At 42.4% G+C, this 144,179-nt stretch overlaps 2 protein-coding genes across 9 annotated transcripts; both read left to right on the top strand.

The window, feature by feature from the left end:
• Positions 1-40,332: 40,332 nt before the first annotated feature.
• Positions 40,333-87,689, top strand: EPCIP (exosomal polycystin 1 interacting protein). Of its 8 annotated transcripts, none has more exons than XM_075910915.2 (4): positions 51,475-51,619; positions 55,013-55,172; positions 64,280-64,474; positions 86,538-87,689. In XM_075910915.2, the coding sequence occupies exon 4, from the start codon at positions 86,592-86,594 to the stop codon at positions 87,267-87,269; it is 678 nt and encodes a 225-aa protein (XP_075767030.1). In that variant the 5' UTR covers positions 51,475-51,619; positions 55,013-55,172; positions 64,280-64,474; positions 86,538-86,591; the 3' UTR covers positions 87,270-87,689. The 8 variants fall into 8 exon arrangements, with proteins under 8 accessions (XP_075767063.1, XP_075767050.1, XP_075767030.1 ...); XM_014575032.4 differs by having other exon boundaries at positions 64,280-64,478; XM_075910930.2 differs by lacking the exon at positions 64,280-64,474.
• A 12,585-nt stretch (positions 87,690-100,274) lies between these two features.
• PAXBP1 (PAX3 and PAX7 binding protein 1) lies at positions 100,275-143,913 on the top strand. The gene is made up of 18 exons (XM_075910888.2): positions 100,275-100,719; positions 102,201-102,329; positions 105,983-106,159; positions 110,084-110,305; positions 110,935-111,038; positions 113,586-113,806; positions 114,721-114,910; positions 126,615-126,738; positions 130,270-130,369; positions 130,881-130,996; positions 132,061-132,260; positions 134,847-134,991; positions 135,143-135,264; positions 136,063-136,139; positions 136,430-136,496; positions 139,904-140,050; positions 140,468-140,622; positions 142,443-143,913. Exons 1-18 carry the CDS (start codon positions 100,332-100,334, stop codon positions 142,558-142,560), a joined length of 2,802 nt encoding a protein of 933 aa, XP_075767003.2. The 5' UTR covers positions 100,275-100,331; the 3' UTR covers positions 142,561-143,913.
• Positions 143,914-144,179: the final 266 nt, after the last annotated feature.

Below are 144,179 nucleotides of genomic sequence, written 5' to 3'. Positions count from 1 at the left end.
TTCCCCATCACCACCGAGTCCTGTGCTTTGGATGATTTTGTTGCTTAAAAAAAGCCTCATCCACTTCTTCCTGAATAGGTGGTATGTAATAAGATCCCTAGCATGACAACATGGTTTTTATCCCTTTTAACCTTACCCAGAGACTCTCAAGAAGTCTGTCTTTTATGCCCATCTCAACCTCAGTCCAAGTATATACATTTTTAATATATAAGGCAACACCTCCTACCATTTTTGCTTGGCTTTCATTCTGGGACAATATTCCAATCATGTGTATTATCCCACCATGTCTCTGATTTTGAAGACTGGTCCAGCTCTTTGACCTCAAACCCCTTTATGACCCCCACATGCTTTCTAGCTGTCAAAACAGGGCTTCAAGCTTTCCAGAATCTGATTCAATGGGCCCAGATCCATCTTCAGTCTTCAACTTCACAGCACCCCATTCCCTGACCTCAGCAAAGGGAGTTTAATGAGAGAGGATGCAGGAGGATGGAGCCAGACCATACCATCCTATGGCAAGCCTGGGCTGATCAAGTAGGTTTGTGGAACAGGGTGAATATTCCCCATCCTACCAGGTGTTCTTTTCTTCCTTTTTTAATTGCAAAGGTAAAGGGAAATTTCACAAATGCTAATCATTGCAACCCCTAATTAATATTTCCCTTTAACACAGCTATAGTATAGGCAGGTACTGTGATGGATCAGATGATCATGCTGTTACCGTTGGGTGCACAAATAGGCTGCTGAGCTTGGAGAGGAGCACAGAAGAATAGATGTGCTTCTGAACACTCACAAAGACTTGCAGGTAGCCTTGTTTTACAGCACTTGCAACACTAATCCTATTTTCACAAGTATAATACAGGATGAAATTCTCCTCTGGCATACTCTGTTGATGTCTGTGGCACTACCCTGATTGAGACTAGTGTGAATCAAGAATTGGGTCTTGCAGGCCCACAATTAGTAGCTGACTCTGATGATTTCCCAAAAGCTTGCAATGGTGAAACATGTTTTTTTTTTTTAAAGAAGTAACAAAATATCATGCACATGCACAAAGCTCTTATTAAACTACATGGGAATTAAGATTAAACCATAAAGGAATTGTAACAGCTGGGAAAATCACAGCAATGAATATCATTACATGCATCTGGTTTGCAAGAAAATTAAGATAAGGCCATAAGCCCTTAAGAAGGCTAGAAATGATAAACATAGAGTGAGGCGATTAAGAGAACAAATTCTACACAAAGATCGGTGAAGTGACACTCTGATTTATTGTGGGTATGGTATGTAGTGCTGCTGAGTCCATGTTTAGCAGGAGATAGCTTAGTGGTCTAAATGCTGAGATGAGAATGCCTGAACACAGAGGTTAAATATGGCAGGGCTTACCAAGCCTTTGCTTCTCACAAGGTAGACTGGATGAGCACCCTGCAGTTTACTGTTATTGTTCTTGTAAATTGTCGTGAGTTTTAAGAACAATAACCATAAATGAGCCAGCCAGCCAAGTGATAATAGTTCTGCATTCTGAACAGTGCTAGCCTTTAGGTTCTGTCCTAAGAAAAGTATGTATGTAAATGCAGATAACTCTGAAACTCTCAAGCTGCTGGACACAAGAACTTCCGTACTGATGTACCTTTACACTGATGGATCAAGGTTCGTTGCAATGGCATTTCTTTCCAATGTATCAATCAGGGCTGCTGCGACAATCCATTTAGTTCTTATACCATCAATTTTTTTAAACAAACTCTAACAGATTTTTTAAAAATAAACATCTGATTGTAGACTTTGCTGTGTCCAGATTTTAAGCCTCAGATGTTTCAAAATGTCCTAATTTAGAAATCCGTGATCTTGCTAAAGCATTCTGTATAGGACATTGTTTTATTCTCTTCCAGTAGATCTCCTAATATGATTGTTCCTAATAAAAGCCACCTATTCCAGTAACCCAGCTGGTTAATAATGTTAATCATAGGGTTATGCTACAAGGAGTCCTTGATAGAAAAAAAAAAGAAACTTCCAATATGTTCAGCAATTTTATCCCTTGCTGAGAAGGCCTGGCAAGTGGCTCTTATGATAGCATGCCGAGCTACAACAGAGCATAAAACCATCAAAGGCAAGGAAGCCAAGGGGAGTGCAGACACAATCAACTCTTCAATTTCCAGCCGACCAAGCTTCTAAGTTAAGGAAGCCGATTGCCTCCAACATATCCTTTACAAAGCTGCCAAGTTATTAGGGGGTTCTCAAGGGAAATGGAGCGCAGAAGGCAGTCCCAAAAGCTTAAAACTACTGCATTTCCTTGAATTTGCAGTCATGCTCAACTTATTTTACCCTGATGATTTATGTGTGAGAACAGATTCTTTGTTTAAATTAATTGAATTTCTTTGTGATTTTACCTTTTCCCCAACATGTGATTTGCAAAAGTGTGCTAGCCTTTTGCACCAGCCTTCTATTAGTGTACACGTGAGAGGGTTTCTTGCCCATATGATCTTCAGCTTTCTTTCATGCTTATCTATTTCACCCTTCTGTGTATATAAGAGCCCAAGATGTGATGTGTTTACTCTTGGGCTGTGTCTAGACTGGCAAGTTTTTCTGCAAAATCATCTGCTTTTGCAGAAAAACTTGCCAGCTGTCTACACTGGCTGCTTGAATTTCCGGAAAAGCACTGACGATCTCATGTAAGATCATCAGTGCTTTTCCGGAAAAACTATGCTGCTCCCATTCGGGCAAAAGTCTTTTTCTGAAAGACTTTTGCGCAAAAGGGCCAGTGTAGACAGCACAGTACTGTTTTCCGCAAAAAAGCCCCAATCGCGAAAATGGTGATTGGGGCTTTTTTGCAGAAAAGCGCATCTAGATTGGCCACGGACGCTTTTCCGCAAAAAGTGCTTTTGCGGAAAAGCATCCTGCCAATCTAGACGTGCTTTTCCGAAAATGCTTTTAACGGAAAAGTTTTACATTAAAAGCATTTTCGGAAAATCATGCCAGTGTAGACGTAGCCTTGATGTCAAATCTTTGTGGTACTGTATGTGCACTGTGAAAGATGGTCTTTGAAAATAAGTGTCACTGAATGTTACCTTATGAGGCAGAAATACACTGAAAGCCAAGACCAGAGCAATGAGATCAGTATAAAGGCAATATGTGAGGTGGTAAAGTAATCAGGTAGTGCTGCCTAATCAGCAATGATCAGGGCTCTCCATTTATTATTAACTATTAATATTTTATTACTTGTCTGCAGTATGGTAGCACATAGACATCCCAATCACGATGGGGGCCTCATTGCACTTGATGCTGTATAAATACAGAGTAGAAGACAGTCCCTGCCCAAAGAGTTTACTGTCAAAATAGGCAAGAGAGGCAACGGAAGAGAGGGGAAACAGGTGGAGTGACTTGCTCAGGCTCACCCAGCAGGTCAGTAGGAGAGCTGAGATCAGAGCAGAGAGATGACCATGCACATGAGCCACACAGCAGCGCTCATGTCAAGGCAGGCTTGAATCCAGATTTGTAGAGAATGGCAATGTGAGACAGAAAGTAAAGGTTGGGCTAGAAAAGCTCCAAGATCAATGACCTGAGGTAATGCGAAAGAGGCCACAAGTGGGGATCTGGCTGAACTAAATAAGGGACGAAGAGCATTTCTCTTCCTATGTTGGGGGATGGCTGCATTATTCCTATTTGTGTTCTAGTAATGCCTAGATGTCCCCATTGTACCAGGCACTATACAATAATAGAGACCGTCTCTGCCAGTGTTCCCTTTCAGCTGTGTGGCAGCACAGTTCCACAGGTGATTAATTAGCCCCGCCTAGTCAGACAGCTCCTTGCTTGGAGCCCTGAGCCCCTGACTGGGCGTGGCTGATTAATCACCTGTGAAGCTCTGCCCCAAAAGCTCACACTCTCAATAGACAAGACAAAGATTTCCCTTTTAGAACTGGGAAACTGAGGCGCAGAGACTTGCCCTGCCTAGATCAAAAAGGAAATAGAAAGAACCAGGACAAATTAGTTCTGGTATTCTGAGTCCTAGGCCCTCACCACAATGACAGGACATTCCTCCCTCTCTATCTTGGGGTGAGTCTAGACTACAGGGTTTTGTCGACAAAAATGGACTTTTGTCGACAAAACTATACCTGCGTCCACACTACCGCTGAGTTCTGTCGACATAATGTCGACAGAACTCAGCAGTTTTGTCGACGCTGGTAAACCTCATTTTACGAGGCATAACGCCTTCTGTCTACAGAGTTCTGTCGACAGAAGGTGTTATTGCATGTAAACTGTCCTTTGTGTCTACATTACCATGTAGACAAAGCAGCCTGCTTTGTCGACAGAACTGAATGTAGTGTAGATGCTCTTTGTCGACAGAAGTTTTGTCGACAGTATCATTGGCCAAAATTTTGTCGACAAAAGCCTGTAGTCTAGACGTACCCTTGGTGAGGCTCAGTTGTACAAAGATAAGAAATGTGTGTGCTCCAGGGGATGGGAAGGGATCCAAAAGAATGAGGCACTGACTGATTTAGAGGAGGGACCCACATAGGTAGCAGCTGGAGTTCAGTTGTGACAAATGCCCAATGGGTTGTCGATGAAGACGAAGTAAGTACTGACACTTGGGGGCTAATGGATTCAGTGCAACATTACTTTCCACATCCACTTACAAACCAAAGTCTGGTCTCTGTCAGGTACCCTTACAGAATCAGGACTTAACCACTCTGGGCAGGAAATTTAGTTATAGCAAAATCTCCTCACAGAAAGCAGAAGCAGGTTTCCCGCTCCAGCACAAATGCATATTATAAGCATGTGCTCACAACACACACACTAGGTGTGGGTTTGGGACATGACAGAGGACTGAAATCTATGACCTCTATTAATAACTTATGTATTTTAACTCCAGTGGGCAAGATTCTCAGCTGGTGTCACTCAGCATAGCTCTGACACCAGGTGAAGACCTAGTTGGACCAACATATTAGTCTTTTGACCAGGTTTCATGAAGCATTTTCACCTGGGTAACTCCCTCAGCAATATGTCACACTACCTAGTTCCAGTGATTACTTCTGAGTGCCTGCTTTGACAGGATGATTGCTTTTGAATTGGCTTGCCTCTAGGTTCACTATAGCTGAAAATACGTCTACAGATTTGTCAGCACATGAGCTTGCGGAAGAGCTACTGACATATTTAATCTTAAATGAAGGGCTTACAACAGTTTGTCACGTGGGCTGGTGCCCAGGGGCAAGAAAAATGCAAGGGGTAGGGCATTCAGCCTGCAAAATAGTAACTCATGCTAATATATGGTTAAACACACTGACTTCAGATAACAAAATCCAACCTGCCTCTATTTATAGGCTAATGACTGCTGAACTGCTCCCCTCCCCCCTTAGGAAAATTAGGGGGGTTGTTTTTGTGTTTTGCTTTCAGCGGCCTTGCACATATTGGCCCTAGTCTTCATCCCTTTTTGTGCATGTCTATCAGGTCTAAATGTTATTAGGCTAGGACAAAAACCTCAGGTAGCCTCTCCCTCTTCTACAATGGCAGCAGTTAGAAAAGCTAAACTCCTGCTGGGCATAACAAGGCACCCTGTGAAGGGAAATAACCAAGGTCAATGGTGAGGATACAGGCATCTGCAGACAAGCACTTGCCCCCATTCTACACTCATGGTCATTGTTGCTTTCCACTGACCAGCTGCCTGCGATCCCTGGACCAAAAACAAAATGGGTAACACAGCCCCCATTCAACCAAGATTAAATGCCTGAAATGAGCCACACCTCTGAACAATTGCTTCCTATAAGAGGAACAGCATTCAATAGCCATGGAGCCCCATTGATCAGGGTTATGAAAGAGGTGAAGTCCTGCATGAAAAAGGTTTCACACCGCCCCTTAAACTAGCTCTGATTCTTCTGAGTCTCTCTTCTTTCACATTCTGACTGTCCATTTTGCCCACGTTGTAGTCAGTATGTATTACAGCCCAAGATTCAGGCAGAGAACTTAAAAATTCATACATACTCACTGTAAGGCATCTTTTTCCTCACTGATCGCATTAGGATCATTATCGTTGCAACTTTACTACTTTAACAATTAGTTACTATTATTCATACTGTGCAATCAGCTGTTAAATCCTCATTTATGTTAATTTGAATGCAAATGCCCTGTTTAGGAAAATGTTAGATTGCCATGTTTACAAATATACTATAGGTATTTAGAAATTTAGAAGATACAAAACATACTGTTTAAGCTACTTGTGATGCCAGTTTAAATAACTTAACCCTATTTATCAAGTTACTTAGCAATTCTTTTCACATATTGCTTCTTTTCTATGCACAACCTTTGTCACCCATGGTAAAAATGTGATACATTTTAAAAATAATTTAATAATTGTAAATTAATTATATACAAGTAGTATAATTTAACAGGAACACATTTTTCTAATCCATGGAGACAGCTTTTAAGGCTGGTGAATTTACAAATAAGGGGGAAACAATCTATCTAGTCTGATAGTCGTAGTCAGCTTTGGAGACTTGTAAGTATGTCAGCATTAAAACAATTGTTCTAAAATGGGCCACGCCATTTAAATCTAATTAGTCCAAGAATTAGTTTCAAGTTAAAGTTTGCCTTCATACATAAGCTGCCCTTTCTATATCTCCATCTTGTGACAAAGACTGCATCTTATTTTTTCTACTTACTTTTTTCTAATTTATTTTCAACAGAATTAGGTCGCTTTGATGCATGAAGTCTATCATCAATCTATGTATTACAGAAACTATTCCCTATGTACAAACCAAGGATATGTACAAAACAAATTGCATCTTCAGATGCAATTCCAAGTGGGAAGGTATTGCATTACTTTCCAATAAATTATTGCTTTTTCATCTGTAGCCCTGAGGCCAAGGTCACCCTGGGGTCCTAAGTCAAATGAGTTTCGTAGTTCTAACTCTTCTAGTAAATAGTTGCCCATGTCACAGGCAAAAAAGTAACATGCTTGCAGTGCTATAGTTGTGGAAATAAATAGTGTGAAATTGACAAGGAGACTGACTTGCATCACACCCTAGAAATGGTTGTCTCTCTAAGTAAAAGTGGAGGTCACTTAAAAGTTCATATGCAAATATTTGAGTTCAGGCTGCCTAAACTTTGCTTCGTCTCTTGATAAATGGAGAACATCAAGCTCCAGTCTTTTATTAATGTTGCTCACAAGGCTATCATGTCTAAGAAGCAAAGAATCATCATGTGTTGATTTGTCACAAGGAACAAACTCATATTATCATCACGTGAATCCACGGATTTCTATTCTCCACAGCTACAGTCACTTTAGTGTCAAAGGGACCCCAGAGACTGTGTGTCTGGGAATCTGGTAACAGACACAATTATATTTCCAACACGTTTTATATACAGCACTGGGAAGCTTTTTATTGAAGATAATATCAGAAAGTCCAGTTGAAAAGAAGAGCTGGCAGTGTCTGGTCAGATGTATCAGAAATCCATTTACTACGGGAGGGGGCAACGAGGTAGTAGGTCATCAACCCATGCCAGCTCCAGCTCCACCAGGGCCACCTGCTACCTGCATCTCACAGGCAGGCAGTCAGCAGGCTTTGCATCAGCCTGCAGATCCCATCCCAGCTTCAGAGTAAAGGGAGCCCAGCTGGGGAGTGAGAGAAGAGAAGATTGAACAAAAAGGAAAGGGGACAGGGGAGAGGAGTGAGCAATGGGGTGGGGACAAGGAAAGAAGAGTGAGTAAGGGCAAGGCCTTGACAAAAGAGATAGAGCAGACGTGGGGACTTGACAGAAGAGGAGGAGCAGGGTGGGGCCTTGATGGAAGAGGTAGAGCAGGTTGGGGCTTCAGTGGGGAGAGGTGAGACAGTGAGGCCAGTTTTCAGAAACTAGAAAGTTGGCAACCTATTTGCAGTAGAATCCATATTAGGGATGCAGAATACTGTAAATAGCATGGGAAGTTTACCGCAGATGGTTGTAAATGTCCAGTTTTTAAAGGTACACACTGTTTAAGACAGTGCTCTTGATCTTACTACTATTACATAAGAGACTGTAATATCAGCTCAGAGAATAGGGAAAGGGCTCCAATGTGAACATGCATGGTGCAAGTAAATAAAATGCACTGAACTAGTTTACAGTATGTTGAATAGGACGAGATGTTATATTTAGAGCCAACAATTTCAAGGGAACTTGTGTCAGTACTGAGGGTAGCAATTTCTTTAGTGGTTTTAGGAAAGCCAGGTCAGAATACAGTCATTCTGCATTCTTTGGGGTCCTTATTGCTAGAAAAGTTCTGAGCTGATTTATTGGCATGGGAAAAAAATCTTGTAACAGAGAAGCTGAAGTAACTGAAATGTGGTGGTTTAAAAGCTTTTCTCTTCAGTCCCCAAGGACTTTAGGAAGCCTAATACATGTGTTACATTTATAGTGGTGCTAAGTTTGCAGCGTATTTGTCATCTTTTTGCGGGGCAGATGACCATTTCGCGGGGCCCCCCTTTGCCACAGTGCATGCGCGGGGCTTCTTGAAGCACAGGGCCCGGGGCGGCCGCCCCGCTCGCCCTGCCCTATATCCGCCCCTGTCTTTTTGTCTACTCAGTTCTATAGTGTAATATTTTCAAATGTAAATGGAGAAAATGGTTGTAGATAAAGTTCTGTCTTGCTCTCTCAGGCTATGTCTACACTCCAGGCTTCTTGCACAAGAAGCTTTTTTCAGAAGAGATCTTCCGCAAAATCTTCTTGCACAAGAGAGCATCCACACTGCAAAAGCGCATTGAAAAAGCGATGTGCTTTTGCGCAAGAGAACCTCCAGACTCCATGGTCGTTCTCTCAAAAGGAAACTCTGATTGCTATTTACAGAATAGCCACCAAGCCATCTAGGCTTTTTTCGACTGCCTCTTTTTGTGCAAAAAAGCCCCCGTTCCCCGTCCACACACACCTTTTTGTGCAAGAGCTCTTGCACAAAAAGGAGTTATTCCTCGTAGAAAGAGGGATACTTACATTGGAAAAATCCCTCTGTACTTTCATTTTACTTGCACAAAAACGCGCTTGAGGTGTGGAAGCTCCACGAGTTTTTGCGCAAAAACTCTGTAGTGTAGACCTAGCCTCAGTCTAAAAAGAGTTATCTATAAAGCATATAGAGAGCTTTTAAGAGACAAAGTGGAAAATTGTGACCTCTGGTAGTATTAGTAGTGTGGCAGCATCAAGACCTATGTCCTAGATCGTTCAATGGGAACGATCATACACAAGCAAACCAAATGCTTAGGCTTCAGTAGGACTTTGCATGCATGTAACAATCCATCAAAGGATCCCATTTCAGGATCAGGCCCAACAAAGGAGAGAAACCTAATAAGGTGCCATTAGTAGAATTAATGAGACTAACCTGAACCATAGAAAACATAAGATGGATCTCACAGGACGATCCCTGACTGCACAATAGTTTCCCTGGAGAAGTAATGAAAGCCATATTAACTAAATAATTTAAAATTAGACTAAAAAAATACACAAGAATATATGTGAGGAAACAGCTTTGCATTCACGGTAAAACGGTCATAACATACAATAAGTTTATCATCTCCAATTTATATTATTCCCTTTTGTTAGACTGACTCAGCATCAAGCTTCAAGGTATATATAATTGGTGATGGTATTTCTCAAACAATTAGGCTATAGTTATTGATATATACTATAGCTATTATTCATAGACTGATATATCAATAAAATGGTACCAAATCTTTGCAAATTCCAATTCAGTATGAAACATATACACTGCCTAAATCTAGAAGGTTACTTGTTATCTTAATTCAAGTGCTCAGGGAGATGACCATTTTTGTATTGTGAGAACTTTTTGTATACATTTTACATTTGGAATAAACCTTGTACAGTACTTTTATCAGACCCCCCTCCTATTTTTTTCATAAGGGAACAGATGACTGCCAGACAAATGTGACTCTGATAAGTAGAATAGTTGTAAAGCTAGTGGGCTCAAATCTGTACAGAAAAGCTCAACAGAGCTGTTCCATACTAAATTACTAAAGACCCTCCATGGGTTTCCTACCAACAATGGCTCAGACCTTCAGCTGAGCATATTTGTACTTTCATACTTGTGGGTGCAGCTGAGTCTTGCTATCAGACTACCAAACATGTTTATTACATTAACTTAAAGGAACAGCACATTTTAAAATAAATTTTTGTATGACAAAAAATTAGTCATCTGGACAATCTTCAAAGCACTCAATTTGTATAAAATCTTAATCCGCAGGAACTCGATTTTAGCTACTCTCAATGTGGAGGGTTTTTTTTTCTCAGTTCACACACCTTGAGACAAAGGCTATAGTTAAGATGAGGAGCGGGGGAGGGAATAGTTTTTTGTGTAGGATGCATAACAAATTTATTCCAGAGACAGCCTGAAATAGGCTTCAGAAAATGGATGGAGTGTCGTCTTGAAGAAAAGGCCTCTAAGTAAACTCTATTGCCATTCAGAAGATTTGCTCTGACACTTAACAAGTGGTGCAGGAAGAAAGAAAAATCTGTTGTCAGGTTTGGGGTGTTTATCAGCTACCCTCTAGACACTTGACCTGATGCTGTGGACCCCCTAATCCGCTGATCTGCATGCTGCAAGTCTTGCAAGATTCAGGCCCACAACTGCTGATGAAATTGACTGGAACACTTGTACTAATACACTGATCCCTCAGTACATTGTGTGCCACTCACCTACTCCCGCCTCTTCCCCCCTCCCACCATACAACTCCCCCTAAATTTAATTCTACTCACAAATTGTGAAATAAGTTGTTTGGGCTGGATTTGTAGAGTGAATTGTCCTTCTAATGAAACAGTCTGTTCATTATACAGTTGTAGAAGGAAGATTTAGCGCTCCCATACCCCAGGTCCCATGCAGGTTAACGTTTTTAGACTGACAATTGACAAAAGAATGAATAGCCCAACGCTGTCAAATCAGGCTTACAAACAGCTTGGCATACAAACAGTTACTGCTTGTGTGCATGTGGATTTAGGGTCCCCAGTCTTTTAATGGCACAGATTTGTAAGTACAAATTGGTCAGCCTTCAAACTGTTTGCAAAAGGAATAAAATGACCAAAAATTAGTTTGTTTTGGGCTTGTTCCTTCCTCTCTGCAGCAAATAATACCATTAAATGGGAGGAAATGTTGTGTTAGGGTAGCATCTACTTTAACATTTTCTTGAGAGGAATATAAGACAACTAACCTGCCTCAGTCATTCATAAACTATTATGACCCCAATATTAATTCCAAAATCTGAATATCTGAGGCATACATTTAAATTATTTTAATACCTTCTGGTTAAAACCGTTTGCAATTTTTCCCCATTTTAATTGTATTAATCATTAACTATTATTATTTAGATTTCTGAACTCTTCTGTTAAGTAATTATGTATGAATTATATAAAAACAGTTTGATTTTCATAATCTGGGTTGATTTATTTTGACAAATCAATTAAACTAAGCAGAAATCATACAGTGAGAGTACATGATGGGAAATTTTTACCAGATGTATCACCCAAGGGGCACTTTAAAACCGCATGAATATTATTAAATTGTCCATGTATTTATTAATGCTGGAGCAGATAGAATAGCAATACGTAATATCACACAAAAACTATCATTCTAAAAAAAAGGCAAAATAGGAAGCCATTTTTTTTTAAAAAAAGGATAAACTCTAAACCTGTTTGAAATAACTTGAAAGCAGAATTCTTCTGTCCAATGCACACTTCAAAGTGAATATGTATTTTTTAGAAACCTTCCTATATACAATTTTCATGAGGAAAAACTGTTTCTTTTTGTTATTTTAGAGAGTGCATTGTGTCCGAATGTTCATTATGGGAGAGTTGGTAATAACCCCCGTATTAAAATTTCCTAACACTTCCCTTTATCCTATAGGGACATACTAGTGAAAAACTAACAAAATGCTTATGAAGGAAAGGAGATCTGCAGAGTAGATTGTTTTAAGTCAATACAGTTATTTGATCAGTCTGCTTTATATTAAATATCCAAGGGCAATTTACAAGCAAAGACTGCAGGAGGTTGATTATCTGGAGCAGTGCTCCCCAACACGGCGCCCGCTGGGGCATTTATGTGCTCTCACCTAGTCAGGGTCATGATGTGGGATGGCTAGGGGAGGATGGGCCGCACGTGCTGCGGGGCTAAACTCGCGCCGTGACAGGGCGTGGGGAAGCGCCGGCGGCAGGAGAACCTGCTGGGGAGCGCAGTGGGGAAGCCGTGGGAGTAGGTCGGTTGGTCCGGAGTGGCGAAATGGCTGCGGTGGTGGGGGCCTGGTGCCAGTGCAGGCGCACTTAGCACAGGGCTGGCCGGCCGGCCGGCCGGCCGGGCAACACAGCGGGATGATGTCACCCACCGATGCGGCGCCAGCTACACAAAAAGGTTGGGGACCACTGATCTGGAGTATCAGCATAAATTGGCAGTAGTTTGGCCATATACAAAATAGCCACACAGATTAAATGTGTTTCCTATTCTGACCTGATAATATTTCAAATATACTGGTCAGTGTAAAATTTATTTAAACAGCCATGTGAACTTGCTATGAAATGTTACCACAAAGGGACAAAAGGACAAAATCTAAGGTCTTATCTTGTCTTTGATCTCCTTCAGTTCAATTTAGCAGGGCTAGTAAGGAGCTGATAAATCAACTACTGATGGTTCCCCCATTGACTACCCACCGTGGGGACACCACAGATATTTTACTTAAGGTACATCAACTCCAGCTACACTATTCTTGTAGCTGGAGTTGCGTATCTTAGGTCAACTTTCTCTGGTAGTGTAGAGCTAGCCTAAATGTCCACCCTTCACCACTATTCCTGTTGGTAATGTAGGCTGGGAATTCTAAAGGGACCTACTGAGACACCTAACTCCCTAAAGCCCTTTTGACAATTCTTCCCCAAAACCTAATGATTGCTTAAAATCATCCATAGAAAAATAAAGTGGTTTGAGAGGTCCTGAGAGGGTGGATAAATACAATTTTGGAGAGCTACGCTTGAAGTACTTATGGAATGACCAATTTTACTGATGTTTAAAATATATTGAGTGAAAGTTTCAATTTGGATATATATGAGTAATTACCATTGGCTTTAATGGGAGCCACACATGTACATAGGCAAAATTTACCCAATGGTGATGCAATGGCCCTGATGTTGCACCAGTTGTAACTCAATGTTATGCCACTGATTTGCATGAGGGCTCAATGCTAGAGTATACTCATATAGCTCCTCCCATCTCAGAGAATCCCAGAACACTTTCGTAACTGTACCTGAATGTGTTTGCAGCATTGTGTGTTCAGTGCACTATGTCAGGTGTACCTCTTAATAGTTTTTAGAGTGATGACCAAATTCTGCTCTATCTTACATGAAGAGCTTATGGAAGAAGCAGATGACCTACTGTGAGGAGGAGAGGGAAAAATGCTAATGGGTTTGCATGTGGGAGAATGGCATTTTTATGGGGTAAGTTTGTGAAATTCATGTATTTGTGGTAGACTGGGGTGTAGATGGATTTGAGGTGAAGACACGTCTTTTACGACGACAGTGTCACACGTATTTTTGACTGCGACAAAAATCCCTAACTGTCATGCCATTAGGGCCTGTGTGAACTCTGCATGGTTCAGCATGAAAATCAGACTGCTGGTGACTAAAACAGGCCACCCAAAAACTGAGGCACTCAAAATTAATGGACACATCTGAAAACATAGGCCGGCATGACTTGCCCTCAGAAAACCTGTGGTTTTCCACATCCAGTCTTTTGCTTTAACCACAAGATCATCTTTAAATATATCATACATGGCATGAGATGACAACTTCAGCTGATATAAAAGTGCTATTAGGCACTTTTACTGTATTTCAGATTAGGTTGAGGTAGTGTAGTGTGTAGATTTTGTCTAGTATCATGTTAATTAGCAAATATGCTGTTTGTTTTTTATATTTGAGAGAATAGTGCACCAAAGTAGCACAATAGCACTGACTCATTAAAATGCTTTGGAATTGTTTCCCACATCGATGTCGTTGGGCTTTTCATCATTACATTCCAAACATTCAAATCCTCTTGATGTATATCACCTTCCTATTCAGAAACTTCATGAGATCAGTACTAAGAGCTATATGTACTATTTATATACTACACTACTAAAACAGTAGTAAAATAGATTTCTTTTTGAAATGGAAAGACAATATAGTCCAATGTGACTACTTTATGGTTATTAGTGTGAGGGAGAATGGAAATTGCGAACTTTTATTCAGCCTCAGTTAAAGGTCCATGAACAGAAGTTCAATAGTAAGATTTAAAATTCAAAACATAAGAATAAGCAGCACTTCATTGCAGAGTTGAAAGATAATTGCACAATTAACTGCCTGGGGTCAATAATGCCAAAGCTGGATGCTTCTGACAGATCGAGATAATCAATGCAGCCTCTATATAAAAGATGTGAAAGTAGCAATGGAAAATAACATAGCAAGAATGTTTCAGTGTTATAATGAACACGAGCCAAATCATTATTGATGTTTTACTTATTTTAAGTGTTCCTGTGCAAGTATCTACTTTGATTAAATGTAACTTTAGAATATTGTTGTAAGTTCAGTATTTATCCTGATCTGAGCAAAGATATTAATTTGGAAACTAAGCAATGTATTCCCATTTCAATTTCAGCATTTACATGTGTAACAGCCATGAAAGCTAACAGGACTTCAGGTCTTGGTTTTTAGAGATGCTGAGAACCCAAGTGCCCACTGACTTTAGTGGTGATGCAAGTTTGAAAATATCTGTCTAAGTGCATAAATTCCATGGCATCAAATTGAGAGTATACTCCAAGAAGTTACTTGATTACTCCAGCTTGGGGGTTGGAAGGAAGGGAATTCCATCACACATGGTCTCCTGCATAATCAAGCAAAACTTCAAGAGATACAGAGATATAAACTGCGTATTAAGCCTTAAAGCTTTCCATGCAAAAGATAAAAAATTTAATCAATGTTTCAGAAGATATTTATTCCTCCATATTATTGTTTGCTTTTTCACCCCTCACTATTCGCATTGTATCAGTCATCCGTACAATGAATGGATTCTTCCAGAGCCAATATAATCAATACCCAAAGACACCTAAAAAGAGGTACTGAGTGACATAAGGAGGAATTTCAGTAAGGCATTTGATATCATTCCACATGAGAAAATGTTCGTTAGCTTCCTGTCTTCTCTAATTCATCTTAGTTAACATTTTCATTAATGTCCTTGGCACAAAAAGTGGGAGTGGTCTAATAAAATTTGTAGATGTCACAAACTTGGGAGATATTGCCACTATGGAGAAGACGAGTAGAACTCAAGGAACTTAATGGCCTGGGACTCAGGACAATGATCTGTGAACAGTGTTATTTTTCCTGTAAGGTTGGACTATGGTTGGTCCTGCCAAGACATGTGACCAGGTCACCTGAGGCTGAAACCCATCTTGAACATTGTAGTTTTCCATTGAAGGTGAGAAAAATCTGAACTGTGAACACAAAGGATTCCTGCCTTGGGCAAAATCTATATATAGGCAGGATACAGTATTCATTGTAAGCTGTGTACTTGGCTGGAGATGGGAAGGGAACTGAATTACTAGAAAAAAATTTCCCAGGTGTCTAACTAATTGCCATATTTGGGGCCAGAAAGGCACTATCCCCTAGGACAGATCGGCAGAGATGCTGAGGGGTTTCATCTTCCTCTGTAATATGGGGAATGGGCCACTTTGAGGTTTGGTAGATTGTAACTGGTGGATTCTCTGTAACTTGGTCTTTGACTCAAGATTTGAGAACTTAAGTAACTCAGAGACCATAGGCCTATTACAAGGAATGGATGGATGAGGTTCTGTGGCCTGCAGTGTGCAGGGGGGTCCAACTGGATGATCAGGATGGTCCCTTCAGACCTTTTTTTCACCAAAGAAACAGCTTAATATCCTGGTCATGATCATTCTTTAGTCATTTATACCAGAAAAAAATGGGTGCAAAATAGTATTATCCTGAACTGGCAGCATTATTCACTTTCACCATTGCATAGCTGTAAGTGACTACCAAGGACAAGCCAGGAGAGAATCAAATTCCTCTCTCTTCGCAGTGCTGCTGGCTCAGCAATATAAAAAAGACCAACTCTGAGCCTACAGTTTGGATGTCTCACACAGATTCAAACTAAGCGATCACGCAGTGGAAGACCAGACCTAGGTGGCTCAGCTGCCATTTCAAATACAAAGTGCCACAGGTATATAGCATGCCATTCAAACACTTCAGTGATAGCATGGCCCCTAGCTGCAGAGAGTTTTGTGTCTAAGTCCTTACTCAAGATCTTACTACATGATTTTTACGAGAGTTTTGCTTGGACAAGCCATGTTGGGTCTAATGTTCCATGCTGACAGAATGTGACATGAATGCAGAACATTTTGTAATGCATCCCATCCACAAGACGGTGCCACAATTGGGCCATTAAAATAAACCTGGGAGAACATTCTGTGAAACAATTCAACTTCAAGTGATTAAAAGGATTAATTTGGTGATGTTAAAATCAGAGTTAGAGCACGTGATTCATTATTCATCAATTACGGGTCTAATCCACACAGCTGATTAGGGCACATCATTTCCTCAAATTAAACACCAAAGGGACATTTTAAAGCGACCATATGGTTCTACTTCAAAAGTAGTTAGCTTAGAAATTGAGTGCATTGACTAGTCATGACTGTTGATGAAATGTGAATGAATACCTCACATATATTTGGGCAGTTGGGGTTTTTTGTTTTTTGGTTTCAGTTTTTGGTTTTGGATTTTTGTTTGCTTGTTTTTTGTGAACAAAGTCAATAGAGCCACTTTTACTTGCTGGCTTGCTGTCAGAAAGAAAAGAAAGCTTCAGATAGTCTGTGTTTCTCCCCCCTGAAATCATGCTGGTGGTAGCTCTTGCTGGAGAAAATGCTAGAATGGATGGTTCCTCCAGTTGGATTGGCTGTGATACACTTGGAATTCTTTGCTCTTCACTCAGCAGAGCAAGACGGGAATTAATGATATCACTGCAGTTAAATGGAGCTAGAACTTAGTAAACATTTGGTAAATCCCTGCTGAATATCTCTGGGAGTGGCTTGGGGGAGATATTGCACAGTTTACAGTAGAACATGAAGGGACACTATTCCATCTGAAGCCCCATTAGGTGTAGCCAGGAATATAATGCAAAATGGATACCCTATTGCAATGTAGCTGACAGAACAGGGCTTGAGGGACAGGAACTGTGAATGTTGAAAGAAGAGCCTGAAATCATTCACTTTATAAAAGCACAGGCCTTTGAGCACGTCTTTGGTGGAGGAATTTTGCTGATGTTACTACGCTGGCTAGAGTGCTAGATGAATTTAATACTAATTTAGAGATAGGGGATTGGCTCTGGAAAGTCTATAGCCTACCCAAGGCCAGAGTAGTAACATCAGCAAAATTCCTCCAACAGCAGCAGCCTCTGTCTGTGGGGAGCTCGGAACCTACGTGAACAGGGGCTGCTACTGCGAAGCAGCCTCTGTCTGTGGCAAGCCTGGGCAGAGGCAGCAAGGGGGGGGGGAGGGAATGCAAGTAGATGGCCTCTAGGCAATTCCTCAGTATAAATGTTAAATAATAATTATTAATTTGTGAGAGAATGGAAGTCAGATCACTTCTCGTGTGTTTGATGAAAATGGCACTGTCACATAAAAAGTCATATGTGGGACCTGCAGCTCAGCAGGCCTGGGATGGAAGTTTCCATCCCTTTGAGCTCATAGCCTGGGACTCTGCAAGTGCAAACAGCAGCTGGACTTTATCAGGTTTAACTCTTGCCTTGAGTTGGGAAACTACTAAGCGGTAAACAAGTTTGATCTCGGTTCCCAGCCCTGTGGGAACGTTGAGAGTGGCGTTGGGCCAGCTCATGAACACTCGGTAAACAACTGTAGTATAACTAGTGTAGGGAATCCCATGCCCGGTGAGTCTCACCAGGGACCTAGACCTCGGAGGGTGCCCAGGATTACCCCAGCTGGAGCCACATCCACTGCAGCCTGGTGCGAGGTGACAGGAACGGGATTCCTTGCAGACTGAAGGGGCGTAAACATTTCTAAGTGCCTGTTGCTCTCTTATGCATAGCTCTGCCTATGCTTATTGAAGTGTCACTTTGCAGTAGCTGTGTTACCATCTGGCAGTATTAAGCCTGTAATAGTAGTGACATAGTGAGATTAATAAAAGCAACTATCCCTAATCGACTCTGTCTTAAAGCGAATCCATAATCCTGTTTGACCATGCCCCTGTGAGTCGATAGGCTCAAATTCAGACCTGGTGTAAATGTGTGAAGTTCCAGTGCAGTAGAGCTGGTTGGCAATTTTTTGTCGCAATATTTTTCATTAGAAAATGCCAATTTGTTGAAATGGACACTCTTTGATTTTGACACATTTCTCCATTTCAAAAATTTTGCAACAACAAGTTTTGAAATTGTCGAAATGCTCCATTTCAACATTTTCTACATGAAAATGTTCTGGTTTTCAATCCAAAATTACTTTAAGTCAATTTATGTTAAAAGTATGTTAACCCCCCTCTCCAAAAGTTTCTTCAAAACAGAAACAACAAATGTGGAACCACTTGCTTTGATTTTTTTAAAAAGATGTTTGTTTTGCAAACATTTTCTCTATTTCAACTTTTTATCCCAATTCATGATGGGATTTTTTTAAAAAATCTTGACAATTATTGTGGCATAGTAGTTTCTGTACAGCCATCATAATTACAAAAAAAAATCAGTGGAGGTCCTCTTGTTATAAAAACAGGAAGGGGAAACTAAATATCAAGACACATAAGACAGCTGAGAATTTATCTATATGAAACTACTTAACAGGGACTCAGACAGTAAAAGTGTGACTCAGAAAGCTAAAAGTTGAGGGGAAAAGTTCCTCTTATAAAAGTAAAATGCTCATCATTTTCAGGAATCTGGAAATACCATATTTTCCTGTGTGACTTTTATTTCCATTAGAAGCCATAGCATGTACTACAATTAACTCTTTACTCCTGAACTTTAAAATAAAAAAATGTTTCAAATCCAGAATGGCAGCCACTAAATTTAATTCATTTCCCACGTATCTTGCATGGTAAAGGGGTAGCTGCTAGTTGTTAGCTACTTCTAAAATGTAGATTAGTGAATCTACTATGGTCAACACAGAGAAGAACATTACAAATTTCTTTCTATTTCTCAGCACTATGCAAATTGCCATCTGTAGAATTTTGTTAATATTTTATTTTTATGTGAATTTAGTGTCTGGGAAAGGTGTTTGATTGATAGATCTAGAGACTGAAGTGTTCTATTTACTAGACACCAGATACAGCACAGGTATCAGTCCCCTCTAATGTTTGTTCTTCTCTCATTTTTAGGGTGAACATACAATGTAGAAATAAAAATACATGGGATGTGATTAGTATATTTAATGAAAATACTGTGCTGTAACTCCATGTTTTATAGCTGAGAAGGCTGAGCATACTAAATCACAAAATTAAAAATTAAGTTTATGACATCAATGCTACATTGTATATAAAATATATACCATGTAATAGCCAATAACAATAATCCATTAAATCAAATATTTAACAAAAAAAATGGAAAACTATTACAGGAACTGATTGCCATTAAAAAATTCAAAATTAATTAATAGTGATGGGTCTATGATATCTGAAATATTTCAGTTATATCACATTCTAGATGTATGGAAAATGGGGATATCAGTACCCACTGTGTGGTAACTTAGAAAATGCTGACTGTTTGGTAGCAACCATGTGTCACAGTGAGTACCGAATGCAATATGACTGATCCACCATTGCTGTGGAAACCTTATGTATTTTAATTTCCTGATCTTTGTGTGCTTGATTTCTCAACGTTAGCCTTGTACCAATGTTAGCATTTGCATTTGCATTACCTTTTCTTATATTATTGTGAAAGAAAACGTGAGAGATTATGTTAAATTGCGTTAGTAGCTCACCCTTAATTGAGGTATCTTTAAGGCAGTGGTGGGCTTTTCTATGGCACTCATCACAATTGTATGAGTTCTTAACAAATGTTACTGAATTTATTTGAGAGAGTGGAATTTCTCCCTCCCTCCACTCCTCATTTTTCAGGTGTGGAACTAAGAGATTCAGAGATTAAGTTCAATATTATTCACTAATGTTGGGTTCCCAACTTGAGATGCCTAGGACATTATTTTGCAGAATCCTTAACATTAGACAGCATTTTACATGTTCAAAGCAGAACTCCCACCAACTTCAGTTGAAGCTGTGAGTGCCAAGCACTTCTGCAAATCAAACCCCAAGCTTTCAAATTAGGCACCCAGAAAATGAGGGATAATTAGGACTCGTCTACACAGCAGGGTTAAACTCAAAATAAGCTACGCAACTTGAGCAACACTAATTTCGCAGCATAAGTTGAAATAGCTTATTTTGACTTTTGGCACTGTCTTCAGAGCAGTACATTTGAAATAGAGCACTCTTCCCCCAACTTCCTTTAGTCCTCATACAATGAGGGTTACAGGAAATGGAGTAAGAAGCCTGTTATTTCAAATTTATTTCAAAATAATGGGCTTGTTGTGTGGACGCGCACTATGTTATTTCGGAATAACTGATATTATTCCGAAATAACACTGCTGTGTAGACGTAGCCTTAATCACTACCTGTGAAATGTTTGGCTTAAATGTCTTGGCTAGCATCACACAAACTCTGAGATAGAGACAGGGATAGAATCCAATTCTTCAGGGCAGCATTTTATCTGTCTTGATCATGAGATGCTTTCTGCTCCTGGAGTCCCCTGCCTTATTCATTACACTCCTTCACTCCATAACAAATGAAGGAGGGTCCTATAAACAAAAGCCTCATGCAGAACACAACTCTAATTAATCCCCAAAGCATGTAACATCCTGTGCACTGAAGGAAGCAGAGTCCTATGGAAGAAACAGCACGTAACCATTTAGATAAAGACTGTATCCTAAAGCATATGCTCCAGGGAGATGAATTAAGGTTGTAGAGACAACCTGAAGTCAGCCATTTCATAATCATTAAGTGCGTGACTTTGCAGCTCTAATGTTCTTTCAGCATAGTTTTTGTGTGTGTAGGTTCTTAGATTTCATTTTTAAAAAGTAAACTGACAAAAAATAGAAACCTCCATCATGTTGATGCCAACATAAGTCATCAGCTGGGTTGGACCCTTCAGATGCACCACACGCTCCCTCCCACCTGTGCTAATGAAATAACTGATAGCAGCAGTAGACTGTCATCCTCCCTGTGACCTAGCCTCGTGGTGGGGGAGAGACATAAATTTTGCCAGTAGGTTTCATAGACATTTGTTGACAGTATGGAAATGGTGAGACTCAGGAATCCTGGCTTCTGTCCCAGGCTCTGGCAGGGAGTGTGCGTTAGTGAGTACACAGTTTTCTGCCCAGTACCCCAAACCATGACCCCTTCAGCCCCATTTCTTCCTGCCTATCCTTGTCCCATCCCCATTCTCCTCACTTAGCCTGGCTCAGTCTGCACTTTTCAGACTTCTCATCCCAGTTCCAGTCTCCAGCCGGTCCTAGTCTCCCCTCTTCCAGCTGCTCATCCAATTTTTCAGCCAACCTGGCCCCCATTTCCCTCATCCCTACACATACATTGCCCATCTATCTCAGCTCCCAGGCCCAATCGCCAATGTTTCCAGTCTGTCCCAGTATCTTTGCCCAGCCAGTCCCGGTTCCTCCCACCCTGCCTCTGCATGCTAAGTCCTTATCAGATATGTTTTCCTGTTCCACCTCACAGGCTCTGTCCCTATCATCTTGCTCATCCAGTCCTGGTCTCCTCCCAGAGTTCCTCAACTGATCTGAATAGAATAATATAATCATAGAATACTAGGACTGGAAGGGACCTCGAGAGGTCATCGAGTCCAGTCCCCTGCCCTCATGGCAGGATCAAGTACTAACTAGACCATCCCTGATAGACATTTATCTAACCTACTCTTAAATATCTCCACAGATAGAGATTCCACAACCTCCCTGGGAAATTTATTTGAGTGTTTGACCACCCTGACAGGACTTTTTCCTAATGTCCAACCTAACCCTCCCTTGCTGCAGTTTAAACCCATTGCTGCTTGTTCTATCCTCAGAGGCCAAGATGAACAAGTTTTCTCCCTCCTCCTCCTGACACCCTTTTAGATATCTGAAAACAGCTATCATGTCCCCCCTCAATCTTCTCTTTTCTAAACTAAACAAACCCAATTCTTTCAGTCTTCCTTCATAGGTCATGTTCTCTAGACCTTTAATCATTCTTGTTGCTCTTCTCTGGACCCACTCCAATTTCTCTGCATCTTTCTTGAAATGAGGTGCCCAGAACTGGACATAATACTCCAACTGAGACCTAACCAGCTCAGAGTAGAGCGGAAGAATGACTTTTCGTGTCTTGCTCACAACACACCTGTTAATGCATCCCAGAATCATGTTCGCTTTCTTTGCAACAGCATCGCACTCTTGACTCCTATTTAGCTTGAGGTCCACTATAACCCCTAGATCCCTTTCTGCCATACTCCTTCCTAGACAATCGCTTTCCATTCTGTATGTGTGAAACTGATTGTGGAGCACTTTGCATTTGTCTTTATTAAACTTCATCCTGTTTACCTCAGACCATTTCTCCAATTTGTCCAGATCATTTTGAATTATGGCCCTATCCTCCAGAGCAGTTGCAACCCCTCCCAGCTTGGTATCATCTGCAAACTTAATAAGCATACTTTCTATGCCACTATCTAAATAGTTGATGAAGTTATTGAACAGAGCCGGTCCCAAAACTGACCCCTGCGGAACCCCACTTGTTATACCTTTCCAACAGGATTGTGAACCATTAATAACTACTCTCTGAGTATGGTTATCCAGCCAGTTATGCACCCATCTTATAGTAGCCCCATCTAAGTTGTATTTGCCTAGTTTATTGATAAGAATATCATGCGAGACCGTATCAAACGCCTTACTAAAGTCTAGGTATACACACATCCACTGCTTCTCCCTTATCCACAAGACTCATTATCCTGTCAAAGAAAGCTATCAGATTGGTTTGACATGATTTGTTCTTTACAAATCCATGCTTGCTGTTCCTTATCACTTTACTACCTTCCAAGTGTTTACAGATGATTTCCTTAATTACTTGCTCCATTATCTTCCCTGGCACAGAAGTTAAACTAACTGGTCTATAGTTTCCTGGGTTGTTCTTGTTTCCCTTTTAATAGATGGGCACTATATTTGCCCTTTTCCAGTCTTCTGGAATCTCTCCTGTCTCCCAAGATTTTCCAAAGATGCTAGCTAGAGGCTCAGATCCCTCCTCTATCAGCTCCTTAAGTATTCTAGGATGCATTTCATCAGGCCCTGGAGACTTGCAGGCATCTAACTTTTCTAGCTGATTTTTAACTTGTTCTTTTTTTATTTTAACTTCTAAACCTACCCCCTTCCCACTAGAATTCACTATGTTAGGCATTCCTTCAGACTTCTCGGTGAAGACCGAAACAAAGAAGTCATTAAACATCTTTGCCATTTCCAAGTTTCCTGTTACTGTTTCACTCTCCTCACTGAGCAGTGGGCCTACCCTGTCCTTGGTCTTCCTCTTGTTTCTAATGTATTTATAAAAAGTCTTCTTGTTTCTCTTTATTCCTGTAGCTAGTTTGAGCTCATTTTGTACCTTTGCCTTTCTAATCTTGCCCCTGCATTCCTGTGTTGTTTGCCTATATTTATCCGTTGTAATTGTCCCAGTTTCCATTTTTTAAATTATTCCTTTTTTACTTTTAGATCATGCAAGATCTCGTGGTTAAGCCAAGGTGGTCTTTTGCCATATTTTCTATCTTTCCTACGCAGCAGAATAACTTGCTTTTGGGCCCTTAATAATGTCAAACCCACCTCAGTTGAAATCATTGCGGCTCTTTAAAAAACAACATAATGATGTGAGAAATAAACTTTTGCTTATTGGATTATAATGCTCTCTATAACAGATGACCTACCAAGATAATCATGAAACATCTTTCTTTATAAATAAAGGCCCAAGGGACCAAAAAAGACTGATGAAAGCAGTTGTTATTTAGTGGAAAATAATGCATGAAATGCCCATTTTCAACAAGGAAATGTTTTTAACCACTGACAGTTAACAGATGCATGGAACAATATGAGCCCTGTTTCATTTAGTTAGGCTTCATCACATCTCCCAGGAACCGCAACTAATCCTCTTAACTGAACAACTTCAAAGTCTTTGATTTGACACACATTGCAGGCATATAACAGATACCTCTTTGCTTCTAATTACCTGCTGGCAAAAGCTACAGAAAAAGGTGTTTCTGAAAGAAATGGCCCACTGCCTGAGTTAGTGCTTCAGCTGAACCAATCAAAGGCAGGCAACAGCTCAGTTTGAAGCACTTGAATAGTTACTTAATCTTCTCATCTCCATTTAGCTACAAGTAACATTAGGGCTAAAAGCCCAATCCTGCAACTACATAGCCACAATAATGGACATCTCCTTATTCACCTATCTATAACGTCTACGCATGATCATGGAGGATTTCAACTGGAGTAACACATATATACTGGAGGTTTCGTATTGCAAATATTAAAACATCCTTTGGATTTCTAAACATTGTAGATGATAGTTTCCTAGCTCCAAAAGTGTTGTAGTCAGCACAGGGAAATTCTGTATTAGACCTCATCTTGGATTCTAGACATATAAAGAGGAATTGATCACAGAACTAAAAAATCAAGGGTAACTTAGATACAAATGATGACTGATTAGTCCTGTAGCACCTTAGAGACTAACAAATATATATAGAATCATGAGCTTTCATGGGAAAAATCCACTTCCTCTAAGGTGCCACAGGACTATTTGTTTTTAAAGTTACAGATTAACACAGCTACCCCTCTAAAACTTTTAAACAAGTGATCATGACATCATCAGATTTATAGTGTTCAAACAAAATAAAGTTTAGACCAGTGATACCTATATACACACACACAATGCCTTAAAAGGATCAGTTAAGACTCAACTCAGCTGTGAGGAAAAATTAATCAGAAAAATGTGAATGATAATTCAGAATTATTTTAAATCACTTTACTGGATAACCAAAAAGCCACAATTGAAGAAGAAGATCCATGCTGATTAAAAAACCAATTTGGTTTACAGGGGTAATGAAGACAGTTATAACAAGTAAAATAAATAATATAAAACACATGAAAGAGATTAAATTGATAATAAATAAAACTAGAAATTGTAAAAAATGGGTCAGGGAAGTGAAGATACACAAGGAGATATCAGAGGTTTTTTTAAAGTATATTAAGAACAAAAAAAAATCCTTACAACAATATTGCTCCATTACTAGAAGGCTATGGTAGAATCATCAATAGTAATGCAGACAAAACAGAAGTGTTCAATAATTTTATTCTGTATTTAGGGAGAAAACAGTTGATGTAGACATATAACTGTTCCATTCCACTAGTATCTCTGTGGAAGATGTTAAACAGCTGTTATTAAAGTTAGATATTTTAAATCAGCAGATTTAATTTGTAGCCAATAGTTTTAAAAGAACTAGCTGAGAAGCTTCCTGGATGAGTAATTGATCAATAAAGAATTAAAGGAAGGGAATATAGTTAATACCAGTCAATATGAGCTTATGGAACATATTCAGTGCTATTTAATATTTTTAATGATGGCCTGCAAGGAAACATAGAATCACCACTGGTAAAATATGTAGATGGCACAAAAATTGGGATAGTGGTAAATAATAAAAAAGTCATGTCACTGACACAGAACACTCTGAATCACTTGGTAAACTGATCACAGGCAAACAATATGTGTTTTAATATGGCTAAATTCACCCAAGAAGCAATGACTTTGAAAAGATTTGGGGGTTGCAGTGGTTAATTAAGTGAACATGAGCTCCCAATGTGACAGGGTACGTCTAGATTACATGGCTCTGTCGACGGAGCCATCTAGATTTGTTGTTTTGGCAAAGGCAAATGAAGCCGCGATTTAAATGATCGCAGCTTCATTTACATTTACATGGCTGCCGCGCTGAGCCGACAAACAGCTGATCAGCTGTTTGTCGGCTCAGCGCACTAGTCTGAACGCTCCCCTGTCGACATCAAAGCCCTTTGTCGGCAGCCCCGGTAAACCTCATTCCACGAGGAATAATGGGGCTGCCGACAAAGGGCTTTGATGTCGGCAGGGGAGCGTCCAGACTAGCGCGCGAGCCGACAAACAGCTGATCATCTGTTTGTCGGCTCGGCGCGGCAGCCATGTAAATGTAAATGAAGCCGCGATTATTTAAATCGCGGCTTCATTTGCCTTTGCCTATGTGTCTAATCTACATGCCTCTGCCGACAGAGACATGTAGTCTAGACACAGCTACACTGAGTATGTCTACAATTAGACACAGTTCACTCATCAGTGGCCTGGGAGAACAGGTGTATATTGTGGCCTCTGAACCAGCAAGGTCTGCTACACAGTATTGATGGGTTACGTCTAGACTGGCCCCTTCTCCGGAATAGTCATGCAAAGCAGGTAAGTCAGAATAGGGAAATCCGCGGGGGATTTAAATATCCCCCGCTGATTTAAATAAATATGTCCGCCGCTTTTTTTCCGGCTTGGGGAAAAGCCAGAAAAAAGCGTCTAGACTGGCGCGATCCTCCGGAATAAAGCCCTTTTCCGGAGGATCTCTTATTCCTACTTTGAAGTAGGAGGATCGTGCCAGTCTAGACGCTTTTTTCTGGCTTTTCCCCAAGCCGGAAAAAAAGCGGCGGACATGTTTATTTAAATCCGCGGGGGATATTTAAATCCCCCGCGGATTTCCCTATTCTGACTTACCTGCTTTGCATGACTATTCCAGAGAAGGGGCCAGTCTAGACGTAGCCACGGTGTTTGCAGACTCTCCTCCCTGACAGGGCTAGGGTCCACTGAACTAAAATAGTTTTAATCTCTAGTCAGTCTCCAAGATTGCCAAGAGAATGTGCTGAATTGGGGCTTGTCTACACGGAAATTATATTGGTCTAATTATATGGGTATAGTTAAAACAAGTTAGTTAAACAACTATAACTCCCTCTGTGGATATTCTTATTTGGGAACAAAAGTGACTTTTCCTGGTTTATCTTAAACAGCTTCCAAAGTGAAATAAGCTAAACATGACAAAGGCCTCTTTTACCAGAATAAGGTTTGGGCTATACAGTACTACCAAATTATGTCAGTATAATAACTATGTCATCCAGGGGTGTGGAAAATCCACATGCCCGAACCACGCAGTTATACAACTGTAGTACCAGAGGTTCTTGGGGGCTCTGCTGAGAGGGTCAAATCAGGATGAACTGTTTAGAGACAGGGCTACTTACAGTCTAACACTGAGAGTCCTCTACTATAAGGCACACCAAATCAGTCACAAACAGCACAGTCTGTTCACGACACTGGCTAGCAAGAATCATACAAGCAATCCCCTTGGACACTCCAGTTTTCCTATGCCACTACCAGTACTACTCTTTATACAGATAAGAGATTATGAAAACCAATCTCACCAATTCAGAACAGGTTCTTCAGATCCCAAAGGACCAGCTATATTTCCAAGTCAATATATACCTCACTCAAAAAGCACACTCTTGCCAGTTCTTGGGGCATTTTGGTAGGGGCATTGCAAGGTTTTTGGGGCATTTTTGTAGCAAAGATGGAATAATTCGCTGTCTTAAATCAAGTCTATAGTGTACATTCTGTTAGGATGGGTCATCAGTCCTTTCAGGCTTCAATTCATAGCAGAGATCCTTCATAGGTGATTAGCCAGATTGAAAACAAAATAGAGGAATCCCCATGGTCCTCTTTATACCTTTGCCCACTTGGAGGGAATCTTATTGTTCTCCCTGTGTGAAAGTATGATGGAGTTTGTCACATGAGCAAGTTTTAGGCAGCAGCCATTACTTACATGACGATCTAAATGTTCCCAGCAAAGCTCATCAGATGTGGATTGGCACCTATTAAGACCCATTGTCAGTAAGTACTTCGATTTACTTGACTAGCAACCTTTTCACAATAGGTTGGCCAAGCCTGTTGATATCTCCCAAAAGCAAACATTTGAAATACAGTTTCATAGCCAATACTCATAACTTCCAATACAAAAATGATATACTCATCAGCTTTTCATAGACATTTTACTTGGCCCAATTTTGTACAAGATGTGGTGCAAACGTATAAGAGTGGTTGCAACAATGACTTGCATGTTCATTTCACAATTCAATAATGTCACACCAACCTAGCCTCTGGAGTAGATGGCATTATGTCAATGGGAGCACTTCTCCCATTGACATAGCTACTGCCTCTCGGGGAGGTGGAGTACTTAAGCTGATGGGAAAAGCTCTCCCATAAGTAGCATTTTAACAAAGCACTTCAGCAGTGCAGCTGCACCACTGTGGTGTGGACAAGCTAAGAGTGTCTACATGGGGAGTTACTGTAGCTGTGGTTCAAATCTGCACCCTACCTTATACCAGTATAACTTCCCATATAGGTAAGCCCTTAGCCTGGGCTACACCCTCTCTCCAGTGATTTGGGGTTGAGGCTAGCTAGCTGCTTGGCTCCTTGCTATCGTCCAGTTTTCTAGGTGGAACTGCTACCACTGGGTGCATTCTGCCCTTGATTACATCAACAGACACTGAAGGCTCGGTTCACTCTGAAATATGCTCAAGTGTTTTCTGGATATGTTTCCAATAAGAGGTGTAGTGCAGAGAGAGTTGCTACATTACTGTGCCAAGAGGGCATTGCATGCTGAAAGCTTATGGACCAGTAAGAGATTTTTTTTGATCACCACATTTTATAAATTAAAAGGACCTAGTAAGTGACACACCAACATCCAACTATGCGACAAACATCTACAAAATGATGCAAATGGAAAACCTGCAATTCTATTTTGCTTATATGGACTGGAGATCTTGGAGATACTGTTTTCTAACTGATCTTGCTCATGTTTCAGAGCAGAAGAATGGGAAGCTACAGCGTCCACAGAAAAATAATCAACTGTCAGTCACTGACTGAATATAAGAGAGTGGGTGGCAGCAAGGAGATTGCTCTTCCTACCATATGTCTTTTCTCCACAGTGGCATTTGTGAAGTGTCAGTACTTGATTCCTTCCATTACCTGGCTTTAATTAACCCCCTAAAGTCCCTTTGTGTGGCTGGTGATGTCAGCTGTGTCTCTGAATAGAAACCATCCCATCAATATTTTTCGGAACAAGCTCCTCCTGAATGGGCCCAATGAGCCAGCGGTCTGTTTCCTCTTTAATCCCACATTTAATAGCACGAGTTGGAGACAATAGACAGCTCCTCCAGCCTCTTTAAGCTTGATTCCATTTGACATATCCAACCCTCTTTTGTCAGCCTCACAAGGACATTCCACCTCAATGTACTCCACACAAGATTCACTTCACAAGTGTCATTGAGATGAAACAGTCAGAGTACTGGGACCTGCAACTCTAGGCCTCAGCCTCCATGCCCAGCAATGACACTTCTCTCACATGCCTTTGTGCCTATATACCTTCAGTGAATAAACCCATTTTATTTGCTAGAGCACTTGTACAGCTATAGTCATCAAAGCCACACTACTGAATGCTGCTGTCTACATTTTCTTTTCCCTCCCCTTATATTCCTATAAGGACATGTTTTCATCAAAGAAGTAAAGGATTATAGATTTTGCCATGGCAACATGCTATTATGAATTCAAATGTACTGCTGGAAAGGAGGGAGGAAAGGCATTCATTTCTCATAATTAAAATTAGAAAAGGGTATAGTATTGCAATTTGAGATATATATTTTAAAAACTACAAACAGTGCTCATTGCAATGTCTCACTCTTCATTTTCTCCAGAGAGCCTTATTTACTTCAACAAGAGATTTTTCAGGGTGGAAGAAGAAAGGATTTTATTTACTTTTTCTAGCCATGAGGTTGCCATTTCACATGCAAGGTGTTCGGATCTGACAGTCGTTTGCTGCCTTGTGGAGGATTTTGCTATCCAAAAGGAGGAGGATAGGTCAATGAGGTCATTAATGCCAAGGATCCGTGTCTTAAATAAGGGAGACTTCACAAGCAAAAGCTGTGCTGGCTATTTCCTTTCATTTGTATTTGTGGAGCCAATCACACATTCATTAAATATTCCTTCAAATGTTCACTGCACATGGAATAAATGAACTAATTAGGTTAGTTTTAAAAAGTCCTAGAATGTATACAATTGGCTAACACTGAGCTGAACAAAGAACACGTTTTAATATCTTTATTTATATGTCCCTATATATCTATCCAATTTGCATATGCAAAAAGGGGAAAAAAGATTAACTAAAAAGTACAGACCACACAAAGTATCTCAAAGTCATCAGGTTACTGATACTCCAAGAAGAGGAGAAAGAAAACCAATTTGAACTTAAATATGGTTTAAATCTCATTTGCTATTTGCAAACAAAAAACCTACCAACCAACTAAATAAAAAGTCACTAAAAATAGCAAGTTACAGTTATGTGGATCTGGCTACATTTTAAAAAGTGACTGGTAATTTGGGAAGCCTCCATTTCTAAGTGTTCAGCTTGAAATAATTTTGAAAGGAGCCCAGTTTTCAGAGATCAAGTGCTCAGTACCTGCTGAAAATTAAGTCCCTATCAAGTGTCTCAAGTTCAACAGCCAAAAATGGAAGCACCCAAAATCACTTGTAATTATTGAAAATTTCACCAATATATTTATAAATATCCAAACAATCTTCTTTCATGGTCCTCTTTTAAAATACCATTCCTTAATGGTACCAACAAACCCAAGTACTTCCTTTCACGAAGTTTAAGCCAAATTGATGATGAGCAAACACCCTCTCTCTCTCTCTCTCTCAAAAATCAAGAAACTAAGAAGACAGATGATAAGCATTATTTCTCTCTGACTGGCTCCTTTATTACAGTCCTCCCTAAAACAATCATACACCTGGTCTGTGTATAGGACTGACAACTTCACAACTCTCCAAACTGATTTAAAAAGTGAAACTTTTAATATAATTACTAATAATATTTTTCTATGGACTCAGTCAAACACCTTTATGTTGTGTTAACTTAAAGAGTCAGTGATGCACAATATAAACCATGAATGAAATCCAGGTCCCGTGGAAACTAGTGGCAAAATTCCCTTTGATTGTAAATAAATTAAACATCTGCTATGAACCTCCATGCAAATTTCAGTACAGGGGAAACGAGATATTTTGGGAAGTCATATGAATAGGTAATCTATTGTTATTAAACTCTACTCAAGCACAGAACACAAGCCCATTGCTTTATGTTCTCTAGCCATACCAGTGTAGCTTGTGATTTCATCATTTCCCAGACTAAGCAGCATCTATTGTAATACAGGCAGTCCCCGACTTACGCGGATCCGACTTATGTCGGATCCGCAGTTACGAACGGGGCTCGCCCCGGAGGACACGGATTGCGGGACCTCGCGGTCCTGTCGCCCGTGTACTCCGGGGCTTTCTCCGCGTCTCCCTGGTCTGCAGACCAGGAAGACGCGGAGCAAAGCCGCGGAGGGGCTCGGGCAGCGGGGCAGCCCAGGCGCGCCTGGGCTGCCCCGCTGCCCGAGCCCCTCCGCGGCTTTGCAAAGCCTCGGGGAAGCCGGCAGCAGAGCAGCCCAGGCACGTCTGGGCTGCCTCGCTGCCCGAGCCCCTCCGCGGCTTTGCAAAGCCTCGGGGAAGCCGGCAGCAGAGCAGCCCAGGCACGTCTGGGCTGCCTCGCTGCCTGAGCCCCCCCGTGGCTTTGCAAAGCCTCGGGGAAGCTGGCAGCAGGACAGCCCAGACGCCCCGCGGCTGTCCCGCTGCTGGCGTCCTCAGAGGCTTTGCTCCCCATCTCCCTGGTCTGCTGCTCTCCAGCAGACCAGGGAGACTGGGAGCAAAGCTGCGGAGGACCCAGGCGGCGGGACCGCGGTGCGTCTCGGTCCGCTGCCCGCGTCTTCCTGGTTTGCTGGGGTGGGGGGGGGGGCGCAGCTAGTACGCCCCCCCCCCAGCAGACTAGGCTTTTCTTCAGACGCCTGGGGCAGAGCAGCTGGGGCGCGGCCGGTTGGTCCCGCAGCGCTACTCTGGACGCTACTGGACCAACCCAGCAGCACCCCAGCTGCTCTGCCCCAGGCGTCCTGATTCAGCTGCTGCTGGTCAGTTTCAGCAGTGGCTGAATCAGGAGCCTGGGGCAGAGCAGATGGGGTGCTGCTGGGTTGGTCCAGTAGCACCGAGGAGCGGCGCTACTGGAGCAACCCAGCAGCACCCCAGCTGCTCTGCCCGAGGCGTCCCCAAGTCAGCTGCTGCTGAAACTGATCAGCACTGACTACAGGAAGCCCGAGGCAGAGTTGCTCTGACCCGGGCTTCCTGGAATCAGCTGCTGATCAGTTTCAGCAGCAGCTGACTTGGGGATGTTTGGGGTTCTTAAGTTGATTCTGTATGTAAGTCGGAACTGGCGGTCAGTTTCAGCAGCGGCTGAATCTGGACGCCAGTTCCGACTTACATACAGATTCAACTTAAGAACAAACCTACAGTCCCTATCTTGTACGTAACCCGGGGACTGCCTGTACTTGGTTTTAATAAAGCTAAAGGCAAAGTTACATACGTAGGAGCAAGGGATACAGGCCATACCTATGGAACAGAATCCTACAAAGCAGGGACCCTGAAAAGTGTCATATAATATTGAAAAAGCAACTGAATGGGAGTTCCTAATGCAATGCTATAGCAAAGAACATTTAAGCAATCCTGGGATGTATAAACCATAGGAATAATGAGTAGCAATACAGAGATGATCCCTTCTCCCCAGCCCCATATGTTGACTCATTGACTTTATGGTCTGATGGGCCTATCATGATCACCTAGTCTGACCTCCTGTGGAATTCTGTAGAAGAATTCTTCCATTTGCTTAACTGTTGCCTCTCAGGCTGGTGGATTACCTATGCCAACGGGTAACCCCTCCCATTGGTGCAGGTAGTATATACACGGAAGCACTACAGAAGCATGGCTATGCTACGGTAGCATTTCAAATATAGACAAGCCTTCAGTTTTCGCTTCTACTTGCAGAGAAAAGCTTGAAGGCAGGAAGCCACTGTATCCTGAAAGTCTGATATCAGAAGTCATGTAAAAAGCACCCCAAATTTATTATTTTAAACTAGCAGATGTACCAAGCATTGCTCGGATCTTTAAAGTAATGGGGAGGGGGGGCTTGGAGAGGAGGGAGGGATTTGGAAAATAAATGAAAAATGTACATGCTGTATTTCAATGATTGTATTTTGTAAAAATGAAGGAAAATTAAGGCTGGAGTGAGGGTTTGGGGGTAAGGAGAGGCCTAAGGTAGAAGACTGGGAGGTGTGGGGGGCATTCAAGGCAGGAGGTGGTGGCCTCAGGGCAGGGGGAAGCAGATAGGGGTCATGCGGAAGGAGGTGGGGGAAGAGGGCTAGGCTTACTGGGGCCCCTGTGCTGGCGCTGCTCCAGTGGCATCTCCTCCCAGGGGTCGTGGCAGTGTTCCCTGGCCAGTGGCTCCTCCCGAGGGGCTGGGTCTGAGCTCCCCAGGGAAACTGTTTTGAGGACTATGATTTGCAAAGAAAAACTAACAGTAGCTTGTATTCATAGAGTCATAGAATTTTAGGGCTGGAAGAGACCTCAGGAGGTCATCAAGTCCAGATCCCTGCCCAAAGCAGGACCAATCCCAACTAAATCAACCCAGCCAGGGCTTTGTCAAGCCAGGACTTAAAAACTTCTAGGGATGGACATTCTACCACCTCCCTAGGTAACCCATTCCAGTGCTTCACCACCCTCCTAGGGAAATAGTCTTTCCTAATATCCAAGCTAGACCTCCCACACTGTAACTTGAGACCATTGCTCCTTGTTCTGCCATCTGTCACTACTGAGAACAGCTTCTCTCCATCGTCTTTGGAACCTCCCTTCAGGAAGTTAAAGGCTGCTATCAAATCCCTCCTCACTCTTCTCTTCTGCAGACTAAACAAGTCCATAGCCCTCAGCCTCTCCTTGTAGGTCTTGTGCTTCATTCCCCTAAACATTTTTGTTGCCCTCTGCTGGACCCTCTCCAATGCATCCAATGCATCCTTTCTGTAGTGGGGGACTCAGAACTGGACACAATACTCCAGAGGTGGCCTCATCAGTTCCAAGTAAAGGGGAATAATTGCTTCTCTAGATCTGCTGGAAATGCTCCACCTAATGTACCCTAATATGCCATTAGCCTTCTTGACTTCAAGGGCACACTGTTGACTCAAATCCAACTTCTCATCCACTGTAATCCCCAGGTCTTTGCTGCCAAACTGCTGTTTAACCAGTCGGTCCCCAGCCTTTAACAGAGCTAGGGATTATTCCGTACCAAGTGCAGGACTCTGACTTCCCCATATTCACAGAGCCAGTTATCTCATCATAGAAGGCAACAAGGTGGGTCAGGCATTACTTGCCCTTTGTGAATCCATATTAACTATTCCCGATCACTTTCCTCTCTTCCAGGTGCTTCAAAATGGAAGCATTTTAATGAGTTCTTCAGGCAAGTGAACATTCTAGAATAAGATTGGAGGAGCAGAATGACAAGCAAGATTTTTAATGGAAAAGAATATAGCAAAGCAATAAAGAGTTAAAGCAGGGATAATCTCAGTCATTCCTAGAGTTGGTCAGGAAACCAAAGTTTAGTTCTGAGAATATTTTCAAGTCTCTAGGAATAGTTTTCATTCTGAATCAGAACAAAAAGCCAACAACTTTAAAAAGGGTGTGTGTCTGTAGAACTGAAATTCTACAATAACCAAAACACTGAAATGTGTGATTTCAGAAACAAAATATACTCCCCAGGATTCTTGGCAGCTTATTTGTATTGGAAACTGTGTTGGAATGGTAGGTAGTCACTTTAATTTGCAAGAGGTTTTCAGGTCCTACATGCAGGCTAGGGGATTCTGTAGGAAAGCACACAAGTAGAGACAGTTTGCTAAGAGCTACCTACAACAAAGTGAGGTGAGTTGTGCCTTTTTGTCTTAGGGCTCGTCTAGGCTACACGAAAGATTCGAAAGAGGATATGCAAATTCCATGGGAATTTACATATCTTCTTCCAATCTCACTTTCAAAAGCAGAGCTTCTGAAAGTGAAAGTAGTTGGGATGTGGCTTTTTCGGCAAACTCGCCTCCCTTTTTCGAAAAGCTGCTCTTCCTCAAAAAATGACGTTTACACAGCTTTTTGAAAAAGGGGGGTGGTGTGGCCAAAAGAGCCACATCCCAACTAATTTCACTTTCGAAAGCTCTGCTTTCGAAAGTGAGATCGGAAGAAGATATGCAAATTCCCGTGGAATTTGCATATCCTCTTTCGAATCTTCCACGTAGCCTAGACATAGCCTTAGGGAGCATCCTGCTTTCTTTCTCTGTTGTTGTTAAATTCTTATGTGTTAAAGTTCCTAAGAACACAAGAATGGCCACATAGGATCAGACCACTGATCTATCTATCCCAGTATCCTGTCTTCTGATAGGGGCCAGGGCCAGTTCTGAATTTTAAGAAATTAAGAAAGTATTGCTTTTTGCAGTTTTTCCAGTAAGAATATTTTATGTTTTATTCTGACTTCTCTGTTTGTATGCCATGAACATAATACTGCTTAGTAGGCTGCAGAGGAGCCTGAAAGCCCAGGCAGCTGTTGATTGAGGCTGACCTGATTCTTGTTAATTTCTCGGCTTCCCTCTACTGACTAGCACAGTGGTGCTGACCAGTCTCAAGATGCTGTCAAGTTAATCTTATCGGGGCCCTTGAAATTGATCAAACTTGAACCGTTTCCACTAAATGTTTTGTTTTTGATGAATCAGCAAATTCTGATGAAAAAATGTTTCATTGGACTGTTTACAACCAGCTTTGCTTCATGACCTCCATACAGCACTACACAACAACACATGGACTTGTAGGCAAGTATAAATACATATATCAATAAAGAGATATAGGGACTCTTAGAAAACATTTAAAAGAATGAAGAAAATTGAGCACAATTCTATAAAAATCAGTCATATTTCCTTCCATCATGCAGGACAACTCCCGCATCTCTAAGGATGCTGTTTTTGAAGCATACACTGCAGACATGCTGGGACCATCTCCCCCTGAATATAGAGTCCAAAAATGGTTTTTGTCCAAAAAGAAAAATTTGGGTCTCTCCTGACAGAGATGATGCTTAACTGAATGTGTACTGATTTCAAAAATATTGACTCTCTTGCCATTGCCTGACTGCATTCTCATTAAGTCAATGGAAGTCTTTCTATTGATTTCAGTGGGAGTAGGACTGGACCTAAGTAAATGTTCTTGGGTTTTAAATAAAAATAAAACATGTCAGTTTCATAGATGTAACTCCTTCCTGCAAGATAATAAGGAGTTATGTTGACTATGCCAACATTGAATTCATAATTATGATCAGACTTGCCTCATCTTACATAGAGCCCACAGCAACTCTGAAATGAATTGTTCTATGAAGCTGAGGTTTTAAAGAATGTACTGTACTAGTAGTCTATATTAGGTTAGTGAGGACCTTTACGTTTTTCATTTGGTAGTGCCTTGTTTTGTGATGGCCAACTGGGAATAGAAAAGGAGAATTGATCTGATGAATTCCACATGAGTATAATTTAAATGGGAAAATATCTCCATTTTTCCTATGTACATTATGCATAGCCTGTTCAAATGCTCTTTTCTAGTGACTATAAAGAAATGAATGTGTAACCCAGAGGAAATGGAGCATTATAGAAATGATATTTGGCATAAGTGTACAGCATCAATATTTTCAAATGATTAAGGTCTGATTGCTAGTCAAGATATGATTGTTTTCAGCACTTCAGACACTGAGATCTACTTAAAGGAAATACAAACCACCAGTAATGAGATTTATTACTTTCCAAGTGAACTTTCAGCTCTTAAAAACACTGAGGAAAATTAAAATGAATAGAAATAATTTAAATGGAAAATATATTTAAAAATATTTTTAAGTGGAACATTTAAAGTTTTTTTTTAGACACAACTGAGATCAAAGTCTTTTATTGTGTGGGTAAAATATTTGCTATTACTTCATTGTTATCTCTGTCTCAAAATCTAACGTGTTATGAATTTTTCTATAAGTATATTACTTAGCTCGGTGTCATTTCAGCAAAGTACTCCTATGCCTATTCGAGACAGGACATTAAGCATGTTTTGAAACCCCATTGAACTGTATGGTTACGTCTAGACTACATCCCTTTTTCATAAAAGGGATGTAAATTAGACGTATCGCAATTGCTAATGAAGCGGGGATTTAAATCTCCCCTGCTTCATTAGCATAAAAATGGCTGCCGCTTTTTTTCCGCACGGAGCTTTGTCGGAAAAAGCGCCAGTCTAGACACTGATCTTGAGGAAAATAAAGCCTTTTCCAAAAGATCCCTTATCCCTTATTTCATAGAGGGATAAGGGATCTTTCGGAAAAGGCTTTATTTTCCGCAAGATCAGCATCTAGACTGGGGCTTTTTTCCAACAAAGCTCCGTGCGGAAAAAAAGTGGCAGCCATTTTTATGCTAATGAAGCGGGGGAGATTTAAATCCCCGCTTCATTAGCAATTGCGATACGTCTAATTTACATCCCTTTTACGAAAAAGGGATGTAGTCTAGACATAGCCTATGGGTTTTATGCATGTGTTTAACGTCTTTCCTAAATCAGGGCCATTGGGCTCTATTTTGTCTGATGCACAACCCTCAACTGTATTTTTATTTCTCTTTATTTCTCCTTATGTTACTAAATAAAGTACCCAACCCAGTCTCTGGGCTCCCTTGATAATCATTCAAAGTATTCAATTATACCGATGAGCACATTTTGTCAGCTCTTTAGACAATAGTACCTTGGCCACAGCCAAAAGGAACCAAAATCATAAGCCCTTGCTAGCCTCACAAATCTCTCCCCTCTCAAAAGCCAAAGAGAAAAGACAGAGCTTTGCAATGTGCCCTGAAGTTCAACAAACTAAGATGCTTTTGGACTCAGGGAAGAGGAGTGAATTCTCATGGAGAACAGCAAGAGGGCTCTACTTCTAGGCTCTTACCTGAACAATATAGTGTTGGGGGACTGACATGATGCACTGTCTCAGGAACACCAAGGCTGTGTCTAGACTGGCAAGTTTTTCCTCAAAATCATCTGCTTTTGCGGAAAAACTTGCCAGCTGTCTACACTGCTGTACCGCTTGAATTTCCGCAAAAGCACTGACGATCTTATGTAAGATTGTCAGTGCTTTTGCGGAAATACTATGGTGCTCCCGTTCAGGCAAAAGTCTTTTTCCGAAAAATTTTTGCGCAAAAGGGCCAGTATAGACAGCAGAGATTTGTTTTCCACAAAAAAGCCCCGATCGCGAAAATGGCGATCGGGGCTTTTTTGCGGAAAAGCGTCCTGCCAATCTAGACGCGCTTTTCCGAAAATGCTTTTAACGGAAAACTTTTCCGTTAAAAGCATTTCCGGAAAATCATGCTAGTGTAGACGTAGCCCAAGAGGCATTAGGCCTGAAGCAGTCACAATGCCTCCCAGAGAACCTATTCCTCCCAAGGGCTGTGAGAACCGCCCAGCCAGTATGATTTCATTACCCTTAGTCCCTTGCTGGGAAAAGCCTAAAGCTCTAGGAGGGAAAGCAGTGGCAATACTGCTGGTACTCCACCTTTGAAGAGGGTGCAATGTCCATACCCCTGTACACATGGCCAGCTCTCTTAGTGTAGGTCTGAGGCCATGGCCTGGCCCTGGCCCTGCCTTTCTACCCTGTCCACTTTGGTGCTGGCAGTGGCCCTAGACTCACATAGGCCCATACCCTGAGTGGTGGCCAGGGAGGCCACACTATATCTGAGACGACAAGGTTCAAAAGTAGCTTTAACCATCATGGTGCCCCCTAATCAGTAACAATGACCAACTAAGCATAAGACCTGTCCTCAAGAGTAAACTGGATCAATTTCAAGACTTTTTTGGCTAGCACCAGCTGCCAACAGTTCTAACATGGCAACCCAAGGGGCAGGGACACGTCACCCATTTTCCTTTCTTCCTGTCATGTGCCCACCTTTTTAGTGGGCAGGAGAGAAGACAACATAGGACCTGGCTCTGTGCTACTGAATGTCAGGAATCAAGGCCTGCAGCAGTGTCAATCTTCTGGCACTCTGAGAAGCACAGCTGGCCTGCAGTAGGCTGCACGACTGGCTACCATTTGGTTGGTGGGAAGCGACAGCAGACAGATCAGCTTGTGAGCCCAGCAGCAGCAGTTTAGTGGCTGCTCAAAGCATTTGCATATGACTGTAATAGCACCTGTCCCTGCTTATACCCAGCATTGCCTCACTTTAGGCAACCCAGCTCTGTCCCTTGGCTCTAGGGCGCCTACTCCTAGCTACAGAGTCCTTCTCTAACTATGAGGCATGACTCCTGATATATCTTCTAAGCAGTCTATCCCAGTCTTTTATACTGAAGGATCCCCCCCTATCAGAGGGAGATACTTCCATGGCTAGCTATGCTGGCTGTAGGGCTGCTTTGTGCCAGTGATATAGCACAAACCGACCAGAGTGCAGAAGCTGCCTTGTAGTCTCTATGCTCAGGAGTACAGAATTATCTGGTTGTGCTCTTCCCCTGCATGCATAGACAAGAAAGGGAGGTTCCCTGTGCCCTTTTTTCTTCTTTGTGAATGTGCACAGAGGTGGGTATTTTACAAAAATGGACCAACTTCTCAGCTGCTGTAGATCGGCCTGACTGCTCTGAAGTCAATAGAGCTATCTTGATTTCCACCTGCTGAGGATCTGACCCTGCATTTTACATGGAGTATATATCCTTTAAACTACTGTTTGACAACAAATCAACTGCTGAAGCTTCAATTATTTTTCTATGAGAATCGGGGGAACTAAAGCACATTTATAATGACAGATCACAGTTTTTCGCTGTAGAATTTAAGGAAATGGTACTGACAACTCCAGATCCTACTGATTAGTGCTAACTTTCAGAGAGAAAGCAAGGCAAAGAGCTCCCTCTATAGATATAACTGTGATCATTACATCTCTGACCCTCAGAAATTAACACTGCTGCTGCAACTCCATTGAGGGTGTGGCATGCTGAAATGATGATAATAATAAAAAGAGTGATGTTTTCAAAGAATTACCTTGCTTATTTATTCCCCTGTTTTACTATTATTCGGTGATATAAAGAAAAATTCATACTGTCATTTCTAGGCTTGTATTTTTAAAAGCTATAAATAACTGTCTATTCCTCTTTGCTTAGACTCAACTGGTCGTAATCAACAAGTTGATCCACTTATTATTGTTTCCATTAGCCTCCTCAATGCACTAGCCACACTAAGATTGTGAGCTTGTCAGAGCAGGGACTATCACTTTGAGTGTTTGTACAGGCCCCAGCACAATCAGCTCTTCAATCCATGACTGGATCCTCTAAGCAGATCCAACAATAAAGGTAGGCACAATCCCTGCTCTGAGGAGCTTACAATGACTTGTAAGAACAGGGCTTGATTCAAGAGGTAATAAGTATTTTTATGTTATCTGGCCTTTGTTCAATCATATATAAAAGCATATTTAACTAAGAACAGATCAAATCTACATGGGCTTCAGGGGTGTGTTTATTTTATGGGATTAACCTTTTGCACTTAAAGGTTCAACCAATACATGGGTTCAGGAGAAATATATTTTTAAATGTCAATGTTTTTTCATTATGTCTTTACCCGTTTTAAAACAAAAATGTAAGCTGCACATGCACTGACAAAAAAAAAGTCCTCAGAAAAAATAAAGTAGTGTAATGTAATAAAATAATAGCCAAGCAACAAACACATTGCAAAAACAAAATTCTTGATTGCTACTCCATTCTCTTTCAACACCCATCCCTAGAACTCTCACTCACATCTGTGTTTTGTTTACATAGAAGTAAATTCATCCCATGGTACAGGAAATCCCTAGATTGGCATTAATCCTGTAATTGAGTGCTCATATCATTTCAGTTTCTGGCATAGCAGTTTAGCAGACATTTCAGACTGGGACACCCTCTTCTGAGATTGACTCTTTACACAACCAAAGGCAACTGTGATCTGTTTATTAAAAGATTTAGCTATCCCATGCATAAATGAGATTTCACAAAGGGCTCAGTTCTACCTTACAGGAACTCCATAGCCACCCTGGCCAAGGGGGAGCAGACTGGCAGACAGAATGCCTCCTGGAGTTCTCTGGGCTGCTGGGAAAGCATGAACACTGCTACACCTCTTTATAAACTATGGCACACTTCTCCCTGTACACTGGAACTGTTTCTTAGCCCAGTGGAGTCTGTTTTTTCCTGGGAAAGTAGTCCCTGTGTTTCCCTTAGCCTAGAGACTGCAACCCTGCCTGGCCCTCTAGTGGGCCATGAATCTGTGTGAGGGGGAAGCCTGGGGCTTTTTCCTACAGACCTGTGCTTGCACTAACACAATTGTTGTGTGTGACTCCTGTGGGTTCTCACTGAGTATTTGTTACTTAGGCTATGTCTACACTGCACTATTATTTCAGAATAAGCTATTCCAGAAAAAATACTCTGAAATAGCTTACTTCGAAATAGCACTTCTACACTACAGGGAAGCCTGGAAATTAGTGAGTCAGGCTCCCCTAATGTAGATGTGCTACCTCAATTTAGAGCCCTGGGAAGTAATTACTTTGAATGGCCTGAGGGGGGAGCTATTTCAAAACAGCAGCAGTGGCACATCCATACTACTGCTATTCTGAAATATCTGTTTCAGAAGAGGCGTTATTCCTCATGGAATGAGGATTACAAACATCGAAATAAGCCGCCCATTATTTCAAAATAACAGGCTAGCTGTGTAGATGCTCGCATAGTTATTTTGGAATAACAGATGTTACTCTGAAATAACGCTGCTATGTAGACATACCCTTAAGAGTGATGCTTTATTCAAAACCTGGTGTCAAATATACACATACAGTGAGATTTCATAAAGCCGCTAAAGTTAATAAAAACTACCTATTACATGTAATCTCAGCACATCCATTCAATCTATGTAAGATGAATATTGGACCCATCACACACTTTAATGTAATTTAGCTCCACAACACCCCTCTGAGTCAGGACAGTGCTTGAATCCCCATTTTACAGATGGGGAACTGAGGCACAGAGTGACTAAAGGACTTGTTCAAGGAGACATAGGAAGTGCATGACAGAGAAAGGGTTTGCACATAGGTCTCATACATTTTAGGCTAGTGCCCTAGCCACTAGACAGCCCTCTCTCCTTAAATGAATCTAGACACCATGCAACTTAGTGATTTCAATACTCAGCAAACGTAAGCCAATTCCTTCGCATTTTTGCCCTGAGCCCTACCCTGACAAAGTCAAACAGTAAAACTGCATTGGCAAAGTTCAATTGCAAGCCAGACAACATCAACGGAGAATTATACAAGTTTCTGGCCAGATCCTGTAACCCTGATATCAGTCTCACTGATTTACTATTTGCATAAGTAAGGGTTTTCAGGATCAGATCCATGTGGTTCAACTCCTTAAAACAATATGAAAAGTATCCCTTTTCCTATCATATATGCAATATTTGCAGTATATAAAGAATATGTATTTCCTGTATATGTGTTTTGCAAAATTAAACTCCCCAAACCAGCAACTTCAGATCTGACCAAGAAAATAGCCCCGATAGACAAATATGTAGATAAATAATATTTTAACTTTGTGTGTTTCCACAGATTTGTGTTTTGTTGTTAATTTAGCTTGTTACCATTTTGCAAGTAGTGTTCAGAAGTTAATATAAGTAGGGAGAGTAGGGTTGGCCTTAGGGTTTTTAACAGGACATTATATTGTTCCATTTGGACTAAGCACATTAGCCTGGGCCTCCTTCTAAGAAGAAGTTCAAGTAAAGTTTCCTGACACAGCTTGGATTGTTGCAATGTAAGCACTTCTTCATACCATCAATATTCCTCAACCTTGACCTAGAGTGACCATCTTTAGGAGTGAGACAAACAGTATATCAAGCCTCCAAACTCATTCAGTCCTGTGCTTCTTTGCTGAAATTGTCCAGGGGTGCCAGCCCATCTTCCCTCTCATCTTCTCCATCCATGTGCAGAATACATTTTCATGTGCACCGAGGCATATGCAGATGTGCACCACCAGTACAAATAAAAAAAACCTAGCCATGGATTCTCTGCTCAATCAGCTGGGCTGCATTTGAGTCTTTCCTGAGCAGTTGTATAAGCACATAGCTTACAGGCATAGGCATGCACAGCACATTTCATTAGGGTGTGGACTCAAAGAAGTTTTTTTAAATGTACTCTTTGAGCCCCATTAGCCATGCCCCTGACCCCTGTTAACCACTCCCCTGACTCCCATTAGCCACACCTCTGGAGGTAACACTCTCGGGGCAAGATGGACACATGACCAGAAGTAAAAGGTGTCATCTGACACCCCCCCAAGGACTTTTCCCACCATCCTTCTACCAATAGGGATTAGTTTGGCCCTCACCAAACCTCCCTCATGCAACTATCCTGCAATTGCATTAACCCAATGTGTATGACAGTAACTCAGGGGGCAGAGAGGCTGGGGGAAGTGTCCCCTCTAAGAGTTTCCTCCCATGAGCAGAATAAACTTTGTGTTGTGCACCAGTACTGAGTTCGTGGCTTGTTTGGATGTGCCACTGTGGCACCCAAGTTATTAATAAATATCTTATAAACCTCTGCCTTTTCCCTCTGCTGCCCTGTCTCCTCCCCTTGCTTCATCAGCTCCCCCGGTGCCTGCTGCCCCCCCCACCTCCTCACCCACCTCTGCTGTCCTGACTCCTGCCCTTCTCACTGCCCTCAGCCTTCCTGAGACCTGCCCCCCTCCACCAGCCCTTCTCCCGCCCCCGCCTGTGCCCATTCCTCCAGGAACCCCACTCTGATCATGTGAGCTACCCCTCCTCATCCCCTCTTTTAACACCTCCCTCTACACACCTGCCCTGCCTCTCTCCTCTGGTGCTGGTCCCTCCCCTGCAGGTGTCTGCCCTTCTGCTTCATCTCCAGAATCCCCTGGCACTTGCACCTTCTCTTACTCCTGCATCCTCCTGGTGCCTCCCCCTTTCCTAACTGCCCCTGCCCCCTTTTTCCCTGATGCCCACCCCCTCACCACCCTCTGCCCCCATTCCCTTCATGCCCCTGTGCCCTCACACGTGCCTTGCTCCATCCCCCCATCCTCATGCCCACCCCTTCTTTCAAGCTTTCTCCCAGCACCTCTCCTTTTCCCCTCTAGCCTCCAAAGCCCTTCCCCTCTCCTCTCCCAGCATTATCCCCCACAGAGGAAGGAAGCCCCGTTGCGCACTCCCTCCTGCCGAGCAGGGAAGCCTGAGCATGCGGCCCCTCAGGGCCCGACCCCCTCCTCCCCAGGACAGCTGCGCTGCTCCCGCCCCGCCCCCCTCATCCTCCTGGCCAGCCGCACTGCTATCAACCCTCCCCGGGCCAGCCACGCTGCACCCGATCCTCTGCCTGGGGCACCCCCCACCTTTCCTACCCCCCTGCCCGGGGTTTGAACTCGCTGCGCTTGACGGGGCGGCAGGGTGATGTTGCTACGACCCTGCCGCCTCTTTCTTTGGGGTCCTAAGAGCCACCGGTTTTGATTGTGCAGTCGCGCATGCACGGCAAACCCAGAGGGGCACCCGTTCTCCAGAGCGCCGAACCGGGCAGCCCTTTGAAACAATAGGGTGTGCCTGTGCACACCCGGCACATCCCATGTGCACGCCTATGCTTACAGGGAATGCTGGTGCTAGTTGGTACCAACTGCGGTAGTGGCTTTTGTTCTGTGGACACTTCTCTGCTAAGAATTAGACTAAGATTGACCCTCTAGCTTCACAGCTGGTATGGCACAGCCACTATCTCCTAGCTTTGACCAGATTTTAGCTGAGAAGAGAACATCCATCACCACAGCTTTAGCTGTGTCCTAAAGCTGTTATATTTCATAAACCCTCCTTGTTTGCCTATGCACTTGTTGAAATGTTGATTATTGTCCTATGTTTGTAGTAAGCCCTGGGGCATCATACGGTGCGTCTACACTACATGGTTATTTCGAAGTAGCTTATTTCAAAATAGCACGTCTACAGTTCAGGGAAGCCTCTAAATTAGTCCAAGGCAGTCTTCCCTAATGTGGACATGCTATCTCGATTTAGAGCCACAGGAGGCACTGGGAAGGGATAACTTAGAATAGCCCTGGTGAGGGACTATTTCAAAATAGCAGCAATGGAGAGTCTACACATGCCTTATTTCACAAAAGCTATTTCGGAATAGGCGTTATTCCTCGTAGAATGAGGTTTACAGATTTCGGAATAAGCTGTCCATTATTTCAAAATAATGGAATGGCTGTGTAGACGCTTGCATTGTTATTTCAAAATAATGGTGCAGTGTAGACACACCCATAAGGTTTCCCTCCATTATGTACACAACAAATAAAGAGACAAGAAAAAGAATGTATGATATAAGGGCATGTCTACACTCAGGAGTTATTTCGAAATAACTCCCCTTATTTTGAAATAACAAGTGGAGCCTCCACACTACCATGTCTATTATTTCAAAATAAGGGGCTGGTTATTTCGAACTAACTCCTTTTTCTTTGGGGAACAAGATTATTTCAAAATAGTTATTTTGGGAGTTATTATTTTGAAATAACTTATTTTGAAATAGTCCTGTAGTAAAGACATAGCCTAAGAGACATGCTAGTTTAACTCCCCAGACATATGACTTACAAAGTCTCCCACAAGGAACTGTAAAACTTGAAATAATTTTCCGATTCACAGCCTAAATCAGGAAAATACTTAAGTATGTGCCTAATGCTAAACCTTTGACTAGTCATTCGATTCAATGAATACTTAATATTCTTAAAGTTAGAAATGTGCTTGAGCTTTACTTATTTACTTTGATTTAAAATATTCTGCCTCCTTCATATAATCAAACCTTCCAGAAGCAACCCTGCCCCCTTTCATAAGCAGAAGGGTGGGAAGACACTGCAGCTGTTGAGACCACAAGAATGTCAGCCTGTACACTGGAATTTCTGGTGTGGGGTTTTTTTTTTTTGTTTTCTTTTGTTTTTTGTAAATGTGGACTGCAAGGATGTGAATACACCCACCTCCCCATCGTCCCCCAAGTAAGTGGGGAAATCAGCCCCCGCCTTCCTCCGGCCAGCTAGTGCATGGGGGAGGGAGCTTGAGCAGTGCACCTCTCCTGTCTTCCCCGGCCAGCTGGACCATGCTTACTTGGGGGACCATAGGAGATGCTTTTGCACGCTTCACACTATGGAAAGATCAGATAGTAAATGGGGGTGAATTTGCTGTCCTCAGCCCAAAGAAAAATGTTCTTAATTTGTATAGAAAGAAATATATAGACATAAACAACAAGAAGTCCCGTGGCACCTTAAAGATTTATTTGGGCATAAGTTTTCATGGTTAAAAACCACTTTGCCAGATGCATTGGACTAGTCTGTCTCAGAGCTCCTCGTTGTTTATGTACAGACAGTCTAACACAGTTAACCCTCTGAGATTTCCATAGACATAGACACATCTAGTCTTTTCCCTGTAATCACATTAAAGACATGGGGTGAATCAAGGGACAAATTATATCAGTCATCTTAGACAAATGCTTCTCTAGCAGGCTGCTCAGCACGCAGGCAGGGAAGTGTTACCATTACCAATTCTGGAAGCATATAGGAATAATATCAGTCACTCACAGCTGGATAAAAGCCAAATTTTGGCTCATTCCTCAGTTAATAAAGCAGAGCTACATACTGACCAGGCTAATACCAGTCACTCAATCTGGCTTGCAATTCAAGGCATAGAGTCTGACCCTGGATGGTGCTGAGAGCACCTCTGAAGGCAGTGGGAGTGGCAAGCATGCAAGAAACTAACCTCAATAAAAGGAGGAAGAAATCTGTGTATGATGGATTATTGGAGTGGGTAATAATACTATTTGGTTTTGGAAGCACCGACACTGTGCTGCCAGCTGTCCATGCAGAAAGGAAAGCATGGTCTCTGCTCTAAGGATCTCACAATCTAGAGAGTGAGAGACAAACAGGCAGAAGGTTCAGGAGAAAGGGGTGCAACACCTAAGCAGAGTAATTAAGGACCTCAGCCAACATCTTGACAAAGATAGGCTATGTTCTTTTTTTTTATGTAGTCAGTATGAGTTGGCTGAATTCTCCGTAGGTAGCACAGCAGAAGTGGACGTCAGTGGATGGCCTTAGTAAAAGACTGCAGTATATAAGAAGTACAAATTCAGGGCTAGACAAATCTGCTGAAATCAAGGTTCATAAATCTCTTGAGTAATATTTTAGTCCTTCAACATTACCCCCTCCCCCTCCAATCCTGCCTTTGTTTTCTCCCTCACCTAGGGACATTCAATTTAAAAGAAGCTTAACACTAAAACGGAAAAGCGAATCAGGGATGACTGGCTGGTTAACATTATCCTAAGTGCTATTACTGGGGAGTGGACCAGTGACATGTCATTAGCATCAGCAGTTTAAAAGTCTAATTTTTAACTCAAAACAATACACTGCAACTCCCTGCCAAAATCAGTAAGTTCCACACTACAAACATATATGATGGGTCAAATGTGAAGATTTCTCTCTCTCTCTCTCTCTCTCTCTCTCTTTATCCCCCCCTTACACTTGGGGGTGAGTAATCTGTCACAATGAAGGCAAAGCCAAGGCCAGGGATGGGCAGCAATGCCACAAGGTACAAGAACACTCTCACAGTTGAGAGGCAGCATGGTCGAGTGGCACTGGCCTGTAAATGAGGGCACTGGGGTTCTACTTCTATCTTCCCCATACCTTTTGCACTCTATGCCTGTTTCCTTCCTGATATCTGCTTGGTCTGTTTGTGAGCTCTTTGAGATGCTTCGTTTGAGTTTGTGCAGTGTCTCTCTTTGTTGGGGCGCATTTGTTGGGACTATAATATACATAATTAAAATCATAAAATAATGGTAAAATAAATGTTTTCTGTAACCCCCTAATAGTCAACATTTCTCTATTTTAGGCATTCCCTAGTTCCAAAGCCAATTTTTCATTAATTGCTGTGTGTATATATAAAGCTCAGTTATAAACTGAAGTCTAGTATGCCACAAGATGGCGCTATTGCATGTTAAATATCTATATAATTTGGACATTACTTCAATATAGGGCAATGCCAGATGAAGCATCTTGTGGGTGAGACCTGTGCCTGGAAAAACATTCTGCTCAGGCAAACTCTTAAATCTATCTCGTTTGTGTAGATAAAGAAACCAACTCTTGGCATTTTCAGCCTGCTCAGAGCAAGATATGAAAATAATGACATCTTGTTTTGCGACGACATCTGAATGTTTTGGCATGACAATTAGCATTTCAAAGGCCAAGGATATGTAACAACATGAGCTAAGCAAACAGCATCTTGAACTAGCTATCAGGATTAATGGTGCACCACTAAATGAACTGACATTTACCTACTTGAAAGTGTCCTCATGGCCAACAATGCTTAATAGATGAGGATGTGAAATCAATATTATCTCAAAAGTTAGCTCTGCATGTGGTTGTCTGCATGATCCCGGAGAGAAGAGAGTGGAGTGAAATAGAATTTTCACAAAGATCAAAATGGACAGACTGCTGTATGGTGCAGAGATATAGGCATGGAATCACTTTAACAACTGATTTGAGTTAAACTAGTGCATCCTCTGTGTAGATAAAGCCTAAAATTATAGCTGAAAAGGATTACTGGAAAAAAAATGTGACCTGGTGTGACAGGGTATACCAGCCCTGCATTGGGGAAGCAAGACCTAACCAGGCTCACCTGGTTGAAAAGGTCCCACCCCCCACAGGCCTGCTGGGAAAGCTCAGACTACAACCCAGGTATAAAGACCTGGAGAAAGGCTCAGTCTGGGCTGGCTGCTGAGGAGGAAGGAGGCACTGTTAGAGCTCCTGGAGGTGAACAGCTGGAGGGACCAGCCAGCAAGATACCAGCGCCACTGCAGAACAGCTGGAGGAAGGACCCTGGAAGGAGTCTAGCAGAGACGGGTAGGAAGTAAACCAGGGTAGGAGATTTTATCCCGAAGAGCTCAGCATGTTGTGGTAGGAGTCCCCATTGAGCTAGCGGAGGAAATCCCCGCTGAGCTAGCAGGGACCTGGGCTGGGACCCGGTGTAGTAGGAAGGGCCCAGGTCCCCCTAACCCACCCTTTATACCCAACCCGTGAGGCCAGCACCCTCTGCTATTCACTCTGGCTATTAGGCCACGCTGCCCCAGTGTGTGGGATGGTTAATGTTGACTTTGGCTGCTAGGCCGCAGTTCCCCAGTGAGAGGGGTTTTTCACTATTGACTCCAACTGGTAGGTTGCATAGCCCCAAGGAGAGGGCCTGGTGTATAGGACAGGAGAGGAATTGTTGAATGTGCCAGGTTGTGATGTAATTTTACAAGACCTTGGGACTTGACTACACCCCCTCGAGGGAGGTGAGTGCCTCACCCCATGACACCTGGGTCTTTTGGTTTGTTTACTTTGTGTATTTGATAGTACTTTGTATATAGTCAGCTTCACTGACCTGCTGTCAGTTTCCCCAGGTGGGTCTTTCACAAGGGAGAGGAAAACATTTTAGAAAACAGGAATCTGTGTGGGTATAACCATAGAAGTTTGCAATGAGATTCATGGGTGTATGTTTATATCTGACGCTATTTTAGGAATGGGCCCAGAGAGTCCTTCATTGGCACAGTACCACATAGTACTGGTGGAGCCATTCGTAGCACAAAAAGAAGAAATGTTAGGCTCTTCAGGGCGTAGGCTGCCACTTCCTGTTTGTTGGCACAGCACCTGGCATGATGAGGGAGGCCTCTAAGCAATGTTGCAACATAAATGTTACATAACAAGTGTTTCAGAAAAGGGGAGTGAAGATGGGAATTCTAAATAGAGGGGTGATATCAGTGAGAAAACAAACCTAATATGGAAAGATTAGCAAAGAGAACAGATAGGCTCTCAAGAGCGTGACAATGAAGTGAGCTGTAAGGAGAATAAGTGGATTGGAAGTGGTACACATATTGGGCCAAATTCACCATTAACTTATCTGTAATCTAAGGGCAATCGTGTAACTTGACATTGAAAAATTATTGCGGTAGACTCTTTATGTATGCTCTTCACATTTGTCTGATATACACTACAAACACTGTGATGTAGAAAGCATGTTATAGCAAATTTCCTTTTTAAAATCACGCTTTCTGAAATAAAGCTACCAATTTAATGATTTAGACTTCATAGTAGAATTCTTAGATGCAGAAATCAAAAGGACATTTTTTAAGTTCAAGATAGTATTTTTTCCCTCCGGGAAATTCAAAACTCAAACTCAACTCTTAAATCCATGGACGAAATTCTCCTCTTCTAGCTGAACTGTGGCTCTCCTCTCTGCAATATGACTCTCTACTAATTAATTTGCATTCATTTTACTTACGCAACTCCCACTGGCAAAACCAATCATAATGGAGAACTTAGTAGCACACCTGTCCTTGCTACTTATTCCATGCTAATCTCTGCCAGAGAATTTTTGCCTCTTGCCCCGTTGTCCCATGATTTATGGGGATTGCTCTGACTATGCATCCTTGTGACAGAGAGCTCTGCTGATATGTGTATGGTCCTTCATACCCTTGCTACTACTCCCATAGACTATGCTTCAATAATATTTGTTTGCGGGTTTGCGTCCTAGGTAGATAACAATGACAGTGACCATGTGAAATAGGTCTGTATTGCTACTTGGAACACCAGGTCAGGTGGGAACAGCTGCAGCAGGTGAGAAGTGGTTGACACAGGCATTATGCTTGAGTACCTTAGGAAAAATTCCATTTGAAAACTTACAGTTTGCTCCTACTAGTTCTAGTGCGACAAACAAGTTTTGGAAAGGAGCAATGGGCTTTGGGTGCTATCATCATTCCTGGAGCTGGCTTTCCAGTTTAAACCAACAGTGCCCAGCCCAAACCAGCAGAAAACAACAGAAGGATTCAGATGGAGCCTATGGAATTTCCACCCAAGTTAAGCAGTGGCACTAGAGAAGCACCATTAGAAACTGCATGTGCTCTACCTCTACTAAAGCTATAGTGTGCCCTCGCCTCAGAGCTGCCCTCCCAGCACTAGCAGATTGCATGGGGGCAGGGAAGGATTCAGTGAGCCCTTTCTTGCCATCCTCCTAAGGCAGCTGCTCTGGGCTAGTTTTAATTTGGTCAGAAATATTGAAAAGTAAACTATTTGTGCACTGAGAGCATGCCTGATGAGCAACATCTGGTTTGCTAACTTGCTGCAATTAAAGTTCAGGCCTCTGTGTTTGCTTTTGTATATTACAACCATTGTATGACACTTTCTTGTATGTGGGACACACTTTCAAGATAAATGCTACCAATCAGGAGTAAGGACAGATTTAATAAAGACAGGTACTTATCCCGCTGTGTTATTAATGAAATGGGTAGGCCTCAGCTGCTCTCCTGGTTGTCATAGAAACAGCCTGAGCTGTTGGCCTCTAGAAAACATAAAAGAACAGCAAGTGCAAGACCACACATTCCACTCTGCCTTGTAGATTAACCAGTCTGTCAAATGAGAGCAAAGCATCAGTGGGTAGATAAGGTCTGTAAAGTGGACAGCCACACAGTAAAGAGCTTCACAGACTAAACCTAGAAACGTAAGTACTTGTCTCTGTTTCGTCTTTTTTTTTTTTTAAGTGCATGGCTGTGATTAAAGGAGCAGCATTTAATATCTTGTGCATTTTTGCCACAGGCAGTTTCTCTTATAGCACAATTATTTCCCTGCCATTAACTTTCTCTTCAGACTGAAAGCTGGTATTTCAAATACGTTTTGTTTTCACAGTAAATTGATAGCAAACTCGACAGGAGACCTGTCTTCTATGTGCATGGAGAATTAACTGTAGATTTTTGGCTCACTAAAGATAGTAAAATAAACAATTAATAAATCTATAAGTAATTATGCTAAGGAATGATTTTGCTATGGAAATAGTTGGGCTAAACCTACAAACTCTTTCTTTACACAAGTAGTTCCATTAAAGTCAAAAAAAATATTTGTGTGAGTAATATTAGACTAGAAGAATAAGGATTGGGTCCACCATGTATAATTTTCTACGGCTATAACTGCCTTTTGAAAGGGCGTGAAAGAGGAGGATAAGGAACACAGCACTGATGAAGTGTGTTCCTTGATTTAACTTGTAAAAGAATCATTTAGTGATATATTATGAAATAAATGAGAGAAACATTCTGTTGCTATTTGGCTCTGACATCCAAGCATCAATGACAAAAATGTATGAATAGGAATGATAATGCAATATTGAAAACATGATTTGAACAATACATTGTTTTACTCTATAACTTCACTGTCAGTTTAACCAAAGATCATTACTGTTTTTCATCTTTTTCTTTTTCTTTTTCTTTTTAATACAGGATTTGACACACAAAAATAATAAACACTTACTATATATATAAATAGAAACACCATTATTTTTCCAGTCTTGGAAAATGTTTCCCACTTAATTTAACCTTTGTGCAGGACATATCAGAAAAGGCAAAAAGAAAAATTAACTGCATGCAAGCTTCTTGTCCTAGGGCCTGATCCTGCTTACACATAGAAGTTGTGTGGGGAAAAAAAAAAAGACGGATTTTTTTGTTGCTGTAATAAAATGACTATACTGTTTAAAAGCTAGAATTAGCCCAATAAATTCTATAGTCAAGATCTTCATAAAACCCAGTAAAAATGAAAAATTATCAAAAGTAACTAGTAATTTTGATATTTCAACTCTTAGGTTATGTCTACACAGCAGGCCTAAAGTCAAATTAAGCTATGCAACTTCAGCTATGTCAATTGCGTAGTTAAATCAAAATAGCTTAATTCGGCTTTTGGTGCTGTCTACACAGGAGGAAGTCGAAGGAAGAGCACTCTTCATTCGACTTTCCTTACTCCTCATGAAGTGAGGGTTACCAGGAGTCAGAGTAAGACGTCCTCCAGCTCAACATTATTTTGAAATAAAGGCTTTTAGTGTACTCGTGCACTATGTTATTTCAGAATAACACTGCTGTGTAGACATATCCAGTTGCCCAACCTGAGCAGTCTTTCCTCTGATTTTTTTCATCCATGTGCAGAATAATTTTTGTATTGTGCATCAAGGCATATACAGATGTACACCACCAGTAGAAACTCATGCAGACAGCTGTGGGTATTCTGCTAATCAGCTTGGTGGCATTTGACTCTCTCAGGGAACACTGAACCTGAGACACCTTAAAGAGCCTTGATTTTCAAAAAGTGCAGAAGCACCTGCCATCAGAAGATCAACCCTCCCTTATTTTTTTCACCAACCACATTACCCACATATGTAAAGTTATTCATACATTTCTATACAGGATGATGTAAGATGTGTCAAATACAAAATGAAATAAGATGTCTTAGACTGGGTACCCAAAATTACTATTGTAGTCACTTTTGAAAATTTCGGCTATTATGCACTTGGTTAATCAAGCATTTGATTATCAATTCATTGTGTTTACTAAACGAAATTCTTCAGTGGAAAACTGCACATGCATGCACTCACACAGATACACACGTTCACTTATCTATACATTTTTTTCTTTCTCTCTATATAAAAAAAACTTTTCCTGTGGGATGACAGAGTGATATCATGATATTACTCTGAGTCCCCAAGAGCCCTAACCGCACGACTGATCCGTGAAATTGGGGGGTGAGGGGCTCCAGCCCCATGTGCCCCCTGAACCAGTGTCCACCAGCCTCTGGGCCCTGCCCCCAGCCTGCCTGGCCCACATGCCTGCCGTGCAGTTTTGCTCTATGAAGCCCAGCCAGCCACAGCGCTTGGGGGAACCACACTGCAGGTCTCTCAAGGGGTGAGCGGCCCCAGCGTGTGCCGGTGACCTGGGCCAGGCAGCTGATCCAAGTGCACTTTCCCAGGAGCTCTGTCTTCACACATCCCCTGGAGCAGTGTCCACCTGCTTCTGGGCCCTGCTCCCAGCCTGCCTGGCTCACGCAGTGCTGTGCGGCTTTGCTCTGTGCAGCCCAGCCCAATCACAGTGCTTGGGGGCTGCGCTCTCCCAGGCCTGCCACGAGCGGGGCAGGTCTTGTACCCCAGCCACTTCGCCAGCTCTCCAGAGCAGCCGCTCAGTGTGCCGGGTTCCCTGGACTCGCCACAGAGCAAAACTGCCCCAATAGGCCCACTTGGAAAGGCTGGGCTGGGGATGGGCTGTGGCTCATGCTGCAGTGGCCAGGGCTGTGCTGCCTGGCCTGGTGGTGCTCCTGGAGGGGACAGGCGCACAGCTCAATGAATTCGTGGGAGGGGGCAGGGTGTGTGTAGGGAGGGAGTAAGGGGGGTAGGGATAGTGGATAAGGGGGGATAGTAGGGGTGAGAGGGATGTAGAAATGGAGGCAGAGGGAGTGGCAGTGTGGGGGTGAAGAGAGGTTAGGGAAGGATGGGGGTACAGCAATTCAGGAATGAGTTGGGATAGGGTTAGGTCGTGTGGGGTGGGAAGGGAGAGGGGTTAGGGAGGATGGTGAGTGCAGGAATGGAGGCAGGGGGATCAAACTGAAGTACAGGTTGCGGAGGGGGCGGGGAGCAGAGCCAGGGTTGGCCTGGCCTTGGCCTGGCAGCTGAGGGGAGAGCCAGGACTGCCTGCCCCCAGAGAGAGGGGGTTGGTGAGCATAATGAGCAGGGGGCACAGCCACTAGTAATACTTCATTCTTTAAAATCACTGGAAACACAGAATCCTTAAACTATTGATTTTGTATACATGCGCTATATATTTGCCAGTATTACCAATATTAAAGTACATCCTACTTGAAAGGTGTTCTCTTCTGAAGACTGAACAAAATGTTTTCATAGAAGAGGCAAGTAAGACAAACATAGGCTGCCCAGGGATAGGGATGGAGCTGGCTCCCGCCTTTGGAAAGCAGAATAAGGGACACCCTGAAGGTAGGGTGGGTTCTGGAGTGGCTTCCATCCACACATATCCAAGTGGGACTATCTGCAGATCTATTGGGGAAGCTAAATCTGCCTATATTGTGGTAGGTTTATACAGTCTTTAAGGAAAACTGTGGAATACAACTGTGCCTGAACTCTCCAGAGATGTATGAAGGAGAAAGCCCCGGTACTCTCCTCACTTTGTGCACTGATGCAGACTGGGAGCAGTCGTGTTCTAATCAGCTGAAGCTCTCCACACCTCTGTGAGGTTGGTAAATATTATCATCCCTGCTAATAGGTGATAATGCTTCCTTGTTACCCTTTGTTTTTATGTTAATTTGTGTCACTTAATTTTAAATATCCTAACTCTGAAAATAATTTGTTCCATATCTTTAAAAATAAATCTAGTGGGAGTGACGGACTGCTATATCATCACATGGAATGAAGTGTAACAGTTAATTCAAACTAAGGACTTAGTTCGAATTACCGTTTCACTGCTGCATGTAGCCACAGGCAGTTACTTCAGGCTAGTGGAATTTCAAAATGGCGACCGGATGGGAACATGCAAATAAAGCCCGGGATAGTTAAATCCCGGGCTTCATTTGCAACTTCGAATGCCTACATTAGCCTCCCTAGTTCGAACTAGGGGGCTTGTGTAGACATACCCTAGCAGAGTCAGTGACTAAACCAGTGGCATTCACTAGTTTGCTTTTTTTAAGAATGATCAATTGAATCCTTCACGTGCCCACACCTCAACAAGAACAACCATTTAATGGTATCTAAGGGTATGTCTACACTACAAAGTTAGTTCGAACTAACGGACGTTAGTTCGAACTAACTTTCCTAGGCGCTACACTAGCGCTCCGCTAGTTTGAATTTGAATCGAACTAGCGGAGCGCTTAGTTCGAACTAGGTAAACCTCATTTTACAAGGACTAACGCCTAGTTCGAACTAGCTAGTTCGAACTAAGGGCTGTGTAGCCCTTTAGTTCGAACTAGTGGGAGGCTAGCCCTCCCCAGGTTTCCCTGGTGGCCACTCTGGCCAACACCAGGGAAACTCTATGCCCCCCTCCCGGCCCCGGACCCCTTAAAGGGGCACGGGCTGGCTACGGTGCCCATGCCAGGTGCAAGCCTGCCAGCACCCAGCTAGCAGACCCTGCACCTGGCACGGCACAGAGCCACCCACCCGATGCCCCCCAGCCCACCCCCTCTTCCCGGGACCAGGCTGGCGGCTCCCGGGACCTTGCCCTGGACCGCAAGAGGCGGGCACCTTCCTGGGCTAGTGCGGACATCGTGGACCTCGTCCACGATCTCCGCACTAGGCACAGGAAAGTGGCCGGCTAGGGCAGGAGAGCTGCCAGCCTGGCCACCCAGGAGCAGGTGTGCATGAAAATCAAGGGGGTCCACTGAGACCCCCGACCCTGAGCCCTGAGCTTACAATGGCCGTCCTGGGTCAGACCAAAGGTCCATCTAGCCCAGTAGCCTGTCTGCCGACAGCGGCCAACCCTAGGGACCCTGGAGGGGATGGACCGAAGACAGTGACCAAGCCATTTGTCTCGTGCCATCCCTCTCCAGCCTTCCACAAACTTTGGGCAGGGACACCACTCCTACCACCTGGCTAATACCACTCCATGGACCCAACCTCCATGACTTTATCTCACTTCTCTTTAAACTCTGTTCTAGTTGTAGCCGTCACAGCCTCCTGCAGCAAGGAGTTCCGCAGGTTAACTATTTGCTTTGGGAAGAACAACAACTTTCTCTTACTAGTTTCAAGCCTGCTACCCATTCCTTTCCTTTGGTGTCCTCTAGTCCTTCTTTATGGGAACTCAGGAAGAACTTTTCTGAATGCACCCTCTCCACCCAACCCCTGCTTTTAGAGACCTCTAGCCTGCCCCCCTCCGTCTCCTCTTTTCTAAGCTGAACAGTCCCAGTCTCTGTAGCCTTTCTTCATCTGGGACCTGTTCCCAACCCCTGATCATGTTAGTTGTCCTCCCTTCTCCCAGCCTTTCTCTTCCCCTCTCCCACCTCCTTTTCCCAGTCTCCCCCAGTTTTTTTCAATAAAGACAGAGTCAATGTTGGAAGAAACGTTATCTTTATTTTGTACATCAATAAGAAGGGGGGCTAGGGAAGGGTAAGTGGAAGGAGGTGAGGGAGGAATGGGGTACGAGCCCCCGATGGAGACGACTGGGCTGGCTCTGCGGGCTTCTGGGGGTGGAAGCTCTCCTGCAGCCCCCCGATTGCCCCCTCTCCCCAGATGGCAGCCTGCGGCAAGTGCAGCCGGGCTGATGGCCGAGTGGTGTGATGTGCCCAGTGTGGGTACTCCGGGCACTCCAAGCCAGAACTTCTTTGCAAGCGGGGCACCCCTTAGAACTGTGTGTCCGGGGTGGGGGTCGGGACCCTTTAAGCGCAGCCCTCGGCTAGCCTGAGACAGCATCTCCATGCTCTAAATCCTCCTCTTATGCCCTGCCGGCACTGCTTCCGGCCATCCTTAAGCCCTGTTCAGAGTCCACTCAATGTGGACTTGCTAGTTCGAATTAGCAAAACGCTAATTCGAACTAGTTTTTAGTTCTAGACGCGTTAGTTCGAATTAGCTTAGTTCGAATTAACTAATTCGAACTAAGTTAGTTCGAACTAGCGCTGTAGTGTAGACATACCCTAAAGTCTCAGGGTATGTCTACACTACCCCGCTAGTTCGAACTAGCGGGGTAATGTAGGCATAGCGCAATTGCAAATGAAGCCCGGGATTTGAATTTCCCGGGCTTCATTTGCCTAAGCGGGGCACCGCCATTTTTAAATCCCCTCTCGTTCGAACCCCGTGCCGCGCGGCTACACGCAGCACGAACTAGGTAGTTCGAACTAGGCTTCCTAGTTCGAACTACCGTGACTCCTTGTGGAATGAGGAGTAACGGTAGTTCGAACTAGGAAGCCTAGTTCGAACTACCTAGTTGTGCCGCGTGTAGCCGCGCGGCATGGAGTTCGAACGAGCGGGGATTTAAAAATGGCGGCGCCCCGCTTAGGCAAATGAAGCCCGGGAAATTCAAATCCCGGGCTTTATTTGCAATTGCGGTATGCCTACATTACCCCGCTAGTTCGAACTAGCAGGGTAGTGTAGACATACCCTCACTCCCTGCACACACTTAGTCACTTTGGGCATGTCTACACTAGGAAATTATTTCAAAATAACTTATTTTGAAATAATAAATCCAGAAATAATAATTTCGAAATATCGTGTCCACACTACGGGAAAGCCTTGAAATTAGTCCGAAGCAGTTTCCCTTAATGTGGATGTGCTACCTCAACATAGAGCCCCAGGAAGTAATTACTCTGAGGAGTTTGAATGACTCTGGGGAGTAGTTATTTTGAAATAGCAGCACTGGAGCATCCACACTACTGATATTTCAAAATTAGTGTTATTCCTCATGGAAAGCAGGAGTTATTATTTCAAAATAACCAGCCCCTTATTTTGAAATAAGAGGCTTGGTAGAGTGGACGCTTCGCTTGTTGTTTAGAAATAAGGGGCATACATACTTTAACTTGCTTGAATAGTTCTACTTGAGTCCATGGGACTATTTGCATGAGTAAGTTTGGAACTACTCATGTGAGTAAAGTTATGTACATGAGAGTATGCATGATCTGAGTGTAAGGTTATAGTTTGACATAGTGTGTCTTTTAAAAGATTATTCAAGCTATGAAGAAGTCTGTGTCCCTATACCTACCAGTACTCCTGCAACAACTTTTGGCTGCTCGGCTTACAGAAAGCAGCCTTAATTTCCCCAGTGCAAGAAATTGTAAATATAATTTGCAGTTTAATAACAATATTAGCAGATTACACTGTGATCTTGAACCTGCAGCCTTAAAGAATTAAAACATCAGTATGGATCATTGTTATTGAACCAGAGGCTATTAGTACTTGGGTTTTTCTATATTTATCTACAGCATAATTAAATACCTACATACTACATAAACTGACTAAACAAAACACCTCCTATAAGTCCTGTTCTCTCATCATTCTCCACTGTGAACCCATTACAGAGTCCCTTACACTTAAACTGGGCCAAACCTAAGACTCTCCTGCCTCCACAGTATGGATCCCACCATGGCTTCATGGTAAGGCCAGGTAACATATCTGATGTGAAGGCTTATAAAGGCTTGACTCTCATTTATAGTAAGGCCCCTTTACACCATTATGCAATGAAAATATAATTTATACCTGTTCTGAGTTCTGCCAGATTTTAGTGGTGTTCTTATAATAAAGACTCTAATTTGTCATCTCACTAAATTCAATGAAGCTACTCATGTTCTTAAAATTAAGCATGTGTATAAGTCTTTGTAGGATGTCCTTAGAGATGTAATTTTACAGTGTTACAGGTTAGGACTAAAAGTTACATCTAGAAAATCTGATAGGTTTTCATGTAAATATTAAGATAATCTTTGTTGTCTATAGTAAGAAAAAGAGGACATTGTTCTTGTTTCTTCAAAGGTCAGAAAGATGCACATCAAAAACTTTCAGGTTTGAACAGTCACAATTTGAACATAAACACAACCATCAAAATGAAATCCCAGATGTTCTTTTAAATTAGTTTTTAGACAGTCAGTATTAAATATAAAAATATACACAGATGAACACAAATCCGGAGAACTTTTCTCTCATTAAGACTAATTAATTGAAATGCTAAAGGTTTGCTTTTGTCACGCTTCTTCTGCTTCTGTTTTGTGATTTCTATGTTTCTTTATGACTTTTTTCTTGGCAAGGTATATTTAAATAACACGTAGGGAAGGGTAGGAGAGATGTCCTGGAGGACAAATTTAGGTTGCTAGGAAAGAGGCTGAAATCCAGGACATCTATGGTGGCATTCTCGGAAATGCTTGCAGTTCCACGCGCAGGGCCAGGTAGACAGGCAGAGCTTCAGAGTCTCAATGTGTGGATGAGACGATGGTGAAGGGAAGAAGGGTTTGGATTTATTAGGAACTGGGAACACTTTTGGGAGAGGGGAAGCCTATACAGGAAGGATGGGCTCCACCTAAACCAGGGTGGAACCAGACTGCTGGCACTAAACATTAAAAAGGCTGTAGAACTGTTTTTAAACTAAGAGATGGGGGAAAGCCGATTGGTGCGGAGATGCACATAAATCGGATGGAGACTTCTCTTAGAGGAGAATCCATTGATAGAGATTCTCTAAGCTGTAGTCAGAAAGAGAGGAGGGGAGAGGACAAACGATGGGCCAGAGCAGACAAACAACTGCATATAAAGGAATCCAATGCATCAAGGAAGGGTAGACAAATAAGCAGTGGCAAATTTTTAAAGTGCTTCTACACAAATGCTAGGAGTCTGACTAATAAAATGAGTGAACTAGAGTACCTCGTATTAAAGGAGAAGATTGACATAATAGGCGTCACTGAAACCTGGTGGAATGAGGAAAATCTGTGGGACACAATCATACCGAGATATAAAATATATCGGAAGGAGAGAGTGGGCCGGGTGGGTGGCGGAGTGGCACTGTATGTAAAAGATCATGTAGAATCAAATGAAATAAAAATATTAGATGAATCAACATGTTCAATAGAATCGCTATGAATAGTAATTCCATGCTCCAATAATAAGAAATTAGCAGTAGGGATATATTATCGACCACCTGACCAGGACAGCGATACTGACATTGAAATGCTGAGGGAGATTAGAGAGGCTACCAAAATAAAGAACTCTATAATAATGGGGGATTTCAATTATCCCCATATTGACTGGTTACATGTCACCTCAGGAAAAGAAGCAGAGATAACATTTCTCAGTGGCTTAATTGACTGCTTCTTGGAGCAGCTGGTACAGGAACCCACAAGGGGAGAGGCAATTCTCGATTTAGTCCTGAGTGGAGTGCAGGATCAGGTCCAGGAGATAACCGTTTCAGGACCACTTGGGAATAGTGACCATAATATAATAAATTTAACATTCCTGTGGTGGGAAGAACACCTCAGCAGTCCAGCACTCTGGCATTTAATTTCAAAAAGGGGAATTACACAAAAATGAGGAGGTTAGTTAAACAGAAATTAAAAGGCACAGTGACTAGAGCCAAATCCCTGCAAGCTGCATGGAAACTTTTTAATGACACCATAATAGAGGCCCAACTTAAATGCATACCCCAAATTAAAGAACATAGCAAGAGACCTAAAAAAGAGTCACCGTGGCTTAACCACTATGTAAAAGAAGCAGTGAGGGACAAAAAGGTATCTTTTAAGAAGTGGAAGTCCAATCCTAGTGAGATAAATAGAAAAGAACATAAACACTGTCAAATCAAGTGTAAAAATGTAATAAAAAAAAGCAAAAAAAGATTTTGAGGAACAGCTAGCCAAAAACTCAAAAAGAAATTACAAAATGTTTTTTAAGTACATTAGAAGCAGGAAGCCTGCTAAAAAACCTGTGGGTCCCCTAGACGATTGAGATATAAAAGGAGCAATCAAGGACGATAAAGCCATTGTGGAGAAACTAAATGATTTCTTTGCTTCAGTCTTCACGGCTGAGGACGTTGGGGAGATTCCCAAATCTGTACCGTCCTTTGTGGGTGATGAATCTGAGGAACTGTCTTGGATTGAGGTGTCATTAGAGGAGGTTTTGGAACAAATAGAAAAACGTAATGTCAACAAATCTCCGGGACCGGATGGCATTCATCCAAGGGTTCTAAAAGAACTCAAATGGGAAATTGCTGAACTACTATCTGTGATTTGTAACCTATCCTTTAAATTGGCTTCCGTACCTAATGACTGGAAGGTAGCCAACGTGACACCAATATTTTAAAAGGGCTCTAGAGGCGATCCTGGCAATTACAGACCAGTAAGTCTAACTTCAGTACCGGGCAAATTAGTCGAAACAATAGTAAAGAATAAAATTGTGAGGCACGTAGAAGAACATAATTTGTTGGACAAAAGTCAACATGGTTTCTGTAAAGGGAAATCATGTCTTACTAATCTATTAGAGTTCTTTGAAGGGGTTAACAAACATGCAGACAAGGGGGATCCAGTAGATATAGTATATTTAGATTTTCAGAAAGCCTTTGCCAAGATCCCTCACCAAAGGCTCTTGTATAAATTACATTGCCATGGGATAAGAGGGAAGGTCCTTTCATGGATTGAGAACTGGTTAAAAGACAGGAAACAGGGTAGGAATAAATGGTAAATTTTCAGAATGGAGAGGGATAACTAGTGGTGTCCCTCAAGGGTCAGTCCTGGGACCAATCCTGTTCAACTTATTCATAAATGATCAGGAGAAAGGGGTAAGCAGTGAGGTGGTAAAATTTGTGGATGATACCAAACAGTCTAGGATAGTCAAGACAGAAGCAGATTGTGAGGGACTCCAAAAATATCTCACCAAACGGAGTGATTGGGCAACAAAATGGCAAATGAAATTTAATGTGGATAAGTGTAAAGTAATGCACATCGGGAAAAATAACCCCAACTATCAGTATGATGGGGACTAATTTGGTTATGACAAATTAGGAAAGAGATCTTGGAGTTACCGTGGATAGTTCTCTGAAAACTTCCACACAGTGTGCAGCGGCGGTCAAAAAGGCAAATAGGATGCTAGGCATTATTAAGAAAGGGATAGAAAATAAGACACAGAATATCTTACTGCCCCTGTATAAAACTATAGTATCTTGAATACTGTACAGATGTGGTCTCCTCACCTCAAAAAAGATATTTTGGCCTTGGAAAGGGTTCAGAAAAGGGCAACTAAAATGATTAGGGGTTTGGCACGAGTCCCATATGAAGAGAGGTTAAAATGACTGGGACTTTTCAGTTTAGAAAAGAGGAGACTGAGGGGGGATATGACAGAGGTCTATAAAATCATGAGTGGTGTGGAGAGGGTGAATAAAGAAAAGTTATTTATTAGTTCCCATAATAGAAGAACTAGAGGACACCAAATGAAGTTAATGGGTAGCAGGTTTAAAACTAATAAAAGAAAGTTCTTCTTCACACAGCGTGTAGTCAACCTGTGGAACTCCTTGCCAGAGGAGGCTGTGAAGGCTAGGACTATAACAGAGTTTAAAGAGAAGCTAGATAATTTCATGGAGGTTAGGTCCATATCAGGCTATTAGCCAGGGGATAGAAATGGTGTCCCTGGCCTCTGTTTGTCAGAGGCTGGAGAAGGATGGCAGGAGACAAATCGCTTGATCATTGTCTTTGGTCCACCCTCTCTGGGGCACCTGGTGTTGGCCACTGTCGGTAGACAGGCTACCGGGCTAGATGGACCTTTGGTCTGACCCAGTATGGCCGTTCTTATGTTCTTATGTAATACAAAGCAGTGATGCCCAACCTGTCCTTTTTGAGCCTTTTCAGAGCTTTAAATGTCAAACGTGGCTCTTGTGTCATTCATATGTCTGAAGGGTTCTATCTGTGCTCTGTTTGGATACACCTATCCTGCAATGTTATTTTGGGATACTAGAGTATCCTGAAATAGCTATCCCGTGTCTTCACAGCAGTCTATCCTTGCTCTCATGCTTACCTACTGATTGCAGCACATGAGTTGTGAATTGCAGCACATAGTTCTGACTTCCCTATAACACCTATGAATAAGGTGAGAGATAGTTGTCACAGAGTTCCAATGCTAAATATCTTTGCTTTTGTCCAGCATCCTTAACATTATTTTGATTTGGCTGTAGCATGAGTTTGGTTTTGCGACTTTTTAAAATTCAATGTGTGTACTTGAGTGAGGCTCACAAAATTATATGGATTTAAGCTTCTCAGTGCTTGATACAGCACTTTCATGTAGTCACCTGTAAACCCAAGTGATCGATGAAGATTTTTAATTAGTTTTTCTTCTGAATAGAGAATGGAAGAAAGCACCCTGTGAAGAAATTAATTGTATAGGCTTGAGGCCTCCATTGAATGGGATTAGCTTCCATGAGACAGCAGCATTCTTACTTAACAGCCACAGACCGTTATATTGCTTTTTTGGTTTCCCTAGTGTACAGCAGATGTGCAATTAGCAGAAAAATTACTGGACATGATCAAAGCAAATTCAAGCATTTAAAATAAGAATAAATAAATAATATAAAATCTCCAAGTCCCCTTTTTATTACCAAAACTGGAAAGAAAAAAAATAATCTGGCAAGCAACCTTTTCAGACAATGTGCTTTAAAATGCTCAAAAACTGGCACAATATTAAAAATGTTTGGTTGAAACAATCAATCCTGAATCATTCTTCTGGTCAATTTATGACTAATGTGACTTTCAGCTAGCACTTCAAATTTAGGTAATTTTAAATTGACATTATTCAGGATCAAATCCACTGCTAGCATATGCAAGCCAAACTCCCTTGAAGTCAGTGGTGTTGTTTCTGCTTACGATAATGATTAATTTGACTTGTTGGATTGTTTCCCTCTGAAAGCGAAACTTCTGCAGCTGACGACACAGCTTCTTTCCTACCCTGTATAACTGAATGGCCCCGTTACTGAAGCAGTTAGCAGTCTTGCTGTCCTACTCCTATAAAGCCGGCACTCAAAGGACTGAGGAACTCTGGGGAAAAGTGCTGAGTCATATCTTTCCTCATGTTCTTGTGGAAAGAGCAATATATTCCTGAGCAGTGAGTATGTATGGAATTTCTATTTGAATTTAAATTAAGTGTGTCTGCCTCTGGGACAAAACTCTTTAAAAGAGAAACAAGATAAGTCCAATACAGTAATTGGTGTCCTACATTTTTCACGTATCTTCTTTTAGGCATTTGTAATCACAGGTTACAAACTGGCCCAAAGACCTAATTATGTGTTATGAGTATACTTTCCACTATGCTCTTTGGTTTATAAAATCTGAAGGAAAATCGAGTGTGTTTATTTTATGTGATACCAAGTACATCACAAGTTCTATTAGTATTAGGTATCCTTCCACCGGATGGTTGACCATACTCTGGTCTTAGATAACTATTCACTCTGTTTCTTGTTCAGCTTTCTTGCATCAGAAATGTCATTTGGTTATTCTCTCAATCTAATTTTTCAGTCTTTGTAAATTACTGAAGTCCCTGACACCTACATATCACTCACTAGTCTAATTCCTGCACTGATAATAAGAATCACCTTGGAAGTTTATGAATTGACAAAGTTTTGTGCTGGGTCAGCTTCCTCTTCTACTTGACATTTTTCAGTTTTAGTGCATAAATGAAGGAATTAATGTACATGTAAAAATAAGGGAACAAATCCTGCCCACCTTCCCCTTCTCAGAGTTAGTGAGCCAAGTATGTAACCTGCACTGTGTCTTGTTTAATAGTTTTCAAAGTTCATTCACATGTAATTTTTGAAAGGTATGGGGTGACAAGGGGATTAGTTTGTAAAACAATACCCACAAGTCATTTCCTATAATTTGCAACAGAATGGAGACAAAAACTTTAGAGAGAAAATGGATATTACTAGCATCTCGCAAGCAATGAGAAACATTAAAAAATGTTACAAAATTATACCTCTGAACTGTGGCAGAGGGAAGAGGAAGAGACGGTCAGGGGCGGCCCATCCATATAGGTGAACTAGGCGGTCACGTAGGGCTCCAAGTTCAATGGGGCGTCAAATGGTGGCACAATATCATTGAGGGGTTTGGAGTGGGGGCGCCGATTGCATGGTTCGCCTAGGGCGCCAGTCGCTGGCAGCTAGTCTAGGGCTGCTCCTGGAGACGGTTGGTTTCTAACAACAAAAAATAACTTGTAAATAGAGTGCCCTGATATCAGGCCTGCCTTCTCATCACTCATCTGTGTGCTGAATGATTGTACCATGGGCACAGAGGAGGACAGAATGAAGTTTGCAACTATAATATAATTTAATATAGTTTGCTTTAATATTGTTTCCTAGGGTTTGAGGTGTTATGGTGATTTTTTTTGTTTTAAAAAAAAGGTAACAAACAGATTCTACTGTGTGCATCTGTAACAGTCCCCTTGCCCTCTTATGAGTTAAACGAAAGGGTTAGATCCACAGACCTTCAACAGTGTAGCACAGACTGCCACTACCTGAACTATGTGACTAACAACATTAGTTAGCAGCAGAAGGCGGCTCTCTTTACAGAGGGGAGAATGATGGATTTGTTGGTCCAGGTACTTAGCCCAAGTGTTGCTCCGGGGAAAACCCAGCCTGGCCTTTCTGTCACCCCACCCCCCATCCTCCAGGAACTGGGCAGCTCCTGCCCATGTGTCACCCCCAGAGGGCGAGATTGGCTATTGGTACCAAGGAGTGGTTGAGAGGAGCCTAGGCCCTATCTCTTTTTCTCTTCCCTCTCTACAGCTGGATGTTGAGGAAGTTCTACCCCATGGGTTGCCTTGGAGTATGTTTATGCATGTGAATGGGCCACTGGGAGCATATGCTAGGGTTGGAGATTTATGTGGGACACTCAGCCTAGCTTTCTCACCTCAGTCCCATTCCAGCAGCAGCATGAGACTTATCTCAAATGTTCAGCGGTTTTGTCAGGCTGTCCAAATTTTCCTGAGGAACACAAGTGAGGGAATGGAATTTTTTTAAACATTTCATAGTTCAGCCAAATCATCACTAGATCTCATGGAGCCAAAAAAAAGAGACATTCCACCTATCAAATATCAAATGCCTTCTGCACACAATGGAGGTGTGAATTTCTCAAAGAAAAGATCAAAAGAATCTTTTATAATGGAAAATGTTATGCAGCCTAACCTTAGGGCCTGCTACCAGCTCCTCTAATAACACTTTACAGTGTTCACTTAAGATGCAAATATAGTAAAACTCCAATAGTCTGGCACCCAATTGTCCGGCACTCCCGATAGTCCAGCATCAAAATGGAAAGCGCTCCTGGTGGAACCAGGGCAGAACCCGGAACCGCTCAGGTCAGCCGCTCGCACGTGGGTTACAGCAGGGAGGAGAAGTGTTTGGCTCCGGAGAAGGAGGAGGGGGAGGGTGACTGGGTTACTCACGGCGTCCCGGCCAACTCATTGAAAAGCCAGCCGCTCAGCGCATGTGCCCCAGTTCCTGGAGGGAGACACGCATCTGTACCTGTGGCTCCAGGACCCAAGCATAAGGTTGCGGGGGGGGGGGGGGGGAGAAAGGGGGGAAGGTGATTGGGTTGGGAGTATGCAGTACCTCCTAATGCTCCGGCATATCCGATAATCCAGCACCACCTAGGTCCTAAAGGTGCCGGATTATCAGAAGTCTACTGTATAATGCAACACCAAGGAAATGAAATTTTAAAAATTATATAGTTGCAATACTATGGATGATCTTTCGTATACACAAAAGATGGATACATTTATGTTATAGTGGTGCCAATCCTAGGCTGGTGTAAATTAGCACAGCTCCATTGAACCTATGCTGATTTTAACTCAAGATCTGATCCATAGTTCTCACCACAACCTTAGCAAATATTCTTTACATAGAGTGGTTTAAATGTTCAAAAGTTGACCTCTGGTTTGCACCCAGTTTTTTAAAGATGCTATTGATGTCATTTGAATATTTAAGTACATGACTGTGCCAAGTGATCCTTATGAAACTTTATCATCTCTGAAAACATCCAGTCAGAAAAGCTAAAGGAATATTAGGAAAGGGATAGATAGTAAGAAAGGAAAATATCATAATACTTCTATATAAATCCTTGCTATGCACATGCCTCAAATGCTGCATGAGGTTCTGGTTGCTCCATCTAAAATACACACACACACACACACACACACACACACACACACACACACACACACACGCATACTAGAATTGGGAAAAGTACAGAGAAGGGCAACAAAAGTGATTAATGATATGGAACAGCATCTGTATGAGAAGATTAAAAAGACTGGGATTTTTCATCTTGAAAAAGACAACTAAGGGGGGATATGATAGATGTATAAAATCATAACTGGTGTGGAGAAAGTGATTTAAAATGTTTTTTGCTGCTTCACATAACACAAGGAGGGGTCACCAAATGAAATCAATAGGCGACAGATTTAAAACAAACATAAGAACTACTTCATCACACAGTGCAGTCAACCTGTAGAACTCATTGCCAGGGATGCCATGAAGGCCAACACTAAAACCGGATTAACAAAAAAACAAAACACCCCCCCCAACCCCAAACCACTAGATAAATTCATGGAGGATAGGTCCCCAAATGGCTATTAGTCAGGGTGGTCAGGGATGCAACCTCATATTCTTGAGTATCCCTAGACTCTGATTGCCATAAGGTGGGACAACAAGGGATGGATTACTCAATAATTGCCTGTTCTGTTCATTCCTTCTGAAGTACCTGACATAGGCCATGGTCCGAAGACATGACACTGGAATAGATGGAACATTGTTTTGGCCCAGCATTCTTATGTGTAGAGCAGGAAGAATCTGAGCTTTGTGCCTCCTAAACAGAGTACAGAAAAGGAAAATTGGAGCTGGGAAAGTTGCACGACCCCAGATCCACTCTTCCTCACTGTAAATGTTCTCCTGCTGCAGGTAAAGCAAAGGAGGGAACCTTGAAGGTCATTCATTTTCCATCCTTCCTATGGCAGCCCCAAATGCACTGGGCTGCCAGGGTATACTATGTACATGGCTGCATGATCAAACGGCAGTCTGCAGGCCCAGACTTCAAATTTCCTGTGAGACTGAACTCTGCCATGGGGGTATTACAGCTTGGTCTCTCACAACTAGCAGTGGAAATCCCCATCTCCAGCCTGAGCAACATGTGTGAAAGTTGAAAGGGGAAGCTGAGCTTCTGGGGAAGGACAAGAATGAGGTGGTCACTGAACATTTGAGGATATGCCTGTGTCAGATTATTCCTTATTGTTTTAGGCTTGCCATTGGTGACTGTGATCTTCATTATAGATTACAGCATCCATTTTGTAGCAGCGGCATGACATCTAGTGGACAGATTATATCTGAGGCTACATGTACATTACAGAGTTAAGTTAATGCAAGTAACACCAGCGATTATATACTGCTATCATTACATCTCTTGTCAATGTTTATAATGCCCCTTCTGTTGGTGGAGCGCATTAATAGTTGGTCCTCTGGCATTGACGGTGAGAGCAGTGTGCTACGGGCAGCTATTTCACTGTACACTTCATCCCCTTCTGCTGCTAGGAGATGTGAGAAGGCAGAGAGGATCACAATGCATTATGGCTGAGGGCTCAATGTTCACGATGCAGTCTTTTCCATCTCATCATTCCATGGTCTTCTGACTACATTTTGGGCCATTTTTAACTACTCCTCTTTACTCTGCCTGCCATCTCTGCCTGAAAGCTTGGCTTCTGCACTGCTTTCTACTGTTGTGGTCAGTGTTGTGAACACATTGTGGCTGATCATGTAATATATCATGAACTTCGACAAAACAAACACCAGGGAGTATTTCTTCACACAATGCACAGTCAACCTGTAGAACTCCTTGCCAGAGGATGTTGTGAAGGCCAAGACTATAACAGGGTTCAAAACAGAGCTAGATAAATTAATGGAGGATAGATCCCTGAATGGCTAATAGCCAGGATGGATAGGAATAGTATCCCTAGCCTGTTTGTCAGAAGCTGGGAATGAGCAACAGGGGATGGATCATTTGATGATTGCCTGTTGTGTTCATACCCTCTGGGGCACTGGCATTGGCCACTGTTGGAAGACAGGACACTGGGTTAGAGGGACCTTTGGTCTGACCAGGATGGCCATTCTTATGTTTTTGTATTCAAATATGAATGTGAATTTATGGTGTCTGCCCTGTTGTGTGCCATGGACAGAAACAGGGCCAGATTATTTTTAACATTCCTGGAGCATCTGCACACCATTGATGTTAGGTTGGGTAAACAAGCACTGAGTGGTGGGATCACATCATTATAGAGGTCTGGGATGATGATCAGTGGCTGCAGAACTTTTAGATGGGCAAAGCCTCTTTCTTGGAACTGTGCGTAAAACTTGCACCAGCATTGCAGTACAAGGACACCAAAATGACAGCTGCATTTACAGTGTTAAACATGTGGTGACTGATGTGTGGAAGTTAGCAATTCCAGACTACTACCGGTCAGTCATGAATCAGTTTGCAGTCATGAATTCCAAAATGGGTTGAATTTATGCAAGTGTATAGGACCACTAATCATATCCAGCTATGAACAACTATGACTCTTGGAAATGTTTGTGAAATTCGGAATGGCTTCCCTAATAGGATTCCCTAACTGTGGCAGGGCAACAGATGTCACAGATATCCCATTTTGGCTCTGGACCTATGGTATCCAACCAGTTCTGAAGCAGTAGCCACTATGTCTACACTGCGGGCTAAAGTCGAATTAAGCTACATAACTTCAACTACATTAATTGCATAGCTGAAGTCAAAGTACCTTAACTCAGCTTGTGGCACTGTCTACACAGCGGAAAGTTGAAGGAAGAACACTCTTCCTTTGACTTCTCTTACTCATTGTGAAATGGCGGTTAAAGAAATCAAAGTAAGAAGCCCGTTATTTCAAAATAATTTCAAAATAACGGGCTTGCTGTGTAGACATGCCCATAGTGGCTACTGCTATAGCAAACTAGCCACATTCAACCGGCATATTGAGGGGCTCTTCCTCCCCTCCTTTGACTGCGCCCCCAAGTCCATGCCCCTCTACTAGGGGAAATGCGGCTCTAGCAGCCTAGTCCCGAAGTCAGTGCCCCATTCGGCTTTTGAGGCCTAGCCGCCCAGAGAAGCCTCTCCTGGGTCAGGGGTTGATTGTCCAGGGTAGGGAAATGGGTGGTAGGGGAACCCAGGCCCACCCTCTCCACAGGGTCCCAGTCCAGGGCCCTTTAAGCAGAGACTATGGCTCCTGCCTGCTCGGCGGGGCATCCAGCCACTACACACCGAGGCGCTCTCAGTTCTCTGCCCTGGGCTGCTGCCTGCCACACCCTGTTCCCCTGGGGTCTATTTTCCGCGGAGTCAGTACTTGCTGGGGCTGCTGCCGGGGTTGCGGGCACTCTGGTTGCTCAGGCAGGGGTTGGCTGCAGGCTTTACTCCTGGGGTCCATTGAGGGCTCTGTCTCTGGCCTCAGCTGCTGCAGTAACATTGGGGTTGCTGCCTGCTCCCTTCCACCCTCCTCCTGCCCTCCCTCATGCAGGGCTCTCTCTGCTCTTATACCTGGACTTTGCTGAGAGTATGCCCAGAAGGGCTGGATGGGCAGGGCCTCTTCTGCCAGCTGGGCCTGGTCTGCCCTCTGCCCTTCAGTGCGGGGCTTGTCTGCCCTGTCACACAACCAAATAGCCACATGTGGCTAATGGCTAGTGTATTGGACACCGTGGCTCTGGACTAGCTTGTGATGGAGCACAGAAAATGAAGTCCTTCTCTATGGTCTAACAGGTGCTTGTGGATCACAAGGATTTTTTTTCACTAATGTCAGTGCAAGGTGGTCTGGGAAGGTACATGGCACAAACATCTTCAACAACACTGGCCTGTACAGAAAGCTGTAAACAGGGACTTTCTTTCCAGACCAAAAGATTTCATTCAGGGATGCTGAAATGCCCATCATAATCCTGGGAGACCCAGCCCCTTATTTTCCTGGTTCATAAAGTCTTACAAAGGAAACCTGGACAGCAGCAAGGAGTGCTTCACCAATAGTCTGAGCAGATGCAGAATGATCATTGAATGTGCATTTGGCAGATTAAAATATTGCTAGCACTGCCTTGATGGCAGGTTAGAGCTAAATGAGGAAAATATTCTCATGGTCATAGCAACCTGCTGTCTGCTGCATAATATTTCTGAGCCTAAATGTGAAAAGTTTCCTGAGGGTAGAGCATAGTAAGTGAATTGTCTGGTGGCTGATTTTGAGCAGCTACTTACCCGGACTATTAGAGGAATTCAAGGGGAGACTATTTGAATGAGGGGGATGTTGAGGCACCATTTTGAGCACCAGTAATATGTCTTTCTATAAAACATTCTGCCATGCTTTGTTAATGTAAGTAAAATACAAGACCCCAAGGGGTACATAATCTTATACATTTGCATAAATTCAACCCATTTTGGAATTCATGACTGCAAACAGGTAAGACACCTCAAGAGGAGGGGTACCTGACACACACACACACACACACACACACACACACACACACACACACACACACACACACACTCAAGCATCAATAAAAGCATGGGTAAAAAGGGTGGCTTTAGCCTGGCACTGAAACAATGGCAGCATTGGCACCAGGCGAATGTCCCAGGAGAGGGAATTCCATAGCCTGGGAGCAAAAACTGAGAAGGCCCTGCTCTGTGTAGATGTCAGCCTCATCTCCATAAGTGGAGGAACATGGAGCAGAGCCTCCCCAGCTGACTTCAATCTCCAGGTTCATATAGGAGAAGATGGTCTTTCCAATACACCTATCCCAAACTGTTTAGGACTTTATAGGTCACAACCAGGACCTTGAATTGTGTCCGGAAACATACCAGAAGCCAGTGCAGCTGCTGGAGCACTGGCATAACGTGCTCTGTACAATGAATGTTAGAACTCGAGCAGCTGCATTCTGGACCATTTGAAGTTTCCAAAGACTCTTCAAAGGCAGCCCAATGTAGAGCACATTGCAGTAGTCCAATCAGGATGTGACAAGAGCATGAATCGTAGCCAAGTCATTCTTATTTAGGAAGGGTCACAGCTGGTGTAACAGCCGAAGCTGCCCAAAAGCTCTCCTGGCCACTGAGTAAATCTGGTTCTCAAGTGTTAGAAAAGAGTCCAGGAGTTTTCCCAAGCTGCGTACCTGTTCCTTCAGGGGAAGTGTGACCCCCTGAACAAGTAACACATCACATTCCAGGTCAGATGGCTTCCTGATCCACAGGCCCTTGATGTTATCTGGATTCAACTTCAGCTTATTTGACCTCATCCAGTCCATCTCTGCCTCCAGACATGGTTCAGATCATTCGCTGCCACAACTGGATCCAATGTCACAGAGAAATAGAATTGGGTGTTATCTGCATACCGATGGCACCATCCTCCAAATCTCCTTCCAACCTCTCCCAATGGTTTCATGTAGATGCTAAACAGTATAGCATACGAGATGTAACTTTGTGGGACCCCATAGCACAGTCATCACAAGGTTGAGCAGCAGCCTCCTAGCTCCACTTTTTGAAAGCGTCCCGACAGGTAAGACTGGAACCACTGCAAAACAGTGCCTCTGAAACACAACTCTGCCAGAAGGATACCATGGTTGATCGTATCAAAAGTTGCTGAGAGGTCCAAGAGAATCAACAGGGACTCCCCCGTCTATCTCCCGGCATAGGTCATCTACCAGGGTGACCAAGGCAGTTTCTGTTCCAAAACCAGGTCTGAAGCCAGACTGAAATGGATCTAGGTCTGATAGGCACAGGAAAGTTTCCTACAATTGGGAAAGAAACACAGCAGCTCTGTCAAGGAACCTCCAGAAAAGGATTGCCAAGCGTCGCAAGAAAAGTTTCCTAGGGATCTCTCTGGCGGATTCCTGTAAAATCTAGTATGCATTAACACACTGTTCGGCAAGGCCCCTCTTGCATAGCTGTGTTGCAGCTGCAAACGCTGCAAGTCGTGTATATTTCAATCCCTTCAACCACTTCTAGTATATAACAAAGCAAAGGACAGCTCTGCTTCATGTAACCAAGCAGTATTCACTCAGATCATGCACTTATCGGAGCTTCCCTCTCCTGTAACATGAGTGACAGAGAGAGATTGCTCAGATTGGCTTGAACTTTCTGGGTTGAGAAGAGGTCTTGGCTTCCCACAGTGCTGGATGACCCTGTTTCCTGTTCCACCTCCTCCTCCAATTCCACTTCCTCTTCCACTACTTCATCTTCTGGATTGAGGCCGCTGGCCACTCTCTCCAGCCCCCATGAAGTATTCACAGAGCTCTTGGCAGTGGAGGTGTGAAGGATGGCACAAAGGATGATGTCCAGCTCCTTATTAAAGCACAAGGTCTTTGGCACAGCACCAGAGCAACTGTTTGACTCCCTTGCTTTCTGGTACACCTGTTTCAGTTCCTTTATCTTCCCCCAGCACTGACACATGTCCTGTTCAGAACTCTTCTCTAACATACCACGAGAAATCTGACCCTAGAATTGAAGTACTTATGACTGCAGCAAAGTGGAGACTGCACACCTGTCTCTTCTCTCAGAACCAGCAGATCCAACAATTCAGATGTGCTCCAAGAAGGAGAGTGTTTGCTGTGTGGCACCACCTTGGTCATCTGGGAAGATGTGATGTGAGCTGTCAACACCTAGCAAAGTTGAATTCCAAAAAAGTAAAAAAAAAATCTCCATTCTTTAATGGGGAGAGAGCAGTGCAAAGGCAGGGGCCCAGGGAGAAGTGTCAGCATGAGGGCAGAACCTGAGGAGAGTGGGCCCTGAGAGGCTGGGACCTAGTGGGGATGAGGAGCTGCTTCTCTAAGGGGTAAGTGTCTAAGCAGTCTTGGGAGGACTGTAGAACTTGTTCTGTACTCTAGGTGGCCAGACTGAGGCATTCCACGGTCCAAGAAAGGGTGTCAGATATGAAGTCTGCACTTGGGAGTGCATCTGAGAGACCTAGAGCTTGGAACTCAGCCAAAACCCAGACCTAGGGGCCTTACAGCTACATGTGATTCGATGGCTGGATCCAATCCCAACAGACTGAAATCCATCCAGCGAGGGGGACTGGCTTAGGCTGTGACAGTTACTGAAAGAGGCAACAGAAAACATACAACAAATGAAAAGAACAAGAAAAAACAGAAAACACCCAACACACACGAAGGGCAGGAACAGGGAGTGTGGCCAGGTACCAGTCTAACGCACGGTGAAGACTCTAACACCAAATGTGGATGAACCCCTGTTGTTCGGCAAAACTGTCTAGCCCTGAGGAAAGTAATACTGAAATGCTCTGGAATTTCTTCTAATACTGCTAGGCTGGGAAGTCAAAGTTTTTAGGTACTTAATCCTCATGAGAGTTAGCATTTAACTACCTTTGTCACACCCGTCATAATCCCATCTCATAATATGGGTCCCCTTAGGAATGGGAGGAGAACCTCAGATCAACTCCCTACTGTCATGGAGAAAAAAATTAAATGAAGAATAAAAATAGCAACTAGGATTCAAAAAATAACTTGTAAATAGAGTGCCCTGATATCAGGCCTGCCTTCTCATCACTCATCTGTGTGCTGAATGATTGTACCATGGGCACAGAGGAGGACAGAATGAAGTTTGCAACTATAATATAATTTAATATAGTTTGCTTTAATATTGTTTCCTAGGGTTTGAGGTGTTATGGTGATTTTTTTTGTTTTAAAAAAAAAGGTAACAAACAGATTCTACTGTGTGCATCTGTAACAGTCCCCTTGCCCTCTTATGAGTTAAACGAAAGGGTTAGATCCACAGACCTTCAACAGTGTAGCACAGACTGCCACTACCTGAACTATGTGACTAACAACATTAGTTAGCAGCAGAAGGCGGCTCTCTTTACAGAGGGGAGAATGATGGATTTGTTGGTCCAGGTACTTAGCCCAAGTGTTGCTCCGGGGAAAACCCAGCCTGGCCTTTCTGTCACCCCACCCCCCATCCTCCAGGAACTGGGCAGCTCCTGCCCATGTGTCACCCCCAGAGGGCGAGATTGGCTATTGGTACCAAGGAGTGGTTGAGAGGAGCCTAGGCCCTATCTCTTTTTCTCTTCCCTCTCTACAGCTGGATGTTGAGGAAGTTCTACCCCATGGGTTGCCTTGGAGTATGTTTATGCATGTGAATGGGCCACTGGGAGCATATGCTAGGGTTGGAGATTTATGTGGGACACTCAGCCTAGCTTTCTCACCTCAGTCCCATTCCAGCAGCAGCATGAGACTTATCTCAAATGTTCAGCGGTTTTGTCAGGCTGTCCAAATTTTCCTGAGGAACACAAGTGAGGGAATGGAATTTTTTTAAACATTTCATAGTTCAGCCAAATCATCACTAGATCTCATGGAGCCAAAAAAAAGAGACATTCCACCTATCAAATATCAAATGCCTTCTGCACACAATGGAGGTGTGAATTTCTCAAAGAAAAGATCAAAAGAATCTTTTATAATGGAAAATGTTATGCAGCCTAACCTTAGGGCCTGCTACCAGCTCCTCTAATAACACTTTACAGTGTTCACTTAAGATGCAAATATAGTAAAACTCCAATAGTCTGGCACCCAATTGTCCGGCACTCCCGATAGTCCAGCATCAAAATGGAAAGCGCTCCTGGTGGAACCAGGGCAGAACCCGGAACCGCTCAGGTCAGCCGCTCGCACGTGGGTTACAGCAGGGAGGAGAAGTGTTTGGCTCCGGAGAAGGAGGAGGGGGAGGGGGACTGGGTTACTCACGGCGTCCCGGCCAACTCATTGAAAAGCCAGCCGCTCAGCGCATGTGCCCCAGTTCCTGGAGGGAGACACGCATCTGTACCTGTGGCTCCAGGACCCAAGCATAAGGTTGCGGGGGGGGGGGGGGGGAGAAAGGGGGGAAGGTGATTGGGTTGGGAGTATGCAGTACCTCCTAATGCTCCGGCATATCCGATAATCCAGCACCACCTAGGTCCTAAAGGTGCCGGATTATCAGAAGTCTACTGTATAATGCAACACCAAGGAAATGAAATTTTAAAAATTATATAGTTGCAATACTATGGATGATCTTTCGTATACACAAAAGATGGATACATTTATGTTATAGTGGTGCCAATCCTAGGCTGGTGTAAATTAGCACAGCTCCATTGAACCTATGCTGATTTTAACTCAAGATCTGATCCATAGTTCTCACCAAAACCTTAGCAAATATTCTTTCTATGTCACACCCGTCATAATCCCATCTCATAATATGGGTCCCCTTAGGAATGGGAGGAGAACCTCAGATCAACTCCCTACTGTCATGGAGAAAAAAATTAAATGAAGAATAAAAATAGCAACTAGGATTCAAATCTTTGGGTATATGGAAGCAATGTGGAGTGGCATATTTGGAAGATAGGAAATGGCTTTTACGTTCACAAAAGCTAAAATCCTGCCTCCAACACCTAGTGCAAATGATGTACTTACTTGGACCCCTCTCCCACTTTGTCTGTCTTGTCCATTTTAGACTATAAGCTCATCTGGCAGAGGGACAGTCTCTTGCCATGCATTTGCACCGTGATCTAATAGATCTCTATTTGGTTAAGGCCTCTCCGGACACTATTATAATGCAGAAAAATAATAAGAATCAATCAATAAATAAATGGTTGGGATAACCTATGTCTCATTTAGTCACTGTACAGCAGGATAGCCTTACCCCAAGCAGATATGCAGATACTTCCATTAAATTCTATAGCTGCAGAAACAGGCCCCCACATTGTGAAAACCTTCTTACCGTATGTACCTGTGTTCTTCCAGTGCTGCGCACAGTGTTAATGCATACACTGTACAATCAGAGTTAATGATGTAGCCTTTAAGCAGGCCTCTCTGTACCCCCACACCATTAGTTCAAGCAGGAATTCCTGTTAAGAATAATCTCTGTAAAGCCCGTAAGTTGTTCCCATTACCAGGGCAGAAGCTTTATGCAGATAAACATGCCCAGTCCACATCTCGTTCACTCTTGTTACAAAGTGTTTGCAGAGCACTCTCAACATAGGTTTGGATAGAGGTAAAATAGGGGTGGAAAACTTCTATATCCCTATCCCACTGTTGACTTTCTTTCACAAGTCCATTGGCAGGATCTGCCATAATGTGATCACAAGGATCTAACAGTAGGATGTAGCAATAATACTTAGTTCTGTCTCTAGACAGGACCCTATACATAGAAAACTGCCTGTTTTCAGAAAAAAAAAACACCTGAATTCTTGAAGAATGTATACTTCATAACATATGGGAAAAGGGTTAAGAATACCAAGAGTTGGGTAGCTTGACCAAAATAAGATCTTATTTATCTATGGATAAATTCTAGTTCAGAGACAGGGGCAGAAGACATTAATCCCATTCCCAATTCTGTTCCTCCTGGACACTGGAGACATACATTAGATCAGTTCTAGAGACTACTCTAATATTTGCCTGCCTACCATGATTTTCTTGTGCAGGATCCCAGAACAGCAGGGACACATTGTGCTGTGGGAAAAGGACAATGAGGATGGTTAAGAGCCTAAACAAGAGGATACTGAAGTAGCCAAAGTGCACTTATAATGAGGGCATGAATAAAAGATTTGGCTGTGAAAAGAAGACTTGGGGATGAAAGGAAAAGAACAGATGTTGAGGAGGAAGAAATGGATTTGGATATGGCCTGGATATATGTAACCTGGGAGAGGGAGGAGTCAAAAGTACCCCAAATCACGGGTTTGACTGATGGGAAAGATGGTGGTGCTGTCAGCATTGATTGAAAAGATTTAGGAGGATCCATAAGGAGTTTTATTTTGGTTGTGTTAAATTTCAGCTGGTGACATAGTATGGGGAAAGAGCAGAAATTAGACTGAATAGGAAAGAGGCTGGTCAGAAAGAGTTTTGCAAGTAATTATCCTAGAGATGATGATGCTCACTAATGAAATTGACCAGAGACAGGGTGAGAATTGGGAAGAGTCCTGAGTCTCCCTACAGACAGCAAGAGAAGGAAGAAAGGGAACTTATTGAAAGAGATGCTGAAAGAGACATCAGAAACATAAGGGAAAAACCAGAAAAGGACTTAGGCTATGTCTAGACTGCAAGCTTCTTTCGGAATAAGCTTTTTTGGAAGAGATCTTCTGGAAAATCTTATTTCAAAAGAGAGCATCTAGATACAAAAAGCTCAACAAAAAAAGCAATGTGCTTTTTCGAAAGATAACAGCTTCCATTCAGTGTGGATATCTCACATTTAAGGCTACCCAGAACCAGTTCAGGTAGGGCATTAAGTCAGCAGTTGTATCCGGGTGCTGTTGCATAAGGCTAGCTGAGATGCATGCTTAAAGGGATCCCCCTGGACAGCCGTTTCTCAGCTTCTGCTGTGTGCTTGCCAACCTCCCCGAGGGACAGCAAAGCATTTGCAATGTGTGCCCTGGTTGCCCAGCTTTTGGACTCCATAGCATACTCCTTGCCATGGAGCTGGAGCTGCCTCTGGGCATGTGATGGCCCCACATTGCCATGCTGCAGTCTCTGTAACGGATTGTGCAGGCTGCCTTCATGCCCCTGCACGAGCTCGACACGGAGCTCATCATTGAGACCCTCTCCCTGCGTGTGGGAGTAAGGCCCTTCCAACTGCACCCCACTGTAGAGAGATGTTTTCGGAGGCTGGACACCAGTTACAACTGGTCATGGAGCAGTGGGATGACCAGCAGTGATTCCATAACTTCCGTATGAGGAAGGTGACCTTCATGGAGCTGTGTGCCTGGCTCGCCCCTGCCCTCCGACAACAGGACACCCAGATACGACCCACCATCCCTCTGGAGAAGTAGGTTGCCATCGCCATATGGAAGATCACCAGCCCAGACAACTGCCAGTCGGTGGGCAACCAGTTCAGTGTGGGAAAGTCCACATCTGGGCCCTCCTCATGGAGGTAAGGCACTGTTGGGCTGAAGTCCCTGTGTTTGAGGGGAAGAGAGGGGTATTGGGCATCTCCCAAGGGCCCAGGTACTCCCTCTCATCTCTGTTTTGTGTGCAGGCTGTGAAGCGAATCAACTCCATCCTGCTGAGCAGGATCATCTGCCTGGGAGACCTGGACGTAATCGTCACAGGATTTGCCACCCTGGGGTTCCTGAACTGTGGGAGAGCCATTGATGAAACCCACATCCCAATCCGCGCACCACATCATTAAGCTGCCCCGTACACTGACAGGAAGAGCTATTTCTCGATGGTACTGCAGGCCCTGGTTAACAACCATGGACAGTTCACGGACATTTTTGTTGGGTGGTCGGGCAGTACACACAACTCCTGCATTTTCAGGAATTCCAGCCTCTACCAGAAGCTGGAGGCTGGCACATTCTTCCCCCACAGTGACTGTCGGGTTGAGGACATGCAGATGCCACTGTGCATTGTGGGGGACACGACCTACCCCCTCATGTTGTGGCTGGTGAAGATGTACACCAGCCACCTGCACCCCAGCAGGGACCAATTCAATGCCCAACCAAGCAGGGCCCATATCCAGGTGTAATGCGCCTTTAGGTGCCTGAAGGCGCGGTTCAGGTGCCTCCTGACTCACCTCAATGTGGGGAAGCACAACATTCCCAAGGTGATCTTGGCCTGTTGTATTCTCCACAACATTGTGGAGAGGAAGAAGGAGGCCTTCCTACCTGGGTGGGGGGGCAGAGGCTGGCTGGTAGGGAATGGCCTTGGATCAGCCACGCACAGCTGCCATCTGTCAGGCCCATCAGGTGGGGGTGCACATTCACCTTGAGGGAGAGTTTTTTTTCTTAAGGACCCCATTAACTGTTCCCAGGGCCTCCCCCTAGAGGTCTATGCCTTGCCCTCCTATGCCTTTCCCACCACAGCCTCTCCCTCCCCCCCCCCTTCCTTGTAGAGTCAATAAAAACACCAGTTTAGTGTTGAAAACCAAGAACTTTGTATGTTTTTCACAATAAAAATAACTGAGGAGGCTCAGACCCTGGATAGGGGCAGGTGAGGAGCTGGGCTCAGGGCTGGGATAGCGCGTGGTGTGGCTGGAAGTGCCTTGGGTCCAGGGACCTCAGCGACCTCGGGGATGGGTGAGGCCTGGGACAATGGGGCAGACAAGTGGGGGGATGGAGCAGGGTCAGGCATGGCAGGGGAAGGGGGCATAGGCTTGGCAGAGGCAGCAGAGAGGGCAAGAGCAGGGACAGGAGCCGGATGTGCCATCTCATGGCACACATGTTTTGCCCTGCTGCACCAGCTAAGCCCACATTTGAGTCCACCACTGAGCGTCCTCCTGCACCTTCTGGGCCAGGGCCTGTTGCATGTCCTGGAGGATGACCACATGCTGGCTCATCAGGTCCTTGTGGACCTTCTAGCGCTTGTGGCTCTCCTGGAGTCAGGTGACTGCCTCGGCTGGCGGTGATCACTCCTCAACAATAGCTGGTCCAGCTGTGGAGAATAGAGGGAGAAGTGATCAGTCATCCATACAGACACTGTTCCTGAGGCCGTGCCCTCTTCTGTGAGCTGCAAGCAACAGTCCTCGGGCCACAGGTGATGTCCCAGGAGCAAGGCCATGTGTGACCTGCACAGCGGGCCCTGCCCCACAGGGGCCCCAAGGTGCTTAGGGGGCCATGCTTCCCACCCCCACCACCCTTGTCCCTCGGACAAGCAGGCAAGGGAAGTGTCTGTCCACGCTGGGATCCCAGCACAATAACCTAGTTCACACAGGTGCTGTACAGCACTGTAATTTCCTGCACTCAGGGAGAGGGTGTTTTTAATACCCTTGAGCCAGAAAGTTACAGAGCTATTAAGTGCCAATGTAGACTTTTTAGTTTGGATTAATTTTTAGAGAGTTTTTAAAAGCCATGAAGTTTCGGAAAGGGACATTCAGAACTAACCCCTTTTAAAATTCTACCACTAGCCTGAAGGTACATCTGACATGGAATTGCAGAAAACTATTTCAATCTCAAAGTCTTACTGCTTTGCAGGAAAACTCTTAGGCTTTGTCTACACTTAAAAGTTTAAAGCGCTGCTGCTTTAAACTGAAAGTGTGGCCACAGCACAGCACTCTATGTAAACCACCTCCATGAGGGAATAGCTAACAACGCTTGGAGCATGGCTAGGTTAATCTGACAATGTGTTTTTTACACATGAAAGCTTATGCCCAAATAAATCTGTCAGGGTATGTCTACACTACCCCGCTAGTTCGAACTAGCGGGGTAATGTAGGCATACCGCACTTGCAAATGAAGCCCGGGATTTGAATTTCCCGGGCTTCATTTGCATAAGTCGGGCGCCGCCATTTTAAAATCCCGGCTGGTTCGAACCCCGTGCTGCGTGGCTACACGTGGCACGAACTAGGTAGTTCGAATAGGCTTCCTAGTTTGAACTACCGTTACTCCTCATTCCACGAGGAGTAATGGTAGTTCGAACTAGGAAGCCTAGTTCGAACTACCTAGTTCGTGCCGCGTGTAGCCGCCCTGCACGGGGTTTGAACCAGCCGGGATTTAAAAATGGCGGTGCCCGGTTTATGCAAATGAAGCCCGGGAAATTCAAATCCCGGGCTTCATTTGCAAGTGCGGTATGCCTACATTACCCCGCTAGTTCGAACTAGCGGGGTAGTGTAGACATACCCTCTGTCTTTAAGGTACCACAAGACTCCTCGTTGTTTTGACTGCATGCTGGCGCTTATGGCGGTGTAACTTCTGTTGCTCAGGGGGTGAAATATTCACATCTCTGAGCAACGTAAGTTTTATAGGCAAAGGTGGTAGTGTAGATGCAGCCCTTTACTTAAGCTTCATCTATGCTAGACAGCTTTTAGCATGGCAGAGGCAGCAGAGAGGGCAAGACACAGCCGTGTCGCTAGAAGTTGGACAGTGTAGCCTCCATTTGTCAGCTCTTTTGCCAACAAAATACTTCCACCCCCCCAATGAACGTTGTTCACTTTATCAGCAGTAGAGTGCTCCTGATGATAAAGCACTGTTCACACTGGCACTTCAGTTGGAGTTTGTGATTCAGGAGAAATGGCTTAGCCGCAGGCTCAAATAGTACTTCAATTAATATAAATTAAACTCATATTGCTATCCTTATCTATGAATTTTGCTTGCAAAATACTATCTTTAAAACAGATCAATCCAGATTGTTCTTGGCAATGTGTGAATAGAATATCGTGCATTTATGACACAATAGCCATGCTGTAAATGTTCTGATTTTATCATAGCTTTAAACCAAGTAAAAATAAACAAAATGTGAAGCTATGGAAGTAGAACTCTCTTTGTAATGCATGATTGGATCCTTAGATGTTTGAGGCCAGCTTCATTGCTTGTGTAACTGTATAATATCAGGGGAGTTACAGCATGGTTAAACTTGACCTTTGAAGTTTAACATTAACGAAATGTTCAGGTGGCATTTCTGGAATGCTGTCAGAGATAACGCAGTGGAATTTGGATTAAATATTTAATTTCAACAAGAAGCTGCCTGTATCCTGAATACAAGCGAAACATGTTTTTCTAATGGTGAGTATGAAATTAAATCACCTTGTAATGAGCTTATTTAAATTTAATCTAGAAGATTCATCTTCCTCTTTTCATGGACGTGTAAACCCTGGGGCCAGCCACCATGATTTCCATGAATATATTGGTGTGTGATCAAACTGCAAAGAAATAAATGAGCTGAAATGTACATCTTTTGTAAGCTATAAATTTGGAATGCAATTGAGAGGACAATGAAGCCAGTCTATCAAAATGCAATGATGCTTATAATAGTAATTTTCAATATATCCTAGAACAGCAGTACTCTTTGTTGGGTTGTCAGGAAAGAGAATGAACTCAGAATATCAAGATTCAAAACAGGTTAGGTTAGCAGAGATCTATCCTTTAAAGATCAATCACAGACTGCTAACACAAGAGTAATCTAACAATCGACTAAACGCATTTTAAAGTATTCTGCTAATAGGGGGCTACACAAATGTTTGTCTATTAAAAGGCTCTATTCTTTAATGAAATCAGGATTAGATTAGTATCCTGTGAATATTCATTAATTATAAATTATAAATTATTACTATTAGTTTCTTGTTCTTGGCTTTTAAATGCACTGAACGTGTATTCTAGAGCTGAAAGAACATCTGGACATTCTAAGGACTTAATTCTTCCCTCTGATTCATGTAAGATTCTTGGTGGCATCAGTGGGAACTGCACACTTGTGCAAAATTTCATCCTAATTTCGCCTGCTGTGAAAGATTTCAACTTAATTAGACCTAAATAAAAATATATCCCCACCTGTGTATCTTCTCTCTCATCTTGAGGCAGGATATTATTTAGTAGTACTAGTAGTTAGTATTAGTACTGTAGCATTTATTATTTATTTATACTACGGTATCAAAGGCTCCATTCAGGATCTGGTACCATTGTGCATGGGGCTAGGTGGCTGAAGATCAAGGTATCCCCCATCTACTGTATCCAAGGTGAGTTTGAGCAGAATGGAGAATCTACCACATTGTCTGTACACACATGAATTTTATTAAGCTGCTTTGCTTTGCTGAGTAGTGTAAAGGAGGAAGAATATACCATTGATTCTGACCCTAAAAAGTTAAAAGGAAAATGATAAAACAAAGAACTTTGTTATGCTAATTACAAGAAAGTAATACAATTATAGAACTGAATAGAAACTAGGAGGAGAAAGAGAATGGATAAAGTCAATGGCAACTGCACAGAGGGTCATAACTAAGGAGTGGAATCACCTGACTTTGGACACAGGAGAGAGAGCTAAAATGTGAACTATTACAGAAGCGGGGGAGGTTTGGTTTAATACAACGAGGAAGTTTCTGGAAGGCCAGCAAACCAAGATTCCAAATAATGCTAATGAGCTCATCTTATTTTTCTGTCTTGTGTCTTCAGTGTTGAGTTTACTGTGTGGTTTTAACACAATAAATGTGAAAGCTGCAGATAAATACTGCAAACATATACTTAGTGTTACTGATTATCAAACATCATTATAAACTTATCTGGTTCTACCTGTTTAAATTTGAAGGGAATGTAGGAAACAAGTTATAGTATGCTCTGAAGTGATGAAAAAAGATAATTGTTCTGAAACAAAATATAAACCTTGGTAAGTAGTAAGACAGGATTCACACCCATCTCAAAAGGTGCAGAAAGTCAGTTTTTCAAGTTCTTTTAGATTAAAGGTGCAGCTGAAACACTATTGAAATAGAAGAGCAGAACTTTAACTAAATTATACTTAAAGTGAAACATTTTTCATGGTGTTAAGAAAACATAGATGTCATGATCATTTAAGTATCTGAATCAGGCTCTTTAACAACTCTTCAGCTTGAGGTTCATTCAACAGCAATCTCCGTTCATCTTCTGCTCAACATTTATTTTCAGGAAATAAATTTTCACACTTGGTTGATCATAACTATGAAAAATTATGTAAGTAAAATTAGTTGAATTCAGAATTATCTTTTTTTTAAAAAAAAATCCTACACCCTCGTGGCCACTACAGCCTAGTGCCAACCAAGTGTGTGTTTAGCATATTTTGACTGAATAAATATAAACCATGCAATAGATTAGCTGCTGAAAAAACAAATACATTGGTAAAAGTGCATAAGTATCTAAGACCAAGTATAAAGAGTGATGGGACTAGCCAGTTAGCAGATCAGAGGAGTTGATTATTGTGTTCTTGTGTTTTACTCACGGTACAAAATTGCAAGCTCTTCATTTTGGACAGTGAATGACTGTTAGTCTGAAGAATAATTATGCTTATGAAATGAATGAGTGTTTTGTGTTAATAAAATCTTCATTCAGAAAAGGGCAACAAAAATGATTAGGGGTTTGGGATGGGTCCCATATGAAAAGAGATTAAAAAGACTTGGACTTTCAGCTTAGAAGAGAGGAGACTAAGCGGGGAGATGATAGAGGTCTATAAAACCATGACTGGTGTGGAAAAGGTGAATAAAGAAAAGTGATTTACTTATTCCCACAATATAAGAACTAGGGTCACCAAATGAAATTAATAGGCGGCAGGTTTGAAACAAACAAAAGGAAGTTTTTCTTCACTCAGCGCACCGTCAACCTCTGGAACTCCTTGCCAGAGGATGTGGTGAAGGCTAGAACTTTAACAGGGTTCAAAAGAGCTAAATAGATTCCTGGAGGTTAGGTCCATCCATGGCTATTAGCCAGGATGGGTAGGAATGGTGTCCCTAGCCTCTGTTTCTGTGGAGGTGGGTGACAGGGGACAGATCATGTAAGGATTACCTGTTGTGGTCCCTCCTTTTGGGGCATCTGGTGGTGGCCACTGCCGGCACATAGGGTACTGGGATAGATGGACCTTTGGTCTGACCCAGTATGGCCATGCTTATGTTCATGGTTCTAGTTTTACTCAGAAGAAAAAGTGTGTGGGGTGGGTTAGGGTGGGAGGAAATCACATCATCCTGGTAGTAGAGTGCTGTCTGAATCCGATTTCTACACAGTACAGGCACTCCATGCCCTTCTTAACATAGGTATAAAAAGCAATGGAGACAGTGAGGCACACCAGAACCATAGGGTATATACTTTACATGGCTCTCACCTTCCTGATCTGCACTGCTATTCTTAATAGTGTATTGTCCCCCTGAATCTTGCTGCAGGATTTAAAGTCTTTCTCTGCCCTCCCTTTCACATTCATCTCCTCTTGTACTTCCCTGATCAGAATGCTAGAGCAGCTACAGTGGAGGGCAGGGGCATTAAATATACCTGGCAGCAAGCAAGAGCACTGGGTGAAGAGGGAGACTGATAGGAGCAAGTAATAGGGGGAGTCCAGTCTTTGCCCTCACCCTTGTCAGCCAGAGTAGCTGGCCAAGTACACAGAGGGAAGCAAGCTGTTCTATATAAGTGGCTGAAGCAATTTATTCTTCCCCCAGTGGAAGGGCACAGTAGGTAAGAAATTCCAATTGAATCAGAGTTTGTTCTTTGGCCTGCACTGGAATCAGTGCAGTTTATGCGTCTCCCCTGACCTGATGACGCTCTCTGTGTGGCTGTAAAGCCTGTCCCTCTCACCAATAGACATTGGTCCAGTAAAAAGATATTACTTCACCCACCTTGTTCCCTAACTTAGGGTAGACTGTAAAGTTGCAGTATAGCCCTGAATACACAAATCAGACGACAAGTGGGAGAAAATATTAACAATTAAGTGGACCCTGGTATAATAAAACTATTCTTACTCTCATTAGGTAATGGCAAGTGATAAGAATCATTGAGTAAAAGAAGACAAGGTGCTCGGAAACATGGTGCCAGTATCCTGCCATAAGCACTATTTCCTTTTGGTCGGCTTTCTTGGTTTCGGCTTTCTTGGTTTCTGTCTTAACAGTTCTGTGAGAGGTCAGAAGAACAACACCCTGATTTTCACCAAGGAAAACACAATTCGCAACTGCAGCTGTTCTGCTGAGATCCATGACTGTGACTACAGCTTGGCAAACCTCATGTGCAGTTGCAAAACCATCTTACCTTATACAATACATAGAGCCAGCTACCACAGTGACCTAATAGTTTGGTTCACAGATACGTCTCTGCTTGGAATGCTGTTGAACTTCACAGTGGTGCACTACCTGAAGCTTTCACTCTGTGGCACCACTCCTCTACCAACAGAATATCTGGCCATTTTGGGATTGCGAAAACTCCGAATAAACAGTGAAATTAAGGGCCAATTTCTAGAACAAAATTTAACAATCTACAATAGCGGTGACAATGAAATGAGAGACAAACTGAAAATGATACAGAAAGACAGGCAAATGTTTTTGTATATTTCTGTCTTGGATACATCTCTTTTCAACAGGTATTCTTTACTGAAGTCCTATAGTGTGGAAAATGTCTCCAGCTTTACAGACCGCTTTCCAAGTCTGCCATATTCTGATATGTTTTCAGCTACTACTAACAAAAGCTATGTTGTAACATTTATTTACTGAGACATGCTCAACAACTTCAACAGCAAAGTAAGGGAGCATGTTAACCTGTCAATAGAACGAGATATGGAACTTATGCAAGTCTGTTTGGTTTTCCCAGAAAGAAAAGTAAGTGTGGATCAGTGCATACTACACTCAAAATGACACTACTCACAAAACATGGAGTTCAAAATAGTTTGAACAGAGAAGTGATTCTATAACCTTTTTTTTTTTTAAGAGAACAGAGCATCTGAAAAAATCCATTTTAAAAACGAGGTAACTAAGTTTTCAAAATATCTTAATTATTGTATGATAAAGATTGACATATGTTGATTAATTTTGTTATGAAATGAGCCTTATTGGGTATATGAAAACATGACAGTGTAACTTTGGGTACAGAACTACCTGATAATAAAAATCCATCTGTAATGTGTTTTTACACAGTCTTCTAGATGTAGTAAATATGTGGAAAATGTATAATATGAATAATAGTGAGCTTGTCTAACTATATGTACTGGATCTCTTACCTTTTTGAAGAAAAATACATCATAGACCTTCTTCAACTGTAGTTTGAAAGCTCCCACCATACAGGTATTTTTGGCCTTGGAAAACCATTAGGATAGCGTGTGATGAGTAAGGGCTCCATGATTATCATGGAGGGTGGGGGACCACCTAAGCAGCAGTTGGTGCAGCTGCCCCAGGCACTGACTGCGCAGCAGTCCTACAGGTGGCTGGAGTAGTGACATGGCTGCAGCCCCAAGACCGGATAAAACAGATGTTGCTTGGCAGCCCCCGGCAACTAGTGCCCATTCAACAGAGCCTCCTTTCCAGAGTAGCAGCCCACCGGGGCCTCCCAGAGCAGCCCTCAGGGGAGTTCAAAATAGCAGCAATTCCCCCCAAGCTTCTCTCAGAGCAGCAGTTTTCCCAGGGCCCTCAGCTAAGATTTAGTTAGGGATGTTTATAGCATAAGTCATGGACAGATGGCAGGGCTGTGAATTTTTGTTTCTTGCTTGTGAGTTATTAGAAATACCATAAATAAATTGTATCCGTGGCTGTGTCTAGACTGCATGGTTTTTTTAAAAAAAAGTAGCCTTTTTTTAAAAAAAAAACTTCACCTGCATCTAGACTACAGCTGCGTTCGTTCGAAATTACATCAAAAGAACGTGGCTTTTCTTTCAACGGCAGTACTCCTCATTTCACGAGGAATAACGTAGCCCTTTTCAAAAGTAGCCCTTAATAATGAGCAGTTTTGACTCCTTACGAAGGCTGTTTAATTGTCAGTGTTGTCTTAATTTGGTGCTGAAGTAACACAAAATTTGGAGATAGACAGGCTTCCATATTAGTGAAAGTAATACTGTTGTCTCCACATATGCAGAAATCCCATATGAAGCTGGCTCCAGTAGACCCTTCTATGGGTTACCAAAGATGAATTGCCAGTGACATACTGTTTTCACAATAAGACTAGGTTAATTATATTACATATATAATAAAAGTATCCAGTGCCAGGTGCCGGTACTGGGTTGCTGAGCAAAACATTGTAGAACAAAACAAAACAGAAAAAGCCTATGCAAATGAAGTGTGGATTATCATTTTGCAGTGCTTCATTTGCATAATTTATTCAAGCCATTTTTGCACAAGTGTTTTATGCACAAAAACCAGCAGTGTGGATGGGGGAGTGGAGTTGCGTAAAAACCCTGTTTTGCGCAAGATCCTTATGCCACTCCCAGAGGTCTTTGTGCAAAAAAGAATTGTTTTTTTTGTGCAACCCCCCCCCGTCCATACGGCTTGTTTTTGCGCAAAAAACCCTTGTACAAAAATGGCTTGAATACATTATGCAAATGAAGTACAGCAAAATGCTAATCTGCGCTTCATTTGCATAGGCTCTGCTGGCAAAGCCAGCAACGTAGACAAAGCCTTGGCTCCAAAGCTCCATTTGCCCTTCTCCCCGTGACTGGATCATGAGTCCTTACCCAATTTTTAACTCAGTCATTATTCAGGCAAATTCCCCTTGCAACAGCGTGTAAGGCTAGGGTATAAAACTTGAGTAAAACAGAGCAAGAACCTCAGAGTTTGGCCCATCCAGAAGACATAGCTTTTCTGATGCTTTTTTTTTTTTTTAGTTTTTGTGTAGGACATTTCATGTATTTACTGTTAGGGAAGAATGTCTCTTGCTCCACTCATCTGAAGAAGTGGGTTGTACCCATGAAAGCTCATGATAGTATATAAATGTTTTGTTAGTCTCTAAAGTGCTACAGGACCACTTGTTGTTTTTTTAATTTTTTTATACCAAACTTAGACATTCTAAACTTGTCCTTATAACATCCAACAATAACAACGTGTAGACAATAAAGGGACATAACACTGAATGTCCATGGACACATTTTACACCTGTAGTCCAGACATCTAAAACACTACAGGGTTATTACTAGGGCTGAAAATTAATCACTGTTAACTCACGCAATTAACTCCAATAAATTAACTTGATTAATTACAGTTTGAATTGCACTGTTAAACAATAATAGAATATTAGTTTAAATTTATTATGACTATTTTTGGATATTGTACTATATTTTCAAATGTATTGATTTCAATTACAACACAGAATAGATAATGTACATTGCTTGCTTTATATTGTAACTTTTTTATTACAAATATTTGCACTGTAAATAGATAAAAGTAGTAGTATTTTTTCAGTTAATCTCATACAAATACTGTAGTGCAATCTCTTCGTTGTAAAAATACAACTTACAAATGTAGAATTTTGTTATATAACTGCACTCCAAAACAAAACAATGTATAACCTCAGAGCCTACAAGTCCACTCAGTTCTAGTTCTTGTTCCTGCAAGTAAGGCCTTGTCTGCACCAAGAGATAAGGTCAAATCACATACATTAAGGTTGATTTTTAGGAACTGATTTTGTAATGGCAAAGGTGCATATCCCCACTGTTTGCAAGACTTCAACGCAGTTCAAAGTAGCGTGTCCCCAACAGGGTGGCTACTGTGAACTTCGAGAGTGATGAAGTGTGAGTAGCTATCCTACAATTCCTTGACCCCTTTGAATTCTGAGCTATGTGCACGCTAGGACCGAAACTGTGCAGCAAGCAGTTTTGGGTACATCATTAGTGTCCCATAATGCTCTCATTTCATTCCCTCCCGCCACCCCCCCCCCCCTGCTCAAAAGCAACAGAAAACAGTCTTTTCACACCCTTTTTCACCCTGGTTATCCATGAAGACACCATAGCAGTGTAAGCATAGGACCCATTGTGGATCCTGTTGAGCATCAAAGCATTATGGCAGCCATATTAACCATAGTGAGCCTTATGCTGGAGTATATCCAGAGCATACCCAAGGTCTGTCAGAATGAGGAGGAATCTTGGGAGGCCATGAACACACTCTTCTGTGAAGCACTCAGGTTGAACAACTGGTGAATGCTGGTGGCATTCAATCCTCTGGACACAGTGGAACACTGGTTCTGGTGCTGAGAGACAAGCACAGACCTGTGGGACACTCAACAGTGGATGCAAAACTTTCACATGCGTAAGGCCACTTTCATTGAAGTTTATGAATTGTTTCCCCTACCCTAAGTGCAAGAACACCAGAATGAGACCCTCTCTGACAGTAGAGAAGTGAGTGGCAATTGCCCTGTGAAAGCTTGCACTCTCAGACAGTTACCAGTCAGTTGGGAATCAATTAGGAGTGGGGAAATCAACAGTGGGGGCTGTTGTGATTCAAGTAGCCAAGGCAATCAATACCCTTCTGCTGTGAAGGGCAGTGACTCTGGATGTGGAGTGTATAGTGGAGGGCTTTGCTGTGCTGGGGTTCCCTAACTGTGGTGGAGTAGTAGACAGAACACACTTCCCTATCTTAAAAAAACAGATAGGGACTAAGATGCTGCAAGACTATCTTGGCACCTGACCCCCTTGCCAAAGAATACATAAACTGCTAGGGGTACTTCTCTATGGTGCTGCAGGCAGTGGTGGATCCACGGGCCGTTTCACCGACATCGACATAGGATGGTTGGGAAAGATGACTGATGTGTGCCTCTTTAGGAACTCCTGCCTCATCAGCAAGCTGAAAGCTGAAACTTTCTTCCCAGACCCAAAAAATTACCTTCAGAGGCATTAACATGCCTATAGTGATCCTTGAGGACTCAGCCTACCCCTTGCTCCAGTGTACACAGGCAACCTAGATCACATTAAGGAGCTGTTCAACTACAGGCTGAGCAAATGCAGAATGGTGCTAGAATGTGCTTTGGGGAGTTTAAAGGGAAGGTTCCACAAATAGGTTAGACCTCAGCACAAGTAACATTCCCACTGTTGTGGCAGCTTGCTGTGTGCTCCATAATATTTGTGAGAATAAGGGGGAAAGTTATTTGGCTGGGAGGGAGAGGGAGTTGAGGCACAGTGCCTAGACAGTAATTATGAGCAGCCAGGCCCCAGGGAAATAAGAAGAGCACAACAAGAGACCCTGTGAATCAGAGAGACTGTGAAAGATAGCTTTATGATTGGCCAGCTTCAGGGGGCGGGGCGGTACGGTGATCACAGTTGTGTGTAGAAGAGCCTTTTGCTTTGGTACGCACCCTTGGGGGTTGAGTGTGAGGCTGCCCTTGACACCCTCTCCTGCCCCTTCCCTCTCCATGTTCTAGGTCCCTGGGAGAAGAGGCTATGGAACTCAGTGAGGAGGGAATGTGGTTCCGCAGGGGCTGGAGGGAGTGCCCGTGCATGTGGCTGTCCTGGAAGGCCAACATGTGCTTCAGCACATCTGCCATGGTCATCAAAGCTCTCTCCTGGTTTTTCACTTCCAGCTCCCTGCACTTTCTCCTGTCCTCACACTCTGCTGGCATCTCCAGCAGCAGCATATTCCTTCACTCGCGTAAGTGCTCCCTGTCCAAGTGGGTGGATTGCATTTGCTCTTTATGTCACCTCTACTCTGTTTTTGCCTCTGGATTTGTGCTAGCCAGACAGCTAAGGTAGTGTTCAACACACTCACTGCTGTACTTGCTGTAATGAAAAGTGAAGGGCAGACTTTACAGGAGATACATTGTCGAGTGTAAAACCTAATCTGTTAGCATAACAGGAAGGTCTGTCTAAAGACAAGAGGGATGTGTTATGTACAGTTATTGCCACAGTTATGCTTTAAAGCCGCAACTATACAGCCAGTACACCACAGAGTTCTTAGGGGAGCAGCTGGACTCAGTTTTGTGGCTGTGTGATGGGGCATGCCAGCCCCACACTGGACAAGGGGAAGTAGAGCATACCTATGGGGTGGAATACACCCCTCCCCTATGTCTCTGCTGGGCATGCTCCCAGTGCAGCCCGGGTATAAAAGCCTGCAGCGCAGCTCAGTTGGGGCTGACCGCGGGAGGGGAAGGAGCTCCAGACAGAGCACCAGAGCCGCCAACACAGCCCTTGAGATGATCTCTACCACCTCGCTGGCCACGACTTACAGCTAATCTCACCGCCGTCACCACATACGCAATTGCCATAGTACCAACCAACCTAGCCACTGACACGGGACCTGCACATGATGGTAGGGTCCGCAGTAGCCAGGGGGACAGGGTAGGCAGCAGGTCAGGGCAGGGCATGGGAAGTTGCCCAGTGGGCTCGGTGCATTTCGGGGAGAGCTCCCTGCCGAGCCAGTGGTGGGACCCGCTCATCAGTGATAAGGCTCTGGGTTGGGGCCCAGAGAAGAGGGAGAGGGAAAGGGAGGGCCCTCCCCGCCCTCCCCTCCCCCCCCAACTTGCTGCATAGCTCCCAGACTTGCTGCATAGCTCCCAGACTTGGAGTTGAGCAACAGTGATTTGGCCTCAGGGCCTGCAGAACTGTGATTAGGCTTCTGGACCTACAGGACAGTGATTCAGCCTCGGGGCCTGCAGAGCAGGGCCCAAAGCCCTGGGGTGCCAGGTCAGGGAGAGACCTGTGGTAAGGCAACCCGGTACAGGCAGGCATGATAAGGGACAGGCCAGGGCTCAAGCCTGCATGCGGGGAAGGAGGTCTAAGCGGTTCACATGGTGCCCAGGTGTTTGGCAACCCTGTTTGCTGGATAAGTGCAAGTTTCCCTTCCTGAAGGAGCACGGTGTGGAGAGAACACAGGGCCAGATGTGCCAGCAGGGCAGCTCACGGCAGGGGCTCAAGCCATGTTTCACTGGCGATAAACAAATGAAGGCTTACTGCAGAGACGTCGTCTAATAGCTTCCTCTGTTTCATGCAGGTAGCCATGCAAGATATCAGTCTTCTCTGAATTGCACAGAGTGATCAGGAGCAGATGTTGACTGAATGTAGCCAGAAACCTGGACCTTACACTGCAATGCTTTGTGCTTTCAATGACAGCAGATCGCTTACTGCTGGCTTGGCATGGAAAGACAGGGTATGGAGGACAAGATAAGGCACGGAGGGCAGGATAAGGCAGGCCTCCCCAGAAACCTTGTGAAAAGGATTAAAGAATTCCCCTATGACAGTTTTATGGAGAGGGGCAGGGAGGATTCTCATTCCATCTTCAGACACATTAACAAACTGTTTCAAGGACAGCTTCCACTCTGTAGGCAGAATGGCTGCCACAGATTACACCCAATTGCCTTAATCCGCTTGCAGCATGATAAAACATGTGAAGTCACCAGAAGTGTCTCCCTGGGATCAGTGCTTGGCTGCAAGACATGCTGGGAGAAGGGGATTGTCTCTAAACTTATAAAAAGCTCCTGGCAGTTGGTGACACTGGTTGCCCTGCTTGCTTGCTGACTATTCTCCTCCTCCTCCTCATCCACGCTGTCCTCCATCCTGTCCTCCATGCTAATGCCCATAGCTGCCAGAGGAGAGTCTTGGGCAGAATTGGGTAAGCTGGTCACCCTCTCCCTCTCAGGATTATATTAGGTATATATGGGTATGTCTACACTGCCACCCTAGTTCGAACTAGGGTGGCTAATGTAGTCAATCAAAGTTGCAAATGAAGCCCGGGATTTAAATATCCCGGGCTTCATTTGCATCTTGCTGGGCGCTGCCATTTTTAAATCCCCGTTAGTGCGGACTCCATGCCCGCGGCTACACGTGGCACGGAGTAGGTAGTTCGAATTAGGCTTTCGTGGAACGAGGTGTACCAGTAGTTTGAATTAGAAAGCCTAATTCGAACTACTTACTCAGTGCCGTGTGTAGCCGTGGGCACGGAGTCCACACTAACGGGGATTTAAAAATGGCGCCGCCTGGCAAGATGCAAATGAAGCCCGGGATATTTAAATCCCAGGCTTCATTTGCAACTTCGATTGCCTACATTAACCACCCTAGTTCGAACTAGGGTGGCAGTGTAGACATACCCTATGTGACTAATCAAGTAGTTGACTACCTGATAAGTCCAGGCTTACTCGACTACTCGCTTCTCTCCTCCTTGCTGCCTCTGATACAGCAACTGATTCAGAGGCAGCAAGGGCAGAAGCAGGCACTGGTGTCGGGAAAGCCAGTTTAAAAGCCAGTTCTCGCCAGCACTGTCTCTGCAGGGCAAGGCCAGGGGAGGCATAGGTGCAGCGGGGGACCCAGCACAAGTCAGGACCCAGCAGTGAGGCGGCTCTTACTACATTTAAAAAACAGAGCCGCAGTGGTCTGGGACCCAGCATGAGCTGAGATGGCTCAGTCCCAGCTCACACTGCCCCTGGGAGCTAACCCCTTTATTGACTACTTATTAACTGCTACTTAACATCTCTAGAGTACATGGAGCTGCCCATGAAGTGGCATGTTTGAAGCGATAACTCAGACCATCCATTTGCCTCTCTTTGTCATCTGGTACAACTGCCTCAACTCCTTTATTTTCACATGGAACTTCTGGGTATCCTTGGTGTGTCCTTTCTCCTTTGTGATCTTGGAATAGGTATCTGCATTTCTTTTGCTGGTTCATAGTTCTGTAAGAACAGATTCCTCTCCCCACACAGGAATGAGGTCCAGAATCTCCTGTACGCGCCATGCTGGTGATCATCTATGACCCTGGAAACTCATGGTCAGGTGTACTGCTCAGGTGTGCTGCCTGCTCTGAGGTCTGCTTGCCATGCTAGCCACACAGGAGATGAAATTCAAAATTTCCCAGGGCTTTTTCTGTTCACCTGGAGAGCAGTAGAGCTGAAAGTCCTGGCCAGAGCAGTCAGTATGGGACACTGGAGGACACCTCCCAGAGGCTTAGAACTTTGACTTTCACAGCGCTTTATCTGCACTATTGTAAAGTCAACCATGTAAGGTTGAATTTAGTGTTACTCCTCGTGAAAAGCTGGAATACTGAAAATCAACTTTTACAGTCCTTAAAAGTCGATGGAATGACTTGGTGGTATGGACTTATTTTTTAGAAATTTGCCCTAATGCGGCTACGTTCCACCAAAACATCCAGGGTAGACCAGGTCTAAGACAAACAAGTTTGTTTATATGTATAGATAATGCTACTTAATTTACAGTGTCACCTGAAAATAAGAACATTAACAAGGCACTGTTATAGTTTGCACTGTCAGGTACTTACCTGCCCGATATGCTAAATATTCATATGCCCCTTCATGTTTTGACTAATAGATGTATTTATCTTTTTTTTTTTACATTGCAAATTTCTAGCTTTCCTGATTACTGAGAAATGAGTGGAAAAATGAGCTAAGTGTCTCCTAAAGGCTCACAAATCAGAAGGCAAATAAAAAGAATCTAAAATGTATTATTTTCATCTCATGAATTTTAACCGCATCTCATGATTCTGAGACCTTACTCATGATTCTGAGCATTTGGAATGGCTTCATAAATGCTAAGGTCTCAATTCTGAAACTATAGCTGGGTTGAGAGAGACAGAGCTCTTCATGAGTAAGCAAAAAAGACCAATTCAGATTGATTTTCTAGAAACTCCAGTCACCAACTCTCTATGCATATTAAGGTTGAAAGCAGTCTCTGGCTGATTAATAATCCCGAGACAGATATATCTTATACATTCTCAGAAGTGGTTTATACAAATTAACTTGTTTGTGGATGTTATTACATCATATATAAAAGCTAGTGTAATCAAGGAAGTGTCTAATAGATTATTGTGACTATACTGTGAGGGTCTGCTGCCCTCTAGTAAAAAGGTATTGAATAACAAAGTAATTCAATATTACCATAATGTCTTAAAATGGAAGCATACAGTACTGATAAATCTGACCTCTGGTGGCAACAAAGTTAGTACAGTAAACTTCCGATAATCCGGCACCTTTAGGACCCAGGGGTGCCAGATTATCAAATATGCCAGACTATCAGAAGGGGGGGCTATGAGGGGTCTGGGGTGGGGTGAGGGGGGATGTCACTCCAGATCCCTCATAGCCCCCCCCCCTTCCAATAGTCCAGCTGTGCCCCAGGCATCCCTGATTCAGCCGCTGCTGGTCAGTTTCAGCAGCGGCTGAATCGGGGACACCTGGGGCAGAGCAGCTGGGGTGCTACCAGGTTGGTCCGGTAGCGCCGCCCCTCGGTACTGCGAGACCAACCCTGCAGCAACCCAGCTTCTCTCGGGGACGCCTGGGACAGAGCAGCTGGGGTGCTGCTGGGGTGCTGCTGGGTTGGTCCCTCAGTGCCGAGGGGCGGGTGCTACGGGACCAACCCAGAAGCACCCCAGCTGCTCTTCCCCAGGCATCCCCAAGAGCAGCTGGGGTGCTGCCGCGTTGGTCCCGCAGCCCCGAGGGGCAGTGCTACGGGACCAACCCGGCAGCACCCCAGCTGCTCTGCCCCCAGCTTCCCGGATTCAGCTGCTGGTCAGTTACAGCAGCGGCTGAATTAGGGAAGCCGGGCGCAGAGCAGCTGCAATTGTCCGGCAGCCGGAGCACTTCCAGGTTCCTGATGGTGCCGGACCATCAGGAGTGCCGGAGCATTGGATGCCGGATCAATGGAGTTTTACTGTATAGACATAAGAAAGCGCATAAGTCTTCTGAATAGTGTAACCTAAAACAAAACTGCACTTAGTTTTGCTCACAGTAATGTTCTGAATAAAGATTACATAATATAAACTTCAGCCCTGTTCCCAGCTGAGCACAAAAGAACTCTGATCCGGAAGTACAGTAGGGAAGAATGTTTGTAAAAGGCAGAGGCCCTGGAGCTGGCATGAGCTGGGATTACTCAGTCCTCGCTTGTGCTGCCCTTGAGAGCTAACCTGGCTATGGCTTTGCAGTTTAAATGTAGCAGGAGCCGGGGTGCCTGAATGCCTGACTCCTACTACATTTAAACTGCTGAGCCACAGTGTGGATAGCAAGTGCCCCTCCCCTTATTGACTAATCAAGCAGTTGATGGAAATTTCTTGAATTAAATGCTACTTAACATCCCTACTGTGCAGTTGTCAATCAACTTGCTCCTTCTTTACCCTACTCTGTTTCTGCTGTGCCCCCAAAACACTGCTGCCTTAAGAGATGCTGCCTAACTGGCCTCCAATGTAGCACATGGAGCAGAGATGAAACTAAAGGGGTGTGCCCTGGTGCCTCATTCTGGCAAGAACCAGCTGAGACTCTTTGCTCTGCTGCAACATCAGAAGCCAGGGAAGGGAAATAGGCAATTTAGAAGGTCCGGCTGGGGATACATGCTGCTGGTGGCAGCCCCATATGGCCCCAGCAGCTCAGCATGGCCCTGTTCCTGCTGGGGGGAGGACATTGGCCCGTCTGGCCAGGAGGGAGTAGCCTTGGCCCATGCATGGCTGTGGGCGACATCAGTCCTTGTCCAGCCATGAGCAGCATCTGACCTTGTCAGGTTGCAGTGGCCTGGCCCCACTCCTACTGTGACGGCTTGGCCCAGCCACGGGGGGTGGAGAGAGCAGCACTGGGAGCCAGTCCTGCAGTGGCAGCCCAACCCTGGCCTTGCTCTTGTCATAGAGGACGGTGTGTGGGGGGGGAGCCCTGAGCCCCTTATACAGCTCAACCCAGATTCCTGCATCTCCCCATGTCCCCAGCCCTCTGTCCTGCCTCTTGCACCTCCCACATCCCAACCCTCTGCCCTGAACTCCCCACACTCCATCCCACATTTAAATTTCTTCCTGGTACTGTTGTACAGAGCATCCCTGCATTAAGTCGCCCCAATATACATCTGTTCTGCACTAAAGTCATTGATGCTTGTAGGAATTTATGCGTTAGAAGTCCTCCTATTCCCCACTCTTAAATCAATTGGGGGGGAGGGAACCACCAACCCAATTTGCACAACTGGAAGTCAGCCATGGGAAAAAAAATTCCCCATTTTAAGTCGTTTCACTATAAGTCCAAGTTTTTTGGAACATATCTTGGACTTATAGCGAGAATGGCCTGTATTCCTCCCCCAGACCTGTTGCTCTCTAAGAGGGAGTAGGTCATGATAGTACAGTTACTTTCACTTCTGACATGGTGACACCATTTCATCTGATGAAGTAGGTTTTATACACAAAAGCTTATGCCCTAATAAATCTGTTAGTCTCTAAGGTTATGTCTACACTGGTCAGTCTTGCTCAAGAACATATACAAATGAGGCACGGTGATGAATATCACCATGCCTCATTTGCATACTTAATGAGCTGCCATTTTTTCACAAGGGGCTTTTGCGCAAAGAAGGAGCAGTCTACACTGCTCCTTCTTGTGCAAAAACCCCTTGCACAAAAATGCCAGTTCATTAAGTAGGCATATGTTCTTGCGCAAGACTCATCAGCGTAGACGTAGCCTAAAAGCTGCCACAAAACTCCATTGTTTTTGAAGATACAGACTAACACGGCTACCCATCAAACTTTTCATGGAGACACCTTGTGAGCTGCATACTTTATTAATGGGTCCATCTCATCTAAAGGTGAAAGGGAGGATTTGGGCTATACACAACAAGCACCACTACCTTGACACCATCTTGTAGCAAATAACATCTTTTTGTGAAACAAGTATTAGGGTCCAGGCAAAATATTTAAGAAATTGTAAACCACCTTCCATGCTTTAATACTGGTTGAACAGTCCAATGCAGATCTGTATTTTCAGTCTCAGAAGGATAGCTGTTTTAGTCTATAACTTTAAATACAAAAATAATCCTGTGGCACCTTAGAGACCAACAAAAAATGTATATCATCATAAGCTTTCGTGGGTAAAAAACCCTGCAAATCTGCAGATAACTGCTTTTTGTCCAGGGTATCCACATCCAGAGATGTGGATGCAGATATCCGTGGCACACTTTTGCAGACAGGGCTGCGGACACAAATTGTGAACCCCGCAAATTTGCATATATCCGCTGCATATCATGAGTTATCCGCATCTGCAGGATATGAATCTCCACGCCTCTTTTTTGTGGCTATTGATGCAGATACCAAATTTTGTATCCAGGCAAAGCTCTGGTTAAACAGCACCTTCCCACTCAACCCTTGTCCTGATAACTGGATTGGTGGGAATTGTTTTTTAAGCTAAATTTATAACGGGGGGGATCAGCCGGCTGGAGACCCAGAAAGTGGAAAGAGAACAAACCACAGCTCCGGGCTGCGGCGGGGTCACTGACACTGCACCGTGCACGGCCAGGCGCGGGCGCGCGCTGTGGGCAGTGGCCACGGGCGGGTTCCCCTTTGCAACGTGCACGCGCGCGCCCGGCCCCGGGAACCAGCCAGGAAGGAGGCGCAGCAGGGAGGGAAGGGGCGCGCGCTCTCCACTGGCACTAAACCCAGCTCCCCCGCCCAACCCCCAACGCTCCAAGCGAGTCTCGGGCAGCGCCGCGGCAGCCAATGGGAGTCAAGTGTCCACCATTCTCACAGCGCTTCCGTAGTGTCACACCCCCGCCCCCACCGCCCGCGCGCATCCCCTTCTCGGCCCTGGGAATCTAGGCCGCCGCGGCGGACACGTGATCGCCCTTTTCCTCCGTTTCCCCGCTCACACAAGATGGCGGCGGCTGAGCAGCCGCGAGCGGGCGCTCTGGTCCCGCTCTCTATGGTTTGCGCGAGGCCGGCTGGCCGGGCGCGGCACTCTATGGCGCGGCGCGCGGTCGCTTCCCCTGGCGGCCGCTGGAGGTAAGCGGGCGGGCCGGCAGGCGGCGCTGTGGCTCCCGGGTTATCATGCTGCGGGGCGGGGGAGCCGGGGCTGGGCCGCGGCGCGCTGCGGCGGTGCGAGGTTCGGGGCTGCGCGGTGCCGGGCCCGGCGGGATGTTCCGCAAGGCGCGGCGGGTGAACGTGCGGAAGCGGAACGAGTCGGAGGAGGAGGACGAGGAGCGGGACGAGGAGCCGCTGCTGGGGGCGGACGGGCCCGACGAGGCCGCCATGACCCCCGCGGCGCCGCTCCTGCCGCTCCCCACCGGCTGCGTCCCCCTCGCCGTCCCCGCCCTCGCGGGCTACGGGGCGGGGAGCGGCCTAGGCCTGGGTCTCGCTCCCGCCCTGGCCGCGCCGCCGCCGCTGCTGCTGCCGCCGCCGCCACCGCCGCCACAGCAGGGAAACGGGCTGCCCGGGGCCGCGCGGGCCAAGGAGCGGAAGCGGCTGCGGGAGAACAAAGAGGCGCCGCGGGCCAGTCTGCTCAGCTTCCAGGACGAGGAGGAAGGTGAGCGGGGCCCCTGGCTGCACGCGGCCAGCCCCTGGGGGGCGGTGTCCCCCGCGCACCGGCACGGCAGCAGGCTGCCACCCTTCCCGGCCGCATGCCGGCGTGTGCCCCGGGCCTGGCCCTGCAGGCGAATCGGGTTGAGCTGGGCGGGGAGACGGCCTGTCGGGCTGCTAGGTCAACTCCCCCCGCCTCTCTTTACCGATACAGGCCCTGGTTTTCCCTTCCCCAGCGGGCCCTGGGGGTGCTGCGCTGAGGCTGGGCACGTGTGACAATGAACTTTACCTACTGCGGTTTATGTTGAGGCAAAATGTTGAACATTTTCGCCAATAAAGACCGGGTGTAAAGGAAAGCTAGCGCTTAAAGGGGGCTGTCATAGCGATTCACCGTATGTTGTTTAAGATATAAAATGAGTGATAAGGTGTCTTCAATTTTTGTTTTAACGTTTATATTAAAAGTGCGCTTCATGGTTTTCTCATTTGCCTTCTGATCTGGAGCCCTTAAGATGCAATGGCGGGCTTATTTTTATGTTTTACTCTGCAACCAAGAGTGCAAGGAATGTTTTCTTAATAAAAGATGAAATTATCATGTATTGATGTGATTTTAGGGGCTTGGACTTCAAGAAGAACACTTATTATCACAAGGCTTATGATAAAATTATAACTAGGGTTGTTAGCAAATAAACAATTAACTGATAAGCCTGGGCTTACTGGTTAATTCAGTTCACCCACATGCCTGTTGCATCTGTATCTGAGGCTGCAAGGAGGGGGGAGCGGGAGCCGGTGCCCATGAGGAGTTGGCTTTAAGTAGGCTCCCCACAAGCACCAGATCAGCCTACCTGCCCTCCTCTGCTGATAGAGACACAACAGTGCAGAGGGTAAGGGGGGCAAGCAGAAGTAAATAGGCATGGCAAGCCAGCTTTGAAGCTAGCTCCCATGGACGCCCCCTGCTTCCCCTTGCTGCCTCCTACAGTGACAGCGGGGGGGGGGGGGGGAGCGGGGGTTTAGGATGGAGCTGGTGCTGAGGGGAGATGGCTTAAAAACTGGTTCCCTGCAGCACCAGCTCTGCACTTACCTCTGCTGCTGCTGCCGCCTCAAACCCCCCACAAGCAGGTGCTTGGACCTCCCACGGACAGGGGCTGCTGCCACCCATGCAGGTGCCTCTCTGGCTGCCAGTCCCGCATCCTGGGACCAGTGAATGGTTTAACCAATAATATTTTATGCTGTTACACAACTATTCAATTATACGATATCTAACATCTCTACTGAAAACATATGCTGCTGCAGTGCCTACTTATCAAAACTTTTATAGGTCTTGTATGTTACATTTTGGAATTTAGATGTGTGGGATTCTTTTGTTTGTAACTAATATGCGGTTGTGCTGTGCACCATGTGAAAAGGCTTGACAGATGGTAAATATTTTTGTGAATTGTAGCTGACCAGTTTGTTCTCAAGTCACTAAATGTTTTTTGATTTGTCTTAAAGAAACCGAAGAAGTTTTTAAAGTGAAAAAATCAAGTTACAGCAAAAAGATAGTAAAGCTACTGAAGAAAGAGTACAAAGAAGATCTTGAAAAATCAAAGGTTAAAACAGAAGTCAATTCTCCATCAGATGGTAATTGCAAAGCTATTAGTAACATTAACTGAGAGATTAAATACTGTTCATAAAAATGACTTGTATTAGAGATGCATTGTCAATTCTGTAGGGAGACTGAGCAGTTTAAAACCTTGAGTGCTTTATATATTCAGAACAGTCTGTATAAGCATCTTATTAACCTTCATGAACACCCTTTTGGCATAAGTGAAATGTATCCCCTTTTTATCAATGTGGAGAGGTGAGGACCCTTACAAGAAAGCTCCACAGTGAATCCTTATTAGAGCTAGGATTAAAACTCAGAAGTTTTTTTTAATTTCCAAGCCTATGCTCATGTCTTTAAATAATGCTGTACTTCTGCTTTCTGACAGCTAGAGCTTGGATCTAGCATTGCTCTGCTAGGATGTGTCCTCTCGACTTGAGTGCTGAGAGCATTAAAATGAAGGAAAAATTATTGCAGGATTGGCAGAGTGGAGTTCCGTATATTAAGAGCCTATATCAGAAGTGACCTACAACTGTGTGTTCTAGGGATGTGACCATATAATCATGTAAATGGTTAACCGATAAGCCTGGGCTTGTCGATTAATTTTCATGGTTATATGCAGACTCGTGCCCCATATCCAGCTGCCACTTCGCACTGCTGCCTCTGATACAGAGGCAGCAGCGTGTGGTGGCAGGCAGAAACCAGTACGCATGAGGACCTGGCTGTGGATGCATGCATGAGTTTTCAGTGGTTACATGTTGACACAATTACCCACATTTTAACATCCATAGTGTGTTCCAAAACAAGGATCTGAACAATGAGCATGGGGAGGTAAGGCACATTGAGATGTCCAATCCTTCCTCCAGCAGGTTAATCAGCTTTCTAATCTTTAGAGTGCACACTCCTTAGAAGCTTGAATAGAACCTAGGTTTATTGAGTTTCAGCATTCCTGTTGTCAGCTAATAACTGAGGCTTGCTGGCAAAGTGTATGCTTCATTTCCCTATAATAGCTGGCCCATATAGAGGATGGCAAGCTACTATGCTTATCAGTTACTGTTAGCTTAGATGAGAGAGATCTATGATGTGAAAGTTTGTGCTCTGTTTATGTATCATGTAAGACTTGGCATGGTTTAATATGGTAGAATTTCTATTTTTTCAAAAACCCTAGGAAGATACATGTTTATAAATATTCCCTTAATGAGATTTTTTTTTAAGTCAAGCACTCAAAAATGAGTCAATGCTAGAATGACAGTTGCGTGAGCAACCTTCATTTGGCCCCTGTGTGTGTAGTAATGATAGTTTTTAATTACGTGATCATCCCCTCTCTGTCTTCCCCTTGGAATCTCTGCCTTACTTAGTGCACACAACTTGCTTAGGGAGTCAATCATGTTTGTATAGCTAATAAGTCTGTTGTCTTTGGGACTCCTGCCTAATTAATGGCAGACAATGTAGCAGGGTATATTCTTTACAGGACCTTGGACAGGCCTCTATCCGCTCATCTTGAGGTGGATGTAGTGAATAAGGGGGGGAACTACAGGAAGAAAAAAGATTTTTTTTTTTCTTGATGGGTGCAGGTTAACCTCCCTGGACTCATTGGTTAACCTGCACAATTACACATTCCCCTCCCCCCTTCTCTACCTCTGTATCGGGCAGCGGGAGGAGGGAGAGGCGGGAGCCAGCTTTTAAGTTGGCTCCCCTTGCATACTGGCTTCTGTGGAGCTGCTGCCCCTACTGCCTCTGTGTTCCACCTCCCCCCCCCCCCACATGTAAATGTATAACTGCTAAAAAATTTAGTGGTTATGCGTTTACAAAAATAAACATTTATTAACATCCCTATTTTGTAGTGTACTCTGTTGAATGGAACTGTGAAGAACTGGATTTTATTCCAGCCTTTGCCACAGAGTAGCTATGTGGTGTTGAGGCAGGACAACTAAACCAAAGTTTTTCACGGATGGTCATTGTGTGTTCACTTTTTTTGGTGCCCATCTTGTGAAGTTGGGGTTGGATTTGCAGAAATACTGAGTGCACTCAACTGCAACTGAAGTCAATGCTCTGAAGAAATAAAGAGCTATGAAATGTTAAATTCTCTGAAATTCAGGCTATAGGCATCTCCCATTTGGGCACCCAAACGAGTATGTATTTCTGACAGTGCCTCTGTGCCTGTTGTGGAATAGAAGTAATATTACTCTACCTCACAGAAGTGTTGAGAAGATGAATGCATGTTTGTGATTTTACAATTAGGGTACGACGGAGCCATGTGGATTAGGGTTGTAGACAAAGGGAAATGAAACTGCGATTTAAATTAAAATGGCTGCGCCGATCGGCTGTTTGGCGGCACAGCGCTGTAGTCTGGACGCTCCACGGTTGACAAAGGCATTTGTCAACCTCCCTGTTATGCCTCGTGGGATGAGGTTTACTGGGGAGGTCGACAAATGCCTTTGATGTCGACCGCGGAGCGTCCATACTGTGCCGCCAAACAGCACTGTGCTGCCAAACAGCTGATCGGAACAACACAGCAGCCATTTTAATTTAAATGAAGCGACGATTATTTAAATTGCCGCTTCATTTCCCTTTGAGTAAACAAATCTACATGGCTCTGTCGACGGAGCCATGTAGTCTAGACATGCCCGTAGAGCCCTGCAAATCCACGGATATCCTCCTTCTATTCAGGGTTATCTACAGCCGTGTGATTGGTTTACCAGTTAAATGGAAAGTTACTTCACATGTACCTGGTATCTAAGGGGGCTGGAGCATTCCCTGCTTCTGCCTCCCCCTCTACTGGGAACACCACAGGGTCTGCTCCAGAGTCCAAAGCGGCCTCTGTCTGTAGCTGACCCTGTGGAGCTGGAGCAGCCCCCTGCCCATGGTAGGCAAGGAGCTGCTTCAGCCCCCACTGCTTAACTGGAACCAGTAAGCATCAGCCATTAAGAGTGATGCTCACCAGTTAACCATTTATATCCCTAGTAGGGATGTAAATGACTAGTTGACTACCTGATAGGAAAATGCTTATTGGGTAGTCAAGTAGAAACTCAACTAGTCGATTCCACCCCCCTTTCCTGCCTTGCTGCTTCTATCAGAGAGAGGCAGCAAGGGTGCGGAGCATGAACAAGTGCTAGAGGGAGCTGGCTTAAAAGCCAGTTCTTCCTTCCCCCCAACACCGTCTGCACAGGGAGCAGAGGGCAGTGGGAAAACGGCCCAAGTGGGGATTGAAACAGTCCCACTCCTGCCTGTTCCTGTCCGACTGCTGCTCCTCTCCCTTTGAAAAATACAAGAGCCACAGGCAGCTCTTGTATATTTCAAAGGAACAGGCACAGAGGGGAACCTTCGCCAGCGGGGACTGCTTTGGTCCCTGCTGGCACAGGTCCCCTTTGCCTCTCTCCCTTTGAAATGTACAGGAGCCCCCCTTGTCTCTTGTGCATTTCAAAGGGAGAGGCTCAGCAGGATAGTGAGTGCCCCCTTATCAATTGATTAGCTGATTAATTGAAACTTAACATCACGAATCCCTAGTTTTTTTTATTGAAACTAAAACATAGGATGTAAGATCAATAGTTAAAAATTATTGTAATTGTCTGTACCTTGCTTTAGATTGCTGGCTTAAAGGTAAGGAATGCATATCTGGTGGTATTCTTTAAAAGTGTGCTTTAAATTTTTATCACAAAAGGAAACTGAAGTATATGCTTCTCTCTCAAAGTTGAACAGCCCATAGAAAAAACAGGACAGGTGAAGGATGCAAACCAAGAAGATGGGACTGCAAACAGTGAACAAGGTGAAGAAGAGATGGAAGTTGAAAGTGAAAAGGAAGAAGAAAAACCTAAAACTGGGGGAGCTTTTTCAAGTGCTCTGTCATCTCTGAATGTTCTCCGTCCAGGTTTGAACTTTATAGTAAATTTAATTTAATGGCTTTAGAAATGTTGTCTCTAACACTTGGAATGTCAACTGTATGCATTCTTCCCAAACTCAGTACTTTTCAGACCCTCAAATAGAAACTAGAAATGAAAACTGGAATGGAAGTGTCCACTTTCCAAAGTTCATCCATATACTTTTGGCCCAGTGGAAGAATATAATTGCACACTGTTTTTGAAGAACTGTGAATACTGAACTCATTCATTTAAGACCTAAAATAGTACTCTAATTACTACAAAATCAAATAGCAAGTTTTATGTTGGATGTTGAGAACAAAGGATAACAAAATATTTTAAAAAAACAACAAATAGTCTGCTAGCACTTAAAAAACAACAAATAATCTGTTTTGTTAGTCTTTAAAGTTTATCCTATATAGACTAACTCAGCTACCCTCTGAAGCTTTTGGGTATTTTTGTAAGTTAGGCATATATATATGAATTCCTTCAAGATCCATGTTCAGGGGATAATATTTCAAAATAAATCAAAATGAAGCATAGTTTAAACTGTATACTGTAGACTTTAAAAAACTAAATAAACATCCCTTCTAGATAAAGCATTTGGTTTTTCTAAAACTCTGGAATATTGATCTCTATTTTTAATCCAGTAATTCTCTAAGTAACCTTAGGGTGCAGATTGGCATAATTTTTAATAGGCACCAGAAAATGTTCTTACTCTTTTGATCCCCTATTTGAGTGTCTTGAATACTATTAATATATTTTATTCTATTTAATCAAATTTTCTTGAGACCCTAGGGACCAAAGAAATTAGTCTGAAATATTATTCTTCATGAATTTAATAACTATTAAACTTGCATTTAAGGAAACTTTTTGTCTGGGGAATAAGGTTGTTGCCTGCATGCTCATAAACCACAAACAACCTTGGATCCTTCAGGCATAGATATGAAGTAGAGGGAAAAAATCTTTGATACTTATACCTGTTAGAGAAAAATTTCTCCAGTCAACATACCAAATTAACTTGCTTTGTTTTTAGAAGAAAATAGCAAACTAATACAGTGGATACACTTAAGATAACTTCATGTCTAAACACATTACTGGTTCTAGCATATTCTTATTTAAGTGAGAGGAATATCTTAATCTATAATATTGAGAACTGGAATTAATGTTTTAAATATGTTTACTGAAAATAGGTGGCTGAACTTTCCAAACAAAAATTTCCCCTCATAATATACAGGAAACTGCGACTGCTTATAACGAGTTTTCAGTCATGTCTGCCTTCTTGTTTCCCTTATTCACCCATCTTTCCTTACTATCTCTGGCCTGCTGTGTCACGTTCTATGGTAATCTTTCTGAAGGGCCATGTCTTCACTTGCTGCCCCAGATATTGATCTTCTGGTGTTTGATTTAGCGGGTCTAGTTAAAACCTGCTAAATCAAACGCTGAGGGTGGCTCCAGTCCACACCAGTATCCTCGCCAGTCACGAGGAGTAAGGGAAGCTGATGGGAGCATTTGCTCCTATCTGCCTCCAATTGTGAAGATGGTGCCATGCTCATCTTAAGGTAAGCCAACTCTAGCTATGTATTTTACGTATCTGGAGTTGCATACGTTAACCCACCCTCCTGGATCTAATGAAGACCTGGTCTTAATCTTGAGCAAAATGAGAAAAGATCTGGGAGCAGTGGCAGGGCATGGAGAAATCTAGCCACTGAGCTCTAAACTCCATTAAGAAGCTACCCTTTCTCTGGGAGCACCTCCGTAGAGGAAACTCTCACATGCACTCAATCTTCCCAGGGCTGAGGGTAGCACAGCAGGGAAACCGGTGTTATCACTGTTTGGGAATGTCTACACTACCCTCCTAGTTCGAATTAGGAGGGTAATGTAGGCATACCGCACTTGCAAATGAAGCCCGGGATTTGAATTTCCCGGGCTTCATTTGCATAAGCGGGGAGCCGCCATTTTTAAAATCCCGCTGGTTCGAACCAGCAGGGTTTTAAAAATGGCGGCTCCCCGCTTATGCAAATGAAGCCCGGGAAATTCAAATCCCGGGCTTCATTTGCAAGTGCGGTATGCCTACATTACCCCGCTAGTTCGAACTAGCGGGGTAGTGTAGACATACCCAGAGTTCCTGGGGAGCAGTGTTCCCTCTAAGTTTTTTCCATCCATAAGTGGTGTGAGTTTTGTCTTGTGCACCAACAATGAGGTCATATACACTTGTTTGGATGTGTGCCACTGTGGCACCCACTCATGGAAGAATTCCTCTGCCAAAGGAGCAGCTTTGTGCTTCCCCTTTCTTGCAACTTCAGGCATGAGGGTGTGAAGCTGAGGGTAGGTGTGGTGTAGATATACATTTGGTGCTTTGGCAATGGGGAGGAAGCCCATAGCTTGACCTACTAAGGTGAGATTAGGCACTCAGTGTAGCAGATAGCTGTTTCCCCTTTGCGCTGGAAGTTTCATGCCACTTCACCCACATTAAATGAACAAGGCATCCCAAACCACCTGTGACACTTTTGAGGGACAGTGTCTCTGTTATAGACAGGGAAACTGAGGCATGTAGTCAGTAACTTCCTGTGTGACTTCAGGCAATATATCCGCATATGTAGGCACAGATTAAAGCAAACTGCAATAGTCCTACCTTCTCTCCTCCAGCTCGCTATATACAGTACCTCCTACACTTCAAGACTGCAATAAAAGACACAGTACATTTTTTAGCTCCAGACTTGCTTATGGCTTGGATTCTTGGGCAGTGATCAATTCATTCAGAATATACACTACGGCAAGAGGTCTTAATATTCACAGTCTCTTCTCAACTCTGATCACTTCATTTTTTTTGGTACCTTTCCCTTTTCTGTTTTAATAATGGGAATGAAGAATCTCTTCAACCCCAATCCCCTGGCGGCTGCAACCCGCCTGTGGCCCCAACCCCTGGCAGTAGCAACACAACCCCCTGACCACCTACGGCCATAACCCCTGGCGGCTGCAACTCTCCTGCCCGCCTGTGGCCCCAAACCCCAGTGCTAGCTGCCTGCCCACCATGAGGTTCCTCCAGCCCCGGCTGGCTGGAGCAGAAGTCTGTCCTGCCAAGTAGTTCCTCTGGTCCCAGCCTGATGAAGTAGCAGCCTGCCTGCGTGCCATGCAGCTCCTTGGCCCCAGCCAGGTGCAGCCGCCTCCCTGCCACCAGAGCAATCACCAGCCTCCTTCCACGCTGCTGCACAGCTCTGGTTAGGAGGTGGGCAGAGTAGAAATTTTTTCTGTGTGCGCGCAAGCTCGCAGCTTAGAGGGAACTATTCTGGAGAGAGAGTATCCTGCTCCATACCAGTGAGGGAAACAAAACAGGACCTCCTGTTGAAGTGGGTTCAACCTCTGGGGTTCCAATCTTGTTTAGCACTACTGTAGTGAAAATAATAGGAATTCTAGGCTGATAAACCTTGGATTGCTGTTTTATTGGAAAATTAGTACGATTTTGTCTTCCCTAGTTATCAATAACTCATGAGCAAGGGAAAAGAGCTGCCATAAATAAGATTTTGTGTTAAGGATGTAAAATCCCTTTTAATTGGTTAGCCGGTTAAACATACTGTTTAGCCAGTTAACTGATTTAAGGATGGGGCTGGCTGGAGTGCTTCCCCCCCCCACACCTGCTGCTGGGCTAGAGCACCCTCCTTCTAATCCTCCCTTCCCCACAGGCAGGGGTTACACCAGCTAGGCTTTTATATTAATTTCTCAAAGAGTAGAAGGGGGGAGCTTTCTTAGGCCTCAGTGGAAAGGCTTACAGTGCTTCTGGAGTCATATGTTTTTCTAACTGATAACAAATAGAGGTGATGTGTCTGCAGTACCCTTTTTATCAGTTGGTGTGGCAGTAGACAGGTAGCAAAATGTCTTACTCTGAGTTTGTGTGCAATGGTTGGCTGTTTAATCTTGTAAACATGTATTTCCAGGAGAAATCCCAGATGCTGCTTTTATTCATGCTGCTAGAAAAAAGCGTCAAATGGCCCGGGAACTTGGAGACTTCACGCCTATTGACAATGAGCCGGGTAAAGGCCGCCTGGTTCGAGAAGATGAAAATGATGCCAGTGATGATGAAGATGATGATGAGAAGAGAAGAATAGTATTCTCAGTGAAGGAAAAATCCCAAAGGCAAAAGATTGCAGAGGAAATAGGTGAAACGTTTTTTGAAAGGATGGTAGCTTATGTAATAGATATAGAAACTTTTTTCATTGAAGGTTACTCACCCTGACCTTTACAAGCCTTAAACAAAATGTTCTGCATGACTAATAGAGTTCTGGTTTACCATAATCCACATGCACTTCAGCATAGAATCATTTATTTTAACTCTGTGGCATAACACTGTAATGATGCATCTTAAGGAATTATGGTCAAGTAGAATCTAGCTGTTAAACACAGCTCAGTTTGCACACAAAAATGGCTCCTTTCTGCTTTAGAGCAAAATTTTAATAGCACAGTGCTTTTCTGCAGTTTCATACAAACTTTTATTAATGTTACTAAATTTTTGTGAACTTTTAGTATATTTTAATTGTCAAATGAATAAATGTAAATGTGTTTTATGCCTCATTTTATTTCCTAGCTAACACACAAAATGAGTTTACTGTGGATTTCCTAGTCATGAAAGATAAGCAAGGTTGTACTGCATAGGCATATAATAAGCATTAGAAGATGTTTTTACTGACTATTGGTTACATAATTTAACTGTAGGAATCTGGAATGAACTATCTGTGGTATAAATCCAGTATATGCATTTTTATCTTTTTTGTCTTCCTTGTGTGCTCAGGTATTGAGGGAAGTGATGACGAAGCTCTTGTAACTGGGGAACAGGATGAAGAACTCAGTCGATGGGAGCAGGAACAGATACGTAAAGGAATTAACATACCTCAGGCATGTATTCAAATAGTTCATAAAAGATGGTATATTCTTTTGAAAAAGGTATAAGATTTTTAACTTCAGTGCAAATATTGACTAAAACGTCCCCAAAATCAAACCGGTATTATAGTGGTTGGTGTAACTTGATCTGATGAGATTAATGGTGTAGCTTTATGAGGTTGTTTTGCTCTTGCTTTCCATACATTATGGAAGGTGAATGAGCATTATGGTAGCATTGACCAACACTTAACTGCTAACAAGATCCAGTAAGTAATGAAGTTCTGAGGAGAGCTTTGTATTCTTTCTGTCCAGAAGTTAAGCAGATATATGTGACCTGATACTGTTGCCATTAAAGTCAGTGTGAGTTTTGCCACTGAGTTCAATAGGAGCTATGTCAAGCATGTGACTAGATCAGATATTGATCAAAAAATTACAAATTCATGTCAGATTTACCAAACTCTTGGTGGGAAGAGGTGAGTAAAAATCACAATAAAAAAAGTATCAAAATTAAATGTTTTCAAACAAAACATTTTGATATTTTTCATTCAGATTTTCCTTTCATAATTTACTTTTATTTTTAAATTGTTTCATTTTGGGTTCAACAAAAACTTCATCTGACTGAAGTTTTCGGTTTGCTGACCATACTAAAAGAAAATTTTATTTATACAGCTCTACCTGTGATTTCTTTGGGAGACTTAGTATCTTTTTAGGATTGTTTTGTTGTAGCTGCAATTAGTGGTTTTGCAACAATGGTGAGGTAGCTGGCCCGGAGTTGGAAGGGGACACTATTTGGCCTTGCAAGCTGTTTTCTAAAACATATAAAATGGTTTATAATAGAGATGTTAAAATGCATTTATTTTTGTAAACGTGTAACCATTGCTGTCTCGCAGGAGCCAGCACGTGGGGAGCCAGTGCGCACCAGCTCCCACCTCCCCCTCACACCCATCCCAGCCTGCTGCCTCTGACAGAGGCAGCAGCATGGGTAGTGGGGTGGTGCATGTAACCCTGAGGGTTAACCGATGAGCCCAGGCTCATGTACACGGGTACACACTAATATCCCTAATTTAAAGGAGCTTTCATGGCATGTTGTAAATATATATTAGCATAGATTAGTACAGCCTAGGACATTGCTCTTCAGTATTTTGGAAGTGGGGACAACTTTGGCAAACAAAAAAAATTCAGTGTGGGAGCCCCTTACTTGAAGTCCTGCCTTGCTCACTCCTTCCCCTCACTCACTCACTCTCCCTCCACCCTCACTCACTTTGACTAAACTGGGGGCAGGAGGTTGGGAGAGGATGTGGTCTTTGGGCTGGGGCCAACGGGTTTGCAGTGTGGCAGGGGGCTCTGGGCTGAGTCTTGGGCAGGGAGTTAAGGTGCAGGAGGGGGTGAGGGTTATAAGCTCTGGGAGAGAGGTTGGGTGCAGGAGAGGGCTCTGTACTGGGATTGAGGGTCGGGTTCAGTAGCAAGTATAGGATGCTGGCTCTGGGAGCAGGCTCAAAGCTGGGGCAGTGGTTTGGGTTACAGGAGTGAGTATGAGGGGCTGGCTCTGGGAGAGGGCTGGGATTAGGGGTAGAGGAGGGGGTATGAAGTGCTGGCTCCAGGAGGGAATATGGGGTGAAGAAGAGCGTAGCACTTACTTTGGGTGGCCCTGGCCCCACACAGTGCCTGGAGGTGGCATGTGTATTGGTGAACTGTCTTTTTCTGCAGGCATCTCCCCCGCAACTCCCACTGGCCACAGTTCTCTGTCCCCCCTGGGGATCGCAGGAGCAGGCAGGGAGCCTGCCTTAGCAGCAGCCCCACTGTGCCACCATAGATTGTCATTGACAGGAAATCGCACTTTGGGTCCATGGAAGCTGCCTCTGGCTTGGGGGCCTTGCAGTGAAGAACGCTGGCCTAGGATATTTAGTAATTTGGTGTTGCAGGCTTGCTGAAACTAGAACTCATGCCAAATAGTATGCCATGAGTATTACTGCAAAGAATAACCATGCTAAGAAATTCTCTATGGAAGAGATTCCTTTTAATTACTGTACACTATAATTCTCTGAACGCATCTTGGCTCTTTTCCCATCTTTCAAATGATTCATTTGAAATACAGGCAGTCCCCAGGTTACATGGATCTGACTTACATCAGATCCCTACTTACAAACGGGGTGAGGCAACCCCGCACTAGCTGCTTCCCCCCAGCAGACCAGGGAGACGTGAAGCTAGAGCGCCCCTCCCCCCCAGCAGACCAGGGAGACGCGGAGCGGCTTTTCTCAGCAGACACCTCAGCTTGAGAATAAAGGACTGAGGGAAGTGAGGTGTGGGAGAATAAAACTCAGCTCTGGAGAAATGTTTGGCTAGAGTTTCCCCTACAATATGTACCAGTTCCGACTTACATACAAATTCAACTTAAGAACAAACCTACAGTCTCTATCTTGTACGTAACCCGGGGACTGCCTGTATTGTGGTTATAAGAATTTTTACCTCTGCATATAAAATGTCAAAACTAAATTATAAAAAGCAGTGTTTTTAAAAGGAGTGTCATTATCATTTTGAGTATTACATGTCTTATTTCTGTAGGTTCAAGCAAGTCAGCCTACTGAAGTGAATAATCTGTACTACCAGAACTCTTACCAGACAATGCCTTATGGTTCATCGTATGGCATTCCTTACACTTATGCTGCCTATGGATCATCAGAGACCAAGTCTCAAAAAACAGATAATACAGTTCCTTTCAAAACTCCAAGTAATGAGATGACTCCTGTTACTATTGATTTGGTAAAGAAACAGCTTAAAGACAGGTAGGGCAGACAATCTTTTTTAGACTTAAAGACTTGTCCTCTAGCTTTCTCTTCCTTCAGGCATCCTTTAATCTCAAGCAAATGCAGAATTTCATCGCTGGAAAACCACTGACTTGGCACATCATTTAAAAAAAACACAAAGAAGATGACATTGAAAATTTATTCAAAAGTCTGGATTTCTTCTGTGGAAGCGAAGCTTTTAAAATTTGGCAGTTTGATTTTGTTGAAGAGAGATCAGAGTTGCAGCTTCTGGACACTGAAAAAAAAATCTTGTAGTCAAGAATTGAAAGGACAGTGAGATGTTTAGCTTACCAAGTAACATTTTCATAAAGTGTGTAAATCACATTTTTTTTCTTGAATACATAAATATCTTACATTTAGGCTAAAATCTGTTTAGTTTTTTAGGGCTTAAACATTTCAGTCTGTTAGGTATCAAAAACAGTGAGAAATACTTGAAAATTAACAGCCCACACTTTTTTAGTGTCATCAAAACTGGTTTGTATGCCCCTTGTCTTAAAAACTTTCCATTAGCTGAAATAAGTCTAATCAGTGCAGTATAATAAAGGCCACATTATAGACTATATTTCTTGCTAGATATAGCATAATGCCTTTGGTTTTAATTTTTTAAGACTGTCTTAAAAGGTTCTAAGCACCTTCAACTCCTGTTGGGATTAACAGGAGTTGATTGTACTTAGCACCTTGCAGTCTAGCCCATCATAACTTAACTATGCTCCTTGCTGATACAACCTGGAGAAGGCATTGATAAACTACAGGTAGTGAATGTATCTTGAAAATATTTTTCTTATACAGATTGGGTACTTCCACACTCTCACTTTGAAACAGTTTAATATCTCAACAGTTCGCATTATATAGACTTTTCAATGTAAATTTGTTATCTATCCGTTGTTCCTCAGATTGGATTCAATGCAAGAACTGCACAAAGCCAATCAGCAGCAACATGAGAAACATCAACAAAACCAAGAGGACTCTACCAAGGCAATTGAACGATTAGAAGGGTCTTCTGGGGGTATTGGTGAACGGTATAAATTTTTGCAAGAAATGCGAGGGTATGTCCAAGACTTGCTTGAGTGTTTCAGTGAAAAGGTAAGAATGCAAAAACATTAATTTCTTTTCAATAAAACAGAAGTAGGGAAGCTTAGTACATGCCAAACTCTTGCCTCTTTGTGCTTACCAAAAAAACCCAATCCCATACACAACAGAAGATTTGGTTTTTTAGAAGGGATGAAAAAATCACTTTATCATACTAAGCTTAATAAAGAGAAGTCTCACTCTTACAGAATAATAGATTTCTGTATTTCCAGTTGGAATGTAAGTGTGTTTACTTGACTGAAATGTACGTGTGTGTTTTTTTTAAGAATGTTCACAGAATTGGGTTTTTTATGTTTTCTTGAACATTTTCATACACAAAGATTGGATGCCATGTTAATGGATAAAACTAGTATCCACTATCAGTGAATTGTTAGGTTACTTTGAGGTAAAGGTTTAGATGCAACATTGATGTTTTCTGAAAACATTTAATGAATGACAATCTATTTCTGCTTCCCCCCTCCTCCCCTGTACATTTTCTGCTAGACACTTCAAAATATTTGGCAGTGTTCAGATATATACTTGGTTGGAAAAAGATTTAAAATCTATATAGCTTGCTGAAGTTTGCAGAAGTTTTTTGTGGGCTACTCTTTTATATACTTCTAACTTGGAAGAATTTTATTTTCTATTTAAGATAATGGAAATATCCTTTATACTTTCTTAAACATTAGTATTAATCCTTTTTACTGCAGTTAAAATCAGTAAAAAGATTAGATGCTAACAATCTTATGGTCTGTGTACATTACACAAGTGAATTGTGATATGGAGGAGAGAGCATAGATAGATGCAGGTTTTATCAATCTTCTTTTCCTAAAAGTTATTTCTATTTCATATGCAATAGGAAGCTATTTATTACATAAACTACGTCAGCTAACAGAACTGACTATTTAGGAGTGGGAAAGTGGCAGCTCTTACTTTTTTGGCTGTATGGTTTCCTTCACACCTACCAAACATTCAGGTTGATAAAGCCAGTTGATTCTTAGTATAGTGAGGTTAGATGCTTTCTGTTGCCGATGGAACTGTTGAAAGAACCTCCATTTGTACAGTGAATCTTCACAACTACATATCAAGCTGTATGCCTCTGAGCATTCTTTGTGTAAGCACTTGAAACACATTACTCTTCTTCCCCCCCGCCCCCCAAAGGAATAATGCCAGTTGAGACTTTATCTGATCTTTTCAATGTTAACACTTAAACCAGTGATCAACTAGTTAAAACAAACTAAAGATTAAGTAACTATCTTGGTTCTCAAAACTGAGATGTGTGGAATAGGGGGTATGAATATGTACATGATTACACTCAGCCTTTCCCTCCCCACGCAGCTGCTTCTGTATCAAGAGGCAGCAGCAGGGATGGGGGAGGCTGGAACCAGTATGAGCGGGGAGCAGGCTTTTAAGCTGGATCTGGGAGCCATTTCTCCCCGCACGCTGCTCCCCACATCACTTTTAAGCCACCTCCCCGCTTGTTCCTCCCTCCCCTTGGCTCTGCAGTGTGGTTGGGGGCCCGCAGCTCATAGGGAGCCACCTTCCCTTGCATGAAAACATTTAACCACTGAAATTTTCAACCATTACACATTTACCTAAATATATGCATTTTAACATCCCTAGTGTGGAAGATGCACTGGATTTTTCTTTTGATTCACCTGTCATACTCAATGGTGCTTTATTCATAAGCAACATTTTTGAACCTGTAACATTAAGTGACTCTAGGTAATGAAGTTGACAACTTATTGCCTCATTTGTTGTGTGTCTAAAGTACAATCGAAATAAAATATAGACTTGGCTTTTTTTCTTAGACCTTGTCTATGTTCAGAATTGTACTAGATTAAATGTGTGACTCTTTTCAAGACTGACTTTTAAATAACTGCAAAACATAGTGTAGACATTTAATTTGTTTTATGCCAGGTTTATTTATTTTTTTCCTGGTTTGCAGATGAAATCAGTCTTAAATCACACTGTCGTGTTAGTGTTGTTCTGACTATGTACAGGACCTTAGCCTGGCTACACTAAAAACTGACTTTTGAACAAGTAATGGACCAAAACCCGTTCTGATTTTTTTTTTTTTTTTTTTTAACTGAATTGTAACATTGATTTAGGGCTCTGTTGCTGCTGATTGTTTTGGGAAAAACTGATTGATTTTCTACTATAGATGGAGGTACCTGAGACTTGAATTTGTTAAATCTGCCTTCCATGTCGTTGTCTGTTCTCATCTCTCTCTGGATATTCAATAGATGACTTGTTAAGGGAGAAAAAAGGCGACTTTGCTTCAGTTAGAGTCCACAGAGATGCACCTATACAAAATGAGCTGTAAAATTGGGGCCTAATACAGACAATTTGACTGTAATATTTAAATACAGATGAAACCTTAAGTATTCACAAGGTTCTATGTATTCCCTAATTATGTGGCCACAGAATTTGTGCTGGTATTCACTGCCTATTTTTTAGACATCTGTAATGGGTTACAGGTCTTTGTAGTAACACATCAACAGCTAGACCTATGGGGCAGCATAAAATAACATAAGAGCAACTACACTGCAGAATTTTCATACTGGGTTGTTAAAACTTCTTTCATTTTATTTAAATGGAATTGCAGCAGTAGAATTTCCAGTCTGAATTTGGAGATGCAGAATTTAGTTTCACGTTGCTCTGGGCTTCAGGTGTCTCGTGTTTGCTTGATTTCTCTTAACCCCCCCCCCCCCTCCAATTTATAATAATAAAGTTCATTTACCACCCTACTGTAGAAACATTACAGAATATAATACCGACATATCTTCTAGAACACTGAAACTAGAAAGGATTGTGGTTATTAAGTTTCCCATTAATGCTGATACTATAGGAAAACCTCACACGATGGAGTCATGACAACACATTTTTCCTCAGCAGGAGATTGAGCATAGAGATGTTAGAAGATCTTGTGGGTATTATAGATTTATTCCTGGAATAACGAGAACATTTTAGTTATAAAAATTGATTTTTGTCTCCTTACTGTCTCTCTACCTCTTTAATTCCCTCCTCCCCCACAGACATACTTCCAAGTTATTTACTTTTTTACTTGGCATATTTAAAAGTATTAAAGGCTTTTAGATATGACAGAATTGTATTTCACAGAACACTGAAGTGCAGTCTAGACTGCCACATAGGCTTTCGGGTAAAGTAGAGTCACAGAACTGGAAGGAATCTCGAGGTCATCAGGTATAGTCCTCTACTCTCATCACAGGTCCAAGTATTACCTAGACCAGTAGTAAGGAACCTTTTTTGAGTTGGTGCTGCTAACAAATGAGAATCAACCAAACCCTCACTAACGTGGCCCTTGGGAGAAGAGGGGAGCCCTGAGCCTCAGGGGCTAGATCTAGGCAAGCTGGGGGCTGCATCTAGCCCCTGAGCCTAAGGTTCCCTATCCCTAACCTAGACCCATCCATGACAGGTGTTTGTCTAACCTGCTCTTAAATCTCCAATGATGGAGATTCCACATCCTCCCTAGGCAATTTATTCCAGTGCTTAACCACCCTGAAGGACAGAAACCTAAACCTCCTTGCTGCAATTTAAGTCTATTGCTGCTTATCCTATCCTATCAGAAGTTAAGGAGACTATTTATGTATTTCTTCCTCCTCGTAACACCCTTTTAGGTACTTGAAAGCTGCTATCATGTCTTGTCTTTTCCAGACTAAAGAGACCCAATTCTTTCAGTCTTCCCTTATGTTTTCTAAATCTTTATAATAATTTTTGTTGCTCTTCTCTAGAGTTTTTTGTTTGTCAACATCTTTCCTGAAATGTGGCATGACACAGTACTCCAATTGAAGTCAGTGCAGAATAGAGTGGAAGAATTGTATCTCATGTCTTGTTTACAACACTCCTGCTAATACATCCCAGAATGTTTGCTTTTTTTGCAACAGTTAAATTAACTCATATTTGGATTGTGATCCAACATGACCCCCCATACCTCTTTTTGCAGTATTTCTTCCAAGACCGTCACTTTCCATTTTCTCCCTAAGTGCAATACTGTGCTTTTGTTCTTATTGAGCTTCATCCTATTTACCTCAAACCATTTCTTCAGTTTGTCCAGTTCAATTCCAATTATGACCCTATCCTTCAAAGCACTTGCAACCCATCCTAGCTTGGTATCATTTGCAAACTTTATAAGCATACTTTGTGCCATTATCTAAATCGTTGATGAAGATATTGAACAGAACCAGTCCCAAAACTAATCCCTGCAGAATCCCACTTATGTCCTTTCAGTATGACTGTGAACCATTGATAATATGCTCTTAGAACGGTTATCCAGCCAGTTATGCGCCCACATTATAGTAGTCCCATCTATGTTGTATGTCCTTAGCTTATTGATAAGGTCATGCAAGACTGTATCAAATGCTTTACTAAAGTCTGTGTATATCACGACTACCGCTTCCCCCTTATCCATAAGGATTGTTATCCTATCAAAAATGCTATCAGGTTAGTTTGACATGATTTTGTTCTAGACAAATCCATGCTTGCTGTTATCTATCACCTTATCTTCCAGATGTTTGCAGATGGATTCCTTAGTTATTTGTTTCATTATCTTCCCTGGCACAGAAGTTAAGCTGACTGGTCTATAGTTTCCTGGGTTGTCCTTATTTACTTTTTTATAGATGGGTGCTTAATTTTCCCATTTCCAGTGTTCTGGAATCTTTTCTGCCTTCCATGACTTTTTTTTAAAGATACCTCTTCAATCAACTCCTTGAGTATTCTAGGATACATTTCATTAGGCTTTGGTAACTTGAAGTCATCTAATTTTTTAAAGTAATTTTTAACTCGTTCTTTTCCTAGTTTAACTTCTGAACCTACTAGATTTTCACTAGCATTCACTATGTTAGGTGTCCAATTGCCACCAACCTTATTGAAAACCTGCACAAAAGTTAAACACCTCTGCCACTTCCACATTTTCTGTTACTGTTTTTCCCTCTTCTTTGAGCAATGGACCTAGCCTGTCCTTGGTCTTCCTCTTGCATCTCATATATTTGTAGAATGTTTTCTTATCCTTCATGTCTCTAGCTAGATTGAGTTAATTTTGTGCCTACACCTCTCTAATTTTGCCCCTAAGTATTTGTTTTATTCATATTCATCCTTTGTATTTTGACATATTTCCCCTTTTTTATAGGACTTTTTTTTTAAGATCATGTAGGATCTCCTGGTTAAACCAGGGTGATCTCTTGCCATAATTCCTATCTTTTCTACACAGTGAAATGGTGTGGTCTTGTGTTCTTAATAAAGTCCTGTTGCTAACTATCTTCAATTGTTTTTCTTCTTAGCTTTGCTACTCATGAGACCTTACCTACCAGCCCCATTAAAGTCTGCCTTCTTGATATCTATTGATCTAACCCTTTTACCATTCCTTAGAATCATGTACTCTATCATTTCATGATTACATATGATCACTTTCACACAAGCTGCCTTCCACTTTCAAATTCTCAACCAATTCCTCCCTATTTGTTAAAATCAAATCTAGAACTGCCTCCCATCAGTAGCTTTCTCCACTTTCTGAAATAAAAAAAGGTCTCATACATTTCAATAAGTTGTTGGATAATCTGTGCCCTGCTGTGTTATTTTCCCAACAGTTGTCTGGATTGTTGATGCTCGCCATCTCCACTAAGTCCTATGGTTTGGATGATTTTATCTGCTTAAAAAAAGTCTCATCCATCTTATCTTTCTTGTTAGGTGATCTGTAATATACTGTTACTAGGATAGCAACCTTACTTTTTACCCCTTTTAACCTTACACAGACTCTCAACAAATCTGTCTCCTATGTCCATCTCAACTTCAGCCCAAGTATGTACACTTTGAAAAAAGTTTGGACACCCCTGCCTTATATATTAAAAGAGGGCCAGATTTTATGAAGTGAACATGCGTGAGGGCCAACCGTTTTGCCTGACATTCTTTGAACCATTAAAATTAAACGCAAATTAACTATTTTATGCAAAGTTTATTGCAAACGGCATACTTTTCATTTTGTCACATGGATGACAAATCTAAACAGGTGTTAAATCACTCTGCCTTTCATATCTGAAGGCCAGATGAAAAAAAATCCAGGAAGCTGAAATATATGTCAGGAACATTGTAAAGTACATTACATATTATTGGTAATAAAGGTTGTCTGTCAACTTTTAAGTTCAAAAAATACGAACAGGAACATAACACCAAGTATACATGTTGTGTCCAAATATATTTATAACTGATTTAGACCAACTGACATTAACTGAGATTTTACAATGTATTCATCTCAATACATATGGATTCGTTGGGGGCCATAAAAGATAGATATTGCCAAATTACCTGTGGGACCGTATTAAACCGGAACACGGGCCGCAATTGGCCCGCGGGCCGGACTTTGACATGCCTGATATAAGGGAACACCTATCCCCTTTTTCCCTGCCTATACTTCCTGAGCAAGCTATGCCCTATCTAATCATGTCTATTCTACCACATCTCTGTGATACTATGTCGTAGTTGTGTTATTTACTAGCATTTCAAGTTCTTCCTGATTATACCTTTTGCATTTGTATCTAGACAACTAAGATGCTGATTTGATTTTTGCCCCCCAGTTTTGCCTTGTCTCCTCTTTCCCCTGCTAGTATAGCCCATGCTCCCCCCAGTTTTTGACCAGTCTCCCAGGTCTCCACGTTTTCTACTTACTTGTGGGCTTTAGTCACCTGCTCCTGTTGAACCTAGTTTAAAGCCTTCCACTAGGTTAGCCAGTCTGTCCAAATACTCTTTTCCTCGATAGGTGGACTCCATCTCTGCTTAGCAGTCCTTCCTGGAACAGCGTCCCACAGTTAATGAAGCCAAATCCCTTCTGGTGACACCATCTTTGCAGTCAGACATTCACCTTCAGGAGGCATCTGTCTCAGTCTGGGCGCCTTTCCTTTGACTATACCCGCCTTATAGTAGCTTGTGTTTCCCTACCTTGTTTATGAGAAGGTCATGGAGGAACATACCAAAAGCTTTACTAAGTTCAAGATATACCATGTATACAGTTTCTGTTCTATCCACATGGCTTTGTTAACCTGTCAAAAAAAAGTATGAAGCTGGATTGACATGAATTTATTGACACATCCATGTTGACTGTTACTTTATCACCTTATCTTATCTCTCATTATTTGCTCCATTATCTTTCCAGTATTGAAATTGAACTGATTGGTCCGTAATTCCCAGGTTTTCCTTATTTCCCTTTTATAGTTTAGTGTACTGTATATGCCCTGTTCCAGTTTTAGAATCATGGACTCGAAGAGCTGGAAGAGACCTCAGGAGGTCATCAAGTGCAGCCCCCTGCCCAAGGCAGGACCAATCCCAACTAAATCAACCCAGCCAGGGTGTTGTCAAGCTGAGACTTAAGTACCTCTAGGGATGGAGATTGCACCACCTCCCTAGTAACTAAACATTTTGGTTGCCCTCTGCTGGACCCTCTCCAATGCGTCCACATCCTTTCTATATTGGGGGGGGCCCAGAACTTGACACAGTATTCCAGATGTGGCCTCATCAGAGCTGAATAAAGGGGAATAATCACTTCTCTGGATCTGCTGGCAATGCTCCTCCTAATGCACCCTAATATACCATTAGCCTTCTTGGCTATAAGGGCACACTGTTGACTCATATCAGCTTCTCATCCACTGTAATCCCCAGGTCCTTTTCAGCCGAACTGCTACTTAGCCATTCAGTCCCCAGTCTGTAACTATGCTTGAGATTCTTCTGTCCCACATACAGGACTCTGCACTTGTCCTTGTTGAACCTCCTCAGATTTCTTTTGGCCCAATCCTCTAATCTGTCCAGGTCACTCTGGACCCTATCCCTGCCCTCCAGCATATCTACCTCTCCCCCTAGCTCAGTGCCATCTGCAGACTTGCTGAGGGTGTAATCTATCTCCTCATCCAGTTCATTAATAAAGATGTTGAACAAAACCGGTCCAAGAACCGATCTGTGGGGCACTCCACTAGAAACTGACCGCCAACCTGATGTCGAGCTGTTGATCACTACCCATTGGTAGTGATCAACGTCTTGACAATCTAGCCAGCTTTCTATCCATCTTGCAGTCCATTTATCCAGTCCATACTTCCTTAACTTGCTGGCAAGAATATTGTGGGAGACGCTATCAAAAGCTTTGCGAAAGTCAAGGTATATCACATCTGCTGACTTTCCCATATTCACAGAGCCAGTTACCTCATTATAGAAGCTAATCAGATTGGTCAGGCACGACTTGCCCTTTGTGAATCTGTTGACTATTCCTGATCACTTCCCCTCTTCCAAGTGCTACAAAATGGATTGCTTGAGGATCCCCTCCATGATTTTCCGGGGACTGAGGTAAGGCTGACTGTTGTTTCCTGGATTGTCCTTCTTCCCTTTTTTAAAGATGGGCACTACATTTACCTTTTTCCAGTCATCCGGTATCTCTCCCGATCCCCATGAGTTTTCAAAGATAATAGTCAAAGGCTCCGCAATTACATTTGCCAACTCCCTCAGTACCCTTGGATGCATTAAATCCGGGCCCATGGATTTGTGAATGTTTAGCTTTTCTAAATAGTTCCTAACTTGTTTTTTCCCCACCAAGGGCTGTCCACCTCCTTCCCATACTGCGTTGCCTAGTGCATTTTCTGCATTTCTCTGGTCTTCAGTAACTTTTAAGAGATAATTGCTAATGGTTCAGGTATTTCCTTAGCTGCTTGATCATTCTAGGGTGTGTATTTCATTAGGCCCTAATACCTTGAGGACATCTAGCTTGTCTAATTTTTAACTTATTATTTCCCTGTTTCTCTCTGCTCCTACTTCATTTTCACTGACATTCACTATGTAGACAAGCACCTAGATGGTGTTTGGCCCTGCTATGAGTGCAGAGGATGGATTTAATTTTCTAGGTCCTTTCCATTCCTATAAGTCTTAGACATCCAATTGCTATTGACCTTTTCAGTGAAAACTTGAAACAAAAAAAATCATTTAGCACTTCTGCCATTTCCACATTCTCTGTTGTTTCCCCCAGTGACTAATGGGCCTACCATGTCTTTGGGTCTTTATATTTGTAGATTTTTTTTTTATTGCCATTTATGTCTATAGCTAGTTTTAATCTCATGTCTATGCCTGGGCCTGTCTGATTTTGCCCCTACATATTTATTTATATAAATCCTTTGTAATTTGACCTAGTTAATGCTTTTTGCAGGATTTTTTTGAGTTTCAGATCTTGGTTAAGTCAGTGTTAAGGGCTAAATCGTGCGTTGTCTTCCATGGATAATTCCGTTGATTTTTGCCGAAACTACTTTGACTAGTGCTCACACATCCGAAAGTGTGCAGTGTGCAGAATCATATCTTAATGCTATTTTGGTTTTAAATGCAGTGGGTATTTTAGGCAGAATGTAACAGTTCTTCGTCCTGGCTAAACATCAGTTCAGGTTAAACTCCTGTTGCATTATGTGCAGCACAGTGCTATAGGATATCGAACGATCAGTTTATCAGAATCCTGACTTTAAATCTTATCCAAGTGATGGCAGTTCCCACAATAGAGTGCCCCAGACTGACTGGGTGACTGTGTTGTCAGTGGGATTTTAATTTACTAAATTGGATTTATGAGTACCACGTGCTGATTTGGTGCAATCACTTCTTGCAGGAGCTAGGTGATCCCTTATTCTAAGGTTATTGCCTTCATGGTGCTTTGATTCTGAGATGTTAGTCATAAAGTAAGGAATGGTTTTCAGCCATGCTACCTCAACTTACGCAACACTGTTTTTGGCTCTTAAAAGATAAAGATATTGGCCATCATATTTTGCTCTTATTGTATTGATGTGTGAGGGTGAGACTGGTCTTCAGTTGTAGAGCTAATTAAATTGTTTTTGTAATCCTAATAATCGTAGTATAGAGAGATCACCAGAGCACACTTTGGAAATAATTGTAGATAAAAACCTGATGCAAATAGAATGAGATATTGTTCATAAACCCTCTGCATATTGTCTTGTTTCCAGTATTTTTTGAGAAAAGATTGTAACAACCAAATATTAATGGATTAAAGGATTAAATATATATGAATTTTAAAATGCCTATAACAGTGTAGTAGATAATGTGAGCTATCAAGCTCACTCACCAGCTACAAAATTGTGAACTCCTAAATTTGAAGAAGGAATCTATTTTGAATGTGTTCAAACACTTGTGCATAAGTTCACTTTTTTTTAAATATTCAGAAACTGATTGGAGAAACTTCTGGGGGAAATTACAAACATGTTTTTAACTGTTCACTTAAAATTTGTAGAATAAACTGTTCACAGGAAGGAGATACTCTCTTTATGAACACAAACCATAATAAAGATAAAATATGTTTCACTCTTCAATTAACATTAGTATTTGAGTGCATCCATTTTTTAAAAGGAGTCTTGTAAATCTGAGATTTAATTTTTTTTTAATTTAGAAAATATTTAAACTTTTTTGTATCCATTTTTAATTAGTTCAACAAGCTGTTCTTGAGTTTTCGGTTCTGATGTTCTCAGTCCAAGGAAGCTAATGTAAAGAGATGACATTTTTCTCTTTTCCCTTGTTGCCCAGGAAAACTTGACACCTTTGGTGCCTTTGGGTACCATCAGTGGTCATTTCAGCTTTAGTGTTCTGCTTTGTTGCAGTTGTTTTCCAAACACTGACTTCAGTTCTAGTTTAATTCAGAAAACATTTTTCTGAAGTCTTTCTTCATTAAAACAAACAAACAAAAAAACACTTGGATTTTAGGTAGCAATAAAATTCTTGATTTAAAGAGCTGAAAGTTTTTGGATTAGACATATCTGATACTTCAGATAAGTTTATTAGTACCAGATATGAATAAATTACAGGATGTGTCCTTCCAAACATGCTGAGAATTTCTGTCTGTTGTATTAAATGAAAATGTGTACAGTTTTTTTTAATTCTTTGGAACTAGGGTCGTCCAACATAAAATGAGGCTGAAGCCCAACACAGTAAATTCTAATTACTGTAACATAAACTAAATTCTAAAGTATCATTTTTTTTAAGTGAGTAGCAGATTGTCACTGACTTAGACTCCAGTCCTGCAAAGGTTTACCTAAGTGCATAGCTTTCCTCACATGACTAGTCAAATGAAGATTATGCTGATGAGTACATTTTTTCAGGATTGGAACATCAGTTGCAATATGCTATACTGTGTGACTGATGTTTCAATGATAAAATTCAGCAGTGATAAAGTGCACTAATATTGATCATTAGCATTGGTTGAGTACATTCAGTGTATTTGTTTCAGCACTGCTTATTGTCATTACTCATTAGCGGACTTTCTCAGTTAACATTCATTCAGCATCTAATATCTGCTGTTGTAAAAATTAATTCTGTTAATTGTAAACATAAACACAAAACACTGCTTAAAAGTACATATGCTGAAGACAAGTCCACAGAATACTTTTGTGGCATTTATTTATACCTTAGTTCTGCATCTCTTTAAATCAGCAGTTAACTTATTCAGGCTTTTCACACTGCTGCTTTGTCAATGAAAACTACTTGTACAACTTTTGTATTATAACTTAAAGCAATTATTATAAACTGTTGAATGCTTGTATTGGCTCCAAAGCTATCAGCTGGTAAAAGAAAACGACTGTCTAAAAAGCACAACAGCCTACGTTGCATCTTGGAATAGTATGGCACCCCAGACAATTGAGCACCTGAAGAGTTTGATATTACGTAGTGTGTTATATTTTTACAGGTGCCCCTGATTAACGAACTCGAGTCAGCAATACATCAGCTGTACAAACAGCGAGCTTCCCGCCTTGTCCAAAGACGACAAGATGATATTAAAGATGAATCTTCGGAGTTTTCAAGCCATTCAAGTCAGTCCATCTTGAAGGTTTTTATTATTCATTAAACAACCTTGTTTATTTAGTATGGTTTAATTTAAATACAGCAGAGCATAGTTGACTTAACTTTTATAAGTAGAAGCAAATTCAGATTTAAAGTATTCTGATGTTTTTGTTAAAATACTGAGTCATTCTAACTCTTGAGACTTCATCTCTTCTATCTGCTAGTCTTAACAATCTGTTTGTTTCTCTCTTTTCAAATATTCAGTATATTTAAGAGTAGTGATGTTTGTCATGAAACTTTTTCCTTATATCAGGCTCTCTTTTTACCTACTTAAATTAATTTAGATATAAAATTCATGATATATCTACCATTGATTTCCAAACAGGATTTTTAAATTGTTGATAAATTGAAGATTTTGTAGTTTATTCTGTTAACAATAAGTGTTCAGTTTCAACAGTGTAAATTTCAGACACTTGAAAAAGAAAAAGCATTTCAAAGCAAAGGAAGATAGTTATTTTCTTTAAATTGTAACATTTGGCTACTCACTTCATGATATCACAAATACCTCACACAGAGTAGAAAGCCTCCTTTTGAGACCAGTGCTCCAGAAGTGGAAATGAAGTTTTAAAAAATGATCAGTATCTCCTTTCTGATCACTGTTATTTATATAAAATAAGTTCTGCTAAAAGCACAGATACTCATTTTATCTACCATTTCTTTGGAAAGATTGTATTCTGTGTACTAATGAGACGGAGTAAAATTTTACTCAAATGTTTTTCCTGAAACTGGTAGATCTGTTTTCTTGCTTTTACGGAGATTTTTCCATTGAAAATTCATTGCCCTCAGCATGTGCACACAACCTTATACACTAGAAAGGTAAAATTATCCATATCACAAAGGGCATGTATAAGCTTTCACTTTAGATGAGTGTAGGCCTTGTGATGGCCCTCTTTGTTGCTTCAAGGCTTGTGATATGCCAAGTATGCTCTGAGCAAATCATTAGGGAGCCTAGAAAGGGGCATGTTGGATTAGTATAGCAAAGGGCAACCAAAGCTAATGAGTGGCCCTCCATCTCAACTGATTTCAGTCTTGCATCCCACTATCTGCTAACCATGACCCCAAAATAAGATTAAGTACAATAATACATGGCATGATGATTTCAAAAATAGAAATGCTTTAATACAGATATTAATGGAACTGTCATCAACTTCAAATAATAAAAAAGAAACATTTGCAGTTATTTTACAATATCAAATCCCTGCCTGGCTTCTTCCCTGCTTCTCTCCCAATTGTGACCCATCCCTGCTCCTTCCTCTCCCCAGCGCTTCTGAGCACTAATTGATTGATTTGCAAGTTCAAGTTCTGAAGGAAGGGGAAAGAGCAGGATGGGATGCAAATCAGCCAGTTCATGGCACTTTGGAAGTGCTGAGAGGGAGGAATAGGTAAGTTTGAAATCTCCAGTACAGAAGAGATGTGTTGGGAAAATGGGGCAGAGAAGGGGTGCACGGGCCACACATGGAATCCTGATGGGCCACATGTGGCTTGTGGGCAGCTGGTGGCCCACCACTGGATTAGAATGTGATTTTTTTGGGGTATGGGAAGAGTCTGGATGCCATCAAATTGATGGGGCTTAAAGGGGAAGCCTTATCTGAAGCTAGGGATGTTAGATAGCATGTAATTAGTCATGTAACCACAGGAAATTTTAGCGATTACATGACTATTCCATAGTCCCCAGAGGTAGGGCCAGCAGCCAGTGCAGTCCTGGTCCTCTTCCTGGGGAGGCCCCTGCCACCCCAAGCTGTTTCCTCTGTATCAGAGGCAGCATTGCGGGGTGGCAGGCAGGAGCTGGTCCGCAAAGGGAGCCAATTTAAAAACTGGCTTCCTGCGCAGACTGGCTCCCACATGCTACTCTGTGATACAGAGGCAGTGGCATGGGGTGGCCGCAGCTCCAGTTCACGGGTGGTCTGAGCTCCCTGCAGACAAGGACTGGCTTGTCATGAAAAGAGGTTGCTCTGTGGGATGACAGAGCAGTCTCTGTTCACGGGGAGCTCAGATCCCCTGCAGACGGACTGCTGCCATGGAGCAGCCTGTCAGCAGTGAGCCTGGGCTGCCGCAGACGGAGGCTGCTTCATGGCAGCTTCCCCCCACCTCCCATGCTGTTGGCTCTCATTAAGACAGCAGTGCAGGTGGAGGGAATTTGGCACTGTGGAGCCAGCACACATGGGGGGGTGCGGGGAGCCTTCTTGAAAGCCAGCTCCTGCCTGCCCCCCTCACCTTCTGTGCTGCTGCCTCTATCAGAGGCAGTAGTGCGGGGGGAGGGAGGGGAGGCACAAGGCAAATCCAGTGCTCGTGGGGGAGCCAGCTTTTAAATTAGCTCTTTGAGGGCATTGGCTCCTGCTTCCTCCCCTCTTCCCCCGCCTCTGATGCAGTATAAGCAAGGGGGGGAAGGGAGTGAATATAGGCAACCAGATTAACTGATAAGCCCAGGCTCCTTAAATTTTTTTGGTCCTTTTCTTCTCTGCACTAAGATTGGTAACAGGTGTCAGTTTTTCAATCAGAGGTCCACAAACACATCAACTCAATAAGCAGCTCTCTTTTACTACTTAAACTAAAATGTTGTTATATTTGGGATGGACTAACCAGGTTCTCCAAATGGTAACTTCACTCTTTTGTTATAATCTGTAACAGTTGTGACAGATGTAACAAATCAAGCATATGACAACTTCACCCATGCTCTAAAGCTCTTGTTTTCTGAAAGGATTTACCCATTCTTAATAGGAGCACCAAGACAAATCATTAACTTTCTTAAATTATGAATTTGGTAACCAGGTTTTTTTATGTAGTTTGAGACTATTGTTGAAATCTCATGATGTTCATCTTGTAGTGGATAGATCTGGTTTCAGGTAATACTTGTGAGAATTTATCTCAAAAGTTAGACAAGCTGGAGACTTTTTTGTGTTAATTTCAGTTGGTGGCTTATCATTGGCTTCACTGATTAGCTACATTTAATTCTGTTTTTAATCAGCCTGATCTGTCATTAAATTTGCTATTTTTTAAAAAAAAGTAGGCTTTATTTCCTAGTAGGTTTTTATATGTATCTGAAACGCCAAATAATTTACTGAACCCAATTTTATTTCAAGGAGTAAGACTAGATGAATAAGATTCTGGACTACAGAATCTTTGCTACAGGGTTGCTTTTCTCTACCCTCTTCCTCTTCTCTTCTCATGGGTTTTTTTAATGTTGCATGCCAAGTGCTATATTTATAGCAGCAGTAAAGTTTTTCCATTTTTGTTGTACCAAGAAGTTTAAATATTTGCTGCTTTAGGCCATTGAGTGTGGGAAGATTGAAGTGTGGTGAAGCCCGTTTTGTATTGGAATAAATGTGGAGTATCTTCAATTTGAGATTCCAACTTCCATCACTACTTCTCTCTGCCTTTAGTAGCTACACATTCAAACATCTGAGTTTGTCTGTTTTCAGCTGTTTCAAAATACAACTGGACAACACAATATTCCTGTTGTAGATGAAAACCTTTTAATTGCAGTCAATATAATCTTGCAGGTAAAGCACTGATGGCACCAAATCTTGATTCTTTTGGACGAGACAGAGCACTCTATCAAGAGCATGTAAAACGGCGGACTGCAGAAAGGGAGGCTAGAAGGTACAATACTGAGATTGCTCGACTGATGTATTGGGCTAGGCTCCATACAGTATCATGGAAATCTCTGTGATATGAGATATAGGAAAACACTGTCCCCACTTGTACAGCTTAAGAGACTATTTGCTTTGTGTAGTAGTGAAGAGAGAGTTTGTTAAATGACAAAAGTGCATATTTTGTTATAGTTTGCTCCCACCAAAACTTCCCCTTTCCTCCTAATCCCTCTGTCTGGGCACCTGATGCCTCCGCCCATGTACTAGCCAAGGATATCCTCAAAGAAATGTGGAAACAGTCAGTTAGATGGTGCTTGATAAGTTAACTGAAAATGCCTGAGGCGCTCCAGTCTTGCTGCCGTCCTTACTGGTTTTCCCCTAGCTACCATGGTGAGCGATGGAGAGACTATCTTTACTTTGGCTCTGCTAGGGTCAGGAGTAGGACTAGCATGGCTAAAATGGTTGTTCATTTGAACAACGATCTTATGGCTTATAACTGTAATTGTATTGCTGCCTTATAGAACCCGCCGTAGGCAAGCAAGAGAACAAACTGGGAAGATGGCAGATCACTTTGAAGGCCTTTCTAGTGATGATGAAGAAACTTCAACAGATATCACTAACTTCAACATGGAACGAGGTTAGAAAAGTCACTTGCTTATGTAATTGAACATAGACATCCTAGAAAAAATGCTCGTTCTACTATATGAATTTTTTCTACACTCAGAATGACAAAATAGAATTGTAACATTGACTTGAATTTGTATTTTTTTAAAAAGCATTTAATAAAAATTTGGAGTTTCCTGGGCACCATATCAGCTCTTAAAACCAAGATTAACAGACCTGTTCTAAAATCATGTACAACTCAATTTACTTCTATGGAGATACTTTAGCTAAAATAGAGGAATTACCCTTCCTCCCCTTCTAGCTGAACAGACTTGCATAGTAAAGTGTGACAACATATCTACAGCGTCAAGTCACCATACAGTTTTGCACAAAAGCAGTGCTCTGTTTTCTTTGTGAGTCTGTGTAGTGTCTGTTGTATTATGCATTGGCAAAAAGTAAATTTTAAAGTTTGTATGGATTTGGGCAATCCATCCACTGTTCATTTTGTGCATATATGAGATTTAGAAACAGACAATATGCCTGCCTCAATATCTATTAGATGTATAGTATATAATCATATTGTGCGCACAATATATTTGTGTTGGACTGTAAGATACACAAATAAGGCCCATATAATGTCTTCTAAAGATATCTGGGACACTTTAATATGTATAGGTAACTGTTGTGGGAGTCCAGTGTAAAAGATACAAAGTGCAGCACCATATATTTGACTAGCTAGTGTTTAGGATGCTCCATCACACTTGGAACATGGCGCATAGCTCTTCTTTTAACCCATATTGCTATCATTATGCAGTCCCAATTCTGGATACTACTGAAAGAAAACTAGTAGTGCTACAAAAGCTTACTGGATCTTAGTGTAAACATATTTGCATGATACAGCCATATACCAAATAGGTACTTACAGCACCCACACACTGTGTTGCAGTGCATGGGAGGGACAAGAGAAGCAGAAACTTGAAATCTGCTTTTTTTCCCCCCAAAAAAAACCTGTTTCAAACTGAAAGTCCTGTAATTAGATTGGTTAAACCACCTAATGGGAGCTCTTGTTACCTAGTTCTCTAAACTTTTTTCACCTAGATCGTATTTTGAAGGAGTCCAGCAAAGTTTTTGAAGATGTACTAGAAAGTTTCTACTCAATTGACTGCATTAAATCACAGTTTGAAGCCTGGCGTTCCAAATATTTCTCCTCTTATAAGGATGCTTACATTGGCCTCTGTTTACCAAAGCTGTTTAATCCTTTAATAAGACTTCAGCTCCTTACCTGGACACCTTTGGAGGTAAGATACAGTTACTCAAATTAAATGAGCCATTGTGCAGTAGAGTGTCACTTTTTCCCCCAAAAAATGAAGGTAAATTACCCGTCTGGTCTTTTTGAGTGTTCTACGCTCTGGTCTTGGGTCTCAAGATTCCTAAGGATGTAAGCTCTTTAGGGCAGGGACCATGCTTTTGTTCCCAATGCAAGTGTTTCTACCACATCTAGCACAAAGTGGACCTATTCAATAGATAGGGCTCACAGGAGGTATGATAATATAACATATTTTATGAAATCATCTTACTCTTTCATGCTCAGACTGGGCTACAGGATGCTGTCCCCTGTGGTTACCACCCAGATCTAACTTAAGTTCAGCTCCAATAGTTAGTTCTCTTTCCTTTGGGAGAAATGACAGCAGTATCGAGTAACCAAATAGCTTTCATAAAGTATTTATTTTAGAACAAAAGCTTTTAATGGAAAACCGGTCTTAAAACAGGTTACATTTGTTTACTGTTGTGTACATTCAGAATAAAATGAGCTATTTTATTTCCCAGGTAAGCATAGAAGTATGTTAGAAAGCCCAGATGGCTTTCCACTTATGATGTATAGTGGTGTGGCTATTCATTTCACTTGTGTTGAATATAGAAACACATTGATACCAGGAAGAGGATAAGAGGTTATAGATAATGTTAGCTGATATATCCAATATCTGTCTATATGGAGAGGAATTGTGTGTGGATATGTGAAACATTTTGGTTAGGGATGTTAGCTTATCAGGTAGTCGAGTGGAGTACAGCCTCTCCCTGACTTATGAACCAGTTATGGACCAAGCAATTGGTCGTAACTCAGTTTGTTCGTAAGTCAGACCCCATAGAGTTACACATGACCGCGCTGTTCATAAGCGCAGATCACGTTTGTAACTCAGGGTCCGCCATTTACAACAGCTTTGGTCGTAAATGCAAACAGTCGTAAGTTGACCATTCGCAACTCAGGGACTGGCTGTATCAACTATTCCTCCTTCTCCTTTCCCCTCTTCTCCCCCGCCTCCCCCCCCTCCCGGCTGTCTCTGAGAGGCAGCAAGGGGGAGGGGGAAGACAGAAGGTGGTGTTGGGAGGTGCTTGGTTAAAAGCCGTTTTCCCCCAGCAACATCTCTGTGGTGCCGCTAGCCCCTCTCCACACTCCCGCTTCCTCTAACAGAGGCAGCAGGGGGATATATATAGGGGAGGCTGCTCCAGCAACACCCCTTGTCCATGGGGGTCCCAGAAGGGAGCTGGGTCCCCCGGACAGGGCTACTGGATTCCGAGATTGCACTGGTCCAGGACGCTTTGCCTCTGCATTTTAAATGTACAGTGAAACGTGTTATCCAGCACTCTGTTAACCAGAAAACTTTAACTGGCATTGCCCCCCAGCCACAATACTGTCACATCTTCAGGTGCACAGACCTGGTTTGGCTTACCATGATTGGCTTAACAATTTTTTATTTAAGGAGTACTAATCATCTTTAACTCAAAATAGATGTGAGACCAACTGCCTCATACTACAAAACTACCAATATTAAAAACCTGAGTTTTATTATTATTGTCCATTGGTTTTTCCTAGGTTGATGGGACCCTCAGATAACCGGAATTTTTAGATAATTGGAATGCCCTAATTCCCGAGTATGCTGGATAACACCGGTTTTACTGTAGTTAGAACTCTGAAGTTCTTACTACATTTAAAATGCAGAGTTGAAGCACTGGTGGCTTCCAGAGCTGGCATGAGCTGGGACTGCTCAGTCCTGGCTCAAGCCAGCTCCTGAACCTAACCCCGCTGCGGCTCTGCAGAGCAGCTCTTATCAACTAATCGTGTAGTCGATACAATTTGTATTGACTACATGATTAGCCAGATAGCCACAATTTAAAATCTTTAGTTTTGTTTTTGAAGGTTTAACCACATTTGTTCTATGTTCTACAAAATGGGTGTAGAAGAGAACAACATTTATATAAAGTGGATCTTTTTTTATGAGCATTCTGTAGTTAGTGTGGTATCATTAGCATATTCCATTCTAGGGTTTTGTACAGAGGGGTAGCCAGTGATTAGTATATCATGAGCATAAGAAAACAAAATAGTTTTCACTGTTTAAGCTTCTGATGTCACGGGATCTTTAAGTACTTTACAAATCAAGATCTTGCCTATACATCTTTCTGGAGCTTTGTTCATGGGGAAATTAAGGCAGAGTGGCTTATCCACAGTCCTGTCCAATCAGTTGCAAAAATTAATAGGACATGTTTTGTGCTTAACTAAAGTATTTTGAAATATAGAAGAAAATCTGCATTGAATTCCATGTCACTTAGGCACCTTTGAAAATCTCATTAGATGCCTAAACACCTCTTAAACTGGCCCTTTGTCTAATGGCTGATGTGCCCAACGCTTTTAGAGTATTTGATATTTGGCACATAATTCCAAAGCTATTTTTCTTTTTTTAATAAAAGAAAAAAGTAGGTCTTTTCAGGTATATTATGTTGATCATTTAGAATAGCTAAATAAGTAGTTCAGGCTCACTTTAAAACTACTATTAACCTCGATATGTAATTGTGTATTGGACTAATATCTGCCCTATTCATTTTAATAGGGCAAATGTCAAGATTTTGAGAGTATGTTGTGGTTTGAATCATTGCTATTTTATGGCTGCGAAGAACAGGAACAAGAGAAGGATGACGCTGATATTTCCCTATTACCTACTATTGTGGAAAGAGTTGTTCTCCCTAAATTAACAGGTATAACTTAAATATGCTGTATTGTAACTTTTACAAATATTAAACCATAGTAAATACAGGAGAAAACAACTCTTGTAATTTAACTTTAAAACCTCTTTGCGGGTGCTCAAAAAGTAGAACTATGTAGTTAATTATTATTTATTTTTAATAGTACTTGCTGAAAGTATATGGGACCCTTTTTCTACAACACAGACATCTCGGATGGTAGCAATTACACAGAAACTAGTAAATGGATATCCTTCAGTGGTAAATGCAGAAAACAAAAACACACAGGTAACTTTTTTTCCTAAATTGTACTTTTTAGGGAATCTGTTCTATAGAATTTATTCAGCTTGGTGAGAAACAATACACACGTTGGATCAGGGCAAAGTATCTTACAACTAATGGGTGTGCCGCTAACCAATTCTGTACCACATAAGCTCCACTGGAGCAGCTCGGGGAGGTAAACCAGATAGCGAGCTAAGCCATTTGAGTCTGTGTAAAATATACAATAAGATTTGCACATAAGAATGCAAAACATATCAAACTTGGTTATAGGACTATAATTTCACTTTAAGGTTCAGCTGGAAACATTGTTTGTTATCAAAGCGCATATTTTATTGCTTAAACGGTCTCTAGATTGCCACAATTAATTTCCTTGTCTTATGCAACAAAAAAACTTGTCTCTGACAACTTAGGTATTTTGTGGTGGTGTAAGTTTCTTGCAATGTAGTAGTTAATGGGGTAGGAATTCAAACTTAATAATAGGAGAGTTGACTGTAAGGCCCTGATCCTGTAAAAGGTTAAGAATTTGTTTAAAGTTTCAAGTTAAGAACAGGGATAGCCACATGGATTTAAATTCCCTTTAAACTGGAGTTCAGTATTTTGATTGACTTAATTGTGGATATTCCCAATATTTTACTTCAGTGGGATTACTTGAATACTTGAACAAAAGCATTTATTTATATACTGTATATACGACATATATACTGTGATATAAAGGGGCTTACACTTCTAAAATGTTCTTTAATTTAGCTAGCAACCAAAGCAGAACTGCAAACATTTTTAGCATATTTCTCTTAACTCTTTCAGACACTTTTGAAGGCACTGTTACTAAGAATGAGACGAACACTAGATGATGATGTATTCATGCCCTTGTATCCCAGAAAGTAAGTTGCTGTTAAATTTGCAAAGCAACAATAAATATCTTGAATTCTAGTTTCCTCTTGTTTTACATATGGTAGCTGAGGCTTTTTCACTGATTGGTGGTGTTTCATAGGTTTGAGTTATGGCAATAAAGTTTAATAATCAATACTGTAAATGTAATGAAGTAAAAATGGTGACAAAATATTTAAAACGTTGCAATTTTTACTGTAGTCTATCTTCCATTTATGAAAATAAGATTGAAATTTTTAGGGTTACTTATTAAATGAGTTTAGAGAAATCTTTTGTTTTCCAGCATCTTAGAAAACAAGAACTCTGGTCCTTATTTGTTTTTTCAGCGCCAGTTTTGGTCCTCTGTTAAGGTAAGCCAATAAAGATATCTGAGGCCTCAAGCCAGATACTGCTACAATAAAATATAGTTAAATATTTTAGAGAGAATGTGGGAGATTGTGGGAAAATTTAGAAAAAATTAAATCTGTCAACTAATGAAACAACTGTATTCAGTATTTTGAGTGGGAAATACAAGTACAGATTTAATGGATGTTTGCAGTTTTAAGAAGCATAATTTAAAATTTAAGTACTGTAAAGTTTAAAGGAAATTACCTTTTGACAAAATCTTACTCCATTTTAATACTGTTTCTTACACAGAGTAGAGACGGCTTGAACCAACCACTTTGTAAATGACAGCTATTTTAAATTTATGAATAATATTTATTTCACATACAAAGCAAATCAGTCTTGATAGTCCAACTGGGAAGAAGAAAATCTTACAAAGTCTAAAAGTGCACCGTCAAAAAAATATGGTCTAGCGGAAATGAAAGGCCTGGTTTGGAACTAAGGACAAACTATTTTGTTTATTTTTAACTTTAAAAAAAGTAGGAAACATCAAACACATTGTGCACAAGTGACCCTTTTATTTACCCTTTTCAGTTTTCAGTCACTGCTTATTCTAGAATTCTGGAACAGTTATAATTTTGGTTTACTTGAGGCTACGGGAAAGAGGAGCTACAAGAAACACCTAGTCATAAAGTGGCACTCTTTTTAGACTGTTGAAACTAGAGGCAATGTTCGATTGCCCTTTCATTTGAAATAAAAATATTTGAGCTCAGTATATGAACCAAAGCAGTGACTGTACAGATTGGAGTTTAAGACAAGCTTTACAGATTTCTGCAAATAGTAGAAGGTTTGGCTTTTCCAGTTGTGTGGGTAGTAGGTACTGAATTGGGGAGAAACAGAATTGTTTATCCAGTTTCTGGATATGTTTGAAAATCTGTTCATATGCATAACATTTTGGTAACAATTATTTCAACGTACTACATACCTTCCTTGAACTCTTCTTTCCTTTGTGTGTTTAGGGGAGGAAACTGGGCATGACTCTCAGTCCTCAAACATTAAAATTAAAGTGATTTTTAAAAATCAAAATTGGTCACGTCTTCATGATAGTCTATCTTGGTGGTTTTTTAAAGTAAATTCAGCCACATCTTGAGAGAAATTTTCCTCAATAACTCTCTCACTTTATTAGATGTGGTAGGAAAATGTCTTTTTACAGATAGAGAAAGTGGTGCAGAGTGATTGTGACCTGACAAAGCTATAAAAGTCTGAGAGTCTGGATGAATATTGAGTTCCTGGCCTTTCCATTTCTGTGCTCTACCATGGGACCAGTAGTGTCCAGCCTGTGGACTAGGAGCTTAAAAGCTCTGTTGTTAAGATTGTCAGGCAGGACTGTTTTGCATGACACTTCCGTTTGTCAACCCTGTCACTTATTGCTGCAACCTGTGAGAAATCTTTCTGTACAAATGGCTTGTCATACTGCCACAGGTTTCCAGGAGTTGCTATGGCACCTACTGCACAGGCAGCCAGGCTTCACTGCTGCCCCTGCTGGATCAGAGTTAGGGATATTAAGTAGCAATTAATTTGCTAGTCAAGTAGTGGATGGAATTTTCATCGACTACTTGACTAGTTAGGGAAAGGCTCACTTCCAGGTCTCAGCACAAGCCCCCCCAATTCTCCCATTGCTGCTCTGCATTCTTAATGGGACAGAAAGGACCCAGTGCACAAAGGCACTGGCTCAGTCTCTGGTCCCCCACTTCAACTCCCCTCAGAATTCTTAAAGGGACAGAGACGTGGCAACCATCCCACAGGTCTGTTTCAATTTAAGAGTGCAGAGCAGCAACAGGAGAATAAGGGGGGAGGGCTTGTGCTGAGAGAGATCCATGGGATGAGCTGCCACTGCTCTGTCCCTTTAAAAATGCAGAATGGCAATGCGGGGGGGAGGGGGCTTGGGCTGAGACACCCACGGGACCAGCTGTCCCTTCCAGAAGTGGCAGCGTGGGAGAGGGTTGTCCTTAGGCCTGGTGGAGGACCAGAGATTGAGCCAGCATCTTTGCATGTTGGCTCCTTTCTGTCCCTTTAAGATTGCAGGGAGGCAATGGGTGGGGATGTGATTAAGTTCCTGCTTATTTGATAGTTGACTACTTGTTCACATCCCTAATCAGAGTAGGGGAGGAGCATAGTGACAGTATGTTGAGGCAGCAGAGAAGGTGAGGGACCTAGTATTGACCACAAGCTTAACAGCTACCCTAACGAGCTTTCCCCGAGATATCCCAGCAAAGCTTTCCACACAGATAGCTCCAAAACACCTAATGCTTAAACCATCCAATACTCCTAAACATGCTTCTACATCCATTTATCTCCCCACAGCAACAGGCTATGTTGACTGAAGTTTTTGGTTATGTTAAAATTTGCAAACATGCAAAATAATTTTTTAAATGTAAATAAAATGTCATACAGAAGCACAATTCAACAGCTATGCTGTTAAGAAAAATGGTATTTATTTCATTTAAAATGTTGCTTCCTGTGACTTTTTTTTAATGAAATGTTCTGAATTATCCCTGCTGTTGCTTCCTCCCAAATTGCCTTCCACTACTTTCTTTGAAGCCCAAGCTGGAGCTTTTGTGTGAACTAGGAATGCTCTGAACTGCTACTCTTGTAGTGCAGGGTAGAGAGGACAGTAGCCCTGACTGCTCCATTGCTTGCTTTATTGCCCGGCTATGGGTGCTCCAGAGAATAGGATCAGTCAAATGACTGTTCCTTAAACCCCACCCAGGAGAACCTGAGAACCAACAGCTCCCTTATTCTCTGCCTCAGCACTGGTATTCAAGATGCTTTAATTTTCACTAGTTGGCAGTGGTTCCTTATATCCCATATTCCAGTGGCGATAAACACTTAGCCACTCTCCCCTGACCACATGCCTTCATGTTGAGAGTCAAATATAGGTACTACCCATGCTGTCAATACAATAACAGGATTTTTCCTGTGCCAGGACGGTTTGCAGGTTATACAAAGAGCAAGAGTAGGTCAGAGTCTGTCCTAGAGTACTGCAGTATTTGTGTTTTTGTTTTTTAATTTTGTTCATCCCTCAGGCTGAAAAGTTCAGGCACAACTGAGCTAGGCTACACTTAATAGATATGGAAGAACAATTTTTTGGCTATAAAAACTTTTATTTGTTTTTGTAGTTCCTTTGTATTGAATAGAATCTTCTGTAATGGTCTTCATAAAAATTCAGTGTTATAACATTGGGAAGAATCTCACTGGCTCTATTTAGTCATTAAACTGAACTATAAAAAGTTATTCTCTTTACCTCATCCTAGTCAGTACATTTAAACATTTATTTTTGCCTTCTAAACCAGTATTTTTTCCTAGTTTATCAATAGTTGCTTACGCTTTGCCTTCAAATATTTAATTCTTCTGTTGTCTCTGGTGTTTTTAGTTACTAGGAAACTTTCTCCAGTGGTATGGAATCCTTTCAAACAAAACTCTACAGGAATTATCGATAGATGGTCTGCTAAATAGATATATCCTTATGGCTTTTCAGAATTCTGAATATGGTGAGGACAGCATTAAGAAAGCTCAAAGTGTAAGTAAAACGGAACAAAATTATGTAAAAGATGTTTTTATGTAGAATATTTTCTAAGTCCTGAATTTCTAGTCAAATAAAATATATAGTTGAAGCTGTAGTATGAGACTGTTTAGCTTAACATTTCTAGTGTTGTTGCCCATATTGCTTGACAAACAAAAATTACTATGCTTTTATAGCAGACCACTTTTTAAGATAAAATATACATTAAAATTCTGCTTATTGCTGTCCTGGATTGTTGATAACTTTAAGGTATTGATTAGTATGGAGTGCTCGCATCTTAATTCTCACATTGGTGGTGTTACAGTGCCCTCGCAATGTATACCTTTTTATAGGCCTTATTGCAAAACTGGGATTTTGTTGACTTTTTAAAACGTATCAGACCGTTAACACATTTTCGTCTTCCATCATCTCTAGGTAATTGCTTGCTTTCCTAAACAGTGGTTTGCTAATCTAAAAGGGGATAAGACTATTTCCCAGCTAGAGAACTTCTGTAGATACCTTATTCATCTGGCTGATACAATTTACAGAAACAGCATTGGATGCTCTGATGTAGAAAAAAGAAATGCAAGGTAATTTATTTTGAATCATTTAATGCAATAGCATCTTGTGCACTGAGATATAGATATCGATATCGATATCTAACACAATACATTGTCCAATAGACAGCTCCATATATCTTATCTATATCAAGGAGGATCTCTTCTTCCTCCCCCTCCTTTTTTTTTTTTTCTGGAAGTGTAATGGGCTCTTTAATATGGTATTGATGGCTTTTGGGAATGGTTAGTATATTGTATACAGGTTAGGTTACTGCTCCGATTGTGTAGTTCTGCTCTAATCAATTAAAGTGGCATTTGGGGATTTTTGTTTGATTTTGCTGGTTTCTTTACAAATTTGCTAATGTTGCAGGTAACTGTTTGCCATGCAGATTCCCACCACTTGTCAGCAGTACAGATTTTTGTAATTCAAATTGTGTTCTTGCATTTATCTTAAATATACCAGTACAGTCCAATGGAGAAGTTCCTTTCATTATCAGATAACATTGTTTAACCATGCTTATGAGAATCACTGTATTTAAAAGCTTAAATAGGGTTAGACACTTAAATTCTGTAAGTCGTGTGCCACAAGATGTGAAGTGGAGGAAGTGAGGAGAGAGATTTCCGTACAAAATTAGTTTTCCTAGTTTATAAAATAATGTTTTCTTTCTATGCTAGCTGTTTGTTTAGCAAGCTTTCACTGGAACTGTGGATGAATATTGAGCCAAAAATTCCTGAAAACTCCTGTTCTAATTAATATAGTCTTCTATGCTGTGTGCTGATAACTAAGGATATGGAAGTATATAATAAATCCTGAAATTTCCTGATAACAGCTGTGCAATTAGCCACTGATCTATATTAGCTTTGTCTTGCAAAATTACATAATGTTCTTCCTTCTGTTTGCACCATAGCTATTCGTCTAGTTTCTTCTATCCCATAGTATGTGACAAAATATGACACTAGTACGTTGTTTCAAAGAAAAAACTATCGTAAATTATTTGTGCAAAGGAGGAAACAAAACATAACCCATTTGTTAGTTTCACTTGAGTGTTGCAGATGTCTGCATAGTTCAATTTGGTAGTCCTAGGGAGGATAGATTTTTGGAATTCTATAATTGTGAAAATTTCTTTTGGATAGTTAAATTTCATGTCTGCATCTTGTTCAGTTTGTGGGATTTTTACAAGCCTGGTAGGAAAATTTTATCTCCTAGATTACTAGGCGTTTACTTTGAACCTGTTGTTATTATCCAGTCTAGGTCAATCTATTATAAATGTATATCAGTATTTAACTTTCTTGAGGAATGCACAAAAACTGCTCAGTTTTATATTTTTGGCTCAAACATTGTTTATTTAATGGAACTGCAACTCACTACAATACCCCATGTGACTAGTTCATCCTGAGACTGCTGTGTCCAGATAAGCCATATATAGAGTCATAGAACACCAGAACTGGAAGGGACCTCGAGAGGTCGAGTCTAGCCCCCTAACCTCATAGCAGGACCCAGTAGACCATCCCTGATAGATGTCTATCTGACCTGCTCTTAAATATCTCCAGAGATGGAGACTTCACAACCTCCCTAGCCAACTTATTCCAGCATTCAGTCATCCCGACAGCTAGGAAGTTTGCAGCTTGTCTTCCTTTTTTGTTTTTAGAATTGCTATTCCCAAAAGAGACTTTGTTTTCATATCCAGAAACACAATGTTTTCAATTAGCCAAATTAAAAAAAAATTACTCTACAAGCTGGCCAACTTGCTGTGAGGGGGGGGGGGGAAATCTACAGTGAAATATTTCTAAAATACTTGTGCAAGGTTGTTCTCTAGGTGTATTAACATTACTTTTTCTCCCCTTTTTTTTAGGGAGCACATAAAACAGATAGTAAAGCTTCTAGCAAGCATTCGAGCATTAGACCATGCTGTGGCAGTTGCAAATGACCATAATGTGAAAGAGTTAAAGGTTTTAATTGAAGGGAAATAATTTTAGATGACTCATTTTGAGCTTTAAAATCATTCCTGATGTGTAATTTATGTACATATGTAAAGTTTCTTAAACTGTAAAGTATTGATCCTTGTTTTAATACAAAGTGCATTCTTACATACATCATCTTTAATAAGTATTGATTTCTTTTAAAAGAGAAGAAATCCAGGAAGACCATTTTCCAGCGGTCAGACTTTCCTTAAAATCTCTGTGTGTATTGTTTACAAAAAGACTTTGTACCCCATGATAACTAGTCATCTACTCAGTTAATTATCCTATGGTTAACTGAAGTATATATAATGTGTAATACACAATATGCTTATATTTATACCACATTTTTTACTTTCACACTGGATATAGTGGTCTTCTGCTTTTGAAATAAGCTTTTCAGTTGCTGAAATATACTTCAATAAACTGACTGCATTATTGGTGAAAAGGTCTGGTAAGAGTCAAATATGAAAATCATTTGACCTAAATAATAGAGGTGCTATTTGAAGGCTTAACATTACAAAGCAGCTGTACTTCACTCAAGACTGAAATAGCTTAACTTTACATCTTGTGTTCAGAATTCACATGGATCTTTCTTCAAACTGTTTTCTTAAAACAATAATTAGCATAGCTTTAATGCATACAGTAGTCTGGTGACTTAAACATGTGATAACTTATGTTTTAAGTTAAGTGGCAACACTGTAGTGTACCCCCCCCCCAAAAAAAATTACTCCTATTGGAGGCTGCATTTCACTCATGGATCCTGGGCCTTACTCCCTTGAACAATTCAGCTAAATCTGCTATTTGTGTTCTGTTGCATAATTTATAATATCTTTGATTTAGATGTAAAATATATTTGCTCACACATGGGTATTTTTAGAGGTGTAAAAGCTAAACAGAGGTAACAAATGTATTTCCTATGAGCCAATATAAAAATATCACAGTGAATAGTCCAAAAACTTTAATACTTCCTGTCAAGCCCATTTTTTTAAAATGGACTTGCTTACAAAATAAAATGGCCTCTTATATCTAAGAACTGATTGTCAGAAAACTACTGACATTGTGGAGTGCCAGGAACACTAATTTGCAGTCACTGTCTTGGAGCTATTTCCAGGTGTGCCCTATGTTAGTTGAGAGTTGTAGCAATAAATTGGCATACTGAGTAATATTAGAATCATTGTATTTTATGCTCACGTCATGTGGTATAAATGAGGGTATTAAAAATGTACAATTTGTAACATGCACACATCATTTGGAAACCAAACAATTGTTTTCTGAACTTGGGCTGATGAAGCATGTTCAGAGTATCTGCTTTTAAGAATCCTTTCAAATAAACTTGACTGTCATGGAGCTGTCTCAGTGAAACCTGTAAAGCTTTCTTTTTTTGTTCCTTGGTAGAGGGGTAAAGGAAGAAATCATGATTGTTGACTAATTCATTAAATAATTAAGGGAAAATCAGAATTGGGAGGATGATTTTGACATGTACCAAGCCCATATTGTGTTGGGATGGGATCTCATTAGATTTTTTCCCAAGGTGTAAGCAGTTAGACTTCCGGTATGTGGATAAGAAACTGAAAAGAGAGCCTGGATTGCTACAGGAAATGGTGGTGATTTAACCAGATGGTATTTTG

This window comes from Pelodiscus sinensis, chromosome 1 (genome assembly GCF_052426305.1).
Source record: "Pelodiscus sinensis isolate ZL-2025 chromosome 1, ASM5242630v1, whole genome shotgun sequence".
NCBI lineage: Eukaryota > Metazoa > Chordata > Testudines > Trionychidae > Pelodiscus > Pelodiscus sinensis.
Note: the sequence above shows the minus strand (reverse complement) of the source record. Positions and strands in the feature narration are given on the sequence as shown.

Excerpts from the sequence above, each read along its gene's own strand:
- PAXBP1 (XM_075910888.2), top strand. The coding sequence starts at position 100,332 with ATGTTCCGCAAGGCGCGGCGGGTGAACGTGCGGAAGCGGAACGAGTCG. Across the intron at positions 132,261-134,846 it reads TTACCTGGACACCTTTGGAG|GGCAAATGTCAAGATTTTGA; the intron begins GTAAGATACAGT and ends TCATTTTAATAG. Across the intron at positions 140,623-142,442 it reads GTAGAAAAAAGAAATGCAAG|GGAGCACATAAAACAGATAG; the intron begins GTAATTTATTTT and ends CCTTTTTTTTAG.
- EPCIP (XM_075910948.2), top strand. The coding sequence starts at position 86,592 with ATGGTGCCAGTATCCTGCCATAAGCACTATTTCCTTTTGGTCGGCTTT.